Source organism: Pinus tabuliformis, chromosome 9 (genome assembly GCF_031772625.1).
Source record: "Pinus tabuliformis cultivar Carrire ecotype Pingquan chromosome 9, CPIR1, whole genome shotgun sequence".
In the NCBI taxonomy this organism is placed as follows: domain Eukaryota; kingdom Viridiplantae; phylum Streptophyta; class Pinopsida; order Pinales; family Pinaceae; genus Pinus; species Pinus tabuliformis.
Window position 1 is genome coordinate 1,282,993,574 of NC_142307.1, and position 144,179 is coordinate 1,283,137,752.

The following is a 144,179-nucleotide window of genomic DNA, read 5'->3' on the forward strand; positions in this document are numbered from 1 at the left end:
ATACCAAGCTCTAGGAGCTTGTTTCAACCCATATAAAGCCTTTTTCAACATACAGACTAAGTTCTTTCCTTCTGTTAGATCAAAACCTTCTAGCTGCCCCATGTAGACTTCTTCCTTGAGTTCTCCATTTAGAAATGTTGATTTCACGTCCATTTGAAAGATTTTGAATCCTTTTGAGCAAGAAAATTCCAAGAACATCCTGATAGATTTCATACGAGCTACTGGTGCAAATGTCTCTTCAAAATCAATTCCTTCAATTTGTGAATAGCCTTTGCAGACAAGCTTGCCTTGTTTCTGATGACCTGTCCTTCCTCATTCATTTTATTTTTAAACACCCATTTGGTTCCTATTATGTTTTTGTCCTTTGGGCGAGGTACCAGCTCCCATGTCTTGTTCTTCTCATTTTGGGACATTTCTTCTTCCATGGCTTTTACCCAATGATGATCCTTACTTGCTTCTGCAAATGTTTCTGGTTCTATCATAGATAGAAGGGCAATGACTTTTCTCTTGGGTGTAATTGTTATCCTTCTTCAGGTCTGCACACCTTCAGCTTTGTCGCCAATAATCTACTCTTTTGGATGATCTCTTTGGAAAAACTTCATCTTTGAAGGGGTATGAGGTGGTTCTTTCTCCTCTTCTTCTTCCTCATCTTTTTATTCTTCTTCAGGTTCTTCTTCTTTAGGTCCTTCTTCTTCAATGAAAAAATCATCTTCATATTCTTCAATTTCTTTTTCTGGAAGTCCTTCATCAACCTTTACATCAATGCTTTCCACTATTTTCTTCAGTCGAAAATTGTAGCACTTGTAAGCCTTGCTCCTTGTAGAGTATCCAAGAAATATCCCTTCATCAACCCGAGAATCAAACTTTCTTGGTGAGCCATCATTGATTTTTATGAAACACTTGCTTCCAAAGATCCTGAAGTACTTTACTGAAGTCGGTCTTCCTTTCCATAACTCATAAGGTGTTTTTTCACAGTTTGGTCTCAATTGAGTTCGATTTAATGTATAGACAGTCATCCCTACTGCTTCTCTCCAGAATTTCGACTGCAAGTCTGCTGCTAGTAACATTGTTCTTTCCATTTCTTGCATTGTTTGGTTTCTTCTTTCAACTACCCCATTTTGCTGAGGTGTTCTGGCAGCAGAGAATTCCCTTTTAATTCCATGAATATTACAAAACTTACTAAACTCGTTTGATGTGAATTCTCCCCCTCTGTCTATTCTGAGGCACTTAATTTTTAAATCATTTTCATTTTCTACAAGGGCTTTTAGATTCTTAAAACATTCAAAAGTTTCAGATTTATACTTTATAAAATATGTCCACATCATTCTAGTATAGTCATCAAAAAATGACACAAAGTACCTTTCTCCTTGGAGTGCCTGATTTCTAGTTGGTCCATATAGATCAACATGGATGATCTCCAAGGGCTTTGATGTAGAGAGATCCTTTGTCTTGTTGTTGGTTCTGGTTTGCTTTCCATGTTGACATGGACCACATACTCCTTGATTTGGTTTGAACAGCCTTGGGATGTCTCGTACAGCTCTAATCTTGTTGATATTGACCAGATTTTCAAAGCTTGTATGTCCAAGTCGCTTGTGCCACAGCCAACTTTCATCTGTCTGACTCAGGTAGCATTTATTTTCCTGAATCTTGTTCAGAATGTAAATGTTGTCTGGTGTTCTAACCCCTTTCGCCACAAGTTCCCCTGAGGAAGAGTTCCTTATTTCACAGTCTTTGGTGCTAAAGACAACCTTATGTCCTTGATCACAGATTTGGTTGACACTCAGGAGATTGTGTTTGAGACCATCTACTAGCAGAGCATCTTAAGGTTTTCCTTTTCCATTGATTAGAGTAACAGTTCCTTTTCCCACAATTCTGGCAGATCCACTTCCAAAGGACACATTTCCTTCCTTTTTTCTCAATGAGACAAACTTCCTTTTGTCTCCTGTCATGTGTCTGGAACACCCGCTATCCAAAAACCAATGATTTCCATTATTTTGAGCATATAGAGCTAGGCCGCATTTATCCATGTTGGAATTCTTACTACTCGTCTTTCTTCCTTTGAGTGGGTAGTTTTGTTCATAATTTCCATTATTGTAACAGAATGAGCAAATCAAATCAAATTTTGTCAAGGGATCAAATGAATTGAAGGTTTTGATTTGTTCCTACCTTTTGGGGGCATGTGAATTGATTATTCGGTCCTTTAGCTTAGGCGTTTCACTTCTGCAGGCCATGCAATGTCTGGCTTGATGACCAAAGTTTTTACAGTGAAAACAATATCCAAGAAAGATGGTTTTGTACCTACTGAAGTAGCCATGGTTTGAGTCGATTTTCTTCTTGGGAATTACTCCTGCCTCATTCTTTGGATTTGAGATGGGTCCTTGGTGGAGTACAGGTTTGTATTTTTTGTAGTATCCATGATTCGACTCCACATTCTTCTTTGGAGTAATTCTCTCTTCATTCTTCAGATCTGGGATGGGCTTTTGATAACATACTTTTTCTTCTTTTGGATTGCAGGAAAGTGCATCAGCATAGCTTTTCGCACTATTCTTAGTGCTTGAGGATTCTCCTTTGAAACCTATTCCAGACTTGTCATGTTGGGGTTTTTGACTTTTTAGAATAGTCTCAAGTATTTGAGTTTAATTTGCTCCAACTCCTTTCTCAAAGACACTATTTTGGCCTCACGTTCATCACAAGTCTCTTCTTTTTCTTTTAGCTTTGCTTCCAGGAGATCTTCTCTCCTTTTTGTTTCCTCGTTTTCCACCTCGAGAAAGATGATTTTATTCCGTAGTTTTTCATTTTCTTCAATGGCACTAATTAAAAATTCATCTATATTTCCTTCCAGCCCTGACTCATCATCATTTGTGAATGCCATGAATAATGTTTCTTGGCTTTCATCGTGGTCACTTTCCACATCTGATTTCTTTTTTATGACCATAAACTCATCCTCATCGAACTCATCTTGCTTAGAGAAGATGTTCTTCTTATTGAACCCTTTCCTTTTGTGTGCCATTCTTTTAGAATTTCCTTCATCATCACTATCATGTTTATGAGGACATTTTGTTGCATAATGACCTACTTTTTCACACTTAAAATAGATAAGAGGGTACTTGCCTTTAAGCTTAGATCCTTTCTTAAGCTTTCGTACAAATTGAGCCAATTCGGATTCCACATCGGACTCATCACTACAGTCATTCCTTTCTTTCCCCTTCTTTAACTTTGAAACCTTGAATGCTACATCTTTGGGGCTAGGGCCACCTTTCCTCATCTCATAGGCAGTGAGGATTCCATGGATTTCATCCATCTTGAGGGCATCTAGATCCTTTGCTTCTTCTGTGGTGCTTATTTTGGAGTCAAATCTATTTGGAAGAGATCTTAATACTTTTTGAACAATGGTACTTTCTTCAATTTTTTCGTCCAATCCTTTAAGGGAGTTGACCACTTTAGCCACTCAGAGGAGGTATGCTGCAATATCTTCTTCATCTTCCATCCTTAGGCTTTCAAATTGTATTCTGTGAGCTTGTAGCTTTGCCTTCTTGACTTTTGAGTCTCCGTCATATAAGCCAACTAGCTTGTCCCACATTTCTTTGGCTGAGTCATAGTTCATGACTTTTGTGAACTCGGAATCAGTGATTCCACTAGTGATGGAGTTTAAGGCCTTTGCATTTGCAATGTAGGCTTTCCTCTCGTCTTGATATGTTGGAAGAGTGGTAGGCATATGATACTCATTTTGAACAAAACACCAGACTTCAGGTCTAAGGGACATTAAGTAGTGGGTCATTCTATTTTTCCAGAAACCAAAGTTAGTTCCATCGAACAGAGGAGGTCTTCTTGATTCTTCGTGATTTCTCATCATGGCTGTGGATCCTTCTTCAAACTATTAGGCTAGTATGAAGAAACCGGCTCTAATACCAATTGTTGGAAATACTGAGCGGGGGGGTGAATCAGTATTTCCCTTTTCTTTTTTAATTGTTCTAGTGATTTCCAAAAGCATATATAGATATGTATATGTATACACAGAACACAGAACCGCTGGAATTAATGCTTTTATTAAAACTCAAGACAGTGCAATGAAATAAATACAATATAAGTATATATCTTATTGTGAATAGTTGCCAAGCTCCAACTTGGACTTCACTGAGGCTCCAACCTCTAGAGCACCAACTCTGTTTTGCAGTGGTTATGCACTTAGGAGCACCTACCCCCAATGACTTTAGTCCTGTTCAATTTTGAGGCTCCAACCTCTTGGGCTCCAACCCAACCTTGGTATAAATTGGTATGCTACTACACTCTATTCAGCTGAGGTTCTCTCACTCCTACTCTCCTGCCTCTGTTGCTTCTGCTGCCTCTACAACCTTTGTTGCTTCTGCTACCTCTTCTGCCTCTACTGCTTCTGCTACCTCACACTTTGGTTCTTCACCACAACAACAGCCCCAACAGTTCTTTGTTTTCATTGTTTTATACATTCCCATGCCTCTGTCCATTTGTTTCCGCTTACACTGCCTCTTAGGCTTCCTCCTCAGTCGTTGCGGCTTCCTCTGCGTTGTGCAGGTTCACTGACTTTCTGGGGATATGTAGATTCATTACACTGGTCCAAACATCCACAGAGAACACATCCTCCCGGTTTACCATAACAGTGCTCCTTTTGGCAATAATTGCGGCATACACATAGTTCTTTCAATTAAATAGAGATGTTTTGTCCCTATCGCAATCATAATTTCCATGATTCACCCTTTTTCTCTGACGTTCAGCCTTCTGAACCATCGGAACAGCCATCGTAATCCTTTCAGCTTGAAACACCCCGCGCAAGCCAGACATTCCATTACACAAAGAATATGAGAAAAAATAGTCAAACAGACTAAAAGGTGGACTTTAGGAAATATTACAATTCCACCTATTCCTGTATTGGGTCCACGCTTAAATCGTAATCGGCGATTCGTGACTCCCGGGGGTCCTTTATATATCGAACCCATGACTCTTCCAATGGCCAACGGCCGATCCTCCACTGCTCCGATGGACTGGATGCGATATGGTATTAAACCATAGTTAATATGCCCATCGGTTCCACAGCCTATCACAGTTGGTGCTTCCAATGTGGCAAGGTTTTACGACTTGCGATATGCGACAAATGCAATCATAGATTAAGTCATATTTGTAACGTTCGGCGGGTCCACGTGGATATGCATCGCAGTCGGGAGTTTCCCCTGGCGGAGGTCCGATGCGATATCGCTATCAGCGATCGCAATGGACCACTTGACATATTGTAGCTCGCACTTCCGAAGTGTCGATGCAATACTCACTAACGGCGATCGAAAGTCGCACAGGGTCAGGGCTCGACATTAACGTAGACCCCTCATAGAGATGTGATGTGTCGGACCCAATACAACTCAACACTACCATGTATAGAGTTTCAAGTCCGCAATCCGCCTCCGATAGTGTATTTGCCCTAGAGCCAAGTCTTTCGCCTCCAATAGTGTTAAGCCTATGTATATGGGCTTTCTATCCGCCGATAGTGTTAAAGCATGCATACATGGGTTTTACAGGCCCGATATATATATATATATATATATATATATATATATATATATATATATAAGGTCTTATGCCTCCAATAGTGTAAAAACACATATGTATGATATATGCTCCTCTGCCTGTATCTTCATGCATATAATTCTTTTGTGGACCGATAGCTCCCGATAATATAAATGCACCCATTGCTCCTCTGATGGCTCTATCTGCTTCCTTATAGCTCTGCTTGTTCCTCTGTTGCTGTGATGGCTATCTTCATCCTCTGTTCTGCTCCTCTTGGCTCCTTTTGCTCCTCGAATATTGCCATATTGACATCAATGACAATCTGTGTCCAATAGTTTTGGATCGATTTGTTTAGCAGCTTGTGGGTTCCATTTGGAGGAATTTTCATGGAGGTCAAAAGTACATCCTAGGAGCAGAAATTATAGTGAAGTATTGGGATCCATTGTTCTAGTGGAGGGCAGTGTGTTGGCTACCCAAAGTATCCCTAGACAAGCTATCTTGAAGTGACGAAGAGGAGCTAAAGGTTGGGTGAAGTTTGGTGTCGAAAGTGTAGCACTTTGATGGAAAAAAAGTGACTGCTAGCCTGGCATATTGGAGCTCGGGAATTTGCCAACCTAGAGAGAAGATTGGATCAGCCTGTGTACATGCAATAGAAGTGACTTGCAGTAGTGATAGGTGGCAGCAATCTCAATGTGTTTTCCTTTGAAGGACTAAGGGGTATCTAGTGAGCAGTACGGGAGTGAAGGACTAGAAGGACAAAATGCGACATAGAAGTTGCAGTGAAGTTTGTCATTTTATCTTATATACTGTAGACTGTTGAATTATTCAGATTTGGTTTAATATAATGAAGATTTGGTTGTACATTATTGTACAATATTTATTAAAAATTATTTATACTTGTACCTATGCGATTTAATGCTTTATATTTTCTGTTGTGCAAAGAAGTTCTTGTTGAAATTCTTGGTTTGGTAGCGTGAGAGATTATAAGATTCTCACCTAGACCCAATATTGTGGAAATTTAACATTTTATGCTCAATAATGGTTGTGTAATAGGTATTCAATTCTTCATATGACCATGTAAATACAACTCTGTAATGTTTAAATAGATTGATATATTTGTCTTTGATTTCTTAAGGCAATGATGCTGAAATTAACATTTATGATTTCTTCAGAAGTACCAATATTACAATCTTGAACATCTTCTTTTTGTGAATTTAGCAATGAATTTTTTGAGACATCATTATGATCAAACCATTTTTCAATGGGAACTAATCCTTTTGGAATGTAATTATTTGATAATTGAATGATATCATGATCAACAATTTTCTATTTTAAATGTGAATCTTGATCATCCTCATTTGATTCAATTTCATCTATGTGTTCTTCTTCAACATGTAAAGCAGAAAATTCATCTATTGCATGTTAAAAAAAATAAAATAAAAAATGTTCAACGTATTCAAAAACTTGTCATTGTTTAAGATTGTCACGAATAGAAGTTTTATATTTTACTTCAATTTGATATTGCAATTGCATAGGATTGGGTATTTTAAAAGAACTAGCAGAAACTGCCAAAGCATCAGCATGAATATTTTCTTCTCTCGGGATTGATGTGATATTGAAGGCTTGAAAATAATTATCTACACAATCCCAAAATTCATTCCTATAATCTCTAAGCCTAGTATGCTTAGTTTGACAAAGATTTCTGATTTATTTTACAATCAACTCTGAATCACCATATACTTCCAAGTTTTGAACTTTCATACTCTTAGCTAACTCCAATCATAAAATTAGGGCTTCATATTCTGCCACATTGTTTGTGACTTCAAAATCTAATTTAAAATATTGGGTTATATTTTTCTTATCAAGAGAGATGAGTACAATTCCAACCCCAACCCCATCTTTGGAAAATTCCCCATCAAAATACATTTTCCAAATGTCAGTATTTAAAAATTGATGGATATTGACAATTTCTTCAATGCTAATTTGAGGATTTGGAGGATCATTAGAAGCCAAATTAAAGCATCCAAAGTCTTGATAAATTGCATAAATGGATGATTAATTTCTTGATTTTCTTTACAAATAGTATTGATGAATCTTACTTCTTTGTATAATCTTAAATGTTCAACTCCGTAGACTGGGATTGTAGCATAAGACATGTCCATTTGCGAACTTCCCCCTAACTTGCCACAACAAGATACTGATAATAACATTCCAAATTTTGGGGGAATTTCTGTAAAAAAAATCCAAGACTCTTCACAGGGATCTGAGAAAGTGCTACAACTAAATCCTTAATTATTCTGAAGCAAGATACTTTCTTGGAATCAAAAGTATATAGATCATGATATGGTCTAGTGATTTGTAATTGAAGTTGATCCATGATTACTTTAGGCATTAGATTATGGGAAGCACCATAATCTAACATACAATTATATAAAAGGTAATCATGAATTTTCAAAGTGACATAAAAAGGAGGTACACTTTCATCAATCATATCTGAACTAGGACCAAAAACAACTGAAGGTTTTTCACCATGTAAACTAATTGCATCCCCCTCTTCTTCAACACTTGAAGATTAAATCCATTTAGAGACTTGATGTTTATATCCTGGATTTTTTGAGAGTGTAGATAATGGAATTGGAATTTTAACTCTTTCTAACTCTTTTTCAACATTAAAAACAGTTAGAATAGATTTTCCAGAAGTATTTTGTTCTTGTAACTGATTTTGTGGTTGAATTGATGATGTTTGTGTTTCAGTTGTTTTTACTTGAGTTTCATCAAAGGTAACCTTTTTGACCGGTCTACCAGGTCTTAGTCTTGGTCTTAGGTCATAACTTCTATTTAATTCAACAATGAGGAATTCAGAAAAAGCTTGATAGTTGGAAATTTGAGAATTTTCATGATTTTGAATTAGAGACTGATCTTAACTTATTGGAACAACAGCACTTTGTGATGGTGGATCTTCAAAATAAATGATATCATTTGTATTGATAGGAACAATTTCTTCGGGACCTTGATCATCAATCATTTGGGGAGGTTGAATTTACTGAGCTTTTTTTGGTCTTTGCTAAATTTGAGGTTGAAAAGGTTTTCTGTATTGAACTTGTGGTCTATTTGCAACTTGTTGGGTTATTCTAGGTTGAGTTTCCATTATTGATATTTTGTTACACATATTTCTAGATTGAGAGATTATTTCATCAATTTTATGTTCTTCATCTTTAGTTTTTGATGATGATGTGCTTTCTTCTCTATCTTTCATTCTCTTTTCAGCCTTCTCTGCCTTAGCTTTCAGTTTAGTAGAGTTGATCTATTAGCTTCAACTTCGATTGCGTTAGTTTCATGTCTGCTAAAGTTTTGGATTTTTTCTCCCTAAGCATTACAGCGAAATCATCTTCAAATGATTTGGAAAACCTAACTTTTGCAACAGTAACTAGAGGTTTACAATCTAGGGCATCTTGTTATAAATTTTGTTGAATCTATTAATGAAATCGGCAATAGGTTCACCACAGTTCCTTTTCAAGTCTTCAAATTTTGTTAAGTAGTAAACAACATCCTTTTTTATTCCCCATTGATTTTTTAAAATGTTGACTAGTTCAACCCATGAATTAATGGAATTAGCTTGAAGTTGTCTGAACCATATTCTAACATTTCCTTCAAGTGATTGAACAAAAATTCTTGTGTAGACATCTTCATGCTCAATATTCATGTTATCAGCAAAATCTAGGAATGCAGCTAAGTGATCTTCAGCAGATGGCCCTGTCTCTCCATTAAATCTAGGTAAATGTTTTAAATACCCATCAGGAAAAGCATGAAGTTGGGTTGTTGGTGGAAGGACTAAGGTTGCATAACATGCTGCCACAATTGGTTGAATACCAACCATTTGATGTTGTGATGGAGTTGTCTTTTTAGGAGAAACAACTTTACTAGAAGAAGAGGGTAATGAAGGTTTGGGTTTCTGGAAGAATTGAGGATTAATAACTAACTTCTAAACTTCAGGTAGAACCTTTTCAGGATCCTCAAAAGCTATAGGATTAGTATAAATACTAATTTCCTCTTTAGATTTAGTAGAAGTGGATGGATAAGTATGTACAAAAGAATATTTAAAATCAAGTGGTTTAAACTCAGAAAGAGAAAGTTTAGGATCTTCTTCATTGTCAGAAGGTTCCAAATGGGAATAAGGAAGTTCAAAAGCCTCAAGTTAATGGACTAAAAGTGCAGTTTGAAGATCTACTCCTCTAGAAAGGAGTTCTAAAACTTTTGGAGGAAGATCTGATAATTTAGCAGGGATTGGAGTTGACTGCAAAGGGTCAGATTGTGAAGGTACTTCAGATAGAACAAAGGCAGAAGAAGCAAGAGAGGCTTCTAACCTACGTCTAATAGATGCAATTATAACTAATCTCTTTGTATCTGATAAAGGAGAGAAAAGATTTGGATCTGACTGAGATCCATTATTCCTACATGAAGCCATATTTAATATGTAGAGTCGCCAAGTGAAGGATTTTAGCTTAGTCACTGCTAAGAGGCAAGTATTATCATTGTCCCAGGGAAACAAACTTCAATATTTGTTCCCTGACAACGACACCAATTTGATGTTGTCCTTTGTAGACAGTTCTAGGTTGAGGAACTATGCCAAAGCATCTAAAGTAAGGTTTTGATTTTAAATGGATGATAAATGCTTTAAAATTTAAAACATGTGTAAATACTAAGTATTCCTGAGAAAACAAAAGGGTTGATTCTTCATTCTTAGCAGAATTAATCTTAAAATAATTTGGAAAGAAGAACTTAAGAAGATATATAATTCCTTAAACATTCATACTGAATATCTAATTTCTTATATACAGCAAATGCATATAGAATTTTTCTACAGCCAAACATTACATGTCTAAGAGATGAAAGAAGGAAACAGTTAAAAAATTTAAAGGAATTAAATAAGGCAAACAGCCTCAGTTAATTAATCTCTTTTAACAATTATAACTTTGTAGGGGATTTCAAAGAGATTGACATTCAATGTAGTCCTACCCAAACTTCTATGTTACTTTGAACATGTGTTGAGAAAATAAAAATGGAAACATAATTGAAAAACCAGAAGAACTCACAGAAATACACAAGCTACTCAGAATGAATCCAGAATCCTTCTATTTTCTTCAGAAATAGCTTAGAAAATTATAAGCATGTCACTGGTTCATCACAAGGGTTCAACCCTTTCTCCTTTGAATTACAAAATACTTATAGAGTTCAACTCAAAATATCTAGACTTGAATCAAAATTTATTACAAAATATAATATCATCCAAAATAATTGGGATATTACAAAAATAGTACTGAAAAATAGTAAATATGAACTAATTTGAACACTCTGCACAGATTTCGAGGGTTTTTATATGATGATTGTTGCTGGAAATATGGTTTTATGTTCACTGCTCTTGTTAATTTGTTGTCTTCTTCTGCTTATCTGCAGTAAATCTTCTTGTTCAAAAATAATTTCAATGGAACACCATAACTCAGTTACTGATGCATTGATATCAACCCAGATGTTTTCTTTGGCCTGAGCTATAGTTTGTGCAATCAATGATTCATTCTCATAAGTTTCTAATTGCTTAGTTAAATTAAAATTCTTTTGAATATCATCCAAATATGCATTATCAGTCTTGATTTTATGTTCTTTAATATTTTGGATTTTCACCTTAAGTTTCTCAATTTCTTGATCTTTCAAAGGTAAATCTCCTAGGGCCTTTGACAATTTCTCTGTTGAATCAGTAGTCTATGTTTCTACTTTGATTTCCACTTGTGTAGATGTCCATGTTGTTGAATTACCTTCTATATAAGTTGTCACTGCGGGAATCGCAGCTGTAATATCGAGTTGTTGCTCTCTTTCTTTAATCACCTTCTCCAATTATGCTTCCAACTTCCGAATTTGCATATTTTGTTTAACAATCATTTTAATCATATTTTCTTTTTCCTTTTCTAATTGGCCAACTTCTTGTGCTTGTGGATGCTTAGAGGTGGGAAGCTTTAATTGTTTTCTTAATGCTTGAATATCAACATTTCTATTCCTAATTATCTCTTTTGTTTCCTTAACATATTTAAGATCTAATCCTAATTTTAAAACTGGATCGTCAAGTCCTTTGATTCTTGTATCCTTAGCTAAAGAAGACATTTTTTCTAGTTTTCATTGATAATGAATATTATATTGAGATGCTTGCAGCTTAGAAGTTGTCATGGCAGAACTTGTCAAGGATGAGTAAATCATCTCCCCTGCTTGCTTGTGTAGATCAATTTGATCTATAGGATGAATCTGTTTGGTGTCAAAAGAAAATAGGGAAGTTTTGTAATCCTCATCTTTCTTTGGTACATGGATCTTTGGAAACAAAAATTCCAATTGGAATTGTCCCTTCTCATTGTCTAGTGTTGAAAGTAACCTTGTCTGTGTTGAGGAAGACTGCTTCCAAAACTCTGCATATGTCGAAGTCTTGAGTGCTTCATTCTTCTTTTTCATTTCTAGGAATTTAGAAAATATACTTTGTTGCCTTGAAGAAGGAGAGGAAGGAGAAGAAGAAGAAGTTTTGGTTTCTTCTACCTGTTGTAGAGAAAAAGGAGACTGTGTTGACAATACAACAATAGTAAATTCTTTAGAAGTTTGAGCTTCTGAAGATTCTTCATCAAGATTTATAGTTTTCTTCCTTTTAACCACTTGAAATTTTGATTCCTGCAACTTTGAACCTTGCAACTCTGAACCTGCTGGTGATACATTTTCTCTTGGCCTCTTTAGTTCTTTCTCTATCATTCTTAGAGTTTCTAGTATTGTTTGACTAGATAGTGGCTCTTGAATCTCCTGCAAATTATTCTTATCCCGATCATCTTTATTTGCATACCATTCAATTTTAGGTTTAGGCATATGAGCATAAGGCGATGATTTCTGTGAAACTCTTACTGAACATATAATTCCTAATGGGTCGTAAGACCAACTGAAATTGAATTTGAAATTCATTTGTTTTGATAAAATACCAACCTCCTTTGTTGCATCTCTTTTGTTGGCTATAAAATGGTTGACCTGTGCTTTCAATTTAAACTATTCATTTTGTTTCCTAGCAACAAAGTGAACATCATCTACATTCATCATTTTCCTAATATACTCGAGCAAAAAATCTCATTGGGAGGAATACGGGCAACTTGTATGATTGCAGTTCACATCCATAAATCCTAATTACAGTGAAATGATGGTATAAATACCAATCTCCAACTCTAGTCTGCTCACTTAGGTGTAAAATCCTCTTAATTTCAGTTGAAATTGTAGGAACAACATCACTATTTAATAAACAATTGGCCATGTATAGGAATTGATTAACAAAATCACTAAATGAGAATTCTTCATAGGTCTTTCTCACTAATGGTGTTCAATGAATGATTGACTGTGGAGAACCTATAGCATCCAACTTTTGCAAAGGGAACTTAAACCTTTCAGACTGATGATATAGAAACAAGTACACAAGAACTGGTTGATATTTGAAGGAACCTTCTACATTTAATTTCAAGAATTGATCATGAATGGCATCAGACAGAAACTGGCTATAGTTGAATATTATTAAGGCTTTTTCACCAAAAGAGAAAACCGACAGGAAGCCCAAGATGACTTCATCAACCCATTGGTCATTGGGGTATCCTAATAGACATGACACTAAGGAAATGACATGCCTAGACAATTCAGGGAACATAGCAACAGAATAGGGAGGATTGGTCCTGGGTAATTCAGAATTCTTAGGCAAGAAAGATTCAAAGATATGAGCTCTGTCTGAAAATGATAGCTTTTGTGGAATTTCCATTAATGCATCAATAGAAAATGGATGCAAAGGTTCTTGAGGATTCAACTGGAGGGTTTGACAAATTGATTCAGAAGTCACATAGAAATGGGTTTGATTGTTTTGAGTTGCTACAGCTCTTTGGCTAGGCAAATATTGAGCTTCACACCAAGCAACAAACTCTTGGAAATGATAGATTTGTGGGAAACGTAACTGAGGCAATAGGGACTCCCAAAAATAAATTGATCGCTAGTGACCTGAATATGGTGATTGCAGGCTGGAAACAGTGATTGAAGGTCACGGTTTGCTGGAATTCTCTTACAAAAGTGTTCTTCAAATTGTAGTGACAGACATAATGCAAATGGTCAATTTTGAAAAGGTTGCAATGTTTTATTAGGGAATGAAATAACGGTTTATTTGGATTAACCATTATTGGCACTTAGGAGTTAATGTAATGAGACGTCAGCGAGAGAGTAATTGAATAACAGACAACGGTCATCTTCCGGTTTAACGGGAGGAGTAGTGGTGGTTAAAGTTGGAGGGAGACTAGCAGATGGATAAAAGTGGGAGAATAATGGCGAGAGAGAGATACCCGAGCAGTGGTAGTGGGAGAGTGGTTTACGGGGGGGTGAGAGCGGTATGTGGTATTGCCGAGGGGGGTACCGCAATCCACGCGGGGTTACCACGTATACAATGGCATGATTGGGCAAACCTCTTTGCAGATGCACCCCCCTGCTCCCCACATCCCCTGATAACTGTCGAAGATGTGGGGTGGGCCGCAATCGATCGGGGGTCATTGATTCGGGCGGGCCCGATCTCATCCATTGCTTTCAAACCGAACTTTATTGCTATCTGACAAGACTATCAAATCAACTTATTTACAAATTAAATAATCCTTTGAAAACAATAAAGTATTATAATAATAATAAAAACAAATAAATAAAGCGCTATTTTAGCTAGCACGCTGACTTGGGGATTTTTTTATTTATTTCATATATATATATATATATATATAATTTTATTTTATTTTATTTTATTTTTAAATCCCTTTTTCTTTCTTTCTTTTGATTTTTTATTTATTTCTTTTCCTCATTTTTTTCCATTTCTCATTCTTTCTTTCTTCCTTCTTTTTTATTCTCTTTTCTATTTTTCTTTTTTTTTTCTTTTTTGAACATAAAGGGAAAAGTGGAAAACACGATAGGGTAAAAATAAGTTACAACACCCATAAACCACTTTCAAACAACTCCATCATTAGGAAAGGGGTCTTGAAATCCTTCTATGTCATCAAGAACCACCTCCACTGGAAGATCGGGAAAGGATATAACATTCTTATAGGGCGAGATACCTAGATTGGTAGTCAACATTGGTAGTGTCTTCCTTATCATCTTATCTACCATTTATCCAAAGTGAGCATTTACAGTCTGAATCAAGTTTTGTTGAATTGTTTTCCCAATAGTAATCAGAAATGGATGTCCCTTTTAGACCTTCATTTGGAAGGAGTAGACGTGGAATCTTGGGATCACCATATCAGAGCGCTAAAATTCTCAAATGTCTACCTTTAAGATTCTGATGATAAGTTCATCTAGACACAAAGTCCTCATGGCTCATATGCTCCTAAATATGGCTACCTTTCCAAGGCTCATATACAAAATATTATAGACACTCCCTAGTGGGGGAAAAGGTTATGGAAACTCAGCTGTCTGCCAAAAGCCAAACTTTTTATGTGGCTTATGATGTAGAATAAAGTCCCCACCTAGGAAAATTTACAAATAAAGTCCTTACAAGGCCCACGGATATGTTCTTAATGTTGGAAGGCTTAAGAAATGGTTATCCACCTCTTTGTTTTCTTCCCTTTCTCTCAGGTAGTCTGGGCTGATATCGAAAAAATTGGGAAACCTATCTCATGTTGGGGATGTAGCAAATATAAATAACAGTGTCAAATCCTAGGTCTCAAACCAATTTTGAAATCACATTAAGGTGCTCCCTCTTATCACATGGTAGGGTATTTGGCTGGAAAGCATTGCATCCATTTTTAAAAAGGTCCCCAAACTCTACCAAAGTGGTTACAAATAGCCTTGTCATTGTGTCTTCATTCAAACATGTCCCTTCCCTCGGTTCCTCAAATGATTCTCCAAACTCTAAAATTCTTATAGGTTTTATCTAGGCCTTATTTGATGGAGTTGGTCAAGGTTCTCCTTCTATAGATGGCACGGGGGGAGTTCTACACCTTCCCACTTCACATTTCTTCACTTTCTTAGTAAATATTGGACATGCTACAAACAATTATGCATAATTGTCCGCATTACACTTCACTCTAAAATTGGCTCCGAAAATTGTAATTCAATCTCTTCACATCTATGGGGAATCTCTAAATTTCATTAAATGGCTAAAAGGAACAACAAATATAAACAATTATTCCCAACTACCACTATATCAAAAAAAATCTAAAAAATAACTTTCTTCTCTCACGATAATTTTGATCACATTTACAAGCACATGAATGAGAAAGTTGGTTAGCTCTCAAAGACTGCACTGGATATGGACTGAGGCACATGTAAGGTCATTGAAAATAAGGCCAACAACAAGAACATATTTTTGACCCTTGGGACTGAATAAGTACAAGATGTGCTCATGAAATTATATTTTTTGATCTTCACATAATCCTTTTTACATTTAGTTGTCTATATAACATGTAATATAGCTCTTACATAAGAGTGATTTTGACTGTCAATTTTGGTTTGTGGATAGGAAAAAATATACACATGAGATCTTGATAAATAGCTGGAAGTAGAAAGAAGTTTGTAGTGACAATAGTCTTGATTGTTGCAAGGAAGATTCTCAAAGACCTAAGGGCATGTGAATGGCTATAGCATATACAATAAACCTTTATTTATTTCTCATAAATAGAAGTTACTTATTTTTTTCTTGGGAATATATATATATATATATATATAATTGAATTATAGATTTAAAAAAATTAATGTTAATTAAAAAAAAAGGTGAAAAGAATAAATAAAAGTAAAAAAAATATAATTATAATTAAAAAAGAAAAAATACATTAGAAAAACAATAGATTATGCCATCGGCAATGTGAATGGAGTGTGAATGGACGTTGTTGGGCATCACCCTCCCCTCATTCCAAAGGGGAAGCAATTGATTCCTCATTGAAATGGGGGAGGGTTGCTCCACCTTAATGTCGTTATATATATATAACAAAATAAAATAAATTATAATAAAAGTTTAAAATAAATGTATGTATATATATATATATAACTTTTATTTTAATTTCTTTTATTTCGTTAAACAAAAAAAAAATATCTTAATTATTTTAAACTTCATATCATGTCAAAGGATGTGTGGGCGGTGCACGCTGGTGGTCGTGGCCAGCGAATTCGGTCAAGGCTCCAATCGCAAGCCTATGAGGCTACAATGACTTATTATTTGATTACCTTTTCGAGTACTTGAGAGGATATTCAGAGGCTTGAGAATCATGTTTCCCAAGAGCAACATGCCTACTTGTATTTTGATCTATTCAAGGAGGTTTCTCGCTAGCTTTATGACCCTAGTCACACAAGGGGAAGAAGGAACCAATACATGCATTCTATCTCTCTCCACTGGTAGATAAAGACCCTACTAGGAAGAGTTTCAAGAGAAAAATACTAGGACAAGAATGACATCATTTCTTTCTTGAATGATATTCAATGGAATTAGTGGAAACAATAGGCATTCTCAACAAATTGGAAGCTTTCTTAGCTCACATCACAAGTCGTATTCAATGCAAGTTTAAATCTACAATGCCACCTAGCTCGAGCGCAAAGGATCCGGCTCCTATGACATCATCACACTTGAATTGGCTACCATGTTTTGACTATCTCATAGTTCTCTTCTTCTGGTTTTATGTTACAAGTGTTGTTCCTTGTTTCCAACAGATACTCTGAGTTTTCACATGCCAACAATAATATTTGTTTAATTTTTTTATTTTTATTTTACTTTTAATCTGGTAATTTGTGTATTTATATTTAATTTGGTTGCATATCATTTTTAGTTTGTTTTATGATTTGAATTTTGTTTTAAATTTGTTAATTATTTATTTTTTAAATTTGTATTTAATGTTTTTTATTATTGTTCTAATTATTTGTAAGTTTTAAATTTTGCATTCTATCCATATCTGCAATAGTATGGCATCAACAAACCCTTATATAGTAACATGAGATAGCAATTAGAAACACACCTCAAGCGTAACATTTATCGGATTTCATGCTAAGGAAATTTCACACTAATGTTTGTGGTTTTATGATAGACATCATGATATAGTGATTAGAATTGTATATAAAGTAGTTTAATTATAGCGACATGGGGTTTTTTTGAAATATAGTTGGGATGCACATTAAGAATGCAATTTTTTTGTCCTTGTTCCTTGACTCATTCAGTGAATATTTGATAGATTGTACAGGGATTTTAGCCTTGTGGTTTGTCGAAAAATTTAACATACATTAACCTCTTCTTGACAAGATTTGCAAGCACAGTTCCATGGCAACATAAAAATATGTTTTATAAAGTGAACTTGTTTGTTGCTCATGCAATCATTTTGATGTGAGAGCTCTTTCTTATTTGTTAATTAGATTCGATTAAATAAGTGTTTTTATTTTTCACATTCTTCTCTAATTTCAATATTGCACTGGATACATTCCTTGTATAATTTTGATATTCTTTTGGACATTAAAAAAACCATTGGTAATCAAGATCATATTATTCAGACTTTTAGAACATTTTATTAATGTGGAATGTATGAACTCACAGTTGATATAATGCCTATAATAAAATAAAGTAGAGAAATTCTTGCACTTTTCAAAAATATTTATTTCTACAGGACAACATAATTGTGGACACTTCAACTAAGTTTTTCAAATGATCTTCATCTAAAATATGGTGTAAAATTTGTCCATTAAATATAAACACAAAAATGATTGTGGACACTTCAACTAAGTTTTTCAACTGATCTTCTTCTAAAATATGGTGTAAAATTTGTCCATTAAATATGAACACAAAAAAGACTAGTTTTTAATCATGGTTTTGGATTTTATTTTATTAAATAACAAAGTAATTTGTTCCCATTTATATCATTGGGTATTTCACTAAATTTGTTCAACTTATAATTTATTTTAACTACTTTTTACTTTCACCATTTAATTTCTTAACAAATGATAATTTCATTCCATCCATTACTATATTACTAATATTGGCAGCTAAAAATAGCTTCACAGCTTATATGATAAATAACTTTAAAGACTACTGTAATTAATGTTAAATTTCCTAGAATACAACTTTAAAGACTAATTACAAATTTCCTAGAATACAAGTATTACTATTAAGGAAGATTTTATGAAATGGATGCTTAGAAATTTTTTTACTTTATTTTTTACTTAAACAAAGGATATTTAGTAATTAATGTTAAATTTCCTAGAATACAACTTTAAAGACTAATTACAAATTTCCTAGAATACAAGTATTACTATTAAGGAAGATTTTATGCAATGGATGCTTCGAAACTTTTTTACTTTACTTTTTACTTAAACAAAGGATATTTTCACCCTTATCTGCATATTAATATTGACAGCATCTCATAACCAGCTTTAAAACCTATTTTTATTGAAATTAAATTTATTCAAATATAAATATTATAACATTTCATAATAGATTAAATCTTATACCTTCGAGAATGGGTTCAATTTTTAGAAACATTGGAAAAAAACACAAGGATTATACCATGTACATTAGGGTATACCAACAAGGCATGTTTATTTCGAACACACTAACAGATTTATGATATATATATTCATGGTTTGGACTTGTACAATGACTTAGGTTTGTGTTATAGAAATTTATTCAATACATATTTTTTATGATTATGTAAATAAATGCATCATGGATTCCCTTTGTTTCATGGAATGCTTGTGTTGATCTCCATTAACAATTTATCATTACATTGTGTTATTAGCACAAGAAAAAGGAGTTTATCCCAGTGCTATATCTAAATTTTATAGGAGCTTGTAACAAAAAATGGCTATCGTAAAATACCTTGTTTTTGTCATTCTTTACCATAAACAATTACTCCTAAAAAAAATATTCATATTTTGATGTTGATTGTAATTTCTAAAAGTCTATCTATATTTCATGCGTCCTTGAGTCTAAAAAGCGTCCTATCAGCAATTTAACAGTCGGAGGAGGCCTCCCCATATGGGGTGAACAGGGATGGGATGATAAACAAGGATGGCATATGCAGTGCCATCTCACTTAATGAGTAGCTATTTTCATGAATCAACATGGTAACATCATTAATAATTTCCCCTCCAGCATTATAATGGCATTTCACCTCAGAATTTACTCCACCATGCGGGTCCATATCCAAGACAAGATTGTTACAAGACCAGGAATGGTGTGGATTAATTATCAAGATGATACTAGCCCTCTCGTGATTGTACTCTCCTCATTAGTATGGCTTGTACGCAGTTGTGTCTTGCACTTCTCTGTGTGTTTGTTTTTGGTTAGTTCTCTTTTCATGAACAGACTCAGTGCGAGCACTGCAGTTGATTTCTGGTCTTGTTCTCCAGTATGGGTTACCTAGGCTTCACTTCAACACCCAAGCCTTGGCCTCTCCCATGGTGCAAGTTTAGTCTCACCAATCCAGGCTTTTCTCCACCTCTGCTCGTAGCAATGGTTAGGCAATGTGCTCAACATCGAAGAGGAGGTGGCGGCAAAGGATACCCTAGGGGTTTGAGAGCATGAATGAGAGCGGAGTCATTGTCGGGGGGAAAGGCATGTTTATTTGTCTTGGAGGTTACAGTAGCAGTGGTGCCTGAGTGCCCAATGGAGATCATACCCAAAAGCACCAAAACCAATATCTATACACGATCGATCTTTATTGGCATATGACATCTCTCCTCAGCAAAGTCCTACTAAACAAGAATGATGTTAAGGGTGAGATCTCGTTGGTCTTGGATGATACTGCATTGCAATTCAAAGGCATTGACAAGGGTGAAGCAGGAGTTGCTCCAAGACCGGGTCCTAGCAGCTGCAACCAGTTTGAGTCCATCCCCATTGAGGTAGATGCCTATCTTCTTTGTCTTGTTCATGTCTATGCACTCTTGTTTTTACTATCAGTATTTTTCACAGCCCAGTTTGGGATAGAATTTTGTTTGCAATTGAAAGGCATTGACAAGAGACTAGCGCACATTGAAGCAAGATCTGCTCCAAGACTGGTTCCTAGTAGCTGAAACTAGTCTGAGCCCATCCCCCATTGAGGTAGATGCCTCACTATCTTCTTATTCTTGTTCGTCTATTCACTCACTATTTTCTTATTCTTGTTTGTCTATGCACTCTACATTGTTTTTGCTTTCAGGTTCACAGGCTGGTTTGGAATAGATAGAAAATTGTTTTTGCTGTCATCAATGTTATTGCCCAGATTTTTGCTATTGTTATTGTTTATTTCTAGGCTAGACAGCAAATGTTGGTAAGATCCAACTTATTCTGAACTTGCTAATGTCTTGAACCAAATGTCACTGATATCAGCAATAAGGATGCCTGGAGTGAAGGGGAGGCCAATAACAAACCTCCCCATTAAACGCACACTCAAAATCTATGTTAACAAACCGTTGATTAATGTAATTCACTCCTTCATAGGAACAACTGGATTACTATGGATTGATCTCGCCACCCTTTCCTCCACGTGAGAAATTGTTGGAAAGAGATATAAACTTTGGAACTTCTCATATGGTCCCTGCCTGAGGGACATGAGGGCCTAAAGATGGAATGATCATCAAAGCACAATTTGTAAATATTATGAAGGCACAGAGCTCTAGACGCAAGCCTCCCGTCTCTCAACCACCTCAAGTAGATCTAAACGACGTTAATGAAAGCATCTATGTCCCACAAAATGGCCCACAAAGCTTTCTTCCACCAAAGATATAACACAGATGGGAGGATTGAAATAAAGTAATTTTCCGTCACTAGAGGGAGGAGCACAGAGACGATATTGAGCAAATTTTTTCAGGTGTGGATGGGCCCGGCCGCTATGGGAACAGAGCTACAAGCCTTCGACGGAAGATTTAAATTAGAACAGTGGGTCACAGAAACTTTGCAAAAAAATATGCATTTTCCTATGCTTCCACTGAGCAAAATTGATACCGTTTGTGGGGAGGATCAACCAAGTTGGGACTCTAATCTAACTTCACTGCAAGTCTGTGATTTATACAACATAATTGGAACAAAGCTTCATTTGATAGTTAGTTCTACTTTATGTCTAGTATGGACAAGCTCTGTCTAGAATGGATATTGATTTATATAGCTTAATTACACATTTGATTGATAAATAAATATGTAACATTATAATTGGGTGTCTAAGACATTGACAAGAAAAAAATTTCAACACAGCAGAGTATGTGTCAAGTAGCAGATTAAATCATATCTGCCCAACTCCATTTTCAAGATCCATGAAATCCCCGTCATGATGGAAATCAAATCCCAGTCAATGATTAGGGCCTGTGCAGTTTTGATGTCAGTGGGACACATTCTGTGTGGTTTCCATGCACAACAATGCCTATGAATAAGAAAATTCACCTGTAGAATTTTTGGAAAGCATAAAAGCTAAACATAAAGTTGAAAACAGATATTGAGATGTTGAATGGCTGTGCTCAATACCATTCAATACAAAACGTCAAATGCAGAAGCATTTTTCAGTTGTACACCATATATTTGGGTGTTGCACTAAACTTTTGGTAACCTTTAATAACCTTGTTCACAGCTTCAAGAAAATCTTTCTCAGTAACTGTCTTTCTACGTGCTCGAATAGCATACATGCCAGCCTCCGTACATACACTACGTATGTCAGCACCTGCAAACATCAAAACACAAATGCGTATAAATATTAGGCCCTTTTAGTTATTATGGAAGATTTTGAACGGTATATTAAGCAATACACCAGAAAAAGCATGTCATCTATAATAACATGAAAACTGATGTCTTGCCAGCATATATTACCAAGATCAGATGCCTTAACATCAAGTTGAACTATATTTCAATATCTAAATAATATCTTAAATCCTCCTCTAAAGATAATTGAATTTAGCAATCCACTCTAACCCAGAGATGGTTTAATTGAGCAAGCCTTTATTGAAATCTAACCTACCCAGAAACGACCTGAGCCTTGTGCAATAATGAGTACCATCCCATAACATCACCAACCACCAATATGTGAAATAACTGAACTATCAAATGTTAAGATACCTGTAGAATTGGGGCATAACCGAGAAAGCAACTCAAAACGAATGTCTCGCTCACAATTCATGGTCCGTGTATGGATTTTAAAAATCTGAGTCCTGCTTTCCAAATCAGGTAAGCCAAATTCAACCTTTCGGTCCAATCGACCTGGCCGTAATAATGCTGGATCAAGTGTGTCGGGCCTGGGAATCAACACAAAAGAATGTCAAAAGTTCTATTTTCAAATGACATCTATTTATTGAAAGTTGAAACCCACGCATTAGTTTAGCAATATACCTTTTCTGTTAAGTAATCTATTAAAAAAGGTAAAGAAAAAATTTAAAAATTGTAATGAAAAAAAGAGAATTTCAGAAAAAACATGACTGAATTTTAAAGCTTCAATCTGAAAAGAAGACGGCAGTGAAAACTTTGCTTCAATGACCAAAAAGAAGTCAAGTTGGAAAGACGGACATAAATAGTAAGGATTTTGTAAAAATTCATGCAGAGAGGATCTTTGACCTAGTTCATCAAAGTTTTCCACATTGTACAAGAATTTCCAATAATTGTACAGTTAGCAAGCACATTAGTTGACCAAGAGCAATTATATTGGTCAGAGGCTGCTCCATAAAGCTATCTTCTTGATACATAAGTCATTGTTAAGTATGTGTAGGTCGTTACTTTCCTCTGTAGTGCTCTGACTTCTTGTTACAATCACTATGTGACATTGTTGTCAATTTGCCAGGTCATTCTAGTATTTTTGTAGTCTATGCGAAACAGAACACGAGGATCATCACAGCATATCAGATATACACAACTGATCTAAATACACAAGCTAATGTTAAATGCACGAGCCATTTTGAGTCCTTTCTTGTAGTAACCAAATTTGGGCCATGGCATATTTGATACTGATATCAGTCTCTTCATGATTCCTTATTACTATTATTGCAACATTTTTTGGGCTGCTAATAACTTTCTTAAAGGCTGCAAGCAAGTATATATACATAATTCTTAACAAAACCTGCAGATACACAAGCCTTAAGGTACACAAACTTCTAAGACTCAATTGCTTAGACACAGTTTACCTAGACAGCCATCAAAACACAACGCTTACTGCAATGTTATCTCCCGCAACACAGAAGAGTGCAAACTCCTCAATAAGCAACTAATCCTCCATAAAGCTATCTTCTTGATGCATAAGTCATTGTTAAGTATGTGTAGGTCATCACATGTACTTTCATCTGTAGTGCTCTGACTTCCTGTTATAACCATTAGGTGACGACGTCAATTTGCAAGCCCATTCTAGTAGTTTTGCAGCCTATGTTGAATGGAACACCAGGATCATCACAGCATATATACAACTGATCTAAATTCACAAGCTAATAGTTAATGCATAGGCCATTTTGAGTCCTTTCTTGTAGCAACCAAATTTGGGCCATGGCACATTTGATATTGATATAAGCAGTGTTCCATGGGGACGCGTCCCCCAGGGTGGGGTGCATGCACCCCATGCTTCCCACGCACCTAAACCGGGGGGATGCCTGGGGAAACTTTTCCCCACATCCCCCTTTTGGGGAGATGCAGGGGCAAATGTTTCCCCATTGTGGGGGGACGCCCAGAAGCACCCCTTTTGAGTTTGAGTTATCTCATTTTCCTATTCTAATCTTCTGACTTCAGTGTCTACTATAGTCTATTTTGCTTAGTACTAATTAGATTCCAAAATGATAAATTTAAATTTTAAATCAACTTACATTATAGAATGATGAATGATGAATGATGAATTTGATGAATCATTAATTTAATTTTTCAATCAATGTACATTCTAGAATGATGAATGATGAATATGGATCAATGTATTTCATTATTGAATCTCGTGGTGTATTGATGAATGATGAGTATGAATGATGGATATGGATCAGTGTATTTCATTATTTAATTCAATTATGTATGGATCAATATATTTATGCTTTCATTATTCAATATGAATTTGAATTATATATATATATATATATACACACACACACACACCCGCAACCTGATATCTTCCCGTCCCCACTGTGCGTCTCCCCGCACCCATGCCCCCCCATCCTGAAGTCTTGGAGGAACATACGGTATCAGAGTCTCCATGGTTCCTCGTTTCTATTATTGCAACATTTTTTGGGCTGCTAATAGATTTGTTAAATTATATATATAATTCTTAACAAAACCCACGGATACACGAGCCTTGCAGGTACACAAACCTCTAAGATTCAATTCAGTACACACAATTTTCCTAGACAGCCATTAAAACACAAAGCTTACTGCAATGTTATCTCCTGCAACACAAAAGAGTGCAAACTTCTTGCCAAGCAACTAATCCTCCATAGCTATTGATGTTGAAAAGTGTAACTAGGTTCGGTCTGTTGAAAAGTGTAACTAGGTTCGGTCTTCATAATGACATGTAATTATGATTTTATATAATGAGATGTAAAGAAGAAAAAAAAATTATTGTATTGACTTGCTTCATGGGTTTCATGAGCAAGAGATTTTGTTTTTGAGTCAAGACTCTCATTGAGAGTCTTTAGGAATTATTTGTCATCTAGTCATAAAATGAGTCATTGTCATGTAATGAAGTCATGTTACACTTTGTATAGAGTCAAACTTGTCTATGTAAAGTATCCTCCAAGACTTCGTCACTTATCCTCTTCAAGTCGGCCTACAACGATGGAAGAACATGCTAGAAGAAGTCGGCCTAAACACTTGTAATCATGTCAGCCTAAAGGACATGTAATGAAGTGTATATATAGCCACACTCGGCCTCACTTGAAGACAAGCATCTCAACAAGAAGTGCGAAGAAGAGGTAAAGAAGTAGTGCGAAGAAGAGGCTAAAAGGAGAGTGCGAAGATAGGTTTCTTCTAGGCAAGTGAAGGAGGATTCTTCTGGGCATAACAAAGAAGGTTTCTTCTGGGGTAACTAAGAAGACATTCTTCTAGGGAAGCAAAGAGGAGGTTTCTTCTAGGGCAGCAAAGGAGGTTTCTTCTAGGGCAATGAAGGAAGGATTCTTCTGGGATACTTGTTTTGGGTAAATGAGATAGAGATCTAGAGACCAAGATTCTCTAGAGGAAGCCAATGAGATCATAGAGACCGAGTTTCTCTAGGAGAAATCGAGAAGAAGCAGTGTGAAGTATAGATCTCGAGTTTCTCTAGAAGGAGCCATGGAGAGCAGCTCAGGATCAAGAAGAAAGTCGAGAAAGGGAGAAGGCAGAGCATCAAGGTTCGAGAAAGGGAAGAGGCAAAGCATCAAGGTTAGTGACAAGGTTCTTGGGAGGATACTAGAGTCAAGGGTCTTTGTCATGATCTTGGTACTCATCAATTCAAGATCTAGAAGAAGAATTTTGAACGGGTTTTCCGCTCAAGAGGTGAGAGGTTTTGGCTCTGGCTGACAAGCCTGTGTCACTTGTCTTTTATTGTGCATATTGGTAATTGTCTTGATTAAAAGAACACAATAATAACATAACGAAGAAAAGATTATAAGCTAAGAAGTAAAAGTATATCACAAGCAATTATCAAGCAGAGAAATATTTTAACTATCCATGCCCTAGAATTCTCAACAATTGATTCTCCAATAATTTCTCAGGTCATTCAAAACAAATGATCAAAAGATTTGTTTGAGATCTCACTTCGATTCTCTAAAGTATGAGGAGAAAAGATAATCAATGTTCCATGGGTACGCATTCTTGAGGATGGGGGCATGATCCACACATTTCCCATGCTCCCGGGATAGGGATACGCTAGGGAAAATGTTTCCTACATCCCCATTGGGGGCATGGAAACATCTTGGGGAAACTCAAGAAGACATAGGGAGGAACGTTTCTCCATTGTGGGGGACATGTTTCCCCAAAAGGAGTGCTTGTTGAGGTCCCTCCTCAAAAAGGGCTAGGCATCCTCCCTGAATTTTGTCTGAAAACAATAATTTATGAGTGGGGAAGCCTAATATTCAACCCTATCACCCTACTAATGCTATGTAATTAATGATAATGTTAAATTCTTAAAAGACTTTTACTTAAATTTTTCCCATTACCATTAATTGTTCAGGATGTTTGAGAGTGGTTCCAACCTCATTGGATTTCATATGGAGAAAGTAGAATTTTAGATCCCACTCAAAATCAACGCTTTCATTGGATTTTACCATGTATGAGGGTATGGAACTAGCATTTAATCTATGTTGCAAGAAACACATTACCCCCCCTCCCAACAGTCCGCCCACGTTACAGCGCAAGAATTCAGAGACGTGCAGAAATGCACTTGAAACGCATTTCCATGGAGGAGTGAAATGATTTCATGATTTCGAAATGCATTTCACCCCAAGAAAACACATTTTCGACACAATATTGTGCATTTCGACACGTGAAAGGGCCCAAGTTTGTCTGGGACCCACAAGAACAATTCAAAAAAAAATCATTTATTCTATGATTTAATATATTAAATTGCTTCTTTTAATATTAAAAGACCTCTTATGAGAATATTTCCAACTCATCTACATAGAGACATGAAGGAAGAATTTGCTAGTTTTGTTGTTGGTTTAGATGAGTACTCAAATATTTTAGCTTTGGATGAGAGGTGCACCACGAGTCCAATTAGATGGTGGATTTGTCATGGAGCAAGGGGTGTACATTTGCAAAGCATTTATGTTCATATTCTTTTACAAGTAGCAAGCTCTTCATCAACAACAAGAAATTGAAGCACCTATGGTTTTACTCATTCGGTGAAGCACAACACATTGAGTTCACAAAAGGATGAGGATCTTGTTTATGTACATTCCAACATTCGCCTCGGATCTCGTAGGGCTCCAGAGCATAGTAGTGGGCTTGTAAAGAATGGGATGTAGATCCTGAATGTCCTAACTTGGACATCTCTCTTGTTGCATTGAATATTGATGAACTAGAAGTGGAATTGAAAATACTTCTGCAAATCCTCATTCCATGGTTGGACGTGCCTCTTCTTCTATTTTCCATGATGAATATGAAGAAGAAGATGATGACTATTAGCCTTAGGATTTCGTAGCTTCTATACATGGTTCATAGTTCATACATGCAGCGTTGTGTTATGAATAAAATATATATATATATATATAAAATACAAATAATGTAAACAATAAAACAATAAATAATGATTAATTAACTAGTAATTAGTTAATGAAGAGGTATATCCCTAAGGACATGAACGTTGGTGAAGAGGTACCTGCCTAGATATATAAGGAGGCCCTCACCCTTATTGTAATCATCTCATCAATTCTTTATATACTATTCAATATACAATTACTTGTCCTACAATGGATGTCTTTGATTTCGAATATTCTGAAGATTATTGTTGTGTATACGAACTTTGTTCATTACAGTGGTAACATAGCCGAATTCTCCAATCCAGATCGTTGGCCATCAAAATTCATCAACTTTGTTGTCATCACAATTGAAACGTTTCGCTACACAAAATTTGGAGTTTCTCGGTTTCGTTAGGCCCTTGGCTATTTTAAAAAAGTAAAAAGACAAGATAAAAATTATAAATTATAAATTATAAAACATATAATAATATGGAGAAAAAAAATGTTGATGTTTCCTTATAAGGAAAAGATGATCGCATTCCAAGACATAACCATGAAGTCAAAATCAATAACATCACAAGACCTTACGGAGATTTCGAAATTGATGTTCCAAAAGATTCAATTAGAGAAACAGAAGGAGCTTGAAGAAGTCATATCTAATAAAACTGAAGAAAATTCTTGTTTTAAATATCATAACCAAAAACTCCTTGAACAGAGCAGAAAGTGTAAAGCTAAAAAGCACAAATTAGAACAAGAAAAAGAAATATTTGAGAAGAAACTCAATGAAAGCCTATCAAAAAACGAAGAAGAAAATCTGCATTTAAAAACCCTTAATCAGAAGTTATTGGAACAAATCAAAAGCTTAAAAGAAGAGGATACTAAGACTAAAGTCATCAATCCATAAAGTTAAGAGTTTTTACATCTAAGGAATCATAACCAAAACCTTCTTATGCAAATAAAGAAGCTTAAAAGTGGCAAGAAGTCACTAAATGACAAGTTAGAACAACTTACTCAAGAAGTATTAAGTCTCCAGTCGAAACAATTCAAGTTAAAGATAAAGGAACAAACATTGAACCAGTCAATATCATAACTCAAGAAGATGAGAAACCAATACAAGTTAAAACATGTTCCAATGTTGCAATTCAAATAATGGAAATTCCAAGTGATGATTCAGTAACCAACTCAACAATGACAGTACCTGAAGTAAATCCGAAAATTGCCACACACATGATAAAGGAAATTCAAATCACAAGAATTCCTTATTGACATTTGAATCGCAAGAGCAAACAACTAAGTCAACCTACATATTTGAACATTTCAAAATGGAAAAAACATATTTATGTTCCAAAGAATATTGAAGTTTGCAAAATCTAGTCCTATGATAATAATTCATCACAAATTTCCAGTGAACAGAAAATTCCACAGAAGATTAATCTAGGATGGTCAAATCCATTCTTAGTCCGACAATTTTGTTTATCACTCAAACGATCATATCATCTTGTATCTACGGAGATGAAAGTTTGAAGACGAGAAGATTTTCGAAATGGGAAAAGAGATCAAGCGCTTTCATTAGTAAGCTTTGAGAACAATGCCTTTTGAAGAGGAAGGCAAGGTTATGAATAAAATATATATAAAATAATACAAATAATGAAAACAATAAAATAATAAATAATGATTAATTAACTAGTAATTAGTTAATGAAGAGGTATGTCCCTAAGGACATGACTATTGGTGAAGAGGTACCTACCTAGGTATATAAGCAGGCCCTCACCCTCATTGTAATCATCTCATCAATTCTTTATTTATTATTCAATATACTATTACTTGTCCTACAACGGGATGTCTTTGTCTTCAAAGTATTCTAAAGATTATTGTTGTGTATACAAACTTTGTTCGTTACACATTGTAGCCTTAAGGCTCACATATATAGAGACTAATTTTGGATATAGAGCCTCATTTATAAATAAAAAAGGTTGTTTTTGGAGTTTCATGCTTGCATTATGTTATTTGTATGATCATGATGTATCACTTGTCCAATTTATTTTATGTTTCTTATTTAAATGTTTTAACTTCTTGCACCTTGGCACATGCTCATTTATTCTTGAATACTGAATCTATATATGTATTCTAAATTATAATGTTAAAAATTAAAACTTGAATGTTTTCTAATTTTCTAAAATATATAGCCCACGGCGAATAGAATAGACAGTAACAGGGTGCTCTGTTAAGTCACTCCATGGTGAAATGGTCATCGGTTTGAAACCCTGTGGACAAAAATTAAGTCATGTTAAAAGTTGGTGTGGCCCAAGGCAGGTGCGATCTCCGAGGGATTTTGACAACTTAGAAGCCCATGGGTCACGGTTACAAAAGCCACAGGTTAGGCATGTCAGTGATCTCAGGGTTCACATTACCTAAAAAAAGATATTTTGAGTGCATTCTCGTTTCAGATACACATTCTTGTTTCCCCATATGCTGCAACTTAGCATTTAATCAAGAGCACCAAGCCCTCTATGTACCTATGGTCGCATTTTTCATCATGACATGGAGAAAATTTGTTTATTTGTCACTTCAAATCGGCTCACTACCAGCCCTACAAGTCGGCCCATTGCAAGCATAACAAGTTGGCTCTGCTAGGGCTAATTAGCCCTCATGTATCCACTATAAATTGAGCATCGATCACTCTCATTTGGCATCATCACAAGCATCACGATTTGGTCTGCAATTGCAAGGATATTTGACCTTCTACTTCAAGAGAGTAAAGAAGAATACAAGATTACTTTGATTGTGGTTTGGTTCATTATTCAAGGGTTCAGTGCTATAGCTGTTAGGGCTCATTTGTATCGTTGTTTTGACACGTCTTTTGAGGCCGACAAGTGTAGAATCTAGCTCGCTCCATCTTGTAATGTATCTTTGAAGTTGACGGAGTTGTTTTCGGTTAATCTCCTCCACAATTCGTTGATAATCACAATAAGAATTTCAACCTCTTTATTGCAGTGACATCAGGCCTAGTTTCGACCTCTTTGTGCAAAACAATCTATTGGACAAAAGTGACATCTATCTCAATTTGGATCAAAAGTTTGATGGATACTTTGTTGTTGATTACTTTGGATTTGTGGAAAATCTTGATGTACTATTGATGGACAAAATCTCTCTCATAAGGAAAGAATTTTGGGTTTTCCCCGGAGTGGGTTTTTCCCAGGTTATGAACCTAATCTAAATGTCTCTTGTCTCTTGCTTTTATCTACTATTCATTGTCTACCGGATTATCCTAATCTAAATGTCTCTTGTCTCTTGCTTTTATCTACTATTCATTGTCTACCGTGATTTTATCTCTATTGCTCTTATTGAAGAAATCATTGGTTGAAGTTTTTCATGTGTATCTACTTATTGATGAAAGAATAAAGAAGTAAATATCTATAGAAGTAGCTATCAATTTGTGAAAAACTATTACAGTCTTTGTTCTCCTAGAAATTTCAACACAAGTCACGGTTACTCAAGCCACAGGTTAGGCAGGGCAGTGATCTCAGGACTCACATTACCTAAAAAAAAAGGATTTTCAAATATATATATATCATGTCTCCCAATTTCCTGATTTTTTGCGGGGCATGTTTTGAGTGCATTCTCGTTTCATATACACATTCTCGTTTCCCCATATTGTAAGCCTCCAAGAAAAATTCACCATCACACACAACTCAAAGTGTTCCTAAGACCCCCTTATTCAAATTTCAAGCAGATCTAGGACATTTCAACACCACAAAAAAAATATCATTTTTATTAAATATTGCGGTACATAAACTACCAAGCTTCTTCTCAACAAGCACTATCTGATTGATTCTCTTAAAAACAAGAACTATTACCACTCCTTTTCACACTTCACAAAATCTTATATAAATCTTCACTCATAACTCTCAACTCTTTAAAAAAAATCTCATGTAAATCTTCCCACTAAGTCTCTCTTATAATTCCTTGCATTAAAATAATGCAAAGGAAAAAAACGGAAACATATAAATCATAATTCCTAGATCTCTACAAATTTTCACCTTTAAGTATAATTCCATGCAAACAAACTTCTCCACGTGAACTCCTCCTAGGCCGTTAACATCGCAATAGCATACACCTGATGTGAACAACAGATTATAAATAGCAAAGATTGTTTTCCTTCAAGACCATTAGAACTAAGCTTACAAGTGACATTTCATATATAGAATCGTCTTACTGCCTCTGATCAACAATACTTAACAAGTATTGAAATTTGGAATCGTGGTGACAAATTTTGATAATGCAATTCCTCTACCCAATAGGGGCTCCAAATCCACGTTGATACTGTTTCCAGGCTCCATGTTAACACATGCTCCTCCAGTCTCCAACGTTGATTTCAGTCCAGGCACTCAGGCCATGGAATCCACCAAAACACTTTCTCAAGCCATCAATAATGTCAATTACTTCTGACATGTTTTTGTGCCATGATAAATCCAAAAGCTTCTGCACTACTATATATTCATAATCAAAGAGTCAACGTCACCGTTAATCAGACACCACAATGGAATTCTGATCTAGATTCTAAAATAATTTATTTTACAGCGTCTTTGGCAGTGGCATCCCTTACACTCTTTAGACTAACAACAAATGCAAACTTGCCCCATTGCAGATTTCTATTGAGAATAACTCTTCATACAAACCTCTCACAGTTATACCTTCCATAAATCAAAGACATATCCCTTGAACATCAAACCAATGAAATGTTTATTCCAGCGCCACCATATCGCCTTCGATTGTGTATGGCTTTTGGGGTGATGTGAGCTGATTTTGAGCTGATCATTTGAGCCAAAAGATAAGAAGGCCGTTGAGTAAATCTTGGAAAATCACACAAAGCTGTACTGAGTTCTGGACTAAATTCAAATCTGGTCATCACTTTGCCAATTTGCCTTTACTTTCTTCATTGTTGTGGGATTCCGGCTATTGTTGGCTTGAGATCTGTATTAGACCAAAAAACTCGCATCCACGCGTTGGTATTTGGTAGTTCAGGTTTCAAAATAATAGAAATATGGAATGAAAACATTTGACGATTTGGTGTTGCAATATCCTCATTCATTCACACCCCAAGGATTCAACCAGAACTCACAATGGCGCCATAAAACTTATGCAGAATCACTCAACCAGATTCAATTTTACAGAAATAAAAAACACCAAAAAAAAACATTATTACTCTGAAAAGAAGAAGAAAATACATAAAATCTGCAATATGGACTTTCAGAACAGCAAAATAACTCCTCTCTACATCGATTCTAACTGAACTCGGCTTCTACTATCTCTCACCCTCTGGGCCCTTTTATTTTCCTCCTCTATTTCTAGGCCCTCCCTTGACCTAATCTCACTCTATTTGGCCATTGTCACAAGATTGACAGAACCTTCCGGACCGCCAATCGAATGGAGTGCATCATCCGTTAGGACAGGCAATGTGAGGGAAGAGAGCAATGAGAAAAGTCGAGGCAGATAAAAAGGCCTTGCATTCACATAATAGTTGGCCATGCTCTCGTACAGATTTGCTGCTCCTCGAACAACAACGCTCCAGTGCATAGGTCCTTTCACACAGGTGCACGCAGCCACACCATGTTGCGACCTCAAAAATAGATCTGTCCAGACTCCACGCAACTTGCAATCACCCAGCAGCGCACACACTGCAACTTTTCTACTGCAAATTTCTCAGTCGTAGCTCTGATACCAATTGAAAAAATATAAGAAAACAAAATAATAATATCAGAGACAATGAAACTGGCGGAAAAGGATTTAAGCCATAATGTAAATTCACGCATTGTATATTGATCTTCCAATGATACAAATATATAATACAATGATGAAACCACCTCATATGTTCTCACCTTGACACCTCACAAAAGAGATGAACAAGGATGAGAGAAAACGGGATCTAGAAACTCTAGAAACATACCTAGGATAAAAACTATATCCTAAGATGTGAAATAACTAAAGGTGGTACATCAGGACTTAATGATTGTTTATGTGAGTAAGAGGCTATCAGAAGCTACAGCAATACATGTGTCACACCATTTATCATGACTCACATTACATCTTTATATCACCCTTAAGTGATTAAGGTAGTTTAACCAGCTAACCGTGAATCACAACATCTAAAAACACAACGGTCACAAGCCTCTAAATATTATTGAATCCTAGCATAAATATTAGTGTTATTACTTTAAACATTCTCAGGGGTTCAATCTTCATTGTTATGTGACTTACCAGATCTTTGTTTTCCATGAGGACATTTACCATGGCCAATTTACAATCATATTTTATAATCAATTTGGATGCTACTAGTAAGCAATGTACAACAAATTTTTATTGTCCTATTTTTTCATTTAATGTTTCAATAACTATTGTTTTGCCTTTTATTCTGCCGTGGTGAACATATGATGGCTATGCTAGTCCGTGACCTACCTTTTGTAACTCTTTGTTACTTGTAAACATCCCTATCTGTATTGTCATTATATTTTTCTTAAATGTAACACATTACTATAAAAATCAATATTCGTGTACATCATGATTAGCACATAGGAGAGCTAACATATCCACTTTGGCTCCAACTTGAAGAATATTCATCTTTCCTAAAAATGGCCATCCTGGTTGAAATATGAAGAGACAAATCTGATATAAACGTTGAAATCTCCCAGACTGAACAGAATATCCAATTCTTGAAGTTGCACAACAGCAAAACTTCCACGAGAAAAACATGCATGTCAGTATGATCGTATCCCAATACCCCTACCAGCCTAGCAGATCATCCAGTTGCCCAGAAACACAACCCCCTTTCAATGAAGGGGAGAGAGAGAAGATTCTATTCAGCAACAATCCAGCCCAAAGCATCCTCGCAGCTTTACAATTCCATGGCACATGCTTTACAGTTCCAAATTTGCAACAGACCACAAAACATCCAATCGTAAGCCTAGTATTCAATCCTTTACCAAAGATATTGTGAAGGAACAACCACCCTAGTACTTGCGTCTTGAAAGAAGCAAGAATTTTTAGATACCTTGACTCCTCCAGATCCACCTTATTTCATCATTTGGACATTCTTGAATGTCAATAGTTAACAGGAACTTATTTTCAATTAAAAACAAGTTGGCAGTGAAAGAACTGAATTGACGTGGTTTAGACTCAACAGAATGGACGGACAATGGCTTTAATGACAATATTTTTACCTGGAAATATATTTCTTAGAGAATAAGAAATATTTCCCATTGGTTTTATTATCACAAAACTTGGACTATAAGGATCTTCTGCCAGAATTACTAGAGGACAGACAAAATAAATAAGGCTTCTTAACTGGGAACTCTACTATTAAGGAGAGAATCACTAGACCATTGCAAGTTTAACCATTTTTCATGAAGTTGAACCAAAACAATGACCTTTTGTCATATGTATTTGACACTCCCTCCTATTAAGAGATTCAAATAAGAGTCCTTTTTGAGGTATTAAAGAACTCTCATAACGATGTTTTGAGCTTTCAGGGCTCCTTCAAGTTATGTGGAGTTCTGGGCTACTTAATGTCATAATTTAGAGCCTTCTTGATTGGCATTGATGAATAAAGAAATGGTGAAGCACATGAGGACAATGTAAATCAATTTTTTCTTTAGGATAAAAAATCAATTGATATCCACAAAAAGGAATTGACAACTTCAGCCTGCAAGAATCTCTTTCCAAGATTTTTGAGGCAGAAAATAAAAAATAAATGCTTCTGCAACTGACAAATGTCCTTCCAAAGTCACGTGGGTGCAGCTCGGTTGGTAGGGAGGAGTTGCTATTATCCTCCCCACCCGAGTTCCAGTCTCACCGAGATTGACATGCTTGCTCCTTGGGAGTCATTTCTACATGAAAGATAACTGGCCCACCTAGACATGGGTGGGGTTTCCCGTGGATGTAGCTAGTATCGATCTCCGGTACAGTTAACCACACCAAAAAAAAACAAATGTCCTTCCAAAGAAGTGATGAAAGTTAAGAGACGTGGAGGATGAAGAAGGCATAATTTTAATATAAGTTGCATTAGGTATCTACACTATATTTTGATAATTATATTTTCAACGTATTTGACATAAAATAAAAGGTTCCAAAACCTGTTAGTAGCCATAAGAACTTTAATGTTTCCACGAGCATCAAAACCATCCAATTGGTTCACTATTTCAAGCATAGTCCGTTGTACTTCATTGTCACCACCTAAACCATCATCAAAGCGAGCACCACCTATGGCATCCACTTCATCAAAAAAAACAATGCAAGCCTTCTTTGACCGGGCCATCTGCATAAAGCAAAGAAAAAATAAGTCAATAATAAAAGATGGATAGATATGTAGAGTCATGGAATAGTGAATGGTACATTCAAAAGAGAACAAAGAATAGAAAGGGGAAAAATCAGTCAGAAAATTGAAGAAAAGTGACCATTGAATTATATATAATATTTTCATTCTTTTAGTTGGGAAAAGTATATAAGAACAAGTGCCGAATATCAAAGACCAAAATCCCCAAAGGCTTGATGTTTATAGCACTATAAAATTCTGTCCTAAAATATATTTCATTTCATTCTCTGAGAAAAAATTGTCTACTAAACCTAACTAAAATTCCCCAACAATCCGATCAATATTTTAAAACATTGGCCTTTCTTAGGCTCACTGCTCTACAAATGACCTCACTATAGGTTTCTGATCTGTGCCCTCTGGTGTTTCTACAGTGTGGATTATGCTCCAAGTATCATGAACAGAATGCCATGAAACATTACATATCTAATGACCCTGGATGTACCAATATTCAAAATCAATAAATAATAGATACAGAGATGACAATTTGCACAAATAGTGAGACAAATTTGTGATATAAAAATTGAACAAAAAGGAGAAAAACTACAGCTTAGAAGCCTTTAACTCATGCTTAAAATCTCAGTTACAACAAGAGGTCATGCCCTAATTTAGCAAGAAAAACATTCAACAAAAAGTTGAAAATTTGTAATATGATATATATAATGATCATAAGATTTGTTACCTACACAATAACAATTTTTTATAACCACCATATATTTGAACATCAACATCTGTATTAAAACCCTCTCTATGACAAATTACCTTTACAATTCAAGAAAACAGATTTTTTAAAAGGTCAAGTTCAATCCCATCATAACTAAGTGGTTAGTCCCAAAAATTATTCAACATAACCATGCCAAAAGTTAAATATATGAGTAATACCCTGACCAAACAACACATTATATTATTTGACATTCATCACATCATAAATTTCATCTGTTTTTAATTTTGCAGAGGACAATGGGCAGCAGTCGTTTGAGTGACCTTTTGTGGCAATGGATTTCAAGGGCAGACATTAACACCAACAGCAGTTGAAACTACAAAAAATCTTTGAAAAAGTTTCATGAAGTCATTCGTGGGTTATTTTAGAACCAAAGAGTTCCAGTGATCCAATATAATATAAATCGAGTATGATTCGAAACTTCTAGCAACTGTAGTGGCTACTAGAAACAGCAGTAGATGAAGCAAGTTAAATTTTATGCTAAGACCATTGGTGTGCACTTTAGAACTTGCTAGAGAATGGAAGCTCGGAGCTAAAGACTAGGTTAATTTGTTAATTTCAGAAAAGCCTCTAGCTTGGTTCCAATATACTCTCTTTAAGAAAACCCTCTAGTACTATTTTGTTAAATTCAGAAAAGCCTCTGACTTGGTTCCAAGGCACACAACAAATCCATGTCATTGCAGTTTCTAAGCTTGTTGCAGTGGATAGAATGAGACTTGATGAGACCATTGCAAGTCATTTCAATCAAGCTCAAGGTTTATCAGACCAGTAGAACAATTGAGGTTAATTCAGAACAGTTGCGCGCTGAAGAAATTTCAACCCCCACTCTGGTTATCAGTTTTCCTTATCACTCCATGCATTTAGTTTTAAATCCAAGCATGATAAAAAATTCTAAAATCTGGAAATGATAATATTTTTCTGAAAACACAAATTTAGAGATTTTACAACTGTTGAAATTGCAGAAATAAAACACAACAAAATTATGACAGCTACACAGAAAATAATACAGTGATTTTTGGTCAATGTGACCCTGGAAAACCCCTCTACAACTCTTGAGGAAAACCAGTTTCAGAGCTCTTCTTTATTTCTGAAAATGTTTTTACAGAGAAACAGAAATAAACAGTAAAAATTCCAGCAACCACAAATTACAACTTATCTCGATTTCCGTGCTTGAACTCTGCCTCGAAAATCGTGCCAATCAACAAACAGCCAAAAAATGCTGCTGCCCAGATTCGCTAAAATGTCTTCTTGTTGCTCTCCTTCACTTCCTCACTGCTCAGAAATTTTCTCCTTGCTCTCTCTTCTCTTTCTCTCAAATGCTCATGAAAAATGAATGATATTTTCCTCTTCTCTTCTCCTTTTATTCTCTAAATGAACTTTTGGGTTACCCTAAGATCTAATGGCTAAGATTCATTTAGATCTAGAGATGAGAATAAATGTGCATTTAATTCTCACTTTTTATTTTTTAACTCACCCACTTAAATAAAGACCCACTTAGTCTTTTATTTCCATAGTCACTTTATCACTTTAATAAAGTCACCTTTAAATTAGAATGTAACTTTACCACTTATAAAGTCACTTTTAAATTAGAATGTAACTTTACCACTTATAAAGTCACTTTTAAACTAAATTTACTTTACCACTTACAAATTCACTTTTGGATAAAAGTAAAAAATAAATTTGGACACTTTTCCCTAGGCCAAAGATCAAAGCCTTAGGGAACCACTTGTCCTTTGGTACCCAAATTTTAACACTCCCTCTTACCGAGGAAAGTGTTCCTCACCACTCCCATCTTGTCTCTGAAGTATACATGCTTGCCACGTGGTAAGGCTTTGGTGAAAACATCCGCTACCTGCTCATTTGTGGAAATGTACTCAAGCTTGACAACTTCCTTTTGGACATAGTCTCTAATGAAGTGATGCTTTATCTCAATATGCTTTGACTTGTCATGAAAAACTAGATTCTTCGTAAGTTTTATGCAACTCTGATTATCACAGTAAAACTGAAGGTCTCATTGCCTGACCAAATAGACCAAACAACATCTTGCGAAGCCATATGGCCTCACAACTAGCCAAACTAGCAGCCATATACTCTGCCTCAACTGAACTCAATGCAACTGACTGTTGTTTCCAACTAATCCACGACACAACTGCCGAACCCAACCCAAAACAACACCCGGAAGTACTCTTCCTATCTGAAGCACAACCTGCCCAATCTGAATCCGTGTACCCTACCAGTCTCACTCCATCACCCTGTCTATAATCCAGACCAAAATCTATTGTCCCCTGCAAGTAACGAAGAATATGTTTTGCAGCTACCCAATGCACTCTCCTGGGCTCACACATGAACTAACTCATAGTGTTAACTGCAAAACATATATCTGGTCGAGTGTTGACCAAATACATCAAAGAACCAATCAACTGTCTGTATAGAGTAGGATCCACCAACTTGGAATCAGAAGCGTGAAGCTTCTTCCAGTTAGTGATCATAGGTGTAGACATGGGTTTGCACTCCTCCATGTGAAATTTGCTAAGAATATCCACAATGTACAGAAGAAATGCCCCTCCTCCTGCAACACCTCCAATCCCAGAAAATAATGCATCAAGTCGATATCCTTCATCTCAAACTCTGAAGCAAGATCTCTCTTGCAGCCCTCAATGAGTCTCTTTGCACCAGTGATGATCAAGTCATCAACATAGAACACCAGAATGAGAGGCTCCTCACCCACCACAATGAAGTATAGGTTCGGATCAGCCTCTCTCTTTGTGAAACCCAACTACTGCAAGTATGTATCAATCCTCAAGTACTAAGCTCTAGGAGCTTGCTTCAGGCCATAGAGTGCCTTTTTCAATCTGCATACATGGGACTCCTTCCCATGCACCTCAAAGCCCTGCGGCTGCTCAATATAAACCTCCTCCTGAATGAAGCCATTGAGAAATGTAGTCTTCACATCCATCTGGTGGATCTTCCAACCCATCTCTGTTGCAATCGATATAATGGAGCGAATAGATGTATACCGAGCTACGGGAGCGAACGTCTCCTCATAGTCAACTCCCTCTACCTGTGAGAACCCTCTCGCCACAAATCGAGCCTTGAACTTCTCGATGCTGTCATCGGTAGCATGCTTTATCTTGTAGAGCCATCTGGAAGTAACAATTGATTTACCTTCATCGTTCTTCATAATATAAGAATACTCCTCCATCATGGCCTCTCTCTAGACCTGCTGGTTGGCTGCCTCCTCATAACTAGAAGGCTCGAAGTCAACAATGCTTGTTACCAATGCCATGTAACTATAGAACCGCTCAAGTGGTTTACTCTCTCTAACCTGTCTCTTTGGCCCAGCAACTGATGTGGCCTCGCGCAAGGTATCTTGAAGCCACTTGGGCTTCCTCTTCCCTGAGCATACTTCTCCCACCAGAGTGAAAGAATCCTCATCATCATTAGAAGCTTGAACTCCTGAAGGCCTGTCAACTGACCTCATGCCTGAACCTATGCCTGTAGATGCTGAAGTACCATGCGAATTGTCCATTAGTGGACTACCCTGTGAACTGCTCTGCAGACTGCCTTGCATGGTGCCCAAAGAACCACCCACCTGACTCTGAGAGCCACTACTCACTGATGGCCCTGACACTGTAATCGACGTACCTCCTGATCCTTAACCACTGGATCCTTGTGACTGACTCAGCTGCTCCTGAGGGTCTGGTGACTCTGGATACTCTAACTCCCATGACCTCCTGAAAGCTCTCTCCTTGAACTTCACATCCTACCTGACAACCACTTTCCTCTGCGCATGAATATAAATCTGATAAGCTATCGAGGTCTCGCTATAACCCACAAAGATGCCCTTGTCTGCAATGTGCTCTAGCTTGGTCCTGTTCTCCTTGGGGACATAGGAATATGTAAGGCACCCAAAGATACGAAAGTGCCCAACATCAGGCTTCTTCCCAGAAAAAGCCTCCTCCGGAGTCACATTCCCCAAGGCACGATGTGGACTCCTATTCTACAAGTAAAAGGGGACTTGGCAAACTTCCCCATAACACATCCTCTGCATACATCAAGGTGATCAAAACTGAAATCTGGCACACCAGTGGTGATCTCCCGCAATGTACTGAAGGCCCCATGATACATGTGCCCCATCCTGTAGTGCCAAATCTCACACAACTCTGAACTACTATCTCTGCTATCAGTCCTGTCCCAGGTGCTGCTACTCAATGCCATTAGGGGCTGGAATGAGAACTTGTACACCTTAGCATGGCGCACACCAATCTCTCTATCTGAAGAAGCTGGAGTTCCCCTAGGATATATAAGCACCTGCCCTCTCCCGAACAACACATCATATCCTCTATCCTCAAGTGCTGAGACGGATATCAAGTTCTTCTTCATTCCAGGCACATATAGAACATCTAACACTTTCAAGGGAGGTTTGGATACCCTATCAAATGTCAATGTCCCCACACCGACTGCTCTAACAATGTTGTCATCACCAAGTACTACCTCCATATCAGTATCACCCTCTCAAAGCTCTGAGAAGTACTCTCTGACCCCTGTCATGTGGCGAGAAGCGCCACTGTCAACATACCAAATGCTACAAGATGCTCTGCTAGTAGGCGGGAAGGCACACTCCCTCTGAACTTGTATGGTAGGTGATCCTGCACTAGTGGCCTCACAAGCTATGAACCCAAACTCCCGATCAAATCTCTCTAAGAAGCTCTCTATCTCTGCAGACGCTGCCATGGGTTTGTATTTCTCTTTCTTGTTCTTCTTTTCCAGATACACAACAGCATAGTGTCCCAACTTTTGACAATTCCAACATTTGACTTTGGAATAGTCCTTCTCCTTGTTCTGCTGCTTGCCTTTACCTTTGTTTTTGCCTCCACTGTTGGAAGTTTGCTTCTTTGCTCTACCCTTCTTGCCTTTTGCTAACAATGCCATATTGTCATCTTCCTCCACTTGTTTGGCTACCCCAAGGTGGTTCTTTCTTATCTCATTTTGAATGCAATCATCCCACAACCTCTCCCAATCGGGAAGGTTTTCCCGTGCAACAATGCCATCCACAAAATTCTCCCAAGTCTTGGGAAGACCATTTAAAGAAATTCTCACCAACTCAGTGGGTGCAATGATCTCACCTACGGCTGCGAACTCATCTCTCACTGAAGTGATCTTTGTGAGGTATGTTGTAGCACTGTCAGTGTTAACCATTTTAATGGCCTTCCGTTTCTCCTTTAGGACCATTTTTCTGTTTTCATTTGAGCTCTGGTAAACACTGGTCAAGGCTGTCCACATCTCATGTGCATAAGTCTTTCCTCTCACATGAGGAATGACATGGTCTTTGATTCCTTCCAGAATCAATCTTTTTGCCTTAGCATTCTTTTTGTTAAACTCTGCCAACTGTACAGGGTCAGCAAGTACTGCTACTGGGTTCTGTGTGGTATTTACCATAATGCCCCAGACTTCTGCTTCTTCAAAGATGCTCTGGATTCTCTCCTTCCATGCACTGTAGTTGTTATGCCCATCCAACCTGTCTTCAACTCTCAAACCCAAAGACATGTTTCATTGTCCTATCAAACTGAAATTTTCAAATCTGTGGTAAAGATTTTTGTTTTCTGTGTAAAAATCAACGTGCTGTAATTTTCACTTTGCTGTCCCAAACTGCACTTTTCAGCCAACCAAGCTCTGATACCATGAAGAAATTTCAACCCCCACTCCGGTTATCAGTTTTCCTTATCACTCCATGCATTTAGTTTTAAATCCAAGCATGATAAAAAATTCTAAAATCTGGAAATGAGAATATTTTTCTGAAAACACAAATTTAGAGATTTTACAACTGCTAAAATTGCAAAAATAAAACACAACAAAATTATGATAGCCACACAGAAAATAACACAGTGATTTTTGGTCAATGTGACTCTGGGAAAACCCCCTACAACTCTTGGGGAAAACCAATTTGAGAGCTCTTATTTATTTCTGAAAATGTTTTTACAGAGAAAATGAAATACACAGTAAAAATTCCAACAACCACAAATTACAACTTATCTCGATTTTCGTGCTTGAACTTTGCCTCGAAAATCGTGTCAATCAACAAACAGCGAAAACAGAAATTTTTACAGCATTAAATGTTGTACGGCCAGCCTCAAAAAATGTGTCCAAAACTTGTTGTCCCTCTTCCTCAATTTCTGTGCCTTTCTCCTACTGTACAGTTTTTCCTTGGGATGCATGCCAATAAATGCTGCTGCCCAGATTCGCTGAAATGTCTTCTTGCTGCTCTCCTTCACTTCCTCACTGCTCAGAAATTTTCTCCTTGCTCTCTCTTCTCTTTCTCTCAAATGCTCATGAAAGAATGAATGATCTTTTCCTCTTCTCTTCTCCTTTTATTCTCTAAATGACCTTTTGGGTTACCCTAAGATCTAATCGTTGAGATTCATTTAGATCTAAGGATGAGAATAAATGTGCATTTAATTCTCACTTTCTATTTTTTAACTCACCCACTTAAATAAAGACCCACTTAGCCTTTTATTTCCATAGTCACTTTTTCACTTTCTAATTCTTCATTCACTTTAATAAAGTCACATTTAAATTAAAATGTAACTTTACCACTTATAAAGTCACTTTTAAATTAGAATGTAACTTTACCACTTATAAAGTCACTTTTAAATTAAATCAACTTTACCACTTATAAAGTCACTTTAGGAGAAAAGTAAACAATAAATTTGGACACTTTTCCCTAGGCCAAAGATCAAAGCCTTAGGGAACCACTTGTCCTCTCGTACCGAAATTTTAACACGTTCTCCCACTCTTTTTGGTCTCTATATTAGAGAATGCACATACACAATAACAGAATATTGGAGAGAGCAATGCAAGAAAATGAGAGATGATTTTTCCATGTGTCGTGTAAATGTCAATAGATATAGTCCATGAGAGAGATAAGTCCAGTACAACAGGCATTAATTAACCCAGATGTAATTTAATGTTATTTATAGCGTCTAACTTTATTAATTTTAGTCACTATTATTAGATCTCCTAACACTAGAGTACTAACTATATCATTAGACCATTATAGTTATTAGTAATTTAACTCTGACACTATCACTGTATTGATGAGTTGGAGAAGTTCTTCAACGGCACAAACCAGTTACATGGCATTTTTAGTGCAAGGAGGTTGCTTGCAAGATTCAATACTTCTTTAGAGCCAAGCAGTGTAAGAACACCACTTCTTCAGCCTGCTTGGGTATTTGATTCCTTAACTTTTCTATTAGTTTAAATATCTCCAATGTAACCTTTTCTATACAAAAGGTATGCCCAATTAGCAGTGCTCAAGCAGCAAGATTACCACTTTAAGGACCTACTAATATGAGATATTTTGATACCATCATTAAACTGGCAGTTTGACACCATAGTAAAACTAGCTTTAAAACAAAGATTACAATTTTTAATACCGCAAGGACGATCCTTCCATGCTTTAACACTTATTTTGAAGAAAGCAGAGTAAGATAACCACTTCTTAGACCTACATGAGAGTGATTCCCCAACGCTTCTTTTAGTTTAAGATCTGCATTGTAATCACATCTCTACAAAGGGTATGCCCCAGTAGCAGTGCTCGAGCAGCAATGCTTCTAGCTCCAGTTTTAAGGACATCCTATGATGAGACTTTTTTATACCATCATTAAACTGGTCGTTCAATACCATTCATAAGACTGTTAATATCACCATTAAAGCAACAGCTCTCTATGCTAAAAAGTTTTAAGAGCCTAATCTCCGTAGAGTTGAGTGGGATTGTATGGAGAAACTGTAGACTCTCATACTTCAGTGTCTCATTTGTTGCAAGCATATTATTGCTTAGTGTATCATCCAGGCTGAGCTTGGGGCTGACCCACTATATCTTGAAAGGATATTCAGAAATCAGGCCTATCTTTGGTTCTTTTACCTTCTATATTTTAGTCTATGTTGCATGAAGTGTGAAAAGAGGCACAAGTTTCTAAAATAAGTATAGCATGAAAATATGATTCCCACAAATTTAATTGACACAAAAACACAGTATTTAAAAAATAAATTGTTTTTAGATACAACTTATATTTACAGAAAATTCTTTACAATCAAAACACAAAATGCTCCCAGGAAGCAAGTTATGAAAATAATAAATATTTCAAAAAATGTATTTTTAAATAGCATGTTATCTTAAAAATTTGAATAAAATGTTCAAGAATATTAGAATGGTTTTTGGCTTAATTCACCACTGTTTCCTGTCAATAAGTATTTGTGTGCTTGTGGATCCCATGAACCTTTTAAGCATTTTTGTGGGCCCAAAATGCACTTTGTTTTGGGCAAGATGTTTTGAGCCACTTTGAAATGTATTTCCAAGCCAGAAACATTGGGGAGACATTTCCTCCAACTTAGTGATTCTGCCTCCAGGTGTGAAAGGTATCCTTATCTTGCTGATCTAATTGGTTCCTTCGAAGAGATCCATAGACTGTTGTTAATTTTCATTAACAGTTGTATGTTTTATGCTTATCACAATTTCCTCAATCACCAGATTTGGCGGATGCCAGGGGAAAACCCCAAAGTGGGGAAAACCCTTTGATCAATTCTTCTAATTATTAAATAAAAAGTTCAGCAGAGAGAGAGTACAAAAGTCAAATTGACTTGCCCAATACAAAGTCAAAACAGCCCTGTAAATTTCTGTAGTCAACTGCAGTCAAACTTCAGCCCTAACCTGAAAGTCAACACTGGTCAAAACAGCAGCAAATCATCCCCAAAACAACTCGGTCTTCCTCAGTCAAACTTGGCCTGATCAGGAGGATAAGTTCAGCCCAAAGCAGCTTGGTCAAACTCAGTCAAAGGAGATAGAAAACTGCTGTAATTTTTCTGCATTCAAACAGCAGTCAACCATGAAGTCAACGAAGGTCAAATAACCTAGAATTTCTCGGTTTTATGAAGCTGCCCAATGTTGTATGAACCAATTAGATGAAGAGAGAAGAATGTGTGAGTGATGAATGTGTCAAATGAGGTGTGAAGTCTCTTGTATTTATACAATTTGTTGTGGCCCGTGGGTGAAGAGACACATCCATTGGGCTTCTTGAGCCTACATGATGATGGGGCCGACCTGAACAATTTGCACATGTGTGGACATAAATTCAAAATCACACTTCTGCTTGTCCGAATGAGATGATCTCTATATCAATCTTGGACCTCTCGAAAAGAAGAATCCACTGCAATCATCATCTCCATCAAATGAGCTGTCCCAAGGTGGAACCCTAGTTGCCAATTTTAAGTTTTAACAAGTGTCTACCTCCCTGCAGGAGATATTGATATGTGCTTGTGGAGGATGTAACAATCAAGTTATCTGGAAATTGGAATAGTTTGCTGAAAGCTATGGCAGTTGCTGATATTTAGAATGACTTGATGAAATTCAGGCAGCAATGTTTACTTCTAGTAAAGTTATTAAACAATTAGTTAAATTTAAAGATAACAGTTGCAGTTACTAACAAGTGTTTAGTTTAGTTGGTGATTAGCTAGTCAGAATAAATTAAGAACCACAATTTGTGGGCTGCTAGTGATTAATCCAATTCAGTCGCCCTTGTGCATGGGAAAAGTATTGTTAAGTCAGAATTAGTTGTCTGTTCAGTGCCCATTTTAGTTCTCAAAGAAGAATTCCATTATTCAAAAGGCGACATGCAAGTGTGAATAAGGAGAATTTTTGTCAATTTTCGTGCTGAGTTTAGCTTACTGCTGCTTTCATGCTGAGTTTAGCTTACTGCTGCTGAGTTTAGCTTACTGCTGCAGAGCAGCTTTTGGGGTTTGGAGCTTGCAAAAAGCTTCCCTGATTGTGGATTGAAGTTATGGTTTCCTAGTATGAATCAGCACATCCAGTCTGTTTTCAGGTACTCTTTAATTTGGAACATTTTCAGGTACCAATTTTCTGCATTGCTGAGAAGAGAAAAATATGGTACCTCTCACAAGTGATATAAGAGCAGTTTCCTGCTAACCTGTGGAGGAGAAAGTAGAGTGTAAACTCTGAAGACTTGACAGCTATTAAAATGCAAGACATTTGATGCACTCAAGAAAGCTGTACTTGTGAAGGTGCCGGTAGAATCTCAGTAAAGGTCTGATACACAGCTTCTCTATTCCAATGTATGAAATGATGGCAGCCTTTGAGGGTTTGGCCAAAATGCTGGTAAGAGTGCAGGAAGGACAAAAACCTGGGCTTTAGAGCACTCCTAACAGCAGTGTGAACATGAGGAGAGGACAATTTAGAGGCCTATGTCTTGGAGATGAAGGTGTCAAAACAGAGCCTAAATCTGAGGTTTTGTATTACCCGATGATGCATAAAATGTTAAATTTCTAATACCAGTCCAGATTTATTTATACCTCAACAATTTTTATTCCCAGAAAATTATTAAATAAAATTCTGAATTGCTGTGAAAATAAAATCACTGGTATTTAACTTCTGAAATAAAATATTTGCAACGGAAAAATAAAATCAGAGAGATCAATCACATCACAACAGTAAGTATACACCCATAACAATTTTCCTTCATTAAAATCCTCGGGAAAATCTGGGCCTAGACCCACAGAGAAAAATACATAAAAAAATTGCACCGCTTGAACTTGTAACTCAGTCCCCACTAGAAAACTAAGTCCAAGGAAATCAGCCCTCCAAGAAATCAGCCTCCTAAAGAATTCAGCACTAGAGAAACTCAGCATACAACCAGCAAATCAGCCCTCTCCTTTCCTCCTCATACAACCCCAACACACTCAAGAAAATCAGCGCAATGGATAAATCAGCCTCTCTACAAGTCTGTCTCATTTGCACTTCAGCTACTCAGCCTCTCGATTTCATAAACTCGACCTCCTTTGTGCTTCAGCTACTCGGCCTCTCAAGTTCCTGAACTCGACCTGAAAATACTCCCAAAATTTCCCTGCACTCTTCCTCCCTTCTCTTCACTGTAGCAAAGCCTCTCACTCTAGATAAATCGCTTCCTCCACTTGTGTGTCTTCACCTCTCCATTGGGCTTATTTTATAACTTCATTCAACCAAATCCCTAACCCTAATCTCTTAAGTGATTGACAATTGAGATTAGATCTCGCCTCACTTCAGAGCTACGGTTGAGATCATATCTAAGTCACTTAAATAATTTTACTATTTATCCCTAGTACTTTGGCTTTATAGTCAACAGTACTTAATTGACTTTAATTATTGTATTTTTCCTAAATTAGACTTAGGAAAGAAGTCAATTGTTAAGAATATAATTCATATAAAAATAATAAACGTAATTATAAAATATAATAATAAATAATATTAATTAATTAACTAATAGTTAGTTAGTTAGTAATGAAGAGGCATGTCTTAGAGACATGACCATTTATGAAAGGGCACCTACCTAGGTATATAAGCGGGCCCTCATTGTAATCATTTCAGACATCTTTTATACATTCAACAATTCTTATATACAATTACTACTTCTACAACGATGGATACTTACATATTTTAGTTCTTCTGAATTATTTCGTTGCGTATACGGACTTTGTTCGTTACATTGGTGTTAGAGCATTCCTTTGCGTATATGAACTTTGTTCGTTACATTGGTATCAACGCATTCCTCTAAGTATATGAACCTTATTCGTTACAGTGGTACCAAAGCCACAGTGTCTAATAACCAGGCCTGTGGCCATCAAGTAATCATCAAAGTCCCTTGTCGTTTCGATCAAAATTTTTAGCTAGAGCAATTGGAGTTTCTCTGTTGCCGACTTCATTAGAGGCCCTTCGTCATTTTATAGATAAAGTTTAAAAAATAAAAAAAATTACATTTAAAAAAATAATAATAATAAAATTAAATAATATAATATATACAAAAAAAAAGAGAATTATTACAAAAGGAAAAAAAAGAGGAGAATTATTAACCTTGTTCGTTACAGTGGTACCAAAGCCACGGTGTCTAATAACCAGGCATGTGGCCATCAAGTAATCGTCAAAGTCCCTTGTCGTTTCGATCAAAACTTTTAGCTAGAGCAGTTGGAGTTTCTCTGTCGCCGACTTCATTAGAGGCCCTTCGTCATTTTATAGATAAAGTTTAAAAATTAAAAAAATTACATTTAAAAAAATAATAATAATAAAATTAAATAAAATAATATATACAAAAAAAGAGAATTATTACAAGAGGAAAAAAAAAAGAGGAGAATTAAAAAATATATATATATATATATATATATTAAAAAATAATAATAATAATAATAAAACAAAATTACATTTAAAAAAATATATATATAATCAAAAAATTCAAAAAAAAAAAAAAAAAAAAAAAATATATATATATATATATATATATCGCCACCTGTGGAAGTCCTTGCGGCTCTTGTCACACCAAATTCTAACTCGGCTAAACCAGGCGTCAGCCACACCCGATGAAAGACAGCGCACAACCACACCCACCAACTACTGCCTCCACCGAGTTCAAGTTCCAGCCTCCGTCGTTATCCTGTCACAACAAGGCCAATATGTCGTAGCAACTTGACCAGCCCGCTTTGCCACTACAATAAGACGCAGCGCTGATTCTCCACAATCACCGCATGCCACAACAAGTCAATGCCATCTTTGACACATACCACAGCAAACTAGTACCACTTGCTTCACGCAACCACCGAACACATCGAGTAGTCACACCCTTGCTCAGTCACAGCCACAACAATTGCCTAACGACCGCACATCCACCATTCGAGCAAAACTTTGGTTGCTCGCAGCCCCCGCATGATTTTCTCTGTTTGCAGCAATCGCACCAACTGCACACCAAAACCGCATTACCCTCACGCCAACAATATTCCTCCTAGCATAGTCTTCTAACCGTTCGTCTGTCCCTTCACCACCATCTCTTCCTTGACCGTTAGTTGTCCCATCATCGATTATTTATACTATCGACCTTTCCATTGGTTGTTCCCCTGTCATTCCGGCACGCCAATTCTCCATCCAAGTATTTCGCAAAGTCAACTATCACGTCTTTTCTTTCTCATGGTCACGTCCAATTGGGTTCGGTAGATACCATTACAAACTAATAATTTTTGATACTATATCACAGTAATAAATTAATACAGTTATATCAATGTATAATTATAAGTTATAACTATATAATTATATAATAGTTATAATTATAATTATATTTAAAAATAAATAAAAATACAAATAAAAATAAAAAGAAAAATATTATGGTATTTTGATTAAAAATAGAAGTGGGGTCAATTTTTGAACCAAAAAGAATGGATTATAATCAGCAAATGAAAGAAGGAAAGATGAGTCATATAATCAAGTCAACATTTTGGACTGAATGTCCATTTTGTCTAAACGAAGTTGGATATACATATATTCAAAAAAATCGCAAATTAAGTTGTCCAGCATGTGGAAGATTATTTAGTACAGAAGAACGTCAAGATAATGAGCAGATGCAAATGAAAAGACTAAAAGAACTCACAGAACTACAACAAAAGAATGAAACATCAGAAAAGAAATATAAAGACCTCAAAATCAATTTTATAAAGAATCAACATAAAGGAACAACAAAATTTGGCGTCTAAGAGACCATAATAAAAAAATCACTTGAGAAGGTCAAGAAGTCCAAAGATACCAGAAAAAAATTAGATGAAGAAAATGAATGTCTCAAGAAGAAATTCAACAAGAGTATATCGCAAAAGGAAGAAGAAAATTTGTGTTTAAAAACCTTGAATCAAAGTTATTAGAACAAATCAAAAGTATTAAAGATAAAAGAGAATGATACTAAGGACAAAGTCAACGATTCAGAAAATGACGAACTTTCACATCTAAGGAAACATAACCAAAACCTTCTTAAGCAAATAAAGAAGCTTAAAAGTGACAAGAAGGCACTAAATGACAAGTTAAGAACAACTTACTCAAGAAGAAGTATTGAGGTCTCCAGTTGTAACAGTCCAAGTAGAAAATAAAGGAACAAAAACCGATCCAGTCAATATCACAACTCAAGAAGATGAGAGACCAATAGAAGATGTTGCAGTTCAAACAATGGAAATTCCCAGTGATGATTTAGTAACCAACTCAACAACAACAATGCTTGAAGTAAATCAAGAAATAACCACAAACAAATTAGGGCGAAATCAAACTTCAAGAACTCCTTATAGACATTCGAATCACAAGAGCAGACAACTAAGTCAGTCTACCTATTCGAACCATTTAGAATGAAAGCAACAGATTTATGTTCCAAGGAACACTGAATTTTGGAGAATCCAATCCTATGATAACAATTCACTACAAATTTCCAATCATCGGAAATTCCACAGAAGATTAATCTAGGATGGTCAGATCCATTCTTAGTCCGACAATTTTGTTTATCACTCAGAGGATTATATCGCCTTGTATCAACAAAGATGAAAGTTCTAAGACGAGAAGATATTCGAAACGGAAAAAGAGATTCAGCCCCTTCATCAGTAAGCATTGAGGACAAAGCTTTTTGAAGAGAGGGGCAATGTTATGAATATAATTCATAATAAAATAATAAATGTAAATATAAAATATATTAATAATAAATAATAATTAATTAACTAATAGTTATTTTGAATCAGTGATCGGAGAATCCACAGTTTGAACATCTTTATACCAACGTTTCAAATCCCAAGTGGGATCCATCATCAGGGCTGAAGAATGATGATGGATCCCACTTGGGATTTGAAACGTTGGTATAAAGATGTTCAAACTGTGGATTCTCCGATCACTGATTCAAAAAACACAAGCCACAGATCTCTTAAATCCAATAACTAATAGTTAGTTAGTAATGAAAAGGCATGTCTTAGAGACATGACCATTTATTTAAGAGCACCTGCCTAGCCTAGCCCCTCATTGTAATCATTTCACGCATCTTTTATACATTCAACAATTCTTATATACAATTACTACTTGTCCAAACATATTTCAATTCTTCTGAATTATTCCGCTGCGTATACAAACTTTGTTTGTTACATTGGTATCAGAGCATTCCTCTGCGTATACGAACTTTGTTTGTTACATTAGTATCAGAGCATTCCTCTAAGTATACGAACCTTGTTTGTTACATCAAATCACTTACTCCACTTAGCAAACACCTAAAGAAGCAATCGACCATCTCCTACATGCTACAACACCAAGCTCATGTAGAAGACCTTCCGAAGCTACCAAGAACTTCAGCACTCCCGAGTCCCTCCTAACAAGGAAGGGATTCTCCACTACCCCTAGCTTCTTCTTGTAAAACATGAACTTCCCTTTTACTAGAGACTTGGTGAGAATATTTACCACCTACTCCTCTATGGAAATGTATTGCAATCTCACAACACCTCTTTCGACCCTGTCTTTGATGAAGTGATATATGATCTCTATATGTTTGGATTTGTCATCAAACACAGGATTTTCAAAGAGCTTAATGCAACTCTGATTATCATAGTGAATCACAATGAGATCCAACTCAAGACTAAATAACCCTGTGAGCATCCCGCTAAGCCATATGGCTTCACAACTTGCCAAACTCATTGTCATGTACTCTGCCTTTGTTGAGCTAAGTGACACTAATTGTTGCTTCTTGCTACAACACAAGATCATGGTTGATACCAAGTTGAAACATCCAAACACGGACAAACACTCCCAGCCCAATATGAATCTGTGTACCCCTACAACTCTACTCCACTAAGTCCAACATATCTCAATCCAAAGTCCATTGTATCTCACATGTATCTCAACACATGCTTCGCTTCCACCCAATGAACCTATCTCGACTCCGCCATGAACTAGCTAAGTGTTTTCACAGCAAAACAGATACCCAGCTTAGTGTTGACCGAATACATTAAGGACCTAATCAGTTGCCTATACAATGTGGGGTCCACCAACTCTCCCTCAAAAGCACTTATAGCTTCTTCAAGTTGGTAGCAATAGGTGTGGACTTCAGCCTACAGTCCTCCATCTGAAATCTCTTGTGGATCTCAACTGCATACATTCCATGCCATAGGAAAATCTCTCTTGGCTACTACCACACCTGCAATCTCAAAAAGCAATACATCAAACCAATGTGCTTCATCTCAAACTTCGAAGCAAGGTCCTCCTTGCACATCCTTATGAGCTTCTCTGATCCCGTCATGAATAAATCATCCACATAGAGGACCAAGATAAGTGATTCACCCTCAACAATTACATAGTACAAGTTGGAGTTTGCTTCACTCATGAGAAATGTCACAAGTTTTGCCAAATTTTAACCTTCATGTTTGAAATTTGGCGAACCTCAAAAATATCTGAGTTCAGATTAGATTTGATAAAATTCAGCTAGGTTTTCTTTTCTGTTTGATTTTGCATTATTTTATGTCACAGGGTCGGCGGTATTTTAGCTTTGGAGTTTAAATCTCTTCTAATTTTAATGTTTCATTTAAATTCACCTCACTAATTCAATTTGGGTTATCAAGCATGCAAATGAAGGGTTTATATGACAACTAATATGGTCATCTATATTCAATTTTTACCACTATAATTAAAAAGCACACAAGCATCATTGTGATGAAAATGCGCACAAGGCACCCAAGATATGTTGTATGAGGGCCATCGCAGCTCCAAAATACAACGATTGTAGTATTGTACGTGAAGTGTGTGACAAGAAGTGTGAATATCAATGTACTTGCACTCACACAAAGCGGATCGTCACTTTCGCAATAAGCATTATCCCTTTACATTGAGATAGTTGTATAATTTACTTTATACATACTCTTTGATATATGTTAAAAAATAATATAGTAATATTGTAATGAATTATATATTTAATTTAATTTAATTTTATAGTTTTCCAATTTGAAGTTAGTTAACATGTTTTATAACTAATTTACACAATATATATTATTTTATATATTAAAAAATTAATATATTAATATTAGAATGGGTTATACTTCAAGTTTAATTAAATTTTATGTTTTATATATATATATCATAGTTTTAACTCCGACTCCGACTCCGAAACGGTAATGACTCGGCCGGCTCGATTTCAATGACTCGGTCGTTGTAAAAAATACATTAAATATTTTTTTTTTATAAAAAAACATAATTTTAAAGATTTTCATTCATGTTTCCAAACACACAGCATTATAATATAGATGGAAGACAACATATGATCAAAGTAGGCTCATGAACCAATCCTTTATATCAAAATGGTACCCAATGGCAATACATAGTCAACTGTCATACATGGTCAAAGACTCAAAACAAAAAACACATAACCAAGGAGGCTAGTAATGGCCTCTACAACAAAAGTAAACTGTGACGGTGACCAGACTCCAGTACTAGTACTACTGGCTAGTAGCTACTGTCAGAGGAGCCAAGATCATGTCGATCAATCTCTGGATCATCATCATCAGAGTCAGACAGGGGGCCCCATGGCTCCTCCTCATCATCATCATCTCCAACTGCAACTGTAGAAGTGGTACCACTAGCAGGCTGTGCAACTGCAGCAGATGCAAGCTGAGATAGAGTAGATATGCGGCTGCGCTTCTGTCGTGGCTGAGCAGAGGAAGCACCTACAACTGGAGTCCTTGCTGGCTGTGAGACTGAGGCTGGTGGATTGGGATCTACATTCAACTGAACAGGCTGAAGTTGAACAACATGTTCAAGTTCAACTGATGTCTCCATATCTAAATCTACATCAAGATCCTCATCAGGATCAAACTCTACTGGACAACTCTCCACTACCCAATCTGATGTTGGATCAATGTCTTCCAACACAATGGGATCTGAATCAGGTCTTTTGTTCAGCAAATGGTTTCGTCTGAGCCGAAGGTTGTATTGGACATAAACTAGATCCTTTAACCGTTTTTGATCCAAACGGTTTCTCTTCTTTGTGTGAATCCTCTCAAAGACAAACCAATTGCGCTCACACCCAAATGCACTGCAAGTTTGACTCAAAATACGAATTGCAAACCTTTGCAATTCAGGACAATGGCCACCAAAGGGCTCCCACCATTGTGCTGCAAAAAACATAGGAGTGTAATGAGTTAGCTCAACAAAATTACAAATTATATCTAACTTTCAAATTATAAACAATTTAACAAACTTTAAAAAAAAAAGTAAAACTATTAAGAATTTGAAAATTGAAATTTTTGTTTACCTAGCTCATCTGCTTCTCTTGCAATCTTTGCTAGGTTCTTCCCAAAGGTACCTGCTGCATTGCTGAAAATATTGGCCCGGTGTATCTCCAGCTGATCAGACTCCAATGGGATCATGCGTTCAATGCAATCAACCAGTCCATCTCTGACCTCCCCCGTCAAAGCTCCTGACTCCTTAGCTTTATAATGATACCGTGGGTTCAAAAAATACCCAGCTGCATGTATAGGGCGATGGAGTTGATTGTTCCATCTTTCATCAATGATTGCCCAAATGGGCCCATACTTTGCCACTCTATCCTTGTATATCGTCTTTATTTGCTCCTTTGCTTGATCCATAGCCTCATAAATGAAGCCCATAGCCAACCTTTCCCCATCCACCAACCACAACACCTTAACTAGTGGCTCAGCAAGCTTCACAATCTCTGCTGCCTTTCTCCAAAAAGTTTCTTCATGGACTTTCCTTTTCAATTCTTTGCCTTCTGGTTTGTTAGACCAATTGCTTTGATTCCATTCATCACTGGAAAACATCTTTTGCAAGTTTCTATGTTGGGAAAGCATAGATTGTAATGTCAAAAAATGTGTAGCAAATCTAGTGATGGCGGGCCTAATAATATCCTTGCCCCCAGTGTGTTTCCTCATGAGGCTCAAAACCAATGTATGATTGTAGATAAATTTTGTTATGCTTTTGGCATGATCTATAGTGTTTTTGACCCAATCTAATTTTCCAATATCCTCAAGCATGAGGTCTATGCAATGTGCAGCGCATGGGGTCCAAAAGATGGTCTTGTGTTTTTCCTCTAACAGTTTACCAGCAAGAACATAGTTAGAGGCATTATCTGTGATGATTTGAACAACATTAGCCACCCCCACCTCCTCAACAACCTGATCCAATAGCTGAAACAACAAGTGGCCATCTTTTACCTTGTCAGATGCATCAACTGATTTTAAAAACATGGTTCCCTGTGGGCAAAAGACAAGAAAGTTTATGATGGTACGGTTTCTTTGATCAGTCCATCCATCTGACATGATGGTACACCCTGTTCTTGCCCATGAGTCCCTGAACTCTTGCAAATACTCATTAATGGATTGAATTTCTTTCTGCAAACGAAACCCCCTTAGCTCATGCATAGTAGGGCCTTTGAAGCCTTTTCCAGCAGCATGTATGGCATCAAACATAGGCTCATAATATGGTGAACGAGCAGCATTAAAGGGGATATCAGCATCATACCAACATCTAGCTATGTACTCACAAGCAGTCTCCCTCAATTCTTTCTTCCAATGGTCATCTAAAGTGGGTTGTATTTGAGTTTTACTAACTTCAGGACCATGTGCATCTGATGGAGAGGAGGGAGTGAAATAACTTTTGATAGTCACATCACCCTTTTTCATTCTACCCTTTCCCTTATCTTGAACAGAACCAAAAGAGGGAGGAACATATCGGAAAGGGTTGGATGTATCAATTTCAGGGATAGAGGAAGAACCCTCAAAATCATAATGGGGGTTGGCAGCCATCATTTTTTGTATCTCCCTCTTCCTCCCAATTTCAGCCTGTATGTCTCTTTGCCTAGCCTTATCTTCTTTAAATTTCTCAAAGCTGGCCAACAAATTCTTCCTAATCTCCCCAATTTCTGGTGAGGTACATGGGGTAATTTGGCCTCTAATCCCTGCCAAGTGTTGTTTCAGCCTATTAATGCCCCCAGGACCTTCCTTAATTTTTCTATGGCAAAATTTGCATTGCATTTGACTATCAACCATTTCAACATATGCCCAAGCAGGATCTCTTGCTGTAGGTGCCATTTTTTGACTAGGAAATGAAAGCAAACAATCTGAAAATGAAAAAAAAAAAAACCTTGATTCAATGTTCATTTATTTGACAAAAAACACTCTCTAAGATTTCTAGATATGCACCTAAAATTTACTAAGCAAAAACAAATTTATAGAGGTGAAAAAAAATACCTCCAGGCACAAACTGCCTCCTCAAGCTTGCTCCAAGAATCAACTCCTCAATGCTGCTCCAAATGGCTGCCCAAGAAGCTCCTCACTCCAGCTACAATGCTCCTCCAAGACTCCTCACTGCTGCTCCAAAACAAGCTCAAGAACTGCTCACTAATTCTTAAAGAAGACTCTCACTCAAATGCATAAGATTGATGTGAGTGAATGAGAGCACTTGGGGTGTGTTAAATAGGGTTTGGGGGGGGGGAAATGGACCCCAAAAATCATTTAGCAAATTCATATAACTATTTGGAGTCCAAACCAACCAAAAAGCCATTTAAAAATCCATTAAAATTTTATAAAATTGTTGTAATACGTGTTGCTGGGCGGTTTGTTGTGACTCGGCCGAGTCATGGCTGACTCGGCCAACCTCGACCGTTCCAAAGGCCGGGTCATGGGTGGAGGCTTTGGCTCAGATCAACCCAACCATTTCGGTTTCGAAACGGTCGTTTCTTAAAACAGTGATATATATAAGTAAGTGCTTATGAGGAGCAACTTTATTTGTATTGTAAATATTAAAAAAATTATATGAATATGATATTAGGTTATATATTAAATTTAAATAAAGTTTATATTATATTTATTTCTATATATATATATATATATATATATATATATATATATATAATTTAATGACGAACCTCATGCAAACCTTATTAGGAAAATTTGAATTCGAATTGAACTTAATTGTTGTTGAACTCGAACTCGAACCCAAACCATGTGACATAGCTCATGAGAAGCCCAAACCAAGAAAATATCCATTGATCCTTACATACCATGCATGCGAACCCTACTTCAGACCATAAAAGGATTTCTTCAACCTACATACATGAGACTCTATCCCATGCACATCAAAGCCTTGATGCTGCTCAATATAAGCCTCTTCCTCAATCACCCCATTGAGGAAGGCAATCTTCACATCCATTTGATGTATCCCCCACTTCATCTTTGAAGCAATAGATATGACCGCCCTAATAGATGGATTTTTGGAGATAGGAGCAAATGTCTCCTCATAGTCAACTTTCTCCTTGTGGGAGAACCCTCTCGCCACAAACCTCGTTTTGTACTTCTTGACACTGCCATCAGCGACATGCTTGATCCTGATGACCAATCAAGAAGTGACCATAGACTTTCCCTTTGACATCGACACTATGTCCCAAACATCATTCCTCATGATGGAGCTATACTCCTTCACCATGGCATCCCTCCAAACCTGTTGATATGTCACCTCTTCAAAAGTGGAAGGCTAAAACTCACTTATGTTGATCAGCAAGGCCAAATAACTAGAAAACGTCATTGGTGGTCTACTTTGCCTAAAAGTACTGCTAGGTGCCTCCACATGCTCCTCATCATCTCTCAAGGTCTGTTCGGTCCATCTCGACCTCCTCCTGGTACAACTCGAAGGAACATCTCATTCTTCTAGGTCTATAAGTTGTGTCCCTATTGTTGGTGTTGTTGTTGTTAGTCCCTACTCAACCTTAGAATCCTCTCAATCATGATCCTCTACCCCTGTTGGCTCCATTATCATGAGACCTCCTAAATGTGCTTCCTTCCTCACATCTAACATCCTGGCTGACGATGACTTTCCTTTGCCCTGGAATGTAAACCCTATAGGCCTTTGAGATCTCACCATAGCCCACAAAATACCCTTCTCTGATGAGGGCTCCAGCTTAGTCCTATTCTCTATAGGAATGTAGACATAAACTAGATTGTCGAAGATGCGCATATGACTCACCTACAATCTCACTCCTTTAAACATCTCCTTAGGAGTCTTATCCTCCAATACTTTGTGAGGACCATGTTTTGCAAATAAACAGTTGTATTGCAAACTTCTACCCACAAAAACATAAACAAGTATTGATAATAGATCATTGCCTTAAATGCTTCCACTGTCGTCTTGTTCTTCCTTTCGGCAACCCCGTTCTACTGAGGGTTGTAAGGCACTATGAGTTCCTTCTTGATCCTTGCCTCCCTGTAGAAATCCTGAAACTCATTGGAGGTATACTCGCCCCCATTATCAAATCTTAGTACCTTAATCTTCTTCTCGGTTTAGTTCTCCACAAGAGCTTTGAACTCTTGAAATCGACCAAAGACCTCACCCTTGGTCTTCAGGAAGTAGATCCAAGTCTTCCTAGAATAGTCATCTATGAATGTCACAAAGTAGCTAGACCCTGTGATTGATTCCACTAACATAGGACCACATATATCTGAATGCACCAAGTCCAATATCCCCTTGGACCTAGTCTCACTGTGAGGAAACATTGCCTTGGCATGCTTGCCAAGCACACACCCTTTGCACACTCCCTCTTGCTCCACCCTGATCTCTAGAAAACTTGTAACCATTCTATGTAACATAGGAAGAGCCCTCTAGTATAAGTGTCCCATCCTCCTTTGCCAAAGCTCACTGTGGATGTCACTCTCATGTACAAGATCCTTATTGTGAGGAAACGTTGCCTTGGCATTCTTCTCAAGCACACACCCTTTGCACACTCCCTCTTGCTCCACCTTGGTCTCCGAAAAACCTGTAACCTTCCTCTATAACATACAAAGAGCCATGTAGTGTAGGTGTCCCATCCTCCTATGCCTAAACTCACTTTGGTTGTTACTCTCATGTACAAGAGCCTTCACCGGCAATCCTCGCAACAGATATAAGTTGTTCTCCCTGCTCCCTATGTCTCGCCTCTTGTTGGGATTAGCTCCTTTTGGCCTAACAACTACTTCACCTCCTGGGAACCTGACCTCTAGTCCTTTGTCCCCATAGCTGAAATTGAAAGGAGATTCTCTTCCAACCCTAATACAAGCATCACTTGGTTCACCTCCATGAACATCCATCTGAAACTCAATGTTACCAATGCCCTCTACTACATATTTGGTGTTGTCTCCAAGCTCCACATGTAGGTCTCTTAGTGTTGCTCTCTTGGTGTTGTCCTTCTTCGCTTGCACAGCAAGAGCAAGTTCCTCATCCACACTAACACTTCTACATTGTCCACCAGTTATTGAACTCTCTGAAATTTCTTCCTAGATAAGTCATCCCCCAACCGGATCCCATCTAGAAGTTATTATCTAGCAAGGAATAGGATCCCCTCTAGAGCTGCCTTCACTAGCTCCAAATCACTCACAACATCTCTCACAACTGAGCTACTAGATCCTAGTGACGTATGAGGTTATGGTCTCTAATTTGTTCATTCGGATGTTGTTCAACTTCTCCCAGAGCACCATTATCCTATTCTGACTTTTACTCTAATAAATATTAGTTAAGACTACCCGCATTTGACATGTTGTGTCCTTCCTTGTTATGTGAGGAACCATATAATCACTCACACCATCCAAGATAGTTCCAATCACTTTCACATCCTTCAAATTGTGTTCGTCTGCTTAGGCAGGGTCAAAAGGACCCTGGATCTCTGTGTTTACAAAATCCCACAAACCATTTATTTTCAGACTAATAGTGATCCGCTCCTTCCATGGACTAAAATTAATTAGTGGCCCCATCCAACATGTCTTCATATCTCAAGTCCATTGATGTCATTTCACAAATCGACCATGGCCACAAGACCCTAGTTGCAAAATAAATAAATAAATAAAAATTGTTGTTGTAAAAAGGAATAACTTCTTGCTCTAAAACCCTTGTGATCTCAGATCTCTCCCTCAAAGTTTCTGTAGCTTTGATACCACGTTAAATTTCCAATATTAGTCCAAATTTATTTATAGCTTAACAATTTTTATTCCCCAAAAATTATTAAATAAAATCCTGAAACTCTGATTAATAATTTCCAATAGGCACTCTAAGGTTAAATGTGTCACATTAGTCCCTTTTTCCTTGAGTATCAAATACGAATGTAACAAACTAGTTCTCACATCCATAAGGTTAAATATGGCAAACTAGCCTTTTCCCTCCATATTAATGCTTTTCTATGTAGTTGTGAATGTATCAAATTAGGCCTTTCATTATGGCATATTTCAAAACTCTTTTAGCCCAATAAATTGGTAGGCACTAGTCTCACATTATCCCATTTCCTTGTTCTTCCCCTTCCATACCACCTTTCCCATTTCCATTTCCACTTCCACACACTATATTACAACTATTGTTTTATTTTTACCTTGAGCCCCTAATCCATAGCCTCAGTAATCCTACCTTAGGGATGTAATGTCCTAGGGTATTTTTTTTCTTCCCTAGGGTTTATGTTTGTCTAGGGTTATCCAATAATTCAGCAACAAGACATTTTTATGTATTCATAGTGGACATCCGTCTATGTAATGCACAATATAAGGATCTTCAACAGTAGTATAATTCTTCAACCAAACTTCAATAAGCTATTGGATAGTAGATTCAACCAATGATGCACAGTATAGCACTTGTTCTATATTACTGAGAGTGATATAATCCTTCAAAAAACCACAGAAGTTAGGGTTGACTGCCCACAAAATCGTAGATTGATTTTGTTGAGAAATTGATAGGCTTATTGATTTCTCTGTCATGATAATTAATAGTGAATTTGTTGGCTTATTTATTATTATTTGTATTATTCTTCTTTTCATCAAGCAATTACCAAAATTCAAAAATACGAAGATCACAGAGAACAAGAGACACAAGATATAGGCTCCAAGCCAGGGCAAAAACCCCTGAAGGGGAAAACCCAAAAAATCTCCTCTTCTTATAGAATCAGATCAATGTGAGAAATACAAGACCCAAGACTAACAAGAATTCAACCTCCAAGATGCCAAATCAAGGCCTCCAAATTCATCATCTTAGTCTTAGGAAATAGAATCAATTTCAATCACAAAAACTTCTATGAAACTTAGCGCATATCCCACAAAAAGCTCGTTCTTATCTCAGACCATCTGTCATAGAAAATTTGTATTTCTTCCATACATTCTATCACAAAAAAATTGCATTTCCCTTCATATGTTCTTCCACAGATACCTCGCATTTCTTTAGATTGATAGCCCAAGAAACTCGCATGTCTTCACCATAGGATAGTCTCTGAATTTCACATATCTATACCTCAGAGTTCATCACAAAAATGCACCGAATTGCTTTCTCTTTTGGTGGAGGACGTATGCCAATTTATAGTTGTTCTAACATGTAAAAAAAAGACCTTTTGAGTGAGCCCTCTTGTCATCTAAGAGGGCCGACTTGGCTTCTTGCGGTGAATTGACCAAGATACATTTTGAAAAAATTATTCTCTTTTTCATTACAAAAAGTCCAAATAGGACTCTGACTCAACAAATTCTAGAAGCATGAAGAACATGCTTAACTAATGAAACAATAATAAAAATTTATTTTTCCTCTTTTTTTATTCTTTTTGCTTTTTACATAAAATACATAATGATACAAGTATAATGATAATTATGAAGACCAAACCTAGTTACAATTTTTCAACACTCCCTCTTAACTAGGGAGGTATTCATAATTACCACAAGATACCATGGATACTCTCAAATTGAAATATTCTCATAAGAAGAGCTTGGATTGATAAGCCATCATCAAGCATCAACATTATAACCAGCATTCTCAAATTGCAATATAGCAAGGCCTTGACTAACAAGCTCTAACCCCCCACTAGATTAGAGCAGTATGTTGGGAGGCATACATTTGCACACCATCACCACAGCCTCTCAAGGCCCATACCCCATCTGGATGTTCAACAGGTATGTCCTTACAGGACTATTCTTATCTTGGATTCCCAATCTCAAAGAATATCGGTCCTCTTCGACTACGCTTATCTTGGATACCATATCCTATCCTCAAAGAGTTTGGTCCACGAGACTACTACCTATCTTGGATTTCAAATCCTCAAGGAGTATCAGTCTCATATGCTTATCCAATCCTCCATTCTTCCGACCAGTGTCTTCACTAGACTTACATTTGTTAGTCCTGGCCTAGTGCATGACACACGGAGAATACAGTGTCCACCATCACTCCCTCTCAACCAAGGAGGCAACCACAAGTCTTAGCTTGTCTCATACTTCATCAATACATCAACTACTTGTTCTTCTATGGAGATATAGTTGTAGATGCAGGGTTCCTTTCTCGCATTACATCATATCTGAGCTTCGACCTTCCTGGATGTCAAACATTTTACGAAGCCAAACTCCTTCACATTCTATCATCATAACAAGGTTTTTGCCTCCTAAAAGCGCCATATCATATCAAACTTCAATCTTTTTGACAATATTCATGCAATTGTCATCAAATGGTTCATCTATCATCTTACAGGAGCCAAACTTCCTCACAACTACTAGCACGTGCCTTCTTCCTTACACAACAGAATTTTGCGCTCATGTTATTCCAAGCCATCATAAGTGTTATCCACTCAATCCATGTGCTCCCAAATCGAATCAAACAATTGTTAGTACAATATCATCAAACAAGCTTAAAGACATTGCCCTAAATCAAACGTCATCTCTTTTGGTCACAAGCTTCTCTGGGTTTTCTACCAAGCTTCAATTAATATTGTATCTATCAGGGTCTTTTACAACTCCCTCTTTCCATCTGAGATACGTGAACTTGTTGCCCTCTAATCGACTTCCTTGATGTAAACTTCAGATTGCTCCCTTTTTCTTCATCTTCATGCTTTGCCACATTCTTCCACTTCTTACATCTTCAAATCAAGCTTTAGATAGAACTTATCTTGACCTACAACCTTTGTTAGAAGACCATGAAAGAACATAAAGAACAAGGCACAAAGATAATAAATAAGGAGATATATATTATCTTTTGAGAAGGATTAGCTCCCTCTCAATCTTGAACCTGTTCACCAACCTTAACATACCTATCAAACTTAAGAACTAGGTTTTTCTCTTTACAACAGAAATAACTAGTTAGGGTTTTTGCTTCTAGGGTTTTTCTAATCCAATTCTCAGCTAGAGTTTACAAACCCTAGATACCAAAAACCTTCGAGACACTACAAATTGTAAGATCTACAAACCCTAGATTCTTTATAGTCATCAAGACCTACTCCAAGCATGTTGTTAGCTGCAAAACCCAAATTATATTATTGACATGCCTTTTATTTCATTTCTTGATCTAGTCTTCACATGCAATGAACTAATTGGTGTGCTACCATATCAACAACATGTCACTATCTCTAATCTATATTTATGCAGGTCCTTTTCTATCTTTCAAGTAATCATCATCTAGTGAACAACAGATCATAAATGCACACAAAATTTATACATACCTCCTGCAACCTTACCTTTTCTCTATCATGTATTTGAGTATTATAACCCCTTAAGATTGCTTACTGGAATCAGACTTGCTTCTACGACAAGGTCTCAATACGGTCTTCCCATAGATCAAGCATGATACGATCCTTGATTATCCATTCTTCCAAAGATCGAGTTCTTTTCCATCAGTTGGCATGGATTATCTTCGTTCAATCATAAGACTGGAGTGCGCACCATAATGATTTCTTTATTTCTTCTCTCAGTTCCTCTTGGTCAGATAAGTAGGTTTTATTGATGTCATTCATTAGGTATAGAAAGGAGATACTGTATTTGCATATAATCATAGAGCTCAAAATACGCTCTGCTTAGAAGTATGTTGCCATAGAGAGAACTTGTCCATAGAGATGAGCCATACATCACTCAGGGTAGTTTTCGGATCACTGTAGAGACATCTCGAAATACTATAGAGCATCTCGAACCACTTTTCAAGATCATCTCGAATGGGCATCTGGATAACTTCAAATCATGGTCACAAGTAACTTCGGATAGGCATCTTTGGATCCCTCAGAAAGAAACTCGCATTATTGTCTTGCCTTTGTCTCACTTCACATTACAGTTTTGCTTTTGGATTACTTCACATTATTGTCTAGCCTTAGCATCACATCCCATCACAATAGAGTGTCGTTGTCATAATTCGGATCACTATTTGTAACTCATATCATACTTCAGAGAATTCAGAGGACAACTTTCGTACACTTGAAGGGAGTTCACATCTCAATTATGTCAAGAAAGAACCTTCATATCACTGTTTGCATCACTTCACATCATTAGGGAGAGTTTTTGGATCATTGTCAAAGGCATAGAGGCATCACAGATCAAAAGGAAAAGAAGCAATTCAGATCATAATCACCTCAAGGTGTGACCTTGGATGATCCACAGAAAGAACCTCAATAAAAACGTATTAACCAGCACTGTGTTCCACAGTAACTCGCATTGAATTAGCAAGGGAATTTGCGTTACTTCCTTAGAATTGTAGTCACAAGTAAACTTGCATTAGCACTTCGCATTACAATCATTGTATTACAGTCATTCCTTTATAGAGATGACTCAGATACCTTTGCATGAGCTTGCATCAACCAACAAAAGAGACACAACTCGGATGGGCTACATATGTTGAAATGTGTAACTAGGTTCAGTCTTCATAATGTTGACTCTATTGTAATCATGATTTTATATATTTGATATTAAAGAGAAAAGAAAAGTATTATTGTCATTCTTGATGCACGGGTTTCATGCTCAAGATAAATTTATTCTTAGGTCAAGCACCCATTGAGGGCTCCTAGGTTTGTCATAGAATTATGAAATCAAAAGAGTCATTGTCATACATGTAAGACCCCTTTGGGCATGTTGTACCTTGTAAATAATTTTTTTGTAAAGTCAAAATTGTCATAAAGACCCTCCAAGACCTTGTCAAACAAGTCGGCCTACAAGAAGGATCAATTCGGCCTCATGCGCAGCAATTCGACCTCCTGAGAAGCCTATATATAAGGGAACCTCTACTTCATTTGAGAGACATTCATTCCAGCAAGAAAACAAGTTCGATCTCCTCAAGAAAGAAGTTGGAAAAGAACGAAGATCAAGGAAAAGAAAATAGAGAAGAAAGATCGAAGTTTTGGACCTCTCTCTCTCTCTCTCATGTTAGGGTTTCTAAAGTAGTTGCTAGACCAAAATTGCAGAAGTTGTTGGGGAAGTCGAAGTTACAGAAGAAATTGTTGGGGAAGTCTAAGTTGCAGAAGAAGTTGTTGGGGAAATCGAAGTTGTTGGGAAGTCAAAGTTGTTGCTAGGTAAAAATTGCAAGGTCGAAGTTGTTGGAAGTTGTTGGGACGAAGTTGCTAGAAGTTGTTGGAAGTTGTTGGGTTGAAGTTGTTGGAAGTTGTTGGGTTGAAGTTGCTAGAAGCTACTAGGTCAAAGTAGCTGGAAAAGTTCATCAAGAAGAAGAGGTTTGACTTGGTCTTGAGGGGCCTTTGACAAGGACCTTAGGTCTTGGAATTTGTCATCTAAACATTCTATAAGAAGAGAATAATTCTTGTGGGTTTTCCTCTCAAGAGGAGAGGTTTTAGCCCTGGCTTGCAGCCTACATTTTGTGTCCTCTTGTCTATTTGATCTTCATAGTTTGGTAGTTGTTTGATGATAAGAACATAATAATAATCAAGTGAAAGAAGAAGCTAATCAAGTTAAGTAAAAATACATCACAAGCAGTTACCAAAATAAGAGAAATCACCTAATTAAGTTGCCCCCAAGATTTCTCAAAATGGTATCAGAGCTAAGGTGACTACAACAAGAAGAAGAGGCAGCTTGAAGATCACATCATTGAAGAAGGATACATAAGGGTTGAGCACAAGGAAATCATTAAGGAGGACTAAGAAGCACCAAGGAGGAGTACTCATCTCAAGGATCACATCATCACAAGGAGAAGAAGACCTCAAGGACCCTACCTCCACTCAAAGAAAGGACTACACTTTTGAAGCATTTTCAAGTCTCCATATTCTACATTTCTACATCTAGAGAAAGCAAGAAGAAGCATCGCTATCATCATCAAAGAAATCAAGGTGATCTCCCTCTCTTTGAAGAAAGGATCACATCTCAAGCATATCATCTAGAAAAGAAGTATTGTCATCTTTAAAGAAGGAAGACATCATCAAGGAAGCAATCATCTTCAAGAAGGCATATTCAATTGTCATCATCATCAAGAAGACATCAAATTGAAGATATCATCTTCAAAGGAGCATCTTCACTTGACAAGTAAGTATCATTATATTTATGTTTGAATCTACCATCAATATGACTTCATTCTGCAAGGAGAGCAACAAACTTGTTGGGTCATCAAATTACCTTGCATGGAAGAATAAAATAGATTTGATCCTCATAGAGAATGAAATTATTGAATGTGTTAAGGGTTCAATCTCCAAACCATCTCAAGAGCAAGCTCAAGCACTATTGAAGTATATGAAAGGGGAAATAAGGACTCAAAGAATCCTCGTCGAATCAATCAAGGATTCCCTCATCCCTTATGTAGCAAAGTTGGAGAAATCGAAATATATCTATGAAAAGTTGGTAGAACTGTTTTCTGTAAGCATTGTAGGAGAATTTAAATCATTGAGAACCAAATTATACAAAATGAAGGAGTAGCCTCATACCTTATGAGGGTATCTCAAATAAGAGATCAGCTAGAAGAATTAGGAGAAATTATGTCCGATAAAGAAATGACCATCGGTGTGCTCAATGCACTACCTGATGAATGAGGCAACTTCGTATCAAGTATCTATGGAAAGAAGGAAGCCACTCCATTCAGTGAACTTTGGTCATTATATAAGATTGAAGAAACTAGGTTGAAGGCAAAGAGCGATGTTGGATCAAGTGAACAAACTCAAGCATATGCAGTTTAGGCTAGAATGAAAGGGAAGTTTGGAAAGTTTGATCCTCGGAAAAAGAAGAATATTGACATGTCAAAGATCCAATGTTATGAGTGTAATGAATATGGGCACTTTAAAAGGAATTGTCCCAAACTCAAGAAGGACAACAAGAAGAGAAAGGAAAGAAATGAAGCCCGTGTTACCGAAAGTGGAAGAATTAGAAAAGAAGAAATCAAAGGAGGAGGAAGTGAAAGATCTCTACTATGACTGAGATAATCTCCTTCACTTAGTTATTTCCAGTTATAGAAGAGAATAGAAAGCATCACAAGTGTGATAGGATGCATTATAGCAAGATAGAGATGGCATCGTCATAGAACCATGGAAGGGAAGGATAGCTAAAGTAGAAAATCTACACGGTTATAGCAGTCATCATGATATAAATGGCATCTCCATTGGAAGCATATAAGGACAACCAAAGTAGCAATATATATGGTTGGAAGAAAGTCATCTAGCAAGATAGAAGATAAAGAAATCATCATACATCATCATCATTAGGAATGAGCATTTGCAGAATGAGGATCATTAAGACCCTCCATTGGAATCTTTGTTAGAAGATTCACCTCTACTTAAGAAGAAGCAAGTGTCTCGCAGATGATCTACATTCCACAGTATGTGGGATCTATAGGTTAAAAGGACAAAGGTATGATGACAAAGATGTACAGCGTGACAAGTTGGTTGAAGTACTTTCATCCTCAAGAAAGGAAAGGAAGTTGCCCGAAGGAAGTGTAGATGGCCATACGAAGGAAGAGGTATGTATATATTTGATAGATAGATAAATTCATGTCATCATATAATTGCAAATAACATGGTTGAATGCTCTATCTCATGAGCATGATCGAAGAAGAAGGATCTCTTCCATTAGAATGATGCATGAAGGCATGTCGACAATGTGCCTTGAACTCTTCTGCATATTAACGTGATATGATCTCATGGAGAATATGAGGTGGTTGGAATTCATGGTTCCTATGATGAAAGAACTATGTATAGAAAATCTTGTGGAAGCAATATGTGAAGAAAGGAAGAAGAGTTTGTGAAAGATGTATCTATAGTCACATAAGATAAGATAAGTGATCAACATCTGATAACTAGAAGGATTAGCTATGACATCTCCAGGAGGAAGGTATGAAGAAATTGATAGGTATGTTGGAAAAGGTAAACCTTCGTAATATGTGTCTTGGAGATGGATTCATACATGTGCAGGATGTTGATGTTGCAAGAAGTTGATGTCATGACGAAAGGCCATCATAAAAAGTTAACTTTGATTTGATGTTCATTTTGATTTTTGAAAACATATGGTTGGTTTGTTACAGGGCTACTGAAAGAAGGTTGTAGAAGTCACCTACAACTAATACTCATGTGATTGGATGGAAGATCCTGAAAGAAACATGTCTTGGAAGAGGTAGTTGTATGAAAAAAAGCCAGATGCGAACTAGAAGATCACCTTCCAATGAAGAGAATGATGACATGACTATTGGTTCAACACTACGGTTCGTTGAAGGGAAAGTGATGGAGAAGATGATCAATGCCCTACGATAAAGTGATGATGAAGAAGATGAAGTTCATGACATGATGCAGAAAGAGGAGCCCTACAAGTAGTTGATAGTACCATGATCTCCACCAAAGAGCAGATAGTTGTTGTTGGAAACAAGTCCCCAAGTAGTTGATAGTACCATGATCTCCACCAAAGAGCAGATAGTTGTTGTTGGAAACAAGTCCCTGGTTGAGAGGGAGCTTGAGAAAGTCCCTGGTTGAGAGGGAGCTTGAGAAAGTCCCTTGTTAAAAGGGAGCTTGGGAATATTCCTTTTCTAGGAATGTGTAGATCCTCGCTAGTTGAGAGGGAGAGATAGACACATCATTCTTGCCTTCATGTTATGAAGAAAGAATGGAGGATTGGGCAAGTATCTGAGATTGATTTCGATACTATTTGAGGATGTGGTAGGTCATCCAATAGGCAAGAGTAGTCAAAGAGGAAATTCCTTGAGGATGTGTTATTCCAAGACAGGAATGGTCCTAAAAGGACATACCTTGTGAACATTTGAATGGGGTATGTGCCTTGAGAGACAATGATGAAAAGTGCCTATTATTCATTATCTCACAAGCATTGTGCTCTGATCCTATGGAGCAATAGAGTTGTTAGTCAAAACCTTGCTATATGACAATGTTGGTTGATATGATGAGATGCATAGATATAAGCCAATAAAAATAGTTTATGAGATGGCTTACCAATTCGACTCTTCTTATGAGAATTCTTCAGTATGAGAATGTCCAAGTACCATGTATGGGTTATGAATACCTCCCTCGTTAAGAGGGAGTATTCAAATGTGTAACTAGGTTCGGTCTGCATAATGTCTATTGTAATCATGATTTTATATATTTGATATTAAAGAGAAAAGAAATTTATTATTGTCATTCTTGATGCATGGGTTTCATGCTCAAGATAAATTTATTTGTAGGTAAAGCACCTATTGAGTGCTCTGAGGTTTGTCATAGAATTATGAAGTTAAAAGAGTAATTGGCATACATGTAAGACCCCTTTGGGCATGTTGTATCTTGTAAAGAAATTTTTTGTAAAGTCAAAAGTGTCATAAAGACCCTCCAAGACCTTGTTAAACAAGTCAGCCTACAAGAAGGATCAAGTCGGCCTCATGGGTAGCAATTCGACCTCCTAAGAAGCCTATATATAAGGGAACCTCGACTTCATTTCAGAGACATTCATTCAAGCAAGAAAACAAGTTTGATCTCCTCAAGAAAGAAGCTGGAAAAGAACGAAGATCAAAGAAAAGAAGAAAGAAAAGCAATATCGAAGTTTTGGACCTCTCTCTCTCTCATGTTAGGGTTTCTAAAGTAGCTGCTAAACCGAATTGTAGAAGTTGTTGGGGAAGTCAAAGATATAGAAGAAGCTGCTAGGGAAGCCAAAGTTGCAAAAAAAGTTCTTAGGGAAATTGAAGTTGTTGGGAAGTCAAAGTTGTTGCTAGGTAAAAATTGTTGGAAGGTCGAAGTTGCTGGAAGTTGTTGGGTTGAACTTGCTGGAAGTTGCTAGGTCGAACTTGTTGGAAGTTGCTGGGTCGAACTTGTTGGAAGTTGTTGGGTCGAACTTGTTGGAAAAGTTCATCAAGAAGAAGAAGTTTGACTTGGTCTTGAGGGGTCTTTGACAAGGGTCTTAGGTCTTGGAATTCATCATCTAAACATTCTATAAGAAGAGAAGAATTCTTGTGGGTTTTTCTCTCAAGAGGAGAGATTTTGGCCCTGGCTTGCAGCCTACATTTTGTGTCCTCTTGTTTATTTGATATTCATAGTTTGGTAGTTGTTTGATGATATGAACATAATAATAATCAAGTGAAAGAAGAAGCCCATCAAGTTAGTAAAAATACATCACAAGTAGTTATCAAAGTAAGAAAAACAACCTAATTACGTTGCCCCCAAGATTTCTCAACAACGAAGCCCTTCGGATCACAGAACCTTCAGATTAATCACAGGCTCTCATTATGTATCACGGGTTCAGATTAATCACAGGCTCGGATTATGTATCACAGGTTCAGATTAATCACAGAAACTCGCATTCTGTATCACTATTTTCCAAGCAGAAAACTGCATTATGCACAGTCATGCTAAGAAGATTAACTAGCAAGAACTCATATCACAGAAAGGTATCTTGGATCAAGACCTCCACAAAAACTTCACAGAGGAAGTGACCTTAGTCCTTCGTTTTAGTGCCAACGAATTTCAACAGAAGTGATCTTCAAATTGCCTTGTCATTACCTTAGCTTTGATACCTGTTGAGAAATCGATAGGCTTATGTGTTCGGGTTGATTTCTCTGTCATGATAATTATTTGTGAATTTGTTGGCTTATTTATTATTATTTGTATTATTCTTGTTTTCATCAAGCAATTACCAAAATGCAAAAATATAAAGATCACAAAGAACAAGAGACACAAGATATAGGCTCCAATCCAAGGCAAAAACCCCACAAGGGGAACAACCTAGAAAATATCCTCTTCTTATAATATCAGATCAAAGTGAAAAATCCAAGAACCAAGACTAACAAGAAGTCAACCTCCAAGATGCCAAGTCAAGATCTCCAAATTCATCTTCTTAGTCTCAGGAAATAGCATCAATTTCAATCACTGAAACTTCTATCAAACTCAGCTCATATGCCACAAGAAGCTCGTTCTTACCTCAGATCATCAGTCATAGAAAATTCGTATTTCTTCCATAGATTCTGTCACAAAGACACACCTTTTGAGTGAGTCGACTTGGCTTCTTGAGGTGAATTGACCAAGATACATTTTGAATAATTCTTCTCTTTTTCTTTACAAAAAGTCCAAATAGGACTTTGACTCAACAAATTCTAGAAGCATGAAGAACATGCTTAACTAATGAAACAATGATAAAAAATTCTTCTTTTTTCTTCTTTTTGCTTTTTACATAAAATGAATAATGATACAAGTACAGTGATAATTATGAAGACCGAACCTGGTTACACTTTTCAACAAATTCTCCACACAAATCCCCAATATACTTTGAGAGCGATCTCAAAATTCAGAAATCCAAGTCTTTTAACTATAACTAGCTTAAGATTAATGTCTAACCACTGTCCATTTGTTTTGTTACCCTGGTTACGAATCCCCGCTTGTGATACAGTAAACCCTCACGCTAATTGTAATTACTTGTGGAGTAACAAGCATTCCTTATTGCTGCATACATGGTTAGGGCACCGCAAGGTATGCTTTCAGCCATAAATAATTCTTCTAACCTGTTGCAGGAAACCCTAGGCATACAGGGTGTTGACATGATCTCGCCAAGATCAATGCCTCTATCCAAAGTTCAAACTAAGCTCAGCCCAACACTGTCACGAAATAGGTCTGAATATATGAGTCTTGCTGCTTGAGTTGGATTATTTTGTCCCCGTCCAAACCGTAAAGAATCTTTGCAACCACAATTACTATCTTGTTGTTCTAAAATCGATGTTTTTCGTTTACGCCCAAACCAGATATACTCAAAAGGGTCGGCGCTGCTCGAAACTCCACCTCATTGTCCTGGAATCTCCACAATGCCTCAAGTAAGTCCTCCGCAACTCCAGTCTCTATGAATCTTGGATCTCCAGAGTCAACAAACCTCAGGAGTGACCCTCGCTATGCTTAAACAAAGCCCAACTCAACTAAACAAATTATCACGCAAGGAACCACGTCTCTATGTGCCAAATCAAACCAGAAACCTTCATTGTGCTTTGACAAACCCTGTTCATTGAGTTAGTAGATCGGAGGGTATCAGAAAAAAAACCCCTTTGGAAGAGAACTTCGATGGTTATAGGTTACCTTCAATTTGACCTTTGCTCCACAGAGAAAACCATAAGAAATCTTCCTTCAAAGCAGACTTGAATTGCTTCAAAGAATATGTTGTGCCAGAACTAGGAAAGAGAGGTGTCTAGGTAGGGTGGGATAGGCTCCACCGAAACTAGACAAAAGGATTAGATAGGGTGGGATCACCTCCACCGAAGCTAATCAAAAGAAGGGATCTTAAAAACCTCAGAACCTCAACTCAAGAAAACAGAGATATCCAATCCAAATAGATGATGAAAATGTGATTCCAACTCTCCTTTATTTATAGGTTCCCTCATGGGGTGCCTTAAATGTGAGGGGTTGCAAGTGCAACCCCCAATTTGGGCTTTTTGCCCCAGCTAACCCAAAATTTACCCAATGTTGTGCCCCAAAACATTGGATAATTGGTTTTCCCCCTTTATCAAGACTATAGCCTATGGGGTTTTATAGGCTACTTCATCCTCCCCATAGGCAATTAACCCATAAGGGACATTACAAAGGCAGTCCCCCTTGAGTTAGAGAAGAGCCAACAAAAAGAGAGAGGAAGAGCTACTAATGTGAAAGTGTGTAGCCTTCCTAAGTTACACAAAGCTGACACCTTTAGCTTGGAACTTTAAAACTTTTGGGGGGTGCTAGATTTGTTGTAACAGTCCACTATATTAGTTTTTAAATAGGGCCTACTAGTTTAGTCATTAAGTAAGTTCCACTAGTGATGAACTATGGTTAATGTATCTAGAGCTATAAATAAGGAGGGACTCCTACTTTATGGTGGGAGAAATATTATTGTATCATTTTGATAAGGACAAGATATGGGGTTGATCCTTTCTTAAGGATTCTTGTATGGTGTATCCCAACCTTATGGATATTTTGGATTAAATGAAAGTTGGGATAGCGTTTAAGTGCTAAAGATTCTAACATGATGGGTATGTATTATATTCATATGTGTTAGACGTAGCAAGAGGGTTACAGGGGAGGAGGTAGCCCCCCTCTGCCGAAGGGTTCAAAGGTGGGGGCCTAGAAAATTAAAACAAAAAGAAAAGGGGCAGTTTTTTGCATCTCTTTTTGACTATTTTTGGCACATAGTTCTCGCTTATGGCAGTTTTGTGTCACATAGTATTTCAGCCCATGGTTTTCTATTTCCAATTAAGAAATCAAGGTTGTAATCTAATGAGTTAATGGATCAGGGGTTTTGGATGCCACGGAATACTATATATTGTATTGTAAACAATGAAGTTGAACGATGATAAAAATAAAAGGTGTGGCTCTAAACAGGTTGTCGGTTTTCTCAATTTGGGTTTCCAAAATAAATCTCTATGTAATATGTGATAGCTATTGTTTTACTTTTATGTTTATTAAGAACCTGTGTATGCATCGCATTACTGTATAAGTTTTATAACTTACATAACACTGGTTGGGTCAAGTCTAATAGCATACTGTTGCACACCATGTTTGGATCTTGGAGCTTCCAAAAGGCTCCTTATTGTGATCCAGTACCGATTATAGTATTTTCCAGACTATTTTCAGGTACTATTTTATTCTATTTTTCAGGAGTTTCCACATTGCCAAGAAGAGAAAAATCTAGTGATTCCCATAGAAGATATTTATTGACAGTTCATACAAATGACTAGCACTCCCCTTCTCAACCCCTTGGGCCCAAATAGACCTTAACACAGAAGTTAAAACAACTCACAAATTTCACATGACTTTATTGTTCATCTAGACTATCTGGAACAACACTTGTCACATGGTATTTCAGAATTGTGTGTTACTACTGAACACCATATCCCTTGGGAGGAAAGGATTCATTAGATTGTGTTCTCTTATAAACAAAGAGACTTGAGGAATATTTCATTTTTAGATGCTCAAATTACTATAATATTCAAGGGGGGTATTACTGTCCTTTTAGAGATCATAGCAGGCGACTTGTCTGTCTTCTTCCATAATTTTGACCAAAGATACTTGGCCTCGTTTCTAAGGGAGGCAGTGGCCCTCGAGCATCAAGCACTATGAAATGTTCCTAGCCCTGCCAAACTGATTACATTTTTCTCGCCGACCCACTTTGACTAGTAAGGCCCAATGGCTTCTAGCACCCCTACAACTACCGTTGTTATTACTGCAGTCAGTATTAGTATAATTATAGTGTCCCAACACCCCAACCAATCCAATAGCAACCAAAATTGTTAGCACCCTTACAACTACCATTGTTATTACTGCAGTCAGTATTAGTCTAATCATATAGTGTCCAACACCCCAACCAATCCAAAAGCAACCAAAATTGTTAGATCTAGTGCTTGACATATTAACCACCCGCCCTTGAATCTAATCCAGAGCTCATGATTGGGACAGTATCACTAGCTTCCTTACGTCCTCAGGGAGCTTTTCAAACTTGGATGCTATAGGAGCATCCTCAATTTCTTTCTAGCAATAAGTACATGTATGTCTCCAAGGATAGCGCAACTGGGTCATTTCAGCCCATGCCACTCTCCAAATGACACCCTTAGACTAAATAATGGTAAAATTATGGTCATTACATCGTTGCAGAGTCCACATCTAATGATGATGACAATTAAGGATCTTGCCCTGTCTCTCTTGTTCTTTTTTCAATTTCTTCTCCTTTCTGTGAGAGTAGTTCATCTCACTGTGTTATGATTCGTGGGGATTATAATCCTTCGTCTGGTGTCATGTAACCTTCTTGTAATCCCCAATTCTTTTGGTTTTCTTAAGTGGGACTGTGGCAGATGTTTTAGGCACACCTTTTTAGTCCCATTGACCTGTTTTGGCCATTGGTGGACATCACTAACCGATCAAAAAATAATAAAATTGCTTATATTGACAAAAGAAAAACAGAAATTAATATAATTTGTGTTTCATCATTTTGATTTTTTTTGTGAAAATCTCATCCATGATGTGTCTCATTATCGTCTTTTTGTGCTCAAAATCAATATTCCAACTGACATGTTCTGAATCTTCACCCAAGGCTTCTATATTACGCATTTTTACCCGTAGAAAAAATCATCAAAGGTTGTTGTCAAACTCTTAAAAAAAATGTCAGTTTTTGATGATTATTCAGCAGTTGTTTAAAAACAAACTTTCAAGATCATATGAATCTGTTAACATAGATTTTAATTACTGGGTTTAAAAATAAGCATGTTATACCTGAGAACCACTCACTTCTCCTAAGTTTACCTTACAAGACAGTGTAATTCAGTTTAATCCATGTTGGGAAATCCAAATTAGACACAGCTCAACAATAAATACATAATTATGCATACTGTATATATACTATATTTAAATAAACCATGTTTCTCATTTGAAATTTTGTAATCTACAAACAAAAGTTCAAAGTTTTATAGAACATGCATTGAAAAGATCATGATCGCTAGCAAAGTTATGCACTGAAAATATATTCAGAAAAAAAAACATCATCCAAAGAAAATAAAAGCATTTAAAAGTTACAAACCTGAAAAAGCTCCCGAACCATCCGAGCACCCTCACCAACATATTTTTGAACAAGCTCACTTCCAATAACTCGAATGAAGCATGCATCAGTACGATTGGCCACTGCTCTAGCTAATAGTGTTTTCCCTGTGCCAGGAGGACCATAGCAAAGGACACCTTTAGGAGGATCTATTCCTAGCTTCACAAATTTCTCTGGATGAAGCATTGGAAGCTCCACAACCTGGAAAAACCAAAGAGGAAGGGACCAAATTTACATGCATAAACAAAATAATGAAATATGACAAGGACAACAGATAAATAAATAAAAGAGAAAGAGAATGCCATTTCAATTATTGCTCTTGAATAATATCAGCTTCTAAGGGAACATAATAAAGAGCTATAAGCAAAGCTAGATAAAAAGTGAAGACACCAATAAATTGCATGTGAGAACAACTAATCAAAAATCAATAGAAGTATCCACCGTAGCATCAATCAAGATAGCCATCACAGAAGCATATTAACAATGTATATCAGCTTTAAGACATCAATAAATAATAAATTGCATGCATGAACTACTAGAACTTGTCAAACACCAATCTAAATCTTGTCCATGGAACAAATTGTAATGTCCTCTCCCAATTGATTGACAAAGAGAGGATGAAAGAACCTATCCAACCCCATAGGCTATAGTCTTGATAAAAGGGGGAAAACCCAATTTTTCCAATGTTTGAGGCAACATTGAGTAAATGTTGGGTCGGCTGGGTCAAAATCCCCAAATTGGGGGTTGCAGTCATAACCAATGTTGTGAAAAGCGCGAGCGGGATTAAATCGGCGCGGGGAACGAATCGGGAAAAATCGGAAAAATCGGGAAAAAATCGGAAAAAAGCGGGAAAAAATCGTTTGGTACAAAAATATTCATTTTTTTAAAAAAAATTTAATATCTAAACCATCTACAACATAAAATAAATACATTGACACATAAATATGATAAAAAAACTAATATATAAGATGTTTAATATCATTTCTAGCGCTAAAATCACACATAACATTGAATCATGTCCTGAATAGTAAGTCCTGACTCCTGAGTCCCAACTCAGCGTCAAAATATCAACAAAAAATATGATAATGTATCTCATCATGTCATAATGTCATATACAATAAAATGAGGTCTAATCCTATTGATTTCCTCTGCCCTTCTTGCAAGAAAATGCCACAGCTTTCCCTTTCCCTCTAGATGTAGATGCTGGTGCCTGTGCTGGTGGAGATGGCAGTGGAGTCTGATGTGCTCTAGAAGCTGAAGAACTAGAAGTAGGAGCTATAGGAGGTAGACCACGTCCTCTACTGGTGGCAGGGGTAGCCCGAGCAGGTGGTGTACCTAGAAACATTACAATCTCCCAATCCTGAAATCCTAAAAAACTGATAAGTCTGCTGGATTTTAAATGAAATCTAAAATTCTACTTTCTCCATATGAAATCCAATGACGCTGGAACCACTCTCAAACATCCTTAGTCATTTCATGGTAATGTTAAAAATTTAAGTAAAAGGATGAAAATGAAGATTAAGGAGAATTTCACTTTTACTTTAAGAATTTAACATTACCATGAATAGCATATCCATACTAGGGCCTAGACTTGATCATTAAGCTGCCCCACTCAAAAATTATTTGTTTCTTTCAAAAAAAATTGCATGAAAAAACCCAAATGACCAAATGAAAAACCAAAAAAAAATTATAAAATCGTGCTATCCCGACAACCCCGCGCTTTTTCCGGAAAAAATCGCCCCTTTTTTGGAAAAAATCGGCAAAAAAAGCTGATTTTTTTGTGTAAAAAGCGCGATTAAATCGGCGCGGGGAAAAAAGCGCGCTTTTCACAACATTGGTCATAACCCCTCACATTTGAGAACCCATGAAGGAATCTATAAATAGGGCGGAGTTGGAATCAATTTGTCATCATCAATTTGGATCAAAATATATAGATTTCTTGAGCTGTGGCTCTGAGGGTTTTAAGATCCATTTTTCTCTACTAATTTCAGTGGTGAAAGATTCCACCCTAGTTAGTCATCTTTCTCCATTTATCTTCTGTTATTTTTGTCTGGGAAGTCATGGGATCTATCTCTCTGGTGAAACAGAAATTCGGTGGCATCTCTGAGGCAAATTCAGTGGCATTCCTGAGGCAATTATGTGGCATTTCTGAGACAGTTTTGGTGGTTTCTGCGACAGCACTTTGGAGTCCGTTCTGTTGAGGAGATTCAGCTTCCTAGGGCTGTGGCCTATTACAGAGAGATAAACAAGCTCCAACTGAAGCATATAAACCTGTCATGAGATGTTAAAGACCATATTTCTGAGCTGCACGAACAGGAGCCGAGCCTACTGTGACTAATCTCTTTGACCAGCAAATTAGGAAAGGACAAACTAGGTTCTGTATAGGACAGTAGGGTAAATTAGCTGTAAATAGAAATCAGTTAAATTGAAGCTAGAGTGGATCTGCTTAATTTATACTTGCAACAGTATTGTATTGAAGTATTGGCTGTATACAGCCCTGGTTAATTGGACAGTCAGTCCTGTTTATTTTGGAATTAAGGAATACCATATTACTGTCATTCCTACAACTCTATTGTTGCTGTTGAATAATTTGTATGAATGCATGAATTTCTATTGCTTTTCTGTTAGGAGCCCTCACTTGAATAGGAAACACTAAGACGAAAAATTACCCTAGGATATTACCCTAGGACTTCACACAAAGGTTGATAGATCGATGTGATAAGAAAGACCTGGAGATACACTTTAGAGAGCTGGCACAAATCAAACAGATTGGATCGTCAGACGAGTATATCACAGAATTCTAACAAACTGTTGTCGTGGTGTCAGACATATCCGAAGAAAGGCTGATCATGTCATTCACAGAGGGATTAACTGAACCTTTGCATGGTTGGGTTAAGACATTCAGGCCCACTACCCTACAGGATGCCACCAAGAGGACAGGAGATATGGGGAAGGCATCAACTACAGCTAAAGTTCTTCCCAAGCCATATCCATCCCTCAGAAATACAAGGATAGGAAGCCATTTCAACGTGATTGGACCAAGAAGGACAAGTTGGACGATGAAACCCGAAACGAGATGAGGAGAAAGAAACTATGTTTCACTTGCAAGGAACCATGGGAGCCAAGACACCAATGCTTAAGAAAAGGAAAAATCCAATACATTGAAGTAGTCTCTGACGTCGAGGATGAAGAAAAGCCCACCCCAGACAATGAGCCTAGCTGCCCTGAGGAAGAGCAGCCACATGAGGAGGCTAAAGTGGAGGAAAAGCCCCGCACGGAGATGAATCCCCGACCGAAAATTAAGACTGCTTCTCTATCAGGAACCCCCATGTATTACACTTTCAGGATCTGGGGAGTTATCAAGGGGCAATGCATCACAGCCTTGGTTGGTGGAGGAGCTACGCACAACTTTATCAATTTAGCGCTAGTAGCAGGAAGAGGTCTTCACACAGAAGAATTCAAAGGCTCGCTGTGATGGTAGTGGATGGGTACAGCCTAGCTTGCACACGGTAATCCCAGGTTTGAGAGTAACACTTGGTAATTACACTTTCACTAGTGATTTTTATGTAATAGATCTGGCAGATACCAATGTAGTGTTGGGGGTTCAACAGTTATACTCATTTGGAAAAATCACTATGGAATACGAAGCAATGGAGATGGAATTCAAAGCATCGAATAGCAGCAAAGTAGTATTGAGATGCCTGACTAATGGTGGACCTCAAATCATTTCCGCCAAAAGAATGGAGGCCATATTTATGCATGGAGACATAGTATATGCCACAGAATGTGTGATAAGACAACCAATAACAGCAGCCCACATTACAAAGTGGACATTCAACAAGATTTGAGTAAGCATGGCCAAGGTATTTGATGAGATTCCCCCAAGACTACCTCCTAAAAGAGGGTTTGAAAATTCCATAGAGGTGGAAGAAGGGGCCAAGCCTATAAACACCACACCATACCGGCACCCAAAGAAATTCAAGGACGAGATAGAGAAGGCAATCCAAAAATTGGTAGCTGTGGGCTACATCAGACCAAGTTCAAGTCCATTCGCTTCATCGGTAGTTTTGGTGAAAAATAAGGATGGCACATGGAAGATGTGCATTGACTACCAAGCACTCGAAAAAAACCATCAAGAACAAGTACCCTATTCCCAAGATTGATGAACTATGAGATGAACTACATGGAGAGGTATACCTTTCAAAGATTGACCTACAATCATGATATCATCAAATTCAAGTTCAAGAGCAAGATGTGCCAAAAACAGCTTTTTAATGTCACTATGAATACTTTGAATTCCTGGACATGCCATTAGGGCTAACCAAAGCTCCCACCACCTATGTTGGAGGAAACGGCCCCAAGGTGGCGCTCTCATACCGGAAACTTCCTGAAAGGCCGAAACGCGACCGAAACACGACTAAAACGTTTAGGTGGCGTTTCTTGATTTGGAAACGTCATTGAAACCAACGTTGCGGGGCAGCACCCCCCCCACATCCCCACTCCCAATTCACGCTCCAGCCGGGAGCGAGTTAGGAGCGCGCTCTCGGCAAAAGACAGCGCTCCCTGGTTTTGTCGAAGCGTTCGCTCCTTAACCGCTCTCATACGCTCTGGGAGCGTTTTTCCGAGGGGAAGCGGTCGGCAAGCGATCACTCCCAATTGCTCCCCCTCTGAAAAACGATCCCGTCTGGCAATAAACAATTAATTAAAGTAGACAACAAAAACCAAAAAAAAAAAAAAAGATCGCATGGCCAAGAGGGAGGACGATGGCCGGCGGCGGAGAGGAGAGAGGAAAGGGAGGGGGGGGAATAAGTAGACCCTCTCCCCTCCCATTATTTACTTCATCCATTGAGAGCAAGACGAGCAAGAGAGAGTTTGAAGCTTGGAGAGAGGAGGTTGCAAGGGGAGATTAGAGCTTGGGATTGAAGGTCAAAGAGATAGGATCTACACTCTAATCTAGCATTTTTTTTATGTTCATTGTTAAATAAATAAATAAATAATTTCTCTATTTCCCATTCCCATTCCTCCATTTTTTTGCAGATTCAAAACTTCAAATTTCAAACATCATGGTTATATGGCTTGGCATTTTCTTCTTTTTGGTTCCTTTTTTGGTTATTATGTTTTTGGAGAGTAGAAGAAGAAGGGTTGATCATGAAGAAGAGGATGAAGAAGTGGGTTATAGTGGATTTGATCAAAACCCCGGAGAGGAGTACCTTGGTGAGGAGGACGAGAGTGAACATGATTCAGCCCAAAAAACTAAACAAGACCAAACCCCATTGTGGAAATATGTTTCTAGGCTTGAAGCAGGGAGGGGGTGGAACCACTAAATTTGACTGCCCCCATTGCAACAAAACTTACACAGGTTCATGCAGTCGTGCCAGAAGGCACCTCTATGGGAAAAGGCCATGGGATGAAGATAAAGCAATAGGAATCAAAACTTGCGCAAGTGTGTCAGCAACATATAGAGCCAAATACATAAGGGAAGAGGAGGAAGCCCAATACAAATCTAAAAAATCAAAGGGTTTCTTTCTAGATCACCGGATTCGCCCTAGAGGCCCCTCGAATCGCGAATCCGACACGATTCGATACGCATTCATGTCCAAATTTTATGACACATCGTGTCCCTTCATGACACGTCGTGTCCGAGGTCGTGTCACGATTTTGAAGAGCGTGTCGCGATTTTGGAAAACGTGTCCTGTTTCCAAGACTCGCTAAGCCCAGCGCGGGTATGAAAAGGGCGTGTTTGCTCGTTAATAGTTTCATTTTGCAAGTGATTTGTGCTGTTGGCAAGTGATTGTGCTGTTGCAGCAAGGAGTAGACTCTCAGCAAGGAGAATCGACCACCGGTCCACCAGGTAACTATTTAGTATTAAGTTATTGTAACCTTGCATAGCATGATAGCAGAGATTCTTTTTTATTGGCTTTTATAGGTCTCGGCCTGTATACACAGAACAGTTTGAGACTCAAACGATTGTATGCCTTGGACACAAACGATTGATCAATGAGATCATTGCCCACTGCCCAGATATCACATCAATCGCCTACTTGGAGATTACTGATTAGCAACAGCCAATAAATTAATAATTGTTATGGTTTACTTGATAAGTTATAACTTACTCATGAAAGTCAAAATATTTGACACATTCATCAGGTTTAGAAGGAACTCATGCAGCCACAGGCAAGTCAGTAAAAGTGCTAACTGCTACCTACTCATAGCCCACTCAAAAAATAGGTTATTAACTTATTAATAATTATCATAGCCCACTCGAAAACTAGGTTATCTGAATAAGTAATTGGAAGGTGAATGTTGATAAACTAGCCGTGTTCTCATGGCTGCTCTTGGAAGCTACTATTATATCCACTCCAGACAGCATTGAACTCAGACAAGGATATAATAAAATGGTTTGGAACTTTAACATCTTTGTATACTAAGATCGATACACGAGATACTACTTATGAATCATAACTTATTATTTTAAAATATTTATTATTAACAAATAACATATATGAGTCTATGACCCTTCAGATTATTTTCAATGACAAGTTACAACATAGCAGTGAGCACACGTCAAAGTGAGCGAAACTCAATATTGACAATGCTGCTTGTTGCTTAAAGCCGTCAAAAAAGATGTTTAAAATTAAGAAGTGAAGACTGTTGTCAAGTCTGAGTTGGTTGTGACCTTGACTAAGTTGCTCAAACCAAGTTAAGAGCAGACTTGGAACAGTTTTGGAGTCCCTTTGTAATGCACAAACTTGATATTCTTTGAGCAGCCTTTGAAGAAGACTTAAAGCAGTTTTAGGAGCACTCTTAAGGTTACTTGTAGTTGTCACAGACCTTAGTTGGCTTGAAAGTTGAAACTTTAAATGCAACATAGAGGATTTATTAACCCTTCAGATTATTTTTAATGGAAACGTAGCAATGAGATGTGTGAGGCCAACAGAGGTGAGGTGTCATTGCCCAAAACTGCTGCACTAGATCTGATTCCTAATATGATGCCAGACTGTTCTGAACAGTGGAATCTATTTAATAATTTAATTATAATTTATGTGTATTGTAACCTTGAATTTATGTGTATTGTCTCTGTTCTAAGACTGGCATTTCAGCAGTTTGTTCATTTTTTTGCATTTTTAAATTTTTTACAGCAGTTTGTTCATTTTTTTTACAGGTTGAGGTAACAGTGTTCATGGCTCAATCAAAGGCAGCAGTTAGGGGGCAAAGGAAGGGCAAGAATGTCATGGGTAGAGATGCCCCTCCTCCCCCAATATCATCAGAGTCTGCTGCAAGTAATGTTGAGGGAAGAGGACTTAAAGACAATGATAAATATCCATTGTGGAAATATGTCACAAGAGAGGATGGGCCAAACAACAAGGGAAAGGGAGGAGGCAATGTGCAATGGAAATGCAACTTTTGTAACATTTCTTTCAAAAGCACATATTACCGTGTGAAATCACATTTGTTGGCTTTACCTGATTGTGGGATTGGATCTTGTAGAGCTATTACTTCACAAAAGAGAAAAGAATTGGAAAAAGAGGCAAATGTTGGTATGGAACATGTGGCACTGGCTTCAATATCAAAAAAACCCAAGAATGAAGACCCCCTTCCATTTTTGAAGAAAGCCACCACCAAATTTCCATTTGAGAGTTCTACTTCTACCGGGGGACAAGCATCAAAAAGAAGAGCACTTGGTCCAATGGACAAGATTTTCCAAAAAGAGAGACGGGAAGAGCTTGATCTCACCATTGCCTTCCTCTTCTATCAAAACTTCATATCATTTAATGTTGCACGTTCACCTTTATTTGTTGAGATGTGCCGAACTCTAACTCAAGGGACTCCAGCAGGGTATGTGCCTCCTGAGTCAGAGAAGCTGAGAACCACATTGTTGACGAAGGCAAAAAAATAGGTGCAAAAAATGCTTGAGCCTATTATGGCATCATGGCCAACATCTGGGGTTAGCATTGTTTCTGATGGATGGATAGATCCAACACGACACCCAATCATCAACTTCATGGTGTCTTCCTTGAATGGTCCAGTTTTCATGAAAGCAGTGGATACACTTGGCAAGGATGCACAATTTATGGGTGAGTTATTTATTAAAGTTGTTGAAGATGTAGGTGTTGAATCTTGTGTGCAAATCATTACAGATAATGCACCTGTTTGCAAGGCTGCTGGCATGATTGTGGAAGCTAAATATCCACAAGTGTTTTGGATACCTTGCATTGTCCATTCATTGAACTTAGCACTGAAATCCATTGCTTCTGATGTGCTTTGGATTGGAAGCATTATTGAGGATGCAAAACATATCCGTAACTTTGTGCAAAATCATACAAATGCCCTCACTATCTACAAGGAGTACAGCAATCTATCATTGTTGAAGATTGTTGATACACGGTTTGCATCTTCATTCATGATGTTGAAGAGGTTGAGGGAGGTCAAGACCGCTCTTGGGTCCATGGTTATTTCTGAGTTTTGGTCTTTTTGGAGAAAGACAGATCAGGCAGCCTCTAAAAGAGTGAAGGACACGGTACTAGATGATGCTTGGTGGGAGAGGGTAGATCTAATTATTCGGATCATGGACCCTATCATTTCTTTGCTTCGAGTTGCAGATACAGACAAACCCATCCTAGGAGAGGTTTATGAGGGATGGGATTCCATGATTGAGTCTGTGAGGAGCATTATTCTACAGAGTGAGTGCCCCGAGTATGAGACATCACCAGAGGCCTTCTGCGATACCATACATGATATTCTTGTCAGCAGATGGGACAAGAATTGTACACCTTTACATTGTTTGGCTCACTCATTGAACCCCAAATACTACAGCCATGAGTGGCTGAATGGTGGACCGTCCCGCAGATTCCCTCCTCACATGGATGGTGAAATCTCACATGGGAGGAAAGAGGCATTCAGGCGGATTTATCAGGATAGTGCATTGTTTGCTGAGGTGGAGGATGCCTTTGCAGAGTTTTCCACTGGCACTGGTCGATTTGGAGGTTATGATGTGATTAGAGACAGGGGGGTTAAGAAGCCCTATTCTTGGTGGGCAAATCATGGGGCAACAAGCCCTCCTCTTCAGCAGTTACCCATGAGGCTCCTCTCTCAGGTGACTTCATCCTCTTGTTGCGAGAGGAATTGGAGCACATACGGGAATTTGCATAATGTGAAGAAGAGCAGGCTTGAGCAGTCCAGGGCAGAGACAATGGTGCATGTGCACACCAACCTTCGTCTTATTTACAGGCAGAGGGAAGAGTGGTTGAGGGGAAAGACAAAGATGTGGGATGTCTTTCCTGATGATATGGGTCTGGACACCACTATTGAGTTGGCATTGGCCAACATGGATCTCAGTGATCCAGTGCTAGACCCTGTTAGTTTTGATGACTTAGAGGGGTCAACCTCCATACCAGCAGATGCAGAGGCGACTATGGATACAGGGGAGGAGGAGGATGCAGAGGAGAGCAGTGGGGACCATGATGATGGGGACAGTGATGCTGATTTTGATGCTGATTGATGCCTTGAGGCTTGTATACCTGTAGGTTGTAGTTGTTTTATATTTTCTATTTCTATTTGCCATTGGCATTGCACCAACACTACCTATGTAACACATTTTGATTTGATGACTTAATGAGAAAACTACAGTTGTCAGTGTGTTTATCTTACTATCTTGTAGTTGTAAGTTGTCTTTCAGTTATGAATTATGAATCATGATTTAAATTTTTAATAGATTTATCATTTATGTGACTAGTACCACTGACATTTATTTGAATTTTGTATGTACTATGCATGCTAATAGCTATAGATGAAGATCTATGTTTGAAATCAATAAATTTGTATCATTAATTAAAATTTGTGTAAGAAATATGATAATATCTAATTTTTAATATATATATATATATATATATATATATATATATTTATTTTTTAATAAAATAATATATAACGTGTCCTGTTCCGGGGGGTCAGCGTGTCTGAATCCGACACCACGAATCTCGAATCCTACGTGTCCCGAATCCCTGTGTCAGGTGACTTAGGTTTCTTTGAACCAAGCTCACAATCACATCAACATGCACAAAGAACTCCTTCAGCATCCTCCCATGGCAGTGGATATGGAGGCACAGGGTCACCAAACATCTCTTTAAGGCATAGAACCATATCAGATTTCCTTGATGAAGGGTGTAGGAATGATGTGGATTCAAAAGTTTACTAGTTTCTCTATGCATGTGGGATACCATTCAATGTTCTTCGCTCACCTTATTGGCATGAAATGGTTTTTGCCATAAATGATGCCCCTAAAGGATACAAGAGCCCTGGGTATGACAAGGCTAGAACCGTTGGACTTGATCATGAAAAAGCAAAAATATCACATTCTTTGAGTAGAATGACAAATTCTTGGACTGAGCATGGGGTGTCCATTGTATCTGATGGATGGACAAATGTAAAAGGCAAGCCATTGATAAGTGTTCTTGTTGTGTCTATTAGTGGTGCCATCTTTCTTTCAACATATGATTACTCAGAGAAGTTCAAGACTGGCATCAACATTGCAAAACCATTACTTGAAACAATTGAATGTATTGGGCCATACAATGTCATCCAAGTCATCACTGATAATGCTGCTAATTATAAGGCAACAGGAGCAATTATTGAGAATAAATACCCCAACATATTTTGGTCTAAGTGTTTGGTTCACACAATGAAACTTTTGATGCATGATATTATTAAGAACAAAAACCAACAATACAAATGGATTGGTGATTTGTACAATAGAGGCAAACAAATGATAAAATTTATTACAAATCATAGTAATACCCATGGGCTTTTCCGCAGTCACTCAAGATTGGAGTTGTTGAAGATTGCGAAGACTAGATTTGCTAGTTATTACCTCACCTTCAAGCGCCTTTTGAAGGTAAGGGAGTCATTGGCTAGCATGGTATCTAGTCCACACTGGCAAGTATTAAAGGAAAGGGCTACAAATACAGCTGACAAGCAAGGTTTTGAACAAGTGGAGGAGACCGCTCTTGACAGTTTTGGGCACGTGTGAGGCAAGTATTGGAATCCACCAAGCCCATTTATCACATGACTCGTTTTGCAGATACAGATAAACCAGTGATTGGGGAGGTGTATGAGCAGATGGAAATCATGTTGGGGCAAATAAAAGATATTGTTCAGAAAAATGATCCCAACTTGTATACATTGATTCACAATTGTGTGTGTACACAGTGGAATAAACTTAATGTTCCACTACATGCCTTGGCATATATCCTTATGCCACAATACTACTCTCCATCTTGGTTGGGCCAACCTGCACCTGGGGGTGTGGTTAGGGTCAAACCCCATAAAGATCTAGAGGTAGCTACAGGATATATGGAAGCATTAGACAAGTTGGTACCTGACAGGGAGAAATGTGCTAATTTGCGTCTTGAATTAGGCAGATACTTCAGTTGCATTGGTTTGTTTGGTTCTTTGCATGCAATGGAAGATAGAGACAGATTTGATGCTCTCACATGGTGGGAAGCATATGGTCGCATGGGACTTTTGCCAAAATTGGCAAAAAAAGTTCTCTCGCAAGTTGTAAATACTTCTTCTACAGAGAGTTGTTGGAGCACCTACAACTTCATACATAATGTGAGAAGAAACAGACTCAATGAAAACCAAGCAGAAAGTTTGGTTTATGTGCACTACAACTTGAGTTTGTTGAGTCATTACTGTGATCGGGCTTATGAGGATCCAACATATAAAATTTGAGACAACCACCCAGAGGATGATAATTTGGAGGATGGCACTATACATCTTGAAGAACTGGAAGCAGAACTTATGAGAGATGAAGATGAAGCAACAACAACCATGCCACTCTCACCGTCCAGTAGTTGTGCTCGAGTTCCAAGTCTTGTTCCTTTGTTGTTGCCGCCTCCATGTACATCCTCACATGGAGGGCATATGCCTTCCGGTTCTAGTTGGGGGATTGTGCAAGAGGAGACTCCTAGAAGACCACCACGACCTGCTCAAAAATTAGACATTGTTCATGGCGGCAAGAGGAAGTTGTAGATGATAAATTTACTTGTCTTTTCTAGTTTATAATAGTTTTAACTTTTAATAATTGTTGACTCTTTCATATTTATTATGATATTTTTTGTAAACAATATATAACAATTTAATTTTGAAGTTTGCGGTTGGCAATTATAACTCATTGGTAATGAATTATGAATATGATGCTTCATGAAAGTTCAAAGTTGTTTCATTTCATTTCATTTCATGTTAGATATTCTTTGTTGTAATGGTTACACTTAGCTTACAAGTACAACTTTGGTGATGGTAATTTTGTACAGACATATTTTTTTGATGGCTACGGCCCAACTTACTGCATATGCCTTCCAGGCATCCACAACATGTAATTTTCTCAATTAATAGAAAATTGCGATTTTTCCCCGGGGAAAAAAAAGTACAACTTTGGTGATCAATTATGATAAATGTTATATATTGAAATTTGAAAGCTTGAAACTTTAAGATTGATGAATCATGAGACTCAATATGTTGTATGTTACTAACTTGTGGACATGGTTGATGAAGATTATAACTTCTAGATGATTGTTGTTATATGGTTCAATCTATGTTTTTTATGTTTTTTATATCTAATTCATCATTCTACATGCTTTTGTTGACATATATGCATCAAAATATAAAAACTATAAAAAAATATATATTATATAAAAAAACGTTCTCAGAATCGCTCCCAAACCGGTAGCTTCTAAAAATGTCGCTCTTGCTCCCGCTCGCGCTCCCACTCCCAAGTAATCTTGGTTGAAACGTTCTATGGCGTTTTGACCCAATTCTGCCCCATTTCCGACAAATTTTGACCCATTTTCGTGGCTTTTTTGCTTCTGCGGGCTCACTCAAGCACCCAATAAGGTTGTGAGGCCCTTCTATGGCCAAAATAGATTTAATATAACACTAAATTTTATGTCTAATCACTCGAAAAACTAATGTATCTCTAATCAATCCACGATCTAGTTCTGCTAAAAAACGACTTGTTCTATTTTTGTTAATGAAGATGAAGATTAGAATTATAAGATATGTAATTGTACTTGTCATTAGTGTATGCCATGTTGCATTTTCAACACATATAGCCACGTATAAAGGCTGATTTTGGATGTAAAGCCTCATGTACAAAGGTTGATTTTCGAATCTTGGATGTAAAGCCTCATTTATAAATGATAATTTTGGATTTTAAATCATTTAATCATCTATGAGAGTTAACATTGACTGGGTTTTCCTTCTAAAATGTCATTTATGTGTTTCATTCTTTTTTAACATATACACATGTATATATATATGACATTTCACCCGACGTTTCCATTTTTGGGGGGTCGTGTTTTCCACTATACCTGTTTCAGAAACTTCCAGATGTTTCGGTGTTTTGTGGAACTTAACCCACCACATTCTGGTTTTGTATGAACAACATCTTCAACAAGCAATTTAAGGAAATTCTTACTAGTATATTTCAATGACCTCCTCATATACAACAAGACATGGGAAGGGCAATTAGACCAACTGGACGAAATTTTGGGCATAATGAAAGGACAATTACTTTATGCCAAGGCATCAAAGTGCAAATTTAGGATGACAGAAATTCTTTATTTGGGGCACATAATCAGTGCACAAGGAGTGCAAGTACATCAGGAGAAGATTCCTACAATATTGGATTGGCCTACACCCAAGAACCTGACAAAGTTACATGGATTCTTCAAAATTTGTAGCTACTACCAATGATTCATCAAAGGATCCTTGCAATTAGGCGCACATCTGACAGACTTGACAAAGAAAGGAGCATTCAGGTGGACTGAAGAATTAGACAAGGCATTCAATAAGCTCAAGGAAGTAATGAGCTCATTTACAATGTTGGCGCTCCTCGATTTCCGTCAACCTTTTATATTAGAGTCTGATGCGTTGGGAGAAGGACGAGGAGTTGTACTGATGCAAATGGGACACTTGATTGCATTCGAAAGTCAAAAATTCCAAGATTCGGAGAGACTTTACTCCATATATGACAAAGAGATGCTACCTATTATGCATGCTTTGGCAAAGTTCATGCAATGCTTGGTAGGAAGCAAGTTCGTAGTCAAGATAGACCACAACAGCTTACATCACTTCGTGGAACAAAAAGACCTAAACAAAACATAGTAGAAGTGGGTAAGTAAGGTCCAAGCTTATGATTTCGACATTGAATACATAAAGGGTAAAAAGAATGTTGTGGCCGATGCACTTTCCAAGAAACCAGCAACAAGTTCCCTCATGGAGATCACAGACAATTGGAAGGATCACCTCTTAGAGTACTCCAAAACAAGTTTGGTTGTGCACTAACGGAGGGAGTCATCCAAGACAATGGGTACAAGATAATCAATGACACTATTTTCTATAAAGACACGATATATTTGGTCCCTAAATCCACACTAAAGGAGAATCAACAAACCTTGAAGGCTTCACATGACATATCATTAGCATGGCACCAAGGGTTTTTCAAAACCTACCAACAAATCAGGGAGCAGTTCTCATGGAAAGGCCTCAAAGATGACATATTAAAATACGTCAAGGAATGTGTAATATGTCAATTAAATAAGGTCAAGCACACACATCTTGCGGGTTTAGTCCAACCCTCAGCAATTCCGAAACAAAAATGGGAAAACATCTCAATGGACTTCAACACAAGGTTGCCCAAACCACAAGGCAAGGATTGCATCTACACAGGCAGCATTTCTGAGGCAATTCGGTAGTGGCTCTGAGGCCTTTGAGGGCATTCTAAGGCAGGTTTAGTGGTTGTTTAAGCCATTTTTCGTGGGTTCTAAGATCTGCTCTATTCAAGAGTTTTGGCCTTCTACAGGGAGACACATTTCTGAGATAGCATAGATAACAGGAATGTTAAGAGTGGCAACTAGGGCCAAACTGCATGTGGGTCATCTTATTTATGGCAGCTGATATTTTTCCTTGATTCCTCTCGTCGAGAGGTGTAGGATTGATTTAACGATCATCCGATTCTGACATGTATTTATGGAGATATGAATTTATTTGTATATACTTGACAATTTTTCAAGGTCAGCAAGCAAGATAAAGTGTGTGGTACACCCCCAGCTTTACCTCAACGTTGCATATAAAGCAAGGAGACATTGTGCCTCATTTCATCACCATCTCAACACTCATCTTCTCTCTCTTCATCTCATTGGACCAGCGAAGGAGCAGCGTCTCTCACACGTGCAAGAGGAAGGACACATTTTCTGTTTAGGGCAACATTGACTGATTTTAGGGCAGCGTTGACTTTTCTGGGGTTGTGTTGACCAAGTGTTGGGTTGATAAATAAAGAGTTGACCAAAGTGTTGACCAGCGTTGACTGGTTAGGGCTGACCGTAGACTGCCGACCTTTGACTACGGTTTGACTGGGTTTTTCGGACTGTTTATGGGCTGCCTCTTCTTGCTGTTGGAGGCTTAGATGACCAGGAAATTGACCAAGCATATTGAAGGTCAATTTCATCTTGTTTGACCAAATTTGACTTTGTTGGTTAGGGTTTGCTGCTTTTGTCATAAAATTACAAATTTATGTATTTGTACTATTTCTCTCTGCTGAACTATTGAAGATTAAAGAAGAATTGATCAAAGGGTTTCCCCACATTGGGGTTTGTCCCTGGCTAGCCGCCACATCTGGTGTCTCTTGTCTTGGCTTGTTTTTTGTCGATCTATTAATGTTCTATCTGCATTTTACTTTATGTTTATGTGATTGCTAAACAGTGGCTAATAAGAAGAAATCAAAGTAAACTGCACTAAGCATAGAACATACCATAAATTAACATGGTATCAGAGGTGAGGTGAAGACAAAGCCCAAGCAAGAGCAAGAGCAAGAGCAATCACTGAAGGTTGTTGAAGCAATCTCAAAGACTTCATGGGGTCCTCATCACACTTCCCCGCTGAAGACAAGCTCCGTGAGAAGTTTGACTATCACGGATGGAAGATATCTCTCAATCTGACATTAGAAGAGCAAGAAGTGTTGAACCATGTGAGAGGCAGAATCGTTGAGCTTCCATCAAACGCATCTGCTGCTGCAAGAACAAGTGGACCAAGGGAGAAGTCAAAGCAAAGAAGATCATTCGGGACTCTATTGACAAACGCCTAGTGGCCTATGTTTCCGAGCTGACCACCTCTGAGGAAATCTACGATAGACTAGTAAGCTTATTTAAATTTAATGATGCAAATCAAGTTTTGTTCCTTAGAAATAAGCTAAAGGAAATTAAGAAGGGAAAAAATGAGAGTATACAAGCATACTTCTTAAGGATCACCGAGATCAAGAATGATCTCCTATCGATTAGGGAAGTCGTTCCTGACAAGGAACTGACCATAACAACTCTCGGAGGGCTCCCATCTGAATGGTATATATTCAGAACCACTCTTCTCAACAATAATGTAATCACAGGATTTAAGGAACTGATTGCGAGATGCATTCAAGAAGAAACAAGGATGGAAGAGCAGGAAATGCCTGCACTTATAGAGGTAATCCCGTTGCGTTCTCCTCTCATGCTAAAAGGAGAAATAATTCCGAGGCAAGATCTAAGGGAAAGGTCGGACCGAAAGGTGGAAGGAAAGGTAGATGTTACATTTGCAACAAAATTGGCCACTATGCGAGGGAGTGCCCTGATAGAAAGGACACATCTCATGACAATGATAAAAATCACTCCCGAGGAAATTCCAACAACAATCAAAGGAAGGGCAGGTTCAATGGCAAAGGAAAAAGGAATGACGGAAATCAAGGAAATGGTCAACCCTCCAAGAAGACAAGAAACTCCAGGTATGAATCTAACGTTATAAGCAAGATGAATATTATCTACCAACAGCGCTCTCTACTACTGCTCCCCCGAACTCGCTGGGAAATTGGCTTATTGATAGTGGTGACTCCAGGCACTTCACTAGTTACAAATAAGTTCTCTCTAATCTGATAGAGAAGGAGACCAACCTGGAAATTGTTCTTGGGGGCAACTCCAAATATCCCGTGAAAGGCGTAAGGAATGTCTCTCTACAATTGAATTAGGGTAATACAATTCATTTGCGAGAAGTCCTATATGTACCTGATCTCAAAAAGAACCTGGTGTCCCTTTCGGCAATGGAAGACAAAGGCTACAAGGTGGCCTTCATTGATGGCAAGGTACGTGTATGGAAAAAGAATTTCAAAGATGCTTTCACTCTTGGGTTTAGGGTTGACTCTTTATATCATGTCGGAGGAAGTCCGTTGGGTGTCATGACTTGTGACACATCTCTTCAATCCGAACTATGGCACTAGAGGTTTGCCCACCTTCATTATAAAGCTCTACCCGATGTGAGACAAATGGTGACCGGGATGCCCAAGTTCAAATTAGAGCAAGAAGGTGTATGTCCTGGATGTGCCGAAGGAAAGCTCAAAAGGGGACCATTCCCCTCAAGCCATAGCAAGACCTCTGATATATTGTAGTTGGTTCACTCCGACATATCTGGTATGATGCCTGTGAATTCTTTGGGAGGATATTTATATTACCTCACTTTTACAGATGATTATTCTCGCAAGACTTGGATATACTTCTTGAAAAAGAAGGATGAAGTGTTCTCTTGGTTTCATCACTTCAGAGCCTTGATCGAGAATCAAACCGAAAAGAAGATCAAAATCTTAAGGACTGACAATGGGACTAAGTATGAATCCAATGAGTTCCATGACTTTTGCAAAGAGGGTGGTATTAAGAGGGAGACTACAACACCATATACACCTGACCAAAATGGTGTGGTGAAAAGGAAGAATTGTACGATTGTGGAAGTTGTCTGTGCTATGGGCCGAAGATGCAAATATTGTCGTATATGTGCAAAACTGATGCCCTCATCAAGCATTGGGTTCAAAGACTCCCGAAGAAATGTTCACTGGTAAGAAACTTGACGTATCTCATTTTAGAATATTTGGAAGTCCTATATATTTTCATGTGCCGACAGAGAAAAGGAATAAATTGGGTGCATCTGGAAAGAAAGGAATCTTCGTGGGCTATAGCGAAAATACTAAGGGCTATAGAATCTATGTGGCTAGTCAAAGGGATGTCGAGATTAGCCATGATGTCACCTTTGACAAAGATATGGCTCTTAGCAAAGTTGAAAATCTTCCTATACTGAGGAAATCTAGAGAAGTTGTCACCAGGAAACCAGAGGAAAAGGAAGATGAGACGATGTCCAATGTAGAACCTATGGATCCTATTGATCCCTCTCCGCAAGAACCTTCCTCTTCTAGGAAGAGGCCTTCATGGCTCAGGGGGACACTTGATGATGCCGAAGGACACATTGCACCCAGAGGGACTTTCCGTGAAAGTAAGAAGCCGACCAGGTATCAGGGATACTTGACCATCATGAGCACGATCATTCAAAATGAGCCTTCATCGTTCGTAGAAGTTGTCAAGCATCAAGTATGGAAGGACGCTATGACTGAGGAATATGAGTCCATCATGAAGAACGATGTCTGGGATGTGGTCCCCAAACCCCAGGACAAAGTCGTTGTCACTTCGAAATGGCTTTACAAGATAAAGCATGGCACTGATGGAAGTGCTGAAAAGTATAAGGCTCGTTATGTCGCTCATGGCTTCTCTCAGAAGGAAGGCATAGACTATGACGAGATATTTTCACCTGTTGCCCGATACACCACCATTCGCTCAATCATAGCCCTTGCTGCTTCGCAAGGATGGAACCTACATCAATGGATGTCAAGACCGCATTCTTGCGTGGTTCAATCAAAGAGGAAGTCTATGTGGAACAACCTGAAGGATTTGAGATTCATGATCAGGAATCTCACATGTGCAGGTTGAAGAAATCCCTCTATGGGCTGAAGCAAGCACCCCAAGCGTGGTATGAGAGGATCCATACCTACTTGATGAAGTTGGGATTCACTAGGAGTGAAGCCAACCCTAACCTTTACTTTAAGGTTGAAGATGACAAACCTCTCATACTGGTGTTGTACGTTGACAACCTCTTTCTGACAGGTGCAGACCCTCTCATTCACAAATGTAAGAGGGAGTTGGCTTCTGAGTTTGAAATGAAGGACCTGGGACTGATGCACTATTTCCTAGGATTGGAAGTCTGGCAAAATCCAGGGGAGATTTTCCTATCTCAAGGAAAATATGTGGTGAAGATATTGGAGAGATTCGGTATGGCGGACTGCAAGCCCGTGACTACCCCGATGGAGCTTGACTTCAAAAGGTTAAGCGGTAGTGTTGTCGACCCTGTTTTACAAAATGCTACTGAGTATCGTCAACTCATCGGAACATTGATGTTCTTGGTGAACTCCCATCTGGATATATGTTTTGCAGTCAACACGTTGAGTCAACATATGGTTGATCCTCACCACACACATTGGATTGGTGCCAAGAATCTGTTAAGATACCTTTGTGGCACAATCACTCATGGATTGAGATACACCGCTGGAGATGTGAGACTACATGGATATACCGATGTTGATTGGGCAAGCAGTGTGGTGGATCGAAAGAGCACTTCCGGGTGCTGTTTCTCTTTGGGATCTGCCTCGATATCCTGGATGAGCAGGAAGCAGAAGTCGATGGCTTTGAGCACCGTTGAGGCAGAGTACATTGTTGCGAGTATGGCCACTTATGAGGCGGTCTGGTTGCGGAAGCTCTTCAGTGAGCTGTTTGGATTTACACTGGATACTACTGTGATCCTGTGTGACAACCATAGCGGGATTCGTTTATCAGAGAATCCTGTATTTCATGATCGCTCCAAGCATATCGATATCAAGTACCACTATATCTGTGATATGGTGTAAAGGGGAGCAATAAGGCTCCAACATATTGGTACAGATGAGCAGGTCGCCGACATTTTGACGAAGCCCCTAGGAAAGGTCAAATTCTCGACTTTCCGAGAACGACTTGGTGTCGTTGAGAAACCCTCTTATGAGGGTGGTGTATGATGCATACACTGAGCTCTGGGAGCTCTGGGGGGGTTGGGGTACTTCTTGGAGCAACATGCGACCACAAGGCTACTCACCCTCCCCTAGTGGTGCGGTATGTACAGGGTGAAAGGTTCAACCTTCCACTGTGATACCCCATAGCGACTTAGGGACAGGATGATTAGTTATCCTGTCGAGGCATCCTACCCATGCAGTCTAGGATTCATGGGAAGTACCTCTCATGTGAGTAATGAGCAAAGAAATGGGGTTAGGGACCATAGTAGTACTATCGATGGATGCATCGTTGTATCTACTGTACTCCCTATGCTAGGATGACCTCCATTGATCTGGGATCAATGAAACAGGGCTAGGACCAGTGAGAGCGGTATGACACACTCTCTAGGACTGACTTCAGGTCAGTAGAGGATGGTAAGAAACATCCTCGACCATTTCTTCTTCTTCATAGTTCAACAGAGCAGAACAGAGCAGTGCAGGGCAGTGCATTTGATGGCAGAAATAGTACCGACGGTCAAGCGGATTAGCAGATGGAGTTCTCCCTAGTTGAGAGGGAGTGTGAAAATTGGCAACTAGGGCCAAACTCTGTGTGGGTCATCTTATTTATGGCAACTGATATTTTTCCTTGATTCCTCTCGTCGAGAGGTGTAGGATTGATCTAACGATCATCCGATTCCGACATGTATTTATGGAGATATGAATTTATTTGTATATACTTGACAATTTGTCAAGGTCAGCCAGCAAGATAAAGTGTGTGGCACACCCCCAGCGTTACCTCAACGTTGCATATAAAGCAAGGAGACATTGTGCCTCATTTCATCATCATCTCAAAACTCATCTTCTCTCTCCTCATCTCATTAGGCCAGCGAAGGAGCAGCTTCTCTCACACGTGCAAGAGGAAGGACGCATTTTCCATTTAGGGCAGCGTTGACTTTCTGGGCGGCATTGACTTTTCTAGGGCTGTGTTGACCAAGTGTTGGGCTGCTAAATGAAGCGTTGACCAAGAGCTGACCTATGCATGCTTTTTGGGTGATGTGTTGACTAGCATTGACCAAAGTGTTGACCAGCGTTGACTGGTTAGGGCCGACCGTAGACTGTTGATCTTTGACTACAGTTTGACTGGTTTTTCGCACTGTTTATGGGCTGCCTCTTCTTGTTGTTGGAGGCCTAGATGACCGGGAAATTGACCAAGCATATTGAAGGTCAATTTCATCGTGTTTGACCAGATTTGACTTTCGAATTCAATCTTTTGTGATCCATAACTTGTTAATTTAAGAAGATTTTTGGAAAAAATCGCATTGAAAATATTTGGTCGACCCGTTTCGAACCAGCCAGTGTGGTTCATCTTCAGGACAAGATGAAGAGACAGATCTCAAAAGAAGGCTAAATAAGAAGATAGGCCATCCTAACAGCTAGATGAAAACGGCTGTATTTGACTAGCCGTTTTCATCTAGCCATTAGGATGGCCTATCTTCTTATTTAGCCTTCTTCTGAGATCTGTCTCTTCATCTTGTCCTGAAGATGAACCACACTCGCTGGTTCGAAACGCGTCGACCAAATATTTTCAATGTGATTTTTTCCAAAAATCTTCTTAAATTAACCAGATTTGACTTTGTTGGTTAGGGTTTGCTATTGTTGTCATAAAATTACAGATTTATGTATTTTTACTATTTCTCTTTGCTAAACTATTGAAGATTAAAGAAGAATTGATCAAAGGGTTTCCCCACATTGGGGTTTGTCCCCCGCTAGCCGCCACATGTGGTGTCTCTTGTCTTGGCTTGTTTTTTGTCGATCTATTAATGTTCTATCTGCATTTCACTGTATGTTTATGTGATTGCTAAATAGTGGCTAGTAAGAAGAAATCGAAGTAAATTGCACTAAGCATAGAACATACCATAAATTAACACTAGCTATGTAATGTCCTCTCCCAATTGATTGGCTAAGGGAGGACGAAATAGATTATCCAACCACGTAGGCTAAGGGAGGACGAAATAGATTATCCAACCACGTAGGCTATAGTCTTGATAAAGGGGTAAAACCAATTTTTCCAATGTTGGGGCAACATTGTGTAAAAGTTGGGTCAATTGGGGCAAAAAACCCAAAATTAGGGTTGCACTCACAACCCTCACATTTGGGAGCCCATGAAGGAATCTATAAATAGAGAAGGGTTGGAATCAAATTGGCATCGTTGATTTGGATCAAATACATTTGTTTTCTTGAGATGTGGCTCTAAGGGTTTTGAGACCCCTTTTCCTCTACTAGTTACAGTGGTGAAAGATTCCACCCTACTTAGTAAAATTCTCTTTCATTTTCTATTTTGGTCTCCAAATCATGGGATTCACCTATCTGGAAAAACAAGAGAATTTGTGGCTTTTCTGAGGCAAAATTCGTGACTTTCCTAAGGCAAAATTCGTGGCTTTTCTGAGACGAAATTCGTGGTATTTTCTAAGGCAAAGTTCAGGCAAGAACTCAAGGCATCTTTGAGGCAGAGTTCGGCAGCATTTCTGAGGCAATTCAGTGGTGGCTCTGAGGCCTTTGAGGGCATTCTAAGGCAGGTTCAGTGGTCGTTTAAGCCATTTTTCGTGGGTTCTAAGGTCTGCTCTATTCAGGAGTTTCAGCCTTCTACAGGGAGACACATTTCTGAGATAGCAAAGATAACAGGAAGGAGTTCGACTTGTTTAGAGTTGGCATTCGCCCTGCTAGGGTTACAACTATTCCAAGAAGTCCTGAGTTGCAGGAAATCGAGCTTATGGTCCTCTCAGTTAGCAAACTTGTCAGCGTCTGCAAAACAGTAGGGTACACATTTCTATCAAATTATTGAAGTTTTGGCTACACTTGTTAAGTTGGTACAATATTGTATTGGTTGTATATAGCTTTGATTAATTGGACAATTAATCCTCTTTGTTGTGGAATTGAATATATCATATTGCTATCATTCCTACATATCTAGTGTAGTAGTTCAATAATTTGTTTATAATGAGAAGAAATATTTGTTATATTATGAGTGCATGAATATCTATTGCTTTTCTAAAACCATATGGGCCAAAAGTTACCCTAGTTCATTACAGTGGTATCAAAGTTATGCATCCTACCAGCTTGTGAGTGCATGCACTTTGTATGCTTCCAAAAGATACTAGCAACATTAAAGTAAGAAAAAAAGGCACACCCATCATTCAACTATGGGAGACAGAGTAGGGCAAGGAGGACAAGAGCCTGGTGATCTCTTGCGGGCAATGATTATGGAGCAGCAACGAATGACTAATATGCTCGTACAAGGGCAACAACAGATTGCCCAAGGATAGGAACAAATGGCGTAGTTCATTGTCTCGGCAATATATGGTTTAGGTGGCAATGGTTTGAATGTTGGTAATAGGATTGATGCTGAAGGGAGCACCAGCCACAATCCTAACTCTTCCAATGATGTTGCTCAAGCAAATAATGGGGTGACTAGTAGAAGAAATCATAGACCCTTACTTCCCCAATTTGTATATAATTAGACAGCGGCAACCCAAGGAGCAACAGAACAGAATGGAATCATTGATGAATACTTTCGAGAATATGCAACATTAGAAGAGAATACATGGGCAGCCCTATCTTTTCAAGAATTCAACAACATCAAATACAGAAATAACCCAAGTGACAACAGAATTTTGATATAATGCGCAAGTAAATTATCCCTCCCTTCTTTTGATGGGTCATCTAAATGTTCAGCGAGAGTTGGGGTGCAAAAATTGGACACCTATTTAGACTCGATCAATCCAATTTGCCACACTACATTTGGAAGGAGAAGCACATGAATGGTGGTATCATGGACTAGTTACATTAGGGCATGTGAACATCACTTCTTATGTAGACTTTACATGAAGGTAGATAGATCGATTTGATCAAAAAAACCCAGATATACACTTTAGAAAGCTAGCACAACTCAAACAGATGGGATCACACGAAGAGTATATCACAGAATTCGAAGAAATCGTAGTCATGGTGACAAAAATATCGAAAGAAAGACTAATCATGCTCTTCACAGAGGAACTATTTGAACCCCTACAACGTTGGGTTAAGGCATTCAATCCTGCAACACGCCATCAAAAAGACTAGAGATATGGGAAATGCAACAACCAAATCTCAAGCCCTGTCCAAGCCTTTCATCCCTCAAAAAGACAAGGATAAGAAGCTTTTCAACATGATTGACCCAAGAAGGATAAGTTGGACAACAAAACCCAAAGCAAGCTAAGAACAAAGAAACTATGTTTCACTTGCAAGGAAATATGGCAGCTAGGACACCGATGCTTAGACAATGGAAAAATCCATTACGTTGAAGTAGTCTCCAACAGCAAGGATGAAGAAGAGCCCACCCCAAATGATGAGCCTAGCAACCTAAGTGAAGAACAGCCACAACAGGAGGCTAAAGAGGAATCCCTAGGTATTACACCGCGATCGAAGGTTAAGATTACTTCTCTATCAGGAATCCCCGAGTATTACACCTTCAAGATCACGGGACTTATCAAGGGACAACACATCACAACCTTGGTTGATGGAGGAGCTTCGCACAACATTATTGATGTGGCATTAGTAGCAAAAAGAGGTCTTCCCATAAAAGAATTCAAAGGCCTTGATATGATAGTAGCAGATGGGTACAGCTTGGATTACGCACGAGTAATTCCAGGTTTGAGCGTATCACTCAGTAATTACACTTTCACTAGTGATTTCTATGTAATAGATCTTGCTGATAATCTAGAGTTGGGGGTTCAATGGTTATATTCATTGGGAAAAATCACCATGGACTACCAAGCAATGGAGATATAATTCAAAGCATCAAATGCCAATAAAGTAGTATTGAGATGCATGACCAATGGCAGCCCTCAAGTTGTTTACACCAAAAGAATGGAAGCCATATTAGACATAGAGACATAGCATATGCTGTGAAATGTTTGGTTACAAGCCAAAAGGCACCTAGTAATAGCAACCCACAATACAAGGCAGATATTCAACAAGTGTTGAATAAGCATGGCCAGGTATTTGATGAGATTCCCCCATGACTACCTCCCAAAAGAGGGTTTGAACATACCATAGAGTTGGAAGAAGGGACCAAGCCTGTAATCACCACACCATATTGGCACCCAAAGAAATTCAAGGACGAGATAGAGAAGGCAATCCAAGAATTGCTAGGTATGGGCCACATCAGACCTAGCTCAAGTCCATTCGCTTCATCGGTAGTTTTGGTGAAAAAAAGGATGGCACATGGAGGATGTGTATTAACTATCGGGCACTCAACAAAAAAACCACCAACAATGGGCACCCCATTCCTAGGATCGATGAATTATTAGATGAATTGCATGTTGTATACTTTTCAAAGATTGACCTACAATCATTATATCATCAAATTCAGGTTCGAGAGCAAGATGTGCCAAAAACATCTTTTCGATGCCACTATGGACACTTCGAGTTTTTGCTTATGCCATTTGGACTAACCAACACTCCTACCACATTCCAATCTTGTATGAACAACATCTTCAACAAACAATTGAGGAAATTCTTACTAGTATTCTTTGACAACCTCCTCATATACAGCAAAACATGGGAAGGCCACTTAGAACATCCTAACAAAACTTTGAGCATAATAAAAGAACAATCACTCTATGCCAAGGCATCAAAGTGCAAATTCGAGGTGACAGAAATTCTTTATTTGGGACATATAGTCTATGCACAAGGACTGCAAGTACACCAAGAGAAGATTTAGGCAATATTGGATTGGCTTACACCAACGAACCTGACAAAGTTATGGGGATTCCTCTAAATTTGTAGCTATTACCGACGATTCGTCAAAGTATTCTCGCAATTAAGCGCACCTCTGACAGATTTGACAAAGAAAGGAGCATTTGGATGGACAGAGGAATCAAACAAGGCATTCAATAAGCTCAAGGAAATAATGAGCTCATGTGTGTTATTGGCACTTTCCAATTTCAGCCAACCCTTTGTATGAGAGTGTGATGCATTTGGAGAACGAAGAGTTGTACTAATGCAGAAGGGACATCCAATCGCATTCAAAAGCCGGAAGCTCCAAGATTTAGAGAGGCTTTACTCCATATATGACAAAGAGATGTTAGTTATTATGCATGTTTCGGCAAAGTTCAGGCGGTACTTGGTAGGAAGCAAGTTCGTAGTCAAGACAGACCACAATAGCTTACGTCATTTCCTAGAACAAAAAGCCCTGAACGAAAGACAGCAAAAGTGGGTAAGGTCCAAGCTTATCATTTTGATATTGAATACATCAAGGGTAAAAAGAATGTTGTGGCTGATGCACTTTCCACAAAACCAACAACATGTTCCCTCTTGAAGATCACTGAAGATTAGAAGGCTCACCTATTGGTAAAATACTCCAAAAACAAATTTGCCTTACACTAACGAACAGACTCATCCAAGATGACAGGTACAATTAATGACATTATTTTCTATAAAGACATAATATATTTGGTCCGTGAATCCACCACTCAAGGAGGAAATCTTCAAGGCTACACATGACATACCGTAAGCAAGACATCAGGGGTTCTTCAAAACTTACCGACAAATTAGGGAGCAATTTTCATGGAAAGGTCTCAAAGATGACGTATTAAAACCAGTGTGGAAAAAGTCCTGATTAAATCGACAAATTCCGATTTTTTGGACTAGCCGATTTAATCGGCCGACCTTTTGGCGATTTTTCCTAGTTGAAAAAGTCGAGATTAAATCGAAAATTTCAGGATTAAATCGAGAGTTTTTCCAAAAAAAATCGTGAGCGAGGTAGTTTCTTTAACGACTTATTCTTTTTAAATTGAAAAAATCAAGATTTTATCGAAAACGTAGAGATAAAATTTGGAGTTCTTCCAAAAAATCGTGAGTGAGGTAGTTTTTTAACAAGTTCTTTTAATTTTTTAAAATGAATATTTTTGTATTTTTTTTAATTTTGCCGACTTCTTCAAAAACCTCCCAACTTCCACAACTTTTTCAATTTCTAGACCCTTGCCGATTTAATCCAGACTTCGACTTTTTCCGCATTGATTAAAACACATCAAGGAATGCGTAATATAACAACAAAATAAGGTTGAGCACACACATCCTACAGGCTTACTCCAACCCTTACCAATTATGGAACAAAAATGGGAAAGCATCTCAATGGACTTCATTACAAGACTGCCCAAAGTACAATGCAAAGATTGCATCTACAAAATGGTTGATAGGTTAACAAAATTTGCACATTTTTTTGCAATTCCAACTGATTATTTGGCCAAGCAAGTAGCGAGGTTGTTCTTCAAGGAAGTCTTCAAACTCCATTAACTACCTAAAAACATAGTCAATTATCGGGATAACAGATTTATGGGTGCATTTTGGCAGGAACTCTTCAGGCTAGTGGGAACAAAATTGACCCGCAATACTAGTTACCACCCGCAAACAGATGGCCAAACAAAGATCGTGAATAAGTGGATTGAAGGATACTTACATAACTATGTAACTGGTCAACAAAAGGCATGGATCAAGTGGTTGTACCTCGGGAAGCATTGTTACAACAACGCTTATCATTTATCTATTGGGATGACACCTTCCAAATCACTATATGGCTAAGACGCTTCGTCTTTTATCGATTTGACTTTTGGAGATAACAGAGCCCCATTGGCCAATGACTAGATACAAGAAAGTCAAGACATTCTCAATATACTCGAAGAAAACGTGCAAGTTGCCCAAAACCAGCGAACATTGTGTGCAAGCCAGCACCGAACAAAATGCAGCTTTGAGGAAGGAGACCTCGTTTTCTTGAGATTACAGTCATATAGACAATATGCACTCAAGAAAAGTGGTGCAGAAAAGCTGAAACCAAGATTTTATGGACCTTACAAACTTCTCCAAAGGGTTGGCAAAGTGGCTTATGAGTTAGAACTACCTACAGAAAGCAGAATTCATAATGCCTTCCATGGATCATGTCTCAAGAAGGTTGTTGAGCAGCAAGTAACTACTTCTATCGAACTACCTCCTTTGGATGAAGGACAATTGGACCTAATTCCAGAATCAATCATGGCAGTATGAGAAAAGAGACAGAGCAGTAGAGTAATTTCAGAATATCTTATTAGATGGAAAAATATACTGGAAGAAGACATCACATGGGAAGGGGAACGAATTTTATAGCATCCGAATTTGCAATTGCTTGAGGGCAAGCAATTTTGGGAAAGGGGGATTGTAATGTCCTCTCCCAATTGATTGGCTAAGGGAGGACGAAATAGCCTATCCAACCCTGTAGGCTATAGTCTTGATAAAGGGGTAAAACCCAATTTTTCAAATGTTGGGGCAACATTGTGTAAAAGTTGGGTTGGCTAGAGCAAAAAAGCCCAAAATTAGGGGTTGCATTCACAACCCTCACATTTGGGAGCCCATGAAGGAATCTATAAATAGAGGAGAGTTGGAATCAAATTGGCATCATCAATTTGGATCAAATACATCTGTTTTCTTGAGTTGTGGCTCTTAGGGTTTTAAGACCCCTTTTCCTCTACTAATTTTGGTGGTGAAAGATTCCACCCTAGTTAGTAAACTTCTCTTTTATTTTCTATTATGATATGGAAATCGTGGGATTCGCCTATCTGGAAAAATAGGAGAATTTGTGACTTTTCTGAGGAAAAATTCATGCCAGAATTCATGACTTTCCTAGGGCGAAATTCATGGCCTTTTTGAGATAAATTCATGGCATTTTTTGTGGCATAGTTCAAGCAAGAACTCCTAGCATCTCTGAGGCAAAGTTCAGCAACATTCCTGAGGCAATTCAGTGGTGTCTTTGAGGCTATTTGGGAGCATTATGAGGCAGGCTCAGTGGTCGTTTAAGCGAGTTTCATGGGTTCTGAGATCCGCTATATTCAGTAGTTTTGGCCCTCTATAGGGATACACATTTTTGAGATAGCAAAGATAACAAGAAGGAGCCCAAGTTGTTTAGAGTTGGCATTCGCCCCTGCTAGGGTTACAATTGTTCCAATAAGTCCTGAGTTGCAAGTAGCCAAGCTTCAGGTCCTCTCAATCAGCAAACTTGTAAGCTTCTCTACGATAGTAGGGTAAACAAGTTGTTAGTTGAATTCTGTCAAATTATTGATTAGTTTTAGCTACACTTGTTTAAGTTGCTACAATATTGTATTAGTTATATACAGCCCTAGTTAATTGGACAATCAGTCTCATTTGTGGTGGAATTGAAATATCATATTGCTATCATTCCTACATGTCTAGTGTAGTTGTTCAAAAAATTGTTTATAATGAGAAGAAATATTTGTTATCATATGAGTGCATTAATATCTATTGTTTTTCTGAAACCCTAAGGGCAAAAAATTACCCTAGGTCATTACAAGCTAGCACCCTCAAACAGATGGCCAGACATAGATCATGAATAAGTGGATTGGGGGATACTTACATAACTACGTGACTAGTCAACAAAAGGCATGGATTAAGTGGTTATACCTCGAGGAGCATTGTTACAACACCACTTATCATTTGTCTATTGGGATGACGCCATTCAGGGCATTATACGTCTATGATGCCCCATCTTTTATTGACTTGGCCTTTCGAGATAGCAAGGCGCAATTAGCTACATTCTCAAGATACTCAAAGAGAACATTTGGGCCGCTGAAAACTAGAAAAAGATGTATGCAGACCAGTGTTGAACAGAACACAGCTTTGAGGTAGGAGATCTCATTTTCTTGAGGTTGCAGCCATATAGAGAATCTACACTCAAGAAAAGCGGTGCAAAAAAGTTGAAGCCAAGATTTTATGGACCTTACAAAGTTCTCCGACGTGTTGGCGAAGTGGCTTATGAGCTAGAACTTCCAAGAGAAAGCAAAATTCACCACGTCATCCATGTATCATGTCTCAAGAAGGTCGTCAAGCAGCAAGTCACTACTTCCTTTGGATGAAGACACACAACTGGAGCTAATTCCGGAAGCAATCATGGCAGTACAATAAAAGAGACTGAGGGGTAGGGTGATTTCATAATATCTTATTAGATGGAAAAACCTAAAAAAAGAAGATGCAACATTAGAAGGAAAACAAATTTTACAACATACGAATTTGCAATTGCTTGAGAGCAAGCAATTTCAAGAAGGGGGTATTGTAATGTCCTCTCCCAATTGATTGACTAAGAGAGGAAAAAATAGCCTATCTAACCTTGTAGGCTATAGTCTTGATAAAACGGGGAAAACCCAATTTTTCCAATGTTCGGGGCAACATTGGGTAAATGTTGGGCCGATTGGGGCAAAAAAGCCCAAATTGGCAATTGCATTCATAACCCCTCACATTTGAGAACCCATGAAGGAATCTATAGTCCTATCTACCCAAAAAGACCAAGAACAAAACTTGACTTACTTGTTGAGGATGCCCTTACACAACAATCCTTTTAGTCCACTTTGTCTTTACCAATGTTGCACAAAGCGAGGACGACGCAGGGACATTTTTTGGAAGCGGATCCACAGAATCGTCATTTCCCAAAAATCTAGGAAGCAAAGCATCCTGAAAGCGTCTACACTATATATATATATATATTTGCCTTTATAATAATAAAAAATCCAAAATACCAAATTAGTTGTAGAAGATATGGAAACATGCATATTTGTACATAAATCAAGATAGTTATGGCAACCATTGTACATTAATGATTAATTATTCGAGAATCAACCATCTAGAATCTAGATTCTTCTTCGCTTGTCTAGCCTTTACCTCTACCTCGATTGTCTAGGGATATTAGTAAACATTGCCAATTTTGATCAAACTACCTAATCCAAGCCTTAAAATATGGTAGAAAAAGCTTAACATGATTGATCGATGATTTTGTCTTGATTGAAAGGATATTTTTTGCTAAGGGCATGACAAAGGAGTTTAACAATTAACACCACCAACACTAGGGTACATATAGGGCTTGGTGCTCTTGATTAAATGCCAATCACATACCCTAATACATGATATAATCTAATGAAATGCCACAATCCCATTGATCTTGAATCCCTAAAAACTGTTAAGTCTGGTGAATTTTGAATAGGATATGAAATTCTATTTTCTCCATATGAAGTCTGATGAGGCTAGAACCACTCTCAAACATATTGAGTCATTTCATGGTAATTTTAGAAATTTAAGTAAAAGGATGAAAATAAAAGATAAAAGAGAATGTCACGTTTACTTCCGCAGTTCCATATTTCCGAAACGCAAATCCGACGACGGATCCCCCACTGATTCGTACGGGACGCGGTTCCAGTTTGGATCCTTGGGGGGGGGGGGGACATTTCGTGTAACATTGGTATTGACACCTGATAGGTCCTTTGCCTCCTTTATCCGTAGAGAGATTACTCCTTTAATATATTTGCATACCAACTGCTAACAATGTACTTGCTCCTTCAAATACCTTGCATATATCAACTCCAAGATCAATGGCTTCTCACAGTAGATTTGCCCTTTCAAAATCCCTATATATCAACCCTCAATGAACACACAGCGGATCATCCCCTTCAATTCATTGTGTAACAGCTCCTTTTTACACATCAGCTACTCACAGACATTAGCTCATCAAGATGACTGTATATTAGCCCTCAAACTAGCATTGCCCACTCCTCCTTGATGGACAGACTTCAAGATAAAATGCTTAGCAGCTTCCTTCAACACATAGCAACCCTATTGAACTTCAACCCTTCCACAAATTCCTAGTTTCTGCCTGCAGTCTTCTAAGGCCTTTCTCGGCCTCTCCTTCCTGGTCCAGCGTAGGGTATCGAGCCTCTTTTTATGTTGGATCTAGGGCTACAGCCCTCACACAGCAGATAACCTCAACCTTCTACCATAGAAATTCCAGCCAACAACAAACAGAAAACCCTTTCATCCCTCTCCTCCTTATTCAGAAGTAACTCGGTCTTGTTCTTTGAGGTTCTCTTGGATGCTTGTTCTCTCAAGGACGAGATGCTATGATTAAACTCTGTTCATGGAAACCCTCAAGCCTACCCTCGACTCCTTCAACACTTCTGTTCACACAACCTCCTTCAAACGTTGCAGGAACATGGAATAAATCTTCTACATTGGCCTTAGACCAGGCCCTAAACCCTCAACCATAGTTTTAAAATTCGACCGATTCGAAACGGAAACGGCCGAGTTGATCCGTTTCATTGCCCAAAAATGTGACTCGGTGGAGGAAACGGTTCAGTAGGCCGAGTCAACGCAGTCATGGTTGACTCGGCCAACTCGGCCGTTTCTGTATTGACTCGTCCGAGTCATAACTAGTGGCCTGTAACCCCATCAAAACAGCGATTTGACATTTTTTTAATGACATTTTGAAGTGTTCGCTGATTGGTTTGAACTCTAATGTGTTTTATGAATTAGTTAAATGTTATTTGGGGTCCATTTCCCCCTCCCAAACCCTATTTAACACACTCAAATGCTCTCTACTATTGATATGCTATCCAAATTTCATGGTAATGTTAAATTCTTAAAGTAAAAGTGGCATTCTCCTTAATCTTAATTTTCATCCTTTTACTTAAATTTTTAACATTACCATGAAATGACTCAGGATGTTTGAGAGTGGTTTCGGCCTCATTGGATTTCATATGGAGAAAGTAGAATTTTAGATTTCATTCAAAATCCAGCAGACTTATCAGTTTTTCAGGATTTCAGGATTGGAGGATTGCAATGTTTCCATTGAATTTTGTCATGTATTAGGGTATGGAAATCGTATTTAATCAAGAGCACCAATCCCTCTATGTACCTTGATGTTAGTGACATTGGTTGTCGAACTCCTCTGGGATTCGCTCCCAAACCAGGAGCTTCTGAAAATGTCGCTCCCGCTCCCGTTTTTGCTCCTGCTCCCAAGTAACACAAAGAAGAGAAACCGTTTGGATAAAAAACGGTTAAATGATCTAGTTTATGTCCAATACAACCTTCGGCTCAGACGAAACCATTTGCTGAACAAAAGACCTAATTCAGATCCCATTGTGTTGGAAGACATTGATCCAACATCAGATTGGGTAGTGGAGAGTCGTCCAGCAGAGTTTGATCCTGATGAGGATCTTGATTTAGATTTAGATATTGAGACATCAGTTGAACTTGAACATGCTGTTCAGTTGAATGCAGATCCCAATTCACCAGCCTCAGTCTCACAGCCAGCAAGGAGTCCAGTTGTAGGTGCTTCCTTTGCTCAGCCACGACAGAAGCGCAGCCGCATATCTACTCTATCTCAGCTTGCATCTGGTGCAGTTGCACAACCTGCTAGTGGTACCACTTCTACAGCTGCAGTTGGAGATGATGATGATGAGGAGGAGCCATGGGGCCCCCTATCTGATTCTGATGATGATCCAGAGATTGATCGACATGATCTTGGCTCCTCTAGCAATAGCTACTAGCCAGTAGTTGTAGTACTAGTACTGGAGTCTGGTCACAGTTTACTTTTGTTGTAGAGGCCATTTCTAGCCTCCTTGGTTATGTGTTTTATGTTTTGAGTCTTTGATCATGTATGACAGTTGACTATGTATTGCCATTGGGTACCATTTTGATATAATGGATTGGTTCATGAGCCTACTTTGATCATATGTTGTCTTCCATCTATATTATAATGATGTGTGTTTGGAAACATGAATGAAAATCTTTAAAATTATGTTTTTTTATAAAAAAAATAAATATTTAATTTATTTTTTACAACGACCGAGTCATTGAAATCGAGCCGGCCGAGTCATTACCGTTTCGGAATCGGAGTCAGAGTCTATCCTCGGCCGAGTCGGAGTCGGAGTCAGAGTTTTAAAACTATGCCCTCAACCTTGCTCTCTAGCCCCCCTAGATCCTAGCACCCATGCTTCTCCTCTAACCCTTGACTCCATCTCCTCATGAACAAATGATAACTTTGTTGTGGTCTTCTTCCAAGCGCAGATCTCAACCTCCATAAGCGAAACTCAACCCTCTCGGGGCACTCCTTGCACAATAGAGGTCACATCTCTCTTGCAAACAATGAGTCTCTCCATGGCCCTCCTTTCTTTATCCTTTTCCCTTGGGTCACTTAGGAAACCTCTAGGCTTAGGGTTTTGGCCTCTCAACCCATTAGAATAAACAATTATTTATTTTGGTCATAAACCCACTACTTTGGGTTCAAAACCCCACTTTTGGGTAAATTGCCCAACCAACCACTTTTGGTGGGTATCCTTCTCGAAATACCTTTCGAGCTACCCAAAATTCTAACACTCCCTCTTAGTGAGGAAGCTATTTCATTCACGCTTCCAGCTCCATGACTTACCTTGCATGCCCATGACCATCCTCGCATGAGTCATAACTTTCCTCATGTAGTCATACCTGTCCTCGCATGTGACGCATCTTCTTTGTACTAAGCCTAGCTTTGTCTTACATGGTGCAGGAATGTCTTCTCATGCAACATGACTTTTCCATGCACCACCCTGAATGTTCTCGCACGGTCCATGACTGTCTTTGCATGGGTCTCTTCTATCTTGTTCGAACCTAAAGATTCAAACTTCCATAGAGCAGCTGACAATCCTTCACAGTCTCCCTTTGAAGCTAGACTCCCTCTAAGTCTACAACCTTCACTGGCTTACTGCTTCCTACACACACTCTGATCCACGTGCTCCCCAAAGTAGCTCTGATACCATGTTGAATTTTCCTTGGGCCTAGATTTGGTCTGAGGTTAATCACGCACACAAACACAGTAGGAACCCTCAACTTACAAGCACTTTGCACAACAAGAAAATCTTCGGTGATGAAATCAATTAAGTACACAGTGAGTTGAGCCCAAAGCTCGATTATTTTATTTTCCCATCAATAAAAGAATCATGGGGTTCCCATACCACGGATCATGGCCCTCGATCACTAGTCAGCTAGTATAGATAGTATACAAAACTAGGGCTTGCAATCTGCTTCTTCAGATCTACAATCTGCCCAAAAAGACCAAGAACAAAACTTGACTTACTTGCTGAAGATGCCCTTACACAATAGTCCTTTCAGTCCACTTTGTCTTGACACCTGGCAGGTCCTTTGCCTCCTTTACTCGCAGAGAGATTACTACCTTAATATCTCTACATACCAGTTGCTCACAATGTACTTGCTCCTTCAAATACCTTGCCTATATCAGCCCCAGGATCAATGGCTTCTCACAGCAGAATTTCCCATTCAAAATCACTAAATATCAGCCTTCAACGAACAGCTACACACATAGTGGATCAGGCCCTTCGATTCACTATGTAACAGCTCCTTTACACATCAGCTACCCAAACACTTAGCTCATCACGAGACTGTATATCAGCCCTCAAACCAGCACTGTCCACTCCTCCTTGATGGACAGACTTCAAGAGAAAATGCTCAGCAACTTCCTTCAACGAATAGCAGCCCTATTGGGCCTCACCCCTTCCACAGATTTCTAGTTTCTGCCGGAGGTCTCCTTAGGCCTTTCTCGGCCTCCCCCTGCACCCGGCCTAAGCATTCTCGACCCCCTTTTCTTCCTGTACTCGGCTTCTGTAATAGTTGAGGCTCTTGGCCTCTCCTTCCTGGTCCAGCGTAGGGTATCGACCCTCTTTTTGTGTTGGATCCAGGGCTACAGCTCTCTCAAAACTTTGGCCCTCATGCAGCAGAGAACCTTGGCCTTCTACCACAAAAATTCAATCAGCAACAGACAGAAAACCCTTTCGACCCTCTCTTCCTTGTCCAGAAGTAACTCAGTCTTGTTCTCTGTAATTCTCTTGGATGCTTGTTCTCTCAAGGAAGAGTTGCTATGATTAAACTTTGTTCATGGAAACCCTCAAGCTTGCCCTCGGCCTCATCTTCAGGACTTTTGTTCACACGGCCTCTTTCAAACGTTGCAGGAACATGGGACAGATCTTCTATGTTGGCCTTAGACCATGCCCTAAACCCTCAGCCTTGCTCTCCAAACCTCCAAGACCTCAGCACCCATGCTCTCCAACCCTCCAGGCTCTCCTCCATTTATCCTTTTCCCTTAGGTTACTTAGTAAACCTCTAGACTTAGGGTTTTAGCCTCTCAACCTATTAGAATAAATAATTATTTGCTTTTGGTCCTAAACCCACTGCTTTTGGTCCAAAACCCCACTTTTAGGTAAATTGCCCAACCAAACACTTTTGGTGGGTATCCTTATTAGAAATACCTTCCGAGCTACGCAAAATTCTAACACTTGAGCTGTGGCTCGGAGGATTTTAAGACCTCTTTTCCTCTACTAATTTCAGTGGTGAAAGATTCCACCCTAGTTAGTCATCTTTCTCCATTTATCTTCTGTTATTTTTGTCTGGGAAGTGGGATTTATCTGTCTAGTCAAACAGCAATTTGGTAGCATCTCTGAGGTAAATTCGGTGGCATTTCCAAGGTTTTCCAAGGCAATTCGGTGCCATCTCTGAGGCAAACTCAGTGGCATTCCTGAGGCAAATTCAGGCATTCCTGAGGCAATTAGGTGGCATTCTGAGGCCATTCGGTGGCTCACTGAGGCAGATTCAGTGGCATTTATGAGACAGTTTCAGTGGTTTCTGAGACAGCGTTTTGGAGTCCGTTCAGTTCAGGAGATTCAGTTTCCTAGTGCTGCGGACTATTACAGGAGGATAAACGAGCTGCAACTGAAGCATAAAAACCTGTCACGAGCTGTTTGAAGGGTGTTTCTGAGGATAAAGACCACATTTCTGAGCTGCGGGAAGGGTAGCCAAGCCTACTGTGACTAGTCTCTTTGACCAGCAAATTAGGAAAAGATATTCCAGGCTCTGTCTAGGAGACTAGGGTAAATTAGCTGTAAATAGAACTCAGTTAAATTGACGCTAGAGTGGATATGCTTAATTTACACTTACAACAGTATTGTATTGAAGTATTGGCTGTATACAGCCCTGGTTAATTGGACAGTCAGTCCTGTTTATTGCAGAATTGAGGAATACCCTATTGCTGGCATTCCTACATGTCTATTGTTGCTGTTGCATAACTTGTGCAGTATGCGAAGGAATATCTGCTATGTATGAATGCATGAATTTCTATTGCTTTTCTATTGGGAGCCCTAACTTGAATAGGAAACCCTAGAACGAAAAATTACCCTAGGATATTATACAAATACACAATTCACACAGTGAGCAGGAATCTCCCTATCAGAAAGTTGTTAATTCACGTGTAGTGTTGGAATGAACGATAAATTTATTAAACCACCATTTAGATCAACTTCAAATTTACACGTATAGCTGACTATATGGTAAATAATTGTAAAAATGTATTCTTACTTTTATTATAATTAAAGTCCTATAAAATTCATTTCTTAGCTATCCCCCCGGGCAGGTAAAACAGAATTGATGTCCCCATGGCAAATAAATACCACATTAACCTCTAATCATTGATATTATTATAAGAATACTTAAAATGTTTTCACATTGAAATAAAATTCACAAAAACTTTATTACATACTACTCTTTGTGCATTTGTATTAGTTGTTTATTATTTTAGATTATTTTAAATGTATAATACTATTGTTTGAATACAACATTTTATGTTTTAATAACCGTGTCAGAGGAGAATTTACCTTCCAGAACCATTGCTTTTTAACTCCGACCTTGGAATGTAATGTTTTTTCTTGATACAATCTTTCAGTGAGTTTTTATCGACCACTCAATGATATTTTTCATGCTTATAAACAATGGCTTTGTGGCTGAAAAGAAAGGGGGAACCCACTCTGTTAAACAGTGCTTCTGAGCCTGTGAAAGTTGATATGTTATCCTTTACATACTGCTTACAATATTTTTTTGCTGGAAAAGAAACCAATGTGAGGATTGATATTCTTTTTGCTTTCTATTTATTGTGTACATATGAATGGATGTATGTTTAGAATTGCTGATGTCATCATTTACTTCGCTTCTTATTATAGCCTATATATTAATATATTATGTCACTTCTAATGAGCATAGAAGATAACAAGAGTGTATGTGAAGTACATATGAATGGGTGTATGTTTGAAATTGCTCATGTCACCCTTTACATTGTTTCTTATTATAGCTAACATATGCCTACATACAATTTTCAGATTTCAAAGTTTCCTAATTTAGCATGAATTCTCTTGAAGAAAAGTGAATTTATTGTTTTTTTTACTAGGATGAGATTACCCAGTGTTATCCCTGTAACTGTTATGATAAATGACTTTTTTAATTGACCATTTATTGACATAGCACTCTGTTGGTACCATTGGTGAGATGAGGAAAAATGAAATGTGAATAGACAACGACTTATAAGAGAATTAATAAACCTCTCGCATCTTTTCGATTTGTTCTTTGCAACCTCCAACATCATTGTAAGTAACATCTGGCTTTTCTTCAACAGTCATCATTGTCACACTAGGATCAATCTTAGGAGGCAAAGGGATCTGAATCTGATACTTATTGCGATCAACCCTACATAAAGAAAGAAGGCCATCAATCATTACATTCCTGACAAAACCCACAAGGTGTGACGGTCACCTGAAGCAATCTCTAAATTTCTTTATGACATTAATGCAAACAACATAAAACATTAGAGTTGAAAACGTAGTAATGCTTCACTAGGAAGCAATGTGATATCTCACGTGTCGGCGACACTTAGAATTGATGGATAATATCACACTCAACTCTAAAGGAAACAAACTCCCTAGAAGAAAAGGTGAAAATAAAAGGATGATTTTGTAAGGGGAATTTTTTAATAACTAACCCGACACGCATGCCTTCTTCAATATCAGTAGGGGAGACTTTATCACCTAGTCCAACCACAAACTGCATTCCCAAGAGACAATTTTGTTAATACTACATGCAACTTGCAAGTCAATGAGGTTTGCGGGAAACATTAGATTTTGAATTCATACGTTTTGTTGCGATAAAAAGACTAATCACCGCAGCTAAAGCAGTTTTGATTCTTTAAATTGTTGACTGTTTTGCTGCACCTATAAGAGAATGATGACTTTACTGTATGATCACAACACAACCTGGAGAAATAGGCATACCTTGGCAATTTGTTTAACATTTATAACATACTTAGAATCATCAGTGTTTGGATTAATGATCTTCGTGCACCTCGCTACCTGGATGACGACACAATGCATATTCAGATCAATTAGATGTGACAGAGACTGATATGCTTGACCATTTTTACAAAAAAAACCTCTGATTAAGCAAACATAACGAAAACTGATTTGTTTAACACTGTTTCGGGTAAATAAAAATCAATTAACACAAACATGATATGCATCAAAGATTGCCACATATATTGCTTGGGCAAATCCAATCCTTGGTCTAATGTTCAACAGTTGACCCCCAGACTAAGCTACTCTGAAGCAGGTCCGATATTCAATGTTCAACCCCTTATCTGAATCTACTGAAAAATGTAAACTATAGTAAAAATACAGGCTTCAGCCATAAAAGATCATTAAGAATCCATCTTGACCATTTTATTGTTTTAAAGGAGGGGTAGCTGTCTTCTCATTCCTGGACTGAAGGATCGTGCAGTCCATTCCACTGCTTTTCTTTTTCTTTCTCCTTTTAATTTATACCATCCATTCTAAAAGGATCCTGGAATAGGCTGCATTGAAACTGATGGGATCCCCAAGTGGTCCTATTTGATCAACCAAGCCAGCTTGTCTACAGAAAATGGTTCCCTTTAACAGATCCATCTTCTCTCCCTTCTGACACTCCCCGGGAGGGCTGTCAGGGAAGGAGATAATCAGATGAGAGGGTGGCTCCTTTCCCCAATACGGAATAGCATCCCCACTCTCATCTTGAGAAACGTCATGGCCAGGAACAGTTTCAGCTGGAACAGGGTCATTTCAACCTGTGGCCAGGACCACACACATTTGGTCCTTCCCCAAATCTTTGCAGGTCTTGCATTGTTTAGAAAAAAATTCTGTTTTTTCTTCAGGCAAAAAGCAGCCAATGCCTGTAGTCAAAACAGACCCTGCAACAGAGAGCAACATGTTCAAAATCCAACACTTGGGTCGAGCTGCTGTTCTCAGAATCCAACACAAATCTTTCAAAAAGGCCCTTGCCCAAATCAGCATTAAGATAAATTTGGGCAGCAATAGTGGCTGACATATCTTCATCCTATGGGATCAAGGTAATAAACTTTCCCAAATATAATTTCTGCTATAATATTCCAGAGATAGATTGCACAACCTTAAGTAGATCAAGACTGATGAACGCATTTCAGTGTGTGTACTTCAGCCGGGTGTCCACAGCCTCATAAAAAGACATGCTTTGTTCATGAACCAGGGGCATTTGGCAAAAACTTTCAAAAGATCCACACTCCAAGAATTTTAGAATCTAAGGAAAAAAACCTGCCATAGGCATGAATTGCGAACACATCCTCTGAGGAGCCCGAAGATTCAGAAATACAAGCTTGGAAGTCTTTCAGCTTTGGACATAAGCCGTTGAATCTATAAATCAGCCCATGAATCAAGTAGTATTTTTCTTCCTCCTTTACCCAAGAGTGATCTAGCTTCAAAACCAGCAGAGCGGCAGCCTTCTGTATGCAGAAGGATGAGCTAGATGGCTTACCAGAAAACAAACGATCTATGGAAGAAACAGCTTTACCAAGATAATAATCCTCCAGAGAAAGACAGAACGTTTGGGATAGAGAAAGACAAGAACAGAGTTGACTAGGAGGAGGCCACCACTCCTTGCAGAAATCCACCACAATGATGCAAAGATCCAGACTGTGACTTCGGCCATGCCCAGGCCTCCTTGGAAGGTGGGGGCAAAGCTGGCTGCAAAAAGCGCTTCTTTTCTGAGAACAGCCACGCTGCTGGGACTTCACCGCGCCTGGGCTTGTAGACACACGGCCCAATACTTACTGGAGCGAACCAGATGCAATGAAGGCGGAGCAGATAGGGCCCGGCGACTAGCCGCCATCTTGTTTCACAAAAGCTTGACCAAGCTCTCAAATACATTTGGCCGTTATTGATTCAGACATCAGATAGAATGTACTTGGGCAGAAGCTAAAATTGAAAATAAAATAGATGCCATGTTATTGAACGGTGCGATAGTCGAGTTATCAGGTGGAGAGGAATATAAAGCTGTCCACAAGGTCCCTGCCCAAATGGCATGTCTCAAAAGGGATCAGGGTAGGTGCAGGTCCCAGGGGATTTAACCCTCATACATGGAAACTAACCCAAATGAAGTCTGAGTTATGCCGTGCATCCACCAATTTCGGGACATGGGCATGGTTCTAGACGCAACTTCCCAAAATAAAAATAATAAAATAGAGGAAGATGATGACCATATGATAAGATTCAGATATTGGGCAACAGCAGAGCTCAGCTAGGCAGAAAAACTCTTCGATCAAAGGATTAACAGTAGCCAAAACATGTCATATAGTTCATCATTGTATGGAGTAGACAATTGAAATACCTGGAGGGGCTGTTCCTCCTGCATCATTTGCTTGTCGGAAACAAGATCCCACTGACTAGGAGCAGCTAAGCCGGTGTCCGATTCTTTAATACCTGTCAATACAACAACTTTTAAAATCACTATAATCTCTCAAATTATTAAAGCTCGGCATGCCTGTCATTCGGCCCCGCTCATCTCTTTAATCAGCAGAACCCCAAAAAAATTCTTATCTGGAACACTGTAAAACGCACACAAAAATTTCACACGTTTAACTAATCGTGTTTAGGGGTCTGCAAGGGGCATTCACCGCATAGATCGTTAACCTTCTTTGCCATTTCTTTGATTTCTTTCTCTGCTTTCTTTATAGCAGTCGAATAAGGACCCAAGCCCTGCGCAAAAATTAAACCCAAAAATAGTCATCCCTGAGGCGAAATAACGAAGCAACAGAAAGGTTCGAGTAACATAGAAGAAAGCATACATACATAGGTTTTGAGCAGAGCAATGTCGTCCTCGTCGAGAGGCCTGGGGTTCTTCTCCGTCAAGTCTTCCTCTGGATCGGGAGCCATGTCTTCAGGAAAGTCTCCAAATCAAACTATGTGCTCCTGCTATCTTAGTTTATGCAATGTTTAATATTTAAAAAGTCCGCATGTCAAGGGTTTGTGATGTTTAGTCTATGTGCCCCTGCGATGTTCTGTCAAGGATTTGTAATATTTAATCTCTACAATGTTTGCATCTGTTTCTGGGCATTCTTCATTTCATTTATTTTCTAACGGGACCGAGATTAGGTCAGTTTTCAGTTTTCACACGGACAGCCACACGCAAGAGCTTCTGTAGATGGCACAAAAATTTCGTTGAATATCCTTTCTCAGTTCATTGACACGATATTTCACATCCTTTTGTGATATCTTAAATCAGTTTATAGAGGCAAAAAATTTACGTGAGGCTTGGTTCTTATTAGGTTAGGTGAGGGTGAAAGTCACTTTCCGGGCATAAGAATTGTGCCCAAGAAGTTAGATTTGTACAATCTTCGTGACAGCGTTTCGCAGTGGGCAGATCATCCCGATAACAGCATTTTGCAGATTCCTCTTTTCAACATGGAAGTGACCCAAATCCAAATTTAACCAAATTAAAGATATTAAAATTAATATTTACAAATTTATCGACATGTTTATGTTTTTGTTATGTGTGTGCATTCTTGATTTTCAATCTTAAACCTATAACAATAGTTAAAAAAGGCATAAGCATTTTGTTGAACTTCCATGGTTAAAACAATAGTTAAAAAAGGCAAAAGCATTTTGTTACTACCTCTTTGTTGAGCTTTCTTATTTTTTTTACTGGGCCAAAACATTTTGTTATCACTTCTTATAGTTGAACTTCCATATTTTTTTATTATATCGTTGTTTTACAGTAACATAGGATTGGTTTCTTTCTATTAATTCAAGCTTGTATTTAACTTCTTCTTTTTTCATTGTTAACCTTAGTTTTGTGTACAGATTGTTTGGATTATCTCAACCTATCACCGCATACCCGGTTCTAATAGCCGAGGAATGACGACTGCTTTGTACTTGCATTTTTACCACGTTGTTTACGCACTTAATGTCACAGGTTGGCAATCAAACGTCGATGGAATGTTACAAAGGCCAGTATGCATAGAATCCAACAATGTATGCTAGTACGCATAATATTTAATACAACATTTGTGATATTTAATGTTTTGGAGCCGACGATGTTCTAGCCGTCTAGCGCCGAAAACTAAGGCTCGCCATGTAACATTAAACCACACAACTCGAAATTATGAAACTCCGAAAAATATATAATTATCAGATTTGAAATCTAGTGGAGATTTGTATACCCATATTTAAATGATATTTCAATTAACCAACTTGTTGGTATCAAAGGTCTTATATGTCAGTTATTTTTTTGAAATCTTTGAGATATGCATGTCATTTCCGCATTAAATTATTTGTATAGGTTCGTTGTTTTCTGTTGCCAGTACTTTTTTTTTGCTTAGTATCGAGGTGGTGATTTCTCCCTTTAGTTTATAGTCTATCCCTAGTTATTGGTTGGGCTCTTGCTCTGCTATACAACGTCATTTTCCACTCCATAGTGTCATTGTTGGTTTAGACGCTTGGTCTTAAAGTGTTATCGGGTTCATTGGCATTTGCTTGTTCCTACCAAACAGGAATTCAGATGGATAGTGCTTTGGAGAAAGCTAAGGCATGATTGGGAGTTGTCTGCTATGACTGAACCTCAATATTTTGTATTTTCTTTTGTGAGTGTCGAAGAGGAATTTAGTGGTCTGTGCTTTGGAGAAAGCTAGGGTATGCTTGGGAGTTGTCTCATGACTATCCGAAAAGCGAGAAACAAAAGTTTCTCTAGGAGGTTGCATTAAAAAAAAATCACATTTGCAATTTTGCAAGGCATGAGTGCTTTGCAAGGTATTTCAGCTATTTTCTTTTTTTCTTCTTTTGATTTTGTTGTGTTGTCATTTTGAAATCTTTGGTCCATGGTTTTTAATTGGATTCTATTGTAGGTCCCTAGACGTGGTCGCAGCATCTGGTGGATATTTTGTTGGGAAGTGACGATGTGGCAATGGTGTTTGGATTGAAAAGGTTAGTAAACAATCTGATTCTGCTTCCTTGTCATAATTTTAGTTCAAATTAGTAATTCAGAAGCCTTCGCGGTAGTGCAAAAATATAGGTTGTGGTTTCTGGAAGTGTGTGTGTGTGTGTGTGTTTTTGCCATTGTTGAAGAGTAGATGAATCCATAGCAATCTATTTGTCTTTTGTTCCTATCTTTTCAATCCTCAACATAGACAGACAGTCGGAGTTAACAATATTTAGGTGTCGAACTCCCCAAATGTGAAATATGGTACATAGGAAACTGAAATGCCCAAATGGTTCAGATGGTTGTTTAAGCCTACCTAGAAAGCAAAAAGGCTTGAAAGGATCAGATGGGTTTTCAGGCCTTAGTTAACATCTGAGGTATTGATGGGTACTAGCATTTGATAGGAAAGCAAAATCGAAATGTAATTTTCTTCTACTTCCAATCTAGTGGTTGGCCAATAATCATTATTGATGTGAAACGAATAATCATCTAGTGCATTTCCTTCAGGGTAAGGGGCGATTAATGCACTATGCTCTGAAATTGCATTGCTACTGGTAGCAACTGGAGAGTCAAAAATATTTGGAAGCTTACTTTTACTAGAACCTAATCAGACACTATATAAAGATGATGTAGGAATGTCGTTGAGGGGACGAATATTAATGGGTGCACTTTTCCCTATGTCCTGACAAAAAATGAATGTTGTAGTTATCTTTTGGGAAATTAAATGTCTTCATTTATTTTTCCTTATATCTGGAGATGGTTTAGACTTCACCAGACATTTGTTCTACAAGGTGGAGGTATTACATCTAGAGATCGTTTAATCTTCATGTCTTCGTGTGACAGACTTTGCACTCATTACCTTGTCTACCATTTTATTGCCAAGAACAACAGGCATCATCACATTTGTGCCATTAATATGTGGTTTGTTGATTCTCAACGTAGATCAGTCATTATGATGCCTCTCATTTGAGATTCTTCCTCTTGTGACACTAGGAGAACATGGTTGTCTTCTCGACCTACTACTTGCACTGGTTATTCAATAGTAGGTATTATAGAGTTGGGAGCTCTAGGTTTGCCCCACGTGGCAGAAGGTGGTCTCTCGGGCATTGTCGTTCTTGAATTTGGAGGTGTGTCAAGAGAAAATCCAAGCAACAATGGAGGTTGTGACAGTCGGGGTTTTGGTGAGGGTGAGTTTTCTCAAGAGGCTGGTGGGTTTCTAGAGGGCATGGAGGATATTTTGTTGGCAGAAGAAGGACAAGAGGACAAAAACTGCTCTGGCTCAGGCTTGGAGTAGAAGGTCGTCTTGTAGGTGTGGATGGTCTCGACAATGATTTTGATGATGGCAATGTAGACCTTGATGCAGACACTATAGACTTGTCTATAGGTGTTAAAGGCCTAGATGAGGTTGGACATGTCGACCTTACAGTGGGGGTAGAAGACTTTAATGTTGAGGGCCCTATAGACCTTGTTGTAGGTGTAGATGACCTTGATGATGCAAGGTCTGATTCCTGAATGAAGTATCTTCCACTTGCCATATTTGTTGACCTATTTGATGTGGGGGAGATTGTTTGACTAGTAGTCAAACTACCTCTCACAATCTTTGATGAATACTCGTTATGGAGGTTAGATAGTTGTGCACCATAAGAGGTAAATATCAAAAATCATCTACTACTTGCATCGATAAGGAAAACTTAAGAATGCCTTGGTCAATGTCAAAACTGAAATTTAGGCATAATATTGTAAGCATATCTTAGTAAAACAACCTTAATAGAAAACAATGAATCTTGCATGAACCATTAAAGAGTGTTATTATTAGGGAAAGAAACTATGTATTTCTAAACAATGGACAAGTCAGTGCTGGAAACCTATATTGCTAGTGTAGCCTAGTTTTGTGCAGTTTGAGTAGTTGCTTCAAACTCAAAAAACTAAACAATATTTTAAAAGAAGTGTATAGTATGAGGAAATTTGCATACAGTAAAAGGCTTTGAAATTGAAGTCAAACATAAAAAAGAGTTTAATAAGACCTTCAAATGTTGGTAGTCAACATCAAGGTTAGTTCTAAAAATACCAGTCAAGGCAAAGGTTCTCCTTAAAACCAAACTTTTCCGGTAGGCACATGATTTATTTGAAACTATTATTCTTTGGGCAAAGCAAGTCAGCCAACTATTAGATACCAACAATTTGAATTAATTATCTCATTAGTGCATGTAGTTTTGAAAAATGTAACTAGGTTCGGTCTTCATAATTGTACTTGAAGTCAAAATGTAATATATTTGTCAAAAGAAAAGCAAAAAGGATTTTATTATTATTTTAATTGACTTGTTAAAGCATGGGTTTCATGCTTGGGTCAATTATTATAGATCAAGCCTCCATTGTAGGCTTTAGGATTGTTTATTTGGGTCAAAGTCAATTTTGATGTTTGGTCAAAGACTCCTCCATCAAGTCAGCCTCTTCATCAAGTCTCCTTCAAGTCGGCATCAAAATAGTTCATCTTCAAGTCGGCCTACAACACACATCTCTTGAAGGACTCATGTTGGCTCATTACAATAGGGAAACTACTATAAATAGGAGTGCAATCTTTGACCAAAATTAGAGAGATGAACTTGTGGATCTCAAAAACTATTGCAGATTACAATGAAATGTTTTTGGTGCCATTACACATAAGAATAAGCTTGGATCTCTCTGAAATAATTTTGGATATCACAGGTGTTCTCTCAGTGGAATCACATGATAAAGGTTCATTTCCAACATAGTGAGAAAGGTTCGGTGCCATCACAGAGAGAAGGTTTCAGTGTCCTCACAATAAGAAATTTTTGGTGTCATCATAGTAAGAAGGTCTCGATGCCACCACAGAAATTAAGTCCCCAATGTTATTACTGTGATGAGGTCTAAGTACTATTACAGTGATAAAGATCTTAGTGCCATTACAGTATAAGGTCTCGGTGGTATTGCAGTGATGATATCTCGGTGCAAACTTGGTGGCAAGAATTCGGTGTTAATACAATGACAGGGATCTTGGTATGCAAACCCAGTGAAAGGAAGATCAAACAAGGATGACTTGATGGAGGAAGTCTCGAGTCTAAGTTGTAAGGGTCTTGGTCATATCATCTTGAATCTACTGAAGAAAGAATTTTGACTAGGTTTCCCCCTAGAGTGGGGTTTTGCCCTCGCAGTGTGCCTACATCTTGTGTTCTCTTCTATTTGTTGCTTGGAATTAGCCTTGATGATAAGAAAAGATAATTCGAAAGATCAAATAATAATAATCAAAACATCACAAGATAATGTCATAATAAGAGAAATTGTTTAACTACCTCACTTTGGATTTCTCAACATGTAGAAGAAGGTCATGGATGTGGTATAAAATATAAAAACAAGTGAAAATTTTCCTCCAAATGCCTTGAAATGGTGGTATTTTGTATCAAGGCAATTTTTTAAAATAGGAGTCACACCAAGTCTCTGGTTAAAACCAAACTTGTCATGTATTCACATGATTTATTTTAAACTATTATTATCTGGGCAAAGCAATTCAGCTGATTTTTAGATTCGAGAAATTTGCATCATTTATCTCATCATCCTATTTAGAAGTTCATACTTACAAGTGGTAGAAGACATTAAAAATAAATGAAAAGTTTGGTACAAATGTCTTGAATAATGGTATTGTATCAAGGTCAGCTCTGAAAATCAGAATCAAGGTAAGGCTCCGCTTAAAATCAAACTTATCATGAAGATGTGTGATTTATTTCAAACTTATATTATTTGGGAAAAGGAATCCAGCTAATTGTTCGACCCCAACAATTTGCATCTATTAGTCTTTTGTTCTTGTCTTTTCAATCCACTACACAAACAAATAGTCAAAGTTAACAATATTCAGGTGTCGAACTCCCCAAAATGTGAAATATTGTACGTAGGAAGCTGAAATGCCCAAACGGTTCAAATGGCTTTTTAAGCCTGCCTAGAAAGCCAAAAGGATTGGATGGATCAAATGAATTTTTAGGCCTTAGTTAACATCTGAGGTATTAGTGGGTAATGGCATTGATAGGAAAGCAAAATCGAAATGTAATTTTCTTCTACTCCCAGTCTAGTGGTTGGCCAATAATCTTTATTGGTGTGGAACAAATAGAATGAATGATTTTACTTTATTATCATAATCATACAGTGCATTTCCTTCCGGATAAGGGGTGATTAATGCACTATGTTATGAACTAGCATTGCTACTGGTAGCAACTAGAGAGTAAATATTCAGAAGCTTACTTTTAATAGATCCTAATCAGACATTATATAAAGATGATGTAGGAATGTCGGTGAGGGGACGAATTTTAATGGGTGTGTTTTGCCCTATGTCCTGGAAAAAAATGAATGTTGTAGTTATCTTTTAGGAAATTAAATGCCTCCATTTATCTTTCCTTGTAAACATATTTCCATTGACAATTTAAAGTTACAAATTAGCAAGTTAGACAACAAAACACTTAAGTTAGTCATTTTGGTTTCCCTTAAATAAATATCATTTTGTTTCATGCCATAAAACAAAAGGTTGATTCAATAAAAGAGATGGAACATACCATATGTCTCACAGACATGTCCAATGAGCTCTTTGAAATTGTTCTAACCAAACCAGAACTATCAGGAGATGGTGTAGACTTCACCAAGCTTTTGTTCTACAGGGTGGAGGTATTGCATCTAGAGATCATTTGATTTTCATGCCTTCGTGTGACAGAGTTTGCACTCATGACCTTGTATACCAATTTTTTCCAAGTAGAACAGGTATCATCACATATGTGTCAGTAGTATGTGGTTTGTTGGTTCTCAACGTAGATCAGTCATTATGATGGCTCTCATTTGATATTCTTCCTCTTGTGACACTAGGAGAACATGACTGTCTTCTCGGCCTGCTACTTGCACTAGTTATTTGAATAATAGGTCTTATAAAGTTGGGAGCTCCAGGTCTGCCCCACTTGGCAAAAGGTAGTCTCTTAGGCATTGTCATTCTTAAATTTGAAGGTGTGTCAAGAGAAAATCTAGGCAACAATGGAGGCTTATATGGTCAAGGTTTTTGTGAGGGTGAGTTTCCTCGGGATGTTGTTAGGGTCCAACATTAACCCCTTTATTTATGTAATAAGCCCAATGGGCCGAGTCAGAGTCATAGTTAGTTATAGAGTCAATAAATCCTACATTAGTAATTGTAAGTGGTTGACCCGCATTAGAGAAAAGGGACCACAATTAGTTGTGAACGGGCCATAGTTTATAAATAGAGTGGTTAAATTGTGTTATGCAAGGGACCACTAGTAGTTAGGGTTTTGGATGTCATTTAGCTATAAATAGTCTTAGTTAGTAAGGGAAAGATCATTGAATCTTATTGTAATTAAGCTCTGCACTGTTGGAGGTTGCCCCCTCGAAGAGCCAAGTGAACATTGAATCTGTTTCTAAATAATAAAATACTTTGCCATTTTTCTCATTTCTTGTGATAATTTTGTGTTCTAGGTTATATTTCTTCGTATTTTTGGTATTCTGGATTTCTCATAGGTCAAGAGCATAACAAAGGTTGGTGGGTTTCTAGAGGGCATGGAGGATATTTTGCTGGCATAAGAAGAGCAGACATGAGGATAATAATTACTTTGGCTCAGGCTTGGAGTAGATGGTTGTCTTGTAGGTGTGGATGGTCTAGACAATTGTTTTGATGATGGCAATGTAGACCTTGATGCAGACACTATAGACCTGCCTGTAGGTGTTGGAGAGCTTGATGAGGTTGCACCTATCGACCTTGTAGTGGGGGGCAAAATCATTTAATGTTGTGGGCCCTGTAGACCTTGTTGTAGGTGTAGATGGCCTTGTTGATGCCCAAGAAATGGGGTGTCAATATTAGGAAAAGAATCAATGTTAAATTTGAATATTGGAAAATAGAGTATCTATTGAAGAACAAGTCATGTTATGGCCAAGGACAGACCAATGCTGAGACCTCTATATAAATAAATGTTTTCTTTTGGTTTTATGAAAATAGTTGAAAAGTAGGTCGGGATAAATGAAACAATTGACTTACTACTAGCAATAGGGTGCAATAGTTGTCCTACTATTACATTATTCAACAACTTGCCTTAATCATAGGCATCTAAATTGGGTATTTAAATCTAGAAAAAAATAATCTTTCTCATATTGCCTTCTCTTAGTATGACTGGAATTGTAATATGTAAAACTCCCTGCAGTAAGTAATGGAGTGCTTATTATAGCAGCAAGACCCAATTTCAATACTCATCCTCTCCTCCTTAGGATGGTAGTCCACTCAAGTCCTCTGGAGTGGCAAGGTGCAAGCTCCAGTGGGGCACACAATTCTTTCCTCTAATATTGGCAGGAAGATAGTTTTTTGTGTGTGAGATTATATTCTATGGGTTTGAATCTATGGCACTAGGATGCCATGACCATGTGCACATTATAGGACCCAAGCCCACTCCCATTTTCTCCTTAAGGCTTTTCATTTTGATTTGTTGGTTGGGATGTGGTCCAACCTTAGATCTGTGGAACTTTATCACAACAGAACAAGGTTCGATTCATAGTGCATTTTATATGGCTATACCTAAGAATCCCCAGAATGACATGTCCCAGGAGATTGACCCCACTCCAGCTTAAAAAATGGGGAGTTTCTATTAGAAAAAAAATGTTAATTTCAAATAATGGAAAGAAGAATATCTTTGAAGAATAAGTTCCATTATGGCCAAGGACAAACAAGCGACAAGGTCTTTGTATAAATAAATGTTCTCTCGACTTTATATATTTAGTAGGAAAGTAGGTCAAGATAAATGCATTGTGTGCTTAGTGTAGCTCCTGAACCTATAGTATGTTATTAAAGTGCCCTTGTGAATTCTGCCAGCATGGAGGTCTGTTATTGGTTACGAGGAAAATGCTATTAGGTACACCGTACAATTGTGTCCATAAGTGAGAACAAGTAGCATCACTTAATATGTAGTTGTTCCCTTTTAGATAAAGAGGATTTTTCTATTGTCAATTATTGCATGCTTATCTCATTAAATGGTTAATGACATGTGTCATCTCAAGATTCTCTAATGATTTTCATGTTCTTGAAAAAAAATGGAGTGTTGGTTTGTTGTGGTTTTAGAGACATGACCACGAGAGGAGAAAGAGATATATAAAAACAATAATTTAAATAACGGTGTCACTGAGTACATCACCATAAGCCTTTTTATACATCTAGTGATTAATTATTTAATGAGCTCATAAACTAAAAGAGTATTATTTTTTATTTATTTATTTTATTTGCCCCTAATACAAAAACTAACTGACAAGATTTTGTTAACATTGAATAAGATGACTCAAAATGATGTTTGCAAAAACAACAATTTAAAAAAGTCTCAATTGCCAGCTGCTCTTTTTCTCAAGCAGATCTAGAATCCCATGGATGCTCGATCAAGTTGTCACTACCCTAGTGAAGATAGAATTCTGCCAATCATGCCATTAATTCTTGTAAATAACTGTCTATGTTGAGCAATCCCTCTAGTATTACCCTGCTTGGAGACTAAGTGTGAACTTGCAAAAAAAAAAAAAAATGCCATTTTAGAGATTCTGGAAACATGATTCTATAAGAAAAAAATCATGAAGTTTAATGAAAGTCCTTAAAAACTTATTAATTTAGTGGAAAAAATCTCTTTTTTTTGGCCCATTAAGATTAAAGAAATGAAAAAGTAGAATTGAAAATCTTTGGAGTTTTTTTTTTTTCAAAGAACTAAAAGATATTTTGAAAACTTATTAACACACTAGATTTAGAAAAAAAAATTGAAAACCATTTTTTTTTTCCATATTAAAGAATTGGATTTTTTGGGTTTCTATTTTTTTAGTATTGTTGTTTTGGAAGTAGCCATTATAATATAAGTCATACATACCTAATTTTGGTTAGTTATATTCTCACAAATTGTTCATAAAAGAATGATTGTAATAAATGAGCTTGGTGGCTCAACAAAAGTAGTTTTCTTTTAGCATTTTGTGGTCAAATGAATCCTAGCTCAAGATAATGCTTTTAGTCTTGCAAGTCCTAAACAATCTCATTCTTCTTAGTCAATTGTAGTAACAATATATTGTAATAATTTTTCAAGGACTAATATTTATCAAACAATATATCGTTATATATTTGAAGAAGGTTAGATTCTTAAATAGTCTCATTAATAGAGTCTTGTAATTGGAAAATTTCATTAGTTAGTTCACAACTAGCCTCCTCTAGCCTATAGATTTACTCCTTCAAGGAAACAATTTTTGAACAACAGAGCTTTAAATTCCTTCTCCAATTCAACAACAAGGTCGACCTTCTTCTTAAATTCGTTTGTAAGATTATGGAAAAAGGGTTTCTATGAAGTTATTGAGGACAAGAACCTTCCCAAATTTCTTAGCCATAACATCAATATTCAATTGATTTTTCAGCTCTTCGTTCTTTGTCTAGAACAAAGCAATGACAAACTGCAAGGTAATGGTCTTCTTATGAGATTGATCAAAAGCCTTCTTTTCATGGAGGTCCTATGATATTTTACCCGTGGGGGTTTCACCTTGTTTACCAATAACTTAGCAAAGAAAATCGCATGCTCGAAATTTTTTCATGACTTTAGATATTGTAAAAAGTTAGGATATTTGTTGAAGGAGAAAAATTATAGCATGTCCAAATTGTTTGTGCATTGTCACTAGACTAAGCCACATTATGAGAGTTCTCTAAAGTGATGCAAATGCAAAACAATGCTAATGTACTCTAACTTCAAGTGATCCGAGAGATGGAGAACATAATTTGGATAGAGAACACAAATAAAAGGCAAGAAATATTATTATAAGAAAATAGAAGTATACAAATTGGGGGATGCTTAAAAGGCCTTTGAACGTCTCTAAAGGAGTCATTGTCAAATGAACTCATCTATCCAAGATCTGCAATCCACGGGTGAGATATAGAAATGATATAGCATGAGCAAGAAATAGGCAGTGTTTACACCATGAATCAAGGCACTTACAACTTTAATTGTGGAAATGGCTACAAATGAAGAAATTCCTATAAACCTCTCATTGATAATTTTGATCATTAAATTATAGGACAATATATCATATATATATATATATATATATATATATATATATATAGGTTTAGTTTTAGAATTTAATTAATATGAGATTGATCTACCCGTGGGGGTTTCACCTTGTTTACCAATAACTTAGCAAAGAAAATCGCATGCTCGGAAAATTTTCATGACTTCAGATATTGTAAAAAGTTAGGATATTTGTTGAAGGAGAAAAATTATAGCATGTCCATATAGTTTGTGCATTGTCACTAGAGTAAGCCACATTATGATAGTTTTCTAAAGTGATGCAAATGCAAAACAATGCTAATGTACTCTAACTTCAAGTGATCCCAAAGATGGAGAACATAATGTGGATAGAGAACACAAATAAAAAGCAAGAAATATTATTCTAAGAAAATAAAAAGTATACAAATTGGGGGATGCTTGAAAGGTCTTTGAACGTCTCTAAAGGAGTCGTTGTCAAATGAACTCATCTATCCAAGATCTACAATCCACGGGTGAGATGTAGAAATAATATAGCATGAGCATGAAATAGCCAATATTTACACCATGAATCAAGGCACTTATAACTTTAATTGTGGAAATGGCTACAAATGAAGAAATTCCTATAAAGCTCTCATTGATCATTTTGATCATTAAATTATAGGACATTTTTTTACTATATATTTTTTTAAAATATAATATATGTTTAGTTTTAGAATTTAATTAATATTTCAATATATTTAAATTTATATGAAATTAATAAAATAACATTTGTACTATAGCCTGTAATGTGTTCTTAAATCTTTGTGTTAGTATAGGTGTTGAAAGTGAGTTTTATTTATAATAAAGAAATGAGATTAGGTTTCCACTAGCGTTGGAACTTTAAGAAATAGTTATAAATACTATCATCGATGTTTTATGTCTCAGAGTGAGAACTATGTTTTATTAAATTATATGAGACAGTGTTGTAATATTTAAAAAACGACTAATTGTATGATATAATGTTGTAACATTTGTTTAGAAAAAATGACTATGTACTTTTGTATCATTTGCTATATATATCAATCGTTCACAAAGTACGAAACACCTCAAACACATTGGTAGCCACATAATATGGTTTAATGCCACTGCCTATCCTGTGGCAATTCTGCTAATGTTGTCATTATCCACTGCCCTTTGCTACAAGAGTGGGAAATCAAGGAACCTGTTCCAGGATTCAATTTTTTTTTTTTTTTTTTTCAAGGATTAATATTTATCAAACAATATATTGTTATCTATTTGAAGAAGGTTATATTCTTAAATAGTCTCATTAATAGAGTCTTGTGAGTGGAAAATTTCATTAGTTAGTTCGCAACTAGCCTCCTCTAGCCTATAGATTTCCTCCTTCAAGGAAACACTTTTTGAACAATGGAGCTTTAAATTCCTCCTCCAATTCAACAACAAGGTCGAACTTCTTCTTAAATTCGTTTGAAAGGTTATGGAAAAAGGGTTTATATGAAGTCATTGAGGACAAGAACCTTCCCAAATTTCTTAGCCATAACATTAATATTCAATTGATTCTTCAACTCTTCTTTCTTTGTCTAGAACAAAGCAATGACAAATTGTAAGGTAATGGTCTTCTCATGGGACTGATCAATAGCCTTCTTTTCATGGAGGTCCTATAATATTTTACCCATGGGGGTTTCACCTTGTTTACCAATAACTTAGCAAAGAAAATCACATGCTCGGAAAATTTTCATGACTTTTGATATTGTAAAAAGCTAGGATATTTTTTGAAGGAGAAAAATTATAGCATGTCCACATAGTTTGTGCATTGTCACTAGAGTAAGCCACATTATGAGAGTTTTCTAATGTGCCGCAAATGCAAAACAATGCTAATGTACTCTAACTTCAAGTGATCCCATAGATGGAGAACATAATTGATCTGTTTTTGTATGATTAGTTTTGTTGTTCTAATAACAATTACATATTTATAAACATGTGCTTGCTTCTTGCTTTTTGTGTTGAGGTTTCCTTAGTTGTTGGTGCTTACAAACAGGTAAATTTCCTTAAGTTAAACAAGACATTCACGAGCAAAATAACTTCAAAAACTAATAATGAACAACAAACATGTATAGTGCAGCAAATCATCAAAGAGACACATTAACATAATGTTTTTATGAAGGAGTTCACCCCTCCTGGGCTACATCTCCTTGGTCCATCTTCCATGACTTGGGCCTCTATATTAGCTCAATGTGGAAAAAATGATATTTACAAAGATCTATGGCTCTTGATACCTGGACCAATGTGTTCAAAATGTCCAAGTTAGCTAAGAACACCTCTTTCTGAGCTCAATTTGGTCGAAAATTTCTCAAGATATGCTGCATTCAATTTTTCCCTAGGAAACCACGCTAAATCTAGAGGAGACTCCAGTTAGCACCGCCAAAATTGGTAGTTCTGCTGAATTTGGCACTCCCTCCAAAATCTCTGCCAACTTAATCTTCAGAGTAATTAATGTTAACTAGGGTTAATTATTTGTTAAGCGGGATTAGGGGCACTCTTAGTGTTGGCCCCAGCCCTCAGTTTTGGCGTGTGGTCACATGGAGTGGGAGCTAGCCTGCAGGGCTGGCTCCCTTCGCCCCCGTCGTCGGCTCCGTATGCGCTTTAAATATAAGAATGTGGCCTTCCTTTTCGAACGTTTCCATTGTGGTTTAACGATGTTGCATGGAGTTTGGGAGGGGGAGGTCATGTGTTCAAACTTGTCCATCCCATATATATATTTTGCCTCATATTAAAACATTACCATACGACATTCAATATTTCGCCTTTGGACTTTAATATAGTTAGAAAATTTGATATAATTCGGACTTTGGAATATGCGGATTAAATTAAATTAAATGTATTTAAAAATTATATATATAGTTAATAAAAAACTATATAATATAAATATTAATTATATATATAATAATATTTAAATACAAATAATTTCACCTTAAGACCATTTAAGCAATTTCACCTTCACATAACCAAATTAGTGAATCCGGAGGTGACACTTGTCACAGCCCCATTGGGCGAAAACTGAAGAAGATTCCCCTTGCTGTCTGGATTGCTCACTGGACTACCATGCCATCATTCTGTCATATTCTGCAATTTTTTTAGCTGTTTAGGAAAACAAACAACAGGCCTTTTCTCCTTCATCCGGACTCCGTTTTAAGTGAAGAATTGCATTGCGATCGTCTTGACGAGACGGACACAGTCATATAGTTTTCAAGCCAATATGAGAACTTTGATTTTTTAGCTAAATACTGAGCACCTAATAAAAAATGTGGATAGAGAACACAAATAAAAGGCAAGAAATCTTATTCTAAGAAAATAAAAGTATACAAATTGGGGGATGCACGAAAGGCCTTTGAATGTCTCTAAAGGAGTCATTGTCAAATGAACTCATCTATCCAAGATCTGCAATCCATGGGTGAGATATAGAAATAATATAGCATGAGCAGGAAATAGCTAGTATTTACAGCATGAATCAAGGCACTTATAACTTTAATTGTGGAAATGGTTACAAATGAAGAAATTCCTATAAACCTCTCATTGATAATTTTGATCATTAAATTATAGGACATTTTATTGCTATATATATATTTTTAATATAATATATGTTTAGTTTTACAATTTAATTAATATTTACATTTGTACTATAGCCTATATAGCCTATAATGTGTTCGTAAATTTTTGTGCTAGTATAGGTGTTGAAAGTGAGTTTTATTTATAATAAAGAAATGAGATTTGGTTTCCATTAACGTTGCAACTTTAAGAAATAGTTATAAATATTATCATCGATGTTTTATCTATGAGAGTGAGAACTATGTTCTATTAAATTATATGAGATAGTGTTGTAATATTTAAAAAATGACTAATTGTATGATATAATGTTGTAACATTTGTTTAGAAAAAATGAATATGTACTTTTGTATCATTTGCTATATATATCAATTGTTCATGGAGTACGAAACACCTCAAACACATTGGTAGTCACATACTATGGTTTAATGCCACTGCTTATCTTGTAGCAATTCTGCTAATGTTGTCATTATCCATTGCCCTTTGCTACAAGAGTGGGAGCTCAAGGAACCTGTTCCAAGATTCAATTTTTTTTTCCTTCCTACTACTTAAAAAGATTGGATTACGTGGAGAAGAGATCATAGTGTAGTATAGGGGTGGGCTTTTAGGATGGTTGTTTTCATCAATTTACTTTTTCACATCGATACTTAAATACGAATCGAACAAATCTAGTTACATGTATCATAAAGTTAAATACATATGTCGTATTGATGTGCAAAATTTTCTATGCATGATTGTCAATTTTTAATGCATAATTGGCTTTCATTTTGCTTTGAAACCATGATACAATGCATTTATATGTTTATTTTTCTTCTAGATTCAGCGATCACCAGATCCTAAAAAAGTTGACAATTTAAGGCCAATAGTTGCATCGTTCTTCGGCTTCATGATGCAATGAAAACGAGTTTGTGTACTAGTTTTAGTGTAATATGTTACCAAGCAATGTTATGGAACTGTAACGTGTCACCAAGCAATGTTATAAAACTGTAAATAAGTTGAAAACATAGTCTATTGTCATGCAAGCATCAAAATCGCTACATCAATACATAGAAGAGGAAGAGGCTAATAGTCACAAGGTGGATTATGGTGGTGAGGCAAAGAAAAGCATCAATGGTGGACACTTTCGATACAGATGTGCTAACTTACATTGGTGCACATGCTGTTATTGTTGGGTGCAATATGTCTACTCATTTCCAAATGATGTTGAGTAAGTGTTAAAGGTGAACATGCAATATATTTATTTGTATCGTTCAACTTATGGATTTATTGATTCACCAAACCTCATGTTTTTAGTCAATGTAGAGATGTGAATCAATATGACATTCATGATTTATTTTTTGACACTTCAAATCAATGAAACCTTATTAAAGAGACAATAGTGACAAAGTTATGTTTATATCTAAATTTATGGGCATCTTTTCACTTTTTACATAATGAGTGTCGAGAAGCTTTTATGTTTTTAGTAATGTTAGTTTTTTTTGCATCTCATAAGAAACATACAAATCTATATATCTTAGCTCCCATGTCACAAAGGATACATCAACCACCCAACTCAATAATTATATCAGGTGTATTTGTAACTAAAGGGTGACTCTTGGTAAATGATTTTACTTTTTTTGCCCGTGACAACTTGTAATATTTCTCTTTGTTCCAAGTGTTTTCAAATAATGGGGTCATTTTCTAATCGAATGAGAACTAGGTATTCTAGCTTCTTTAACATGATAGCTAGGCTATGTATTATCATCACCAAGTTGATACAAAGTGTGTTCTTTTCACACAAATGTAAATTTGTCCCATTAGTATGGCTATTAACACATGCAATGCACACAATTTTTGGAATCTTAAGATTAGACACACAATACTAGTTTTTTTAATCACATAAGGAATTTATAAGCATTTCTATCTTGCACCCATATAAGTGTTCGAAGCAAAAGGGTAAGTCAAAAAAACATGCCATTTTTTTAGAAATTTTGGGAACATGCTTCTATAGAAAAACAAAAAATATTTATTTATACGTGTTAATGAGCTTTAACTTCTTCTTTTTTGGTTTGCATTGTAGCTTGGAGATACTTGAGAATCCAATATAAAAGAAGCTTTTTTAGATATCACATTACACTTACATGATAGTTAAATTAATAACTTAAAAAATAAAATGTGTTGAGTTAATGTATGAATTCAATTTTTGTATTGGTTTTATATGTTTACTTGGTACATCTTGTGCGTTCCACTCTTTAGAAAAGGTGCACTATTACATGGATGACAACAAATACTAAAGAGCATATTGATTTAACTTCCTTTTCATCAAAAAAAGTAATTAGCCAAAAAATATTCCATATCTGGGGAAACCAATCACATTTATAACCTAGCGTATGCATGAATTAAAGATCTCTGTAATGCTTAACGTGTGCATCCTCTTAATAAGCAATCTTTTGAACAACTCTATAAGTTCAATCCTATTCTAAATCGTTCAAGGTGTGCTAATATGCATAGGCTCAATTTTAGAAGTATTACAAATAGCTTTATGAGAAAACCCTATGAATTAGAGCGATGACTAGGTAATTGTTGAATTTTGAGCAATTTTCCTAATTGCACTTTAGTTGAATAAAAAGTAATCCAATTAAGATCATCGTACCAATTGGACTTAGCAGTGTCAAGATATCTCGAAGTCTCACTTCATCATATGATCATAGAAACAAAAGCCAAATAGTCAGTGACAAGTTTTGCAAATTATGCATAAATTTCGAAACATTGTCACTAATGATATATTTAGCTAAATGCACAATGCTTAGAATTGGTAGTGTACTTTGAAACCTCGAGGTTCTTACTAGTATCTTTCCTACAGTCTTGCGACATTTTTCTTTTCATGAAAGATGCTAGTGAATAATTGGAAACATAAAAATGATAATATTTAATCTTGTTGGCAATTTTGTTTTCTTTTTTCAAGAATGTAGAGACCCTGGCAATAGTTTCATATAAAAACTTGCTCAGTAGTATATGCTTGAAATCTTAGACACAAAGTTTAAAACCTCAAGTTATTCCTAAGATCCCTCCACACAACTTTGGGGCTTGTTTTGTTCATAAAAGACACGAACAAAACATTAGACACATAAATAGAAAATAATTTGTCTTCTTGGCAACTTGATTCTCCTTGTTCAAGAATGTAGACACTCCAGTAGCAAATATGTACAACACTTGATGATTAGTATATGTCCCCTCAACCCTTGTCCAATTAACATAATGTCCAAAATATGATAAAATATATACATCTTCGTAGATAATTCAAGACCCTGTGAAAATGAATTAGAGACTCATGAGAACCTATTACTTCACTACATTGTGTTTTAAATTATTCTTGCTACTATTGTGTAGATTTAGCAATTATTATTTAAGATGGAATTATTTATTGGAATTAATGCTTGCTATTTTATTATGTTTATTCTTTGCTACTTGTTGATTGGTTGCAAACAATGCAATCTTCAAATTTGCTTACAACTACTTGCTCTACTTCTTTGTCGCATAGAAAAGGTACTCACATTCGCATTATTGGCAAAAAAAAAACAAAAACAAAAAAGGTTAGTCAAATAGCCAAAGAAGACTACAAATTGGCGAGGGTTCTGGAGCGGAGGATACGAACGGCAATGGCGCTTTCAGGCAGCGACAAACACTCCGGAGAGCTCAGAAAGCTGGAAGCGGTGCATCAAGCGTGGGTCTTCAGTGGCGCGCAGAGAACAAGGCCCCTATGCTATCTGCAGAAGCCAGGGCGCTCAAGGAAATCAGAGGCGCGATCCGGCCCAGATCTGGGGAATACAGGACTCCCTCAGGCGGCAAAGACAGTTGGAAAGCTCCTGAGCGGCATAAAGGGTTTGGAGGAGCAGAGGAAAAGTATACAGATCGAGCACTTGACAAACAGCCCAAAGTCCGTAGCTGCTCGCGAGAAAATACATGATAAGGGAGCGGCCTGGAGCAATAAAGGAGCCCTCTGCCGACACTATCAAAGGTATGAAGAAAACCCCAAGATCACGGCTTATCAAAACGTGGATCCGTTTTATTATGATGCAGATCTAGAAAGCAAAATGCCGTGGAACCCCGAAGGGGCATTAAATCCACCGATCCGCGATATGGCGAACAGACAGCGTCCCAGACTTATAGATTCAGACCCCCTCGTGGTAGATCGACCCTCTAACAGGTTAGATCGGGAAGCTACCACACCAAATAAGCTGTACCATGGCAAGCAAAAGGAGCTGAGCAGAACTACAGGGTTAGATCTGCAAAAAGCAACTCCTGGAAACCTGGTAAGAGATCACAGATTTCAAGTTATTATAAAAAACCTAGAAGGAAAATCGAAATTAATTTGGGTAAAAGGCACAGATACAGTTGAGAAAATGCAGGAAATTATTATGCAACAGCTGGGTTACCCCATCAGAATCCAAAGCTTGATACATGAGGGCAAAGTGTTACAAGAAACCAAATACCTCTGGGAATATAGAATAATACCTCTGTCAACAATCATCCTCAATCTGAGGCTAAGAGGAGGAGCAACTAACAACAACAAGAATTCAGACAGGGCGGGAGGAAGTGGCACTGGTTCAATTGGGAAAAAACCAGGCAACATTTCCTTCAAAAATGCCTTACAGGGGAAAAACACAGAAGGAACAGCACCGAACCAAACAGGTATGGACGCAAGGCCATACATAGTGGAACAGCTGGAACGCACTCCAGAATACAACATAAATACACCAGAAATAGACGAGCAATGCACCATATATGAAAGTCAGGCAATAATATGCAGATTTAACTGCTATTGGCCCAAACCAGCAGATCTTTTCATTTGGATCTATACGAACCGGACCACAGAATGCGAAGTACACCTATGCTCCAAGGGGTTTTTTATTGTGAAATTTTTATCAGCAGCAGAAAGAGATATAGTAATGCAGGAAGGGCCTTGGTTTTGGGGATCCACTGGACTCTTCATTACACCATGGTTCCCAGGATTCGACGCAAACACAATGGTTGTCTCAAAAATGCCAGTCTGGGTGAGGCTACACATCCTCCCAATACATCTCTGGAACCAGCAAGTACTCACTGGAATTGGAAACACAATTGGGCGCTACATTAAAATGGACACCCAGCGAGTGGAGGAAAGAATATATACTTTTGCACGAATATGTGTGGAAGTAGACCTTAGCAAAGGCCTACCAGACCAAATCCAGCTGAAGCATAGACAGAGTAGTTGGACACAAGTATTAGATTATGAAAACACTGCATTCAGATTGTTAGGATATTCCGACACATAGGATATAGTTAAGTTCAACTTGGTCTAGTATAGAGTTAGGTTAGAGTTAGGTAAAGTGTGTTTCTTTACCGTTGTACATTTTGTAACTTACAATCCGACGGTCACGATATGTAGTGATCCGACGGTTCACTCTCACCTCGGTATTACCGACACTTGATCCGTGGCTTGACACCCGATTGGTCCATGAGTTCTATTTAAAGCGCATGGAGGGTCATTGTTCGGGTAATCCGTGCATGAGAGAAGCTTATGTAAATTTTCATTCTTTGATTAATAAATTGCCTGTAGTACCCACGTTGGGATAGGCCGTGGACTGTTTCCCTCCTTGCACTCTGAGGGTTTTAACCACGTCAAAAATACTGGTGTATTGATTTGAGATCTGGTTGTGAGCGGTGTCCTTTTGGTATTCTTTCTGTGGAACTTACCCTGTATATTCCTACATGGTATCAGAGCTATTTGAGGGCCGCGTCCGTTGGTGATCCAAATCTGAAGCCGGTAGAACTGCATGCGGCTGTCGTTTCCTAGATCTGCTGTTTCTGACTGCTTTCGGGCCGAGAGGACTGCTCTGTTGCGTTCGGAGCATCTGTTCTAGTGAGGAACCCCTTTCGTTTCACGCGAAAAGGTTTCCGGTAGCCCTAGCTGCGTCATTTTTCAGATCGGGAGGTATACAGTGTTTCTTTTGCAGTTTACTGTTATTTTCTCTCTGCTTATTTCGGTCTCAGTTTATTTAGCCTTTTTTTTAAACCGGATCTATACCTTTCATTTCTGCGTATGCTCTTTGCCCTGCGACTCTGTGCGATCTGGGCAAATCAGAAACAGAAAGGAAGGATTTTTCTCATGCGTATGCTCTTTTCCCTGCACCTTAGTGTGATCTCGGAAAATCAGAAACATTGAGAAAAATATTTAGTTTTTCGGCTAAAGCTAACTTTGAGATTTTTTTTAAAAATTTCTAGTTTTTTGGCTAAAGCTAACTTCGAGCCGCAAGGTTCGTTTTTCTTTGCATATTCGTGTTGGGTTTTGTGTTTTGTAGGGAAAAAAGAGCTTTCTCAAGGCAAGCACGCAAACCAAGGCCCCCCCTCTCTCTCTCTCTCTCTCAAATTTTTTGTATAGATCAATTGGTTCAAAGCTATTTTAAGAGAGTAGAGGTCTTGGGTTCAAGTCTCCATTTTGTGGGGGCGGATTTTTTCATTCCCGCACATTCGCGCACTTTGCCGGCAACGTCAACAATTTTTTTTCAAAAAGCCATAACTTCTTCATCCGGAAGCCTTTTTCAGAGCCGTTTTTTTTAAAACCGCCTATTTTTTCGAGATCTATCCGTTGGAACACTTACTTTCAGCATCTTCAGCTTCAGTTTTTTTTTAAAATGGAAAGTCCATGCCAAGTCATTCTTGACAGCACTAACTACTTCCAATGGGTAGAATACATGGAAGATTTACTTAGAAGTAAAGGTCTCTTCAGAATAGCCACAAACCAAGAGAAGAAACCAAAAGATGAAGACAAGGCGGCAAAATGGGAAAATAGACAAGATCAAGCACGTGGTTTGATAGGGATGTCTATTTCTCCTGATCTTAGATTCCACATTGCAGGACTTGAGACTCCTCATGAAGCATTAGAAAAACTTGCTAAAGTTTTTGGGATTAAAAATGAAATTAGAGCCCATCAACTTGAAAATGAGCTGCTTACTTTGGATCCTAATAATTTTTCTTGCATTGAAGATTTCTTGTCCAAATTCAAGACCCTTAGATATCTCTTGGAAGGTGTTAAAGTTAAGAAAGAAGATGGTAACCTTATTTATTCCATCCTTACTAAGTTGGGACCAGCCTACTCTGTATTTGTTTCCACTTTCCATTCTACAAGGGAAGCTTTCATTTGTCAAGGACAAGACTACAAGGCTTTGACTCCTTTTGTGATTCCTTAATAAGAGAACAAGAAAAACTCTTACACCTTGGTCTTCTTAATCTTGGAAACTCTTCCACGAAAGCGTTCGCCGCCCAGCAACAACCAAATTCAAAGAATCCTAAGAAGTCATATCCTCAAAAGAATGGTCCTAAACCATCTCAGCCTCAAAATGAAAGATCATTTTAGCAAAATGATAAGACCAATAAAAACAAATGGAAGAAGACTGATAGACATTGTAACTTTTGTAATCGAGATGGCCACTTAGAATCTAAATGCTTTAAGAAGATGGAAGCCTTGGAAGCTGCAATGAAGAAACATAACATCCATGTGGAGCCTACTTCAACTTCAACTTCCGGAATGGCACTTTCTGCATCTCATTGTCAATCATCTCAGTCTGGTTATGCATTAAATGTATCTTCTTCTTCTTCTCATTCTCATGAGTGGCTCATTGATTCTGGAGCCTCTTGTCACATGGCCAAAAACCAAGCCATGTTTTCTTCTTTAAATGATTGTAACACCAAAAATATATATATTGGTGATGATAGATCTCTTAATGTTGTAGGGACTGGAACTGTTCATCTAGACAATGGTCAGTTTAATGATGTATTATGTGTTCCAACCTTATCCTGCAACCTTCTATCTGTCTATCAGATAACTCACTCAGGTGAAGGTAAAATTGTTGAATTTTCACCTCATGATGTTGTAATCAAGGATCTAAAAGATCCTAAACAGATTCTAGCTACTGGTCTTGCTGATGATTCCAAAAGGTTGTATAAGTTTCACAACTTTGGGTCATCCAATCTTCCCTCAGTATTTGTTGCTCATAATGATGAAGTGAGCAAACTTTGGCATGAGCGATTTGGTCACTTAAACTATCGCTCCCTTCAACATCTATGTAAAGAAAATATGGTGACAGGTCTTCCTATGGTATCTTGCAGAGATGGTGTTTGTTCCGGATGTGTACTCGGAAAACATCATCGAGACAGTTTTGACAAACGTGCCTCTTGGCACGCCTCAGCCCCTTTACAGCTTGTGCACAGTGATTTATGTGGTCCTCTTCCTGTTGCTTCATTCTCTGGCTGCAAGTACTTCTCAACTTTCATTGATGATTTCTCCAGACGCACTTGGGTATACTTCTTAAAACTCAAGAGCGAAGTATTTAACACTTTTTTGGCCTTCAAAGCCTTTGTTGAAAAACAATCTGGACATCAAATTCTTAAGCTAAGAACCGATAATGGTGGAGAATATGTTAAAAACACATTCATCAACTTTTGCACCGAAAATGGAATTCAAATGCAACATACTGTTCCATACACTCCACAACAAAATGGTGTAGCTGAAAGGAAAAATCGCACCTTAAAGGAAATGGCTAATTGTATGCTGCAATCTAAAGGACTCAGTCTTAGTTTTTGGGCCGAAGCAATTAATTGTGCAAATTATATAATCAATCGCACTCCTACTAAGGTTCTAGAGAATATCACTCCAGAAGAAGCTTGGAGTTCCATTAAACCAGATGTAAGTCACTTTCGTGTGTTTGGAAGTGAAGCATGGGCCCATATTCCAGATGAAAAGCATAAAGCTTTAGAACCTAAGAGTGAGAAATGTACTTTTGTTGGATATTCTGAAGATGTAAAAGGTTATAGACTTATTCCATTTAAGTCCAAAAATGTTATCATTAGAAGAGATGTAAAATTTGATGAAAATAAATCGGCCTGCGAGCCTAGTCCGGCGGATGTGCCACCTCTTCCTATCTCTTCTACTTTTGAAAACCTTTCTTCTTCAGATGATGAAAGCGAGGATGATAATCCTCCCCCACCTTCTCAGGATCCTCAACTTCCAAGATGGGTCCGTGCTACTCGGGATGCAGCAGGTGATCTTGCCGGTGATCCTACAGATCAGCGACGTACACGTTCTCAGTTTGAAAGAGCCTCTTCTTTACTGGCTCAAGCTCCAGTAAATCATGATCCTGACACTTTTGCAGAAGCTTCAGGCCATCCACATTGGGAAGCAGCTATGAATGAAGAATATCATTCATTAATGACAAATGATACATGGGATCTTGTTCCTCTACCAAAGGGACGCAAACTTGTTAGATGTAAATGGGTTTACAGAACCAAGTATGGACCAGATGGGAAAGTTGATAAACATAAAGCTCGTCTCGTTGCTAAGGGCTTTTCACAGGTTGAAGGCATTGACTACACTGAAACCTTCTCCCTTGTTGCCAAAATGAACTCTATCCGCCTTGTTCTTTCCCTTGCTGCCTCTTTAAAATGGGAAGTCCATCAGATGGATGTTAAATCTGCCTTCTTGCATGGGGACTTGCAGGAAGAAATCTATATGGAACAACCCATTGGCTTCATACAAACAGACTCCAGCCTTGTTTGTCGACTTAAGAAATCCCTTTATGGCCTCAAGCAAGCTCCTCGGGCTTGGTATGCCAAAATGGATAACTTTCTTTTAGAATCTGGCTTTTCTAGGTGTCATTCTGACAATACTGTCTACACCAAGAAAGTGGGCAACTCTCTTATCATCCTTGTTCTTTATGTTGATGATCTTATTCTTACTGGTAGTGATCCCAACCTTATAAACCATGTGAAGTCCAGCCTTAAAAAGAAATTTGAAATGACAGACTTAGGACATTTACACTATTTTCTCGGTCTTCAAGTCTTGCAATCCCAAGAGGGTATTTTCCTTTCCCAGTCCAAGTATGCTTGTGATATTCTTCGTCATTTTCACATGGAAGACTGTAAGCCAGCCCCTTCTCCCTTTCAGTCTGGAGTCAAACTTTCAGTCTCTTGTACTTCTCCTGAAGTTGATGCTACCTTATACCGTCAACTTGTCGGAAAACTCTTGTATTTAACCCATACTCGTCCTGATCTTTCCTTTGCTGTTGGCCTTGTTGCTCGTTTTATGCAAAACCCCCGTGAAAGTCATTGGAAAGCAGCTAAAAGAATACTTCGTTATGTTCGAGGTACAGTACAGTTTGGGATTCATTACAGTGCCAAAGCAGCTCCTCTGTTAGTTGGTTTCACTGATTCTGATTGGGCTGGTGACCCTGATGATCGGAAGTCTACTGCCGGTTATGTCTTCACTCTTGGTTCAGGACCTATTACATGGGCTTGTAAGAAACAGGCTGCCATTTCTCTTTCGTCAGCAGAAGCAGAGTATCGTGGTGCCGTGGAAGCTAGTAAGGAGGCCTTGTGGCTTCGTCAGATCCTATCAGAGTTTGGCTTTGAGCAGCAGCATCCAACCACACTTTGGTGTGATAATCAAAGTGCCATTCAGCTATGCAAAGATCCAGTCCAGCATCAGCGCAGCAAACACATTGAACTACACATGCACTTCATCAGAAAGCTCATTCATGACCATGTTCTTGAAGTGCAATATTGTCCAACAGATGATCAGGTTGCAGACATCTTCACAAAGGCTCTCACAGAGGCAAAGTTCACTAAACTTCGATATATGCTTGGAGTTCAGGAAGTTGTCACTAAGGGGGGATAGGCTCTAGTGCCTCCTTCCTTCTCCTATTGTGTCATATTTGTAAATCCTTCAATCCTATCCCAAGTTGTTCTTAAGGGGGGATGTTAGGATATTCCGACACATAGGATATAGTTAAGTTCAACTTGGTCTAGTATAGAGTTAGGTTAGAGTTAGGTAAAGTGTGTTTCTTTACCGTTGTACATTTTGTAACTTACAATCCGACGGTCACGATATGTAGTGATCCGACGGTTCACTCTCACCTCGGTATTACCGACACTTGATCCGTGGCTTGACACCCGATTGGTCCATGAGTTCTATTTAAAGCGCATGGAGGGTCATTGTTCGGGTAATCCGTGCATGAGAGAAGCTTATGTAAATTTTCATTCTTTGATTAATAAATTGCCTGTAGTACCCACGTTGGGACAGGCCGTGGACTGTTTCCCTCCTTGCACTCTGAGGGTTTTAACCACGTCAAAAATACTGGTGTATTGATTTGAGATCTGGTTGTGAGCGGTGTCCTTTTGGTATTCTTTCTGTGGAACTTACCCTGTAAATTCCTACACAGATGTCGAACATGTAGGCAAACAGGACACTTACAAAGCACGTGCCCAACAGTAAAAAAAGACAGCCGCAGAAAAAAGAAAACGGAAAAACAAGCAAAAGGTTGGTACATTCCACCACCTCCCCCGGATGAT

The 144,179-nt window shown here is 37.8% G+C and overlaps 1 protein-coding gene across 1 annotated transcript; it reads right to left on the reverse strand.

Annotated features, from left to right (window-relative positions):
- Nucleotides 1-21,758: 21,758 nt before the first annotated feature.
- LOC149153251 (26S proteasome regulatory subunit 7A) lies at nucleotides 21,759-118,521 on the reverse strand. Its single transcript, XM_089439513.1, has 10 exons — nucleotides 118,050-118,521; nucleotides 117,875-117,956; nucleotides 117,589-117,680; nucleotides 115,191-115,268; nucleotides 114,902-114,963; nucleotides 114,465-114,609; nucleotides 76,269-76,487; nucleotides 35,784-35,965; nucleotides 22,604-22,779; nucleotides 21,759-22,211 (listed from the first exon to the last, which is right to left on the reverse strand). Exons 1-10 carry the CDS (start codon nucleotides 118,131-118,133, stop codon nucleotides 22,054-22,056), a joined length of 1,278 nt encoding a protein of 425 aa, XP_089295639.1. The 5' UTR covers nucleotides 118,134-118,521; the 3' UTR covers nucleotides 21,759-22,053.
- Between the last annotated feature and the right edge of the window lie 25,658 nt (nucleotides 118,522-144,179).

Excerpts from the sequence above, each read along its gene's own strand:
- LOC149153251 (XM_089439513.1), bottom strand. The coding sequence starts at position 118,133 with ATGGCTCCCGATCCAGAGGAAGACTTGACGGAGAAGAACCCCAGGCCT. Across the intron at positions 114,964-115,190 it reads ATGTTAAACAAATTGCCAAG|TTTGTGGTTGGACTAGGTGA; the intron begins GTATGCCTATTT and ends TTGGGAATGCAG. Across the intron at positions 22,212-22,603 it reads GTTATGCCCCAATTCTACAG|GTGCTGACATACGTAGTGTA; the intron begins GTATCTTAACAT and ends TGATGTTTGCAG.